We start from the raw sequence: 121896 nt of genomic DNA, 5'->3' as shown, positions 1-121896 counted from the left end.
CCCCCAAAAACACCCCACCCCACCCCAAAAGGCGTTTTGGAACCCTCCTGGGAAGGATTTTGGGGTTAAAACCGTGCTGGGAGAGGCACAGGGCAGGAGCAGGACGGGGCTGGGGGGAGAGGGGCCCCCAAAGGGAAGGGTCTCACTGGCATCCCCCCTGCAGGCAAAGCCTTTCCTGTAGGAATTGCAGGAGGAGAGGTCGGGGCTGGCAGCAGGGAATGGGATGAGGCCGAGGTGGCTCCTTGGGGGGGAAATCCTGGGAATGAGGTGGGAAAAAAGGGGGGGGGGGGGACACACAGCCAGAGCCCCTTTAGAGGCGCCTCTGCTCCGGTCTAGAGCCACGAAATAATAATAACAACAACAACAACAACAACAATAATAATAATAATAATAAAGAAAAAACCAAAAAACAACCCCAGGGATGTAAAACGGCAGGTAGGAGAGCAGAGAAGTAGGATCAGGTCTCCAGTGTGCACCAAGGGAGCCGAGCGGGCGCGGATCCTCCGCAGGCTCCGGGGAGAGCCGCATCCCTCCGGGAGGGCTCCACCCCCTGCAGTCACACATGCATTTCCTTTCTGTTAATTTTTTTTTTTTTTCTTTTTCTTCCCAGGAGAGGAGTCTTTTTTTTTTTTCCCTAAACTTTTTTTTTTTTTTTTTGTGGTTTGTTGGGGGTTTTTTTTGTTGTTTTTTTGTTTCGTTTTGTTTATCCAGGGCGGGTTTTTTTTGGAATATAAAAGTCCATATTAAAATCTTCGGTACCTAATTTGCTGTCGAGGTTGGTGCTGGCTGAGGGTGTCCGTGCTGCCCCCCAGCCTCCTCCTGCTCGATCCCACGTGGGGGAAAACGGGGCACAAAGGGTCGCTTTATTTTTATTTTTCTTTTCTTTCCAACCTCCTCAGAATCAAAGTCCCGTCACAATTTGGCTTCTCGTTCCTCCGAGAGCAGAGTGGCGCTAGAAAAATGCACTTTACACACATCCTCTGCCAGGATTTGGTTGGTTTTTTGTTGTTGTTTTTTTTTTTTTTTTTATATTTTTCTCGATTAAAAAAAAAAAAAAAAAAGAAAAAAAAAAAAAAAAAAAAAAAAAAAAAAAAAAAAGGTCAACAAAACCTTTCATTTCCAAAGCTGGGAGACTCAAATGCCACCTGATTGCATCTCTGGAGAGGCGTAAAAAACCTGCAGTGGAGGAGAGCGGGCAGGGAGCGGCTGCTGCGAGGTCACTGGTCCAGGGTCACCACCTCCACCGCCTGGCCGTCCATGGTGACAGCCGTGTCCGCGATCCGCGTGGTCACCGGCGCCATGGCCACCTGCACCGGGCCGTTCCCCTGCGCCAGGCTGGTCACCACCGTCTGGTACATGCTCACTGGGATCTGCACCAGCCCTGCGGGGACACGAGGGACACCGGGGTCAGCCAGGGCCCAGGGCTGCTCTGGGGGAGCTCTTTGGGGCTCTCCTGCTGCAGGGGGGTCCTCAGCTCTGCGAGCGCCTGGAGCTGCTGGGCTGAACCCAGAGGAGGTCCCGGAGCTGCTGCAGGGCTGGAGACCCTCAGTTCACAGGGATCCAGGCTGGGAGAGCTGGGAATGCTCCCCTGGAGAAGGGAAGGGTCCAGGGAGAGCTTCCAGCACATTCCAGGGCCTGGAGGGGCTCCAGGAGAGCTGCAGAGGGACTGGGGACAAGGCCTGCAGGGACAGGAGCCAGGGAATGGCTCCCAGTGCCAGAGGGCAGGCATGGATGGGATCTGGGCAATGAGGAATTCCTGCCTGGGCTGGAACTGCCAGAGCAGCTGGGGCTGCCCCTGCATCCCTGCAGTGTCCAAGGTTGGACAGGGTTTGGAGCAGCCTGGGAATCTTTGAAGGTGTCCCTGCCCTGGTCTGGGTTGGAACTGGATGCTCTCTAAAGTTCCTTCCCACCCAGCCCATTCCATGACTCTATCCATGAAAAGCAGCAGCCAGGAAGGGCAGTGCCCCCCAGGCTGGGTGAAGGATCTGTGCCTTGGGGGCCTCGCTGAGCTGGATCTGCCCTCCCTGGAGCCAACGGGACGGGAACAGGGATGGGATGGGCTTGAGATGGGTGGCAGCACCTTGGGGCTGTGCAGCTCCAGGGAGGGAATAAGGATGAGGAGCAAAGAAATAACATCATTTCTGGAGGAGGCACCCAGCCCAGCCATGCTTTGGGGTGGTACCGCAGGGAGCTGCTCGGCCAAACCCATCAGGCTGAGTTTTCCTGGAGGCAGGGATTGCTCCCACCCAGCCCACAGCCCACCAGGGATCCCCCACTGATGAGGAACACACTCCCCACACGTGTTTTCCACTTGATATGCCCAGAATTGGGAACTGTGGAGCTGAGGAAGGGATAAATTTGGCTTCTCCCATCCCCTGTAACTCTGCAGGTCACCCCAGCACCTCCCCACCGGTGGCACATGAGAGGATCCCATTGCTGTGCATCCATGAACCCCATTACATCCCTCTCCAACACCATTCCCTTCCTCCTGCTCCCTCTCCATCCCAGCCAGGTCCTTCTGCCCTCACAGGGACAGGGCAGTGTGGGACCAGCAAGGCCTGGCCAAGCCAAACCTGCTCCTGGCACAGCCCCAGGCTCTCACACGTGTCTGTGACACATGGAACAGGGACAGGAAAGCAATCCCTCTTTCCCAGCCCTTTCCCAGCCATGGATGGGTCCAGCAAAGCAGAAACAGCATTCCGCAGGCTGGCCCAGCTGCAGGAATGGGTCAGATGGATCACCCCTCCAGGCTGAGGATGGAGCTGGCAAAGCTCCGGGCTGGGAGGAAAACGCCGCGGTGCCAGCCAGGAAAACACCAGCCAGGGTGACAACAAAACAACGAGGCCCCTGAGGGTCACTGTGGTGTGAATGGTGGAAAGAGGTGCAGAAAACAGCAATGAGCACTTGGCAGAGCTGGGCAGGGGGATGGCAAATCCTGCAGGCTGGGAGGAGGAACTCCATCGTTCTGCTCCGGTGTTATCCCTGTGCCCAGCTCCACCTTTGCCTTGGCCAAGGGGGATTTAGACAAATGAGATCATTTAGATACTTCAGAAACTACCCACACCTCTGCTGGGGAAAAAAACCAGCTTTTTGAGGTCAACCAATCCTTCCAGCAGCAGCAGCACGGGATGGATGGCCAGCCCTGCCAGGACACCAGGGTCCTGAGCGAGGCTTTCCTGAAAAAGCAGCTCAATCCCTTTGGGCTGAGGAGAGGGAGCAGAGCTCTGCCCCGCCAAGGGCACTGGTTTGGTAACAGAGGCAGCTCCGTGTCCTTGGATAACTCTGTGTGCAGACAGGAAAGCTTAGGAGTTAATCATCCTGACCAGGTGGGTGACCCTGGTGCTGCCTCATCCCTCCCCTCGGGGTCCCAGCGCTCCAGGGGCTGGGAAGGTTCCTGATCCCCCAGCCTCAGGGGTCGTGGCCACCTTGCCCAGGCCCAGCCAAGGAGCTGGTTCCCTGCTTGGTGGCTCAGCAGCAAAGTCAGGAGGTTCCCAGCTCCCGGGGCGCTCTCTGGTCAGTGGGAATTTCAGGCCACAGAAGAAATGAGAAAACGGAGTTCAGGCTCAGCCCTGCTGAAGGCAATCTCCGAGCAGACCCCTCGGGGAACACAGCACATCCCAGTTTAGGCAAGAGCTGGAGCTCTGGCCTGGGATGCACCTCAAATCCCCGCTCCAGACCAAGAGGCCAACTAAGCCCTTGGGTTACTCGGGTTGTTAACCCAGAGGAGATCAAAGGAACAGGGACAGCGCAGGGAGCAGAGCCACCACCAGCCCCGCGGGCCACAGCGACGCTCGAGCCACCGTCCCTCCGTGCTGCCAAACGTGCCAAACCCGGGCACTGGCCAGCCCTGGGCACCCAGGGGTGTTTGGGAAGGGTGAGTTAGTTCAGCCAGGGCTCGGCCAAGCCTGGCCAGCTCCGGGAGCTCCTGGCCAGCGCGGGGAAGTCTCGGTGAGAGGCGGCGCGGACCCTGCTCTGCGTGGGATTAACGCAAATCGCCTCAGCAGATGACGTGGTGGCCCTTCCTGCCAGGGGTGGTGACAAACCAGAGCAGGAGAGGGCTGCAAAGTCTGCTGTGCATTAGAGCAGAGCCGATCGCCCTTGGGAGAGAGACGATTAAAGCACTGAGATGCTGTAATCAGGTCTGGGATTGGCCCCGCGCTGCATCTGCTCAGACCTGCGCCCTGATTAGCCCTAATCTAGCTGGCATATGTTAATCTAAAGCATGGATTTCAGACCCTTTCAATTGTATTAAAAACAGGAAATCCATTAGACAAAAAAAAACCCCAAAAACCCAACCAGCCCCAAACCAACTTCTCGAGTCTTTGGGAAATGCATTTCTGCAAAGAACGGGGAGCGGGGCCGGGAGCGCTGTGAGGAACGGGGCAGGCAGGGAATGGGATCCCACTGGAACCTGGTGAGGAACGGGGCAGGCAGGGAATGGGATCCCACTGGAACCTGGTGAGGAACGAGGCAGGCAGGGAATGGGATCCTACTGGAACCTGGTAAGGAACGGGGCAGGCAGGGAATGGGATCCTACTGGAACCTGGTGAGGAACGAGGCAGGCAGGGAATGGGATCCCACTGGAACCTGGTGAGGAACGAGGCAGGCAGGGAATGGGATCCCACTGGAACCTGGTGAGGAACGAGGCAGGCAGGGAATGGGATCCTACTGGAACCTGGTGAGGAACGAGGCAGGCAGGGAATGGGATCCCACTGGAACCTGGTGAGGAACGAGGCAGGCAGGGAATGGGATCCCACTGGAACCCGAGGCTGCTCAGAGCGGCTCCTGCCCGGGAGGGACAGCAGCAGAGGGCAGGGGTCACACACAGAGCAGCACAGACCGTGCCCAGGGGCTCCCAGGAAGGTGCAGCCTGGCTGTGCCTTGGCTTGCCTGCCATGAAGCCCCAAAACCCCTCCTGTCCTCGGCAGGGGTGAGGAGCCAGCTCCAGGCAGATGGGGAGGTGGTGGGAACCTCCTCAGCACCCTGGTGCTGGAGGGAAGAGCCCCAGAGTGGAGATGTTCCCTGAGGGAGTTCATGGCTCTGCAGGGTGGGTGTCACAAGGGACACTGCTGGGCGTGGAGGAGGAGTGGGGACACCAGCCTGGGCTCATGAAGCAGCACAGAACTATTGCTCTTGGGAGTGCTTTTATGGCACAAAATGGGAAATGCACAGGGACTTGAGCCAGCACCTTGGAGCCCCTCAGAGAGCACAGGACATTGGTTTGGAGCAAGGCAACATCACCTGGTAAGAGCCCAGAACCTCAGCTGCTGCTGCCATTGGGGATCCTTGGCTCCAGAGGCCAGGGCTGACTCTTCTTGCTCTGCTCTCTTGGGCTCCAAAGGCCCAAGTGCTGCAAGCTGTGAGCACTGCAGAGTCAGGAGTGAGGGACCTCACCAGTCCCTCAGCCCCCTGTTTCACCATCAAATGGAAAAGGCTAAAAAAAGTGGGAGTTTTCCACTGGACTTTCTTGGCTGTTGACATCCAACTCCTTCAGAGGAGTTTGTTTCCATCAGCCCTGGGGGGAAACCAGAGCAAACTGTGCTGAGCACCATCCTGCTGAAGCCTTTCGTGGGAGACACTCCTGCACCTTCTCCTTGCCCTCCTCTGGAGGCAGGGGCTGAGGAATCCAGCTGAAATTCCTGTGCCCAGGAATGCACTACAGGGCCCCAGCTCACGGGGCAGCAGACACCATCTCATCACCACGCTCCCTGCAGAGCCAGGGGTGACTTTGGAAGATGTGATGGAAGAATTCTTGTCAATGATTCAGAATGAACAGATTTTAATACACAAAAAAAAAAAGGGAAAAAAAAACCAAAAAACCAAGGCAGAAGACCTCCAAAAAATGAGATGTTTGCCCTTGGTGGGCAGCACAACAAAGGGGCACTGGGCATGCTTTGGTCTGCATTCCCAGGTGTAAATCATCAAGGCTGATGCAGGTAAGTAGGGAATAATCACCTTTTCTGATTGTCTTGCCCCCACTAAGACACGAGCTTGAAGTGCAGCATGGAAACCTGCACTTAGGGGGTGGAAAAAATCCCAGATGAGAGCTGAACATAAGGCTGGTGAAGCTCTGGAGCAGTGTCTCCATCACTGGAGGTGTTTTAGAGGGAGTAGGACTGAGGCTGGCTCAGGAAAGGGGCTGGTCCTACAGAATCCTGCAGCAAAACCCACTTCTGTCCTCACCAACTGCACTTTTGGACTCCACCTGGAGTGGTACTGCCAACTCTGCTCAGCACAAACGTTAAAGTGCCCCACAACTGATCTTTATGAGATGTTTCCTTGGACTGGGAACTTGGGTTGTGAAGATTTCAAATAAATACCCTCTTGACCACCTCCCTTCTGGGGAACTGACTGGAGGGGCCTTCAAGAGGTGGAGGAGGGGGACAACCAGTGGGCACAGGGGGTGTTTTCAGGAGGATAAACCAGTTCCTAACAAGGTCCAGCCACAGCAGCTGAAGTGAGAGCTCCCCAGGTCAGCTGACAAATCCTGAAGTGCCAAACCAAACGTGTCCCTTGAGGCACGAGGTGCTGACATGACACCACAGGAGGGATTTCACTGAAGCCAGCCTCAGAAATCAAACATTTCAGGAATGCCACCACACTCAGCAGTGACAGAGGAGCAGAAGGCATCTCTCAACATGGACACCTGGTTTGAGATAAGATGAACTGAAGGCTCAGCCCTCCATCTTTTACCAGCTCAGCTCAAGAGCATCAATGATTGACTCTGACATCTTTCAGGATGATACCTGGAAGGATTTTTCCCACCAGAAATGGCTCAGTGCCCCATCTCTGGAAGTGCCCAAGGCCAGCTTGGACAGGTCTGGGATGGTGGGAGGCGTGGCTGGAACAGGATGATCTCTGGTCCCTTCCAACCCAAGCTGGCCTGGATTCTGTGATGGTGACAAACCACAAAACCCCCGTGCAGTGATGGAAGCTCTGAGAACTTTCCAGGCTCACAAGTCACAGCTCTTCCCTACAGGACCTCTGTGCCAGCCAGGTCAAAACATGAAGGTTTCTCCACCAAATTGTCTGCCAGAAGCTGAGGTCCTCATTTGAGATCCTCCTCCATCTGTCTCTTCAGGAGCTACTCTGGTCAAAACCCCAAGAGAGAACAATTTAATGAGGCACCTGAGGCTTTGATATCGATGCTGAATCGATTCAGTTACATCATAGCCCTGACTTTTCCTTAGAAGGGAAGATAAATGCAGGAGATGAGATCCAACATTCCCATCCCTGGAGTCACTGCCTCCTTCCCTGCATCCACCACACCTCCATGGTCACATCTCATCTCTCAGGCTGTCCCTGGGGGTCACCTGCCTGCTTGACATGGTCAGTGACTCGTTTTGTCCTGAGCTTTTCAAGGAATGCCTGGGTGTGGCACTCAGGGCTGGGGGACAGAGTGGGCATTGGGCACAGCTGGGACTCGGTGGCCTTGGAGATCTTCTCCAAGCCAGCTGATCCAGTGTGGGATTCTGGCTCCTCTCCTGCTCTGCTCACTCAGGGCAGCAGGAGCTGCTGTCTCAGTGACCCCCAGAGCCACTGGTTGATCTGACACCATGGGAACGGGACAGGTCAGGAGGCAACACCACATTTACACAGCTCAATCTTCCTCCCACCCACTCAGCTTCAGCACAGGGTTGGCATTTTGCAACAAGGTGTTGTTTTAAATAAAATCCAAACATCCAAACTTGAGGTTCACCTCCAAAGCTCGCTCGGGGACCAACCTTCCTTCCCTGGCTGGGAGCACCAGCATCTTTGGGACATTCCTGGTTTCTTCCTCCCTGTGAGGAGGAAGGGGCCACGGCCTAGCCAAAATCTGAAACATCTTTGGATTAATCTCCCTTATTTCTTCCAGATCTTTTGTGGGGGCTTTGAGTTTTTGGGGTTTGTTTTGGGTGTTTAGGGAGTTTCTGGACTTCTTTGAAGGTTGCAGCACTTTGAGACAAAACCACAGGGCTGGAACTCCTGATTTACAGGAATTATCTCCTCTGGAGCCTCAGCACTTCCATGGAAAGAGGGAAATCCCAGGGAGCCAACCTGATGCCCAGACTCTTCCCTGGCACAGCAAAGACCCTCAGATGGCAGCAGTGGTGACAAACGTGTGTGTCCTTCACTGGTGACACCAGTGCCACGAGCCTGTCTTTGCAGCAAGGACAGTCCCAGGAGGAAAAAAAACTTGCAGTGATGTTTAACATGGGGAAACAATCTGAAATCCCAGGTTTTCTATTTTTTAAATGGAAAAACTCCCAAGAAAAGGGAGCTTGGGAAAAGCAGAGCAGCAGTTTGGTGTCCTGGGGGTGGATTAGCTCCACGCTTTTTGCTGTGTCTTACCTGAGGCCATCTGTCCCCTCCTGTCCCCTTCATGGGGTGGATTTAGAGCTGGAGAGCAGGCCCTGGGCATCACCTGAGGCAGAATTAAGCTGTCCCTGCTTAAGCTCAGTCCTCACCTGGACCTGCCTCTCTAGTGCTGGGTCTCCAGGGCGTGGCACCTTAAACTGGAGTCGATTTGTCACTAAGGAGAGGTGACAAGCCCAGGGAATGTGCCTGCCTGTGGGAAGGAAGGTTTTCCCTGGGCTCCAGGGCTGGGAGCTTAGAGAATAACCTGTCTAAGCCTCCGTGATGAGCTGGCTTTGGCGTGGACACACCTGAGAAGATTAGAAGTCTATCGTGGTCAATCATCCCTACACGAAACGCAGATAAAAATAGAGAAAGTCCAAACCCCCAAGGTCTGCTCCAGCTGGGCTCTGCTTCCCCCACGATCTGCTGGGTGTGTACAAAACAGGGTTATCAGTGCCAAGCTTCTCAGGAAGCAGGGAGAGGGAACACCTCAGGACAGGTCAGCCTGTTCCTCTCCTCGGGAATCAGGTGTTAAACCCACAAACGAGATTCTGAACAATCACCTCAAAGGGATCCCCGGTAGATTTTGCCAAAAATACTTTCCTGACTGCCCAGTTATGCTTTTAACATCCCCAGGGGCTCTCCCAGAGGAAGGGATGGATTCTTATCCTGCTTTTTTAAACAGATTTTAGTGTCCTGCATTTTCCACAGGTTTTTATTAATGGCTACTCTGTGAAGCACGGCAGGGCACCACCTAAAATTACAAAACCATTTTATTGCCTGAGTGATATCACCACATCCCAAAGGCATTTCAACCCCAAACAGTGCCCAGGCACAAGAACCAGACAGACAGAGCCCCTTTAACCCCGAGAAACACCAAGAGTGACCTAAAGGTCCAAGTGCAAAACCAGCTAAATCCCAACATTCCAAACTACCACCACAAAAATCCACTCACCTGATGAACCCTCTGCCACGTTCCACTTGCAACATGAATAGTCTGCTGCTAGCATGCCTGACAATGAAATGCAAGTGTAAAAGGGGAGACACTACAGCTGGAGAGGGGGATTTAGTGGGGTGGTTAATGTATTCATAGGAAATGCATCCTCTGGTTTACTGGGTGACTGCAAAAATTCAGTGCCCCCATAGAAGCAGCACCCCAGTATCAGGCAGAGCAACTGAAATGTTTCTAATTCCATCCAGAACATGGAGTGTGTAAGTGGGAGGTAAGAATAAGGCACTGGCAGATATTTTACCAACGTTTAGATGTTGAATTGGCCCAGAGAGGCCCCCTGAAGAAGCAGTGAAATCCATCACGGAGAAGCTCCGGCCACTCCAACCAAGCTCTCCGTAATTCCCACCGTGAGAGACAAACGAGGGGCAGAAACGGCTGCCAAAGTGGAATTTCCACATGTCCCAGGAGCACGAGGCCGGGAAGTTCATGGAATCCAGGCACTCCTTGAAGTTCATGGAATCCAGGAGCTCCATGTGATCCAGGCTCGGGGGGCCTGGCAGGTTTCAGCGGGGCCGCTGCCCACGGATCACATGCGGGCACATCCTACAGAGCGCTGAGCACATGGAGACATAAAGCAGCCATTGTGCTGGCAGAAAGGCAATCTGTAACCAGATAGGCCCTGGCTCCATCTAAAAGCCATTTTCCCAGCATTTTTGCTGATTTGCTCCCCAGGAGCCTTCCCTGCCACAACAGGGTGCACATTCACGGCCACCCGGCGGGTCCGATGCCTCGGGTTCTCCCCCCCTGCCCCATCAGTGCCTCTGTGCCAGGGAATTCTGTGCTCCTAACCCAACAGAGGTGGCTTCAGCCCCCCAGCAGAGCCTTTGGAGGAGGAGAATTCCTTGGGAAGGCATTTAAAGCTTTACCTTGATATGGAAAGCTGCAGCTGTGGTGATCTGCTGGAGCCTCACCTCGCACTAGGTCCTGCCCAGCTACCAGGAGGTAAGTTTGGCTTTTTACCTCAGGGGAAAATGGGCTGGAAATGCAGCCTGAAGGCTCCTGTTTTCCCTTTTCCTGAAAGCACAGCCTCCAAATCCAGCTAGAAAAGCATTCCTGCTCCAAACCAGCACATCCCCTCCTGCAGCAGCGTCCCGGGCTTTGGTGTCCACAGCCTGTCCTTTAGAGGACAAGGGACACATTTGGCACAGTTTCCCCCCAGGTAGGACCTGGCCCATCCTCAGTGAGGTAAGCAATAAATCACAGCGGAAACACGGCTCAGGTGTGGAACTTTTCATGTAAAGAGCAAGTTTTTACAGCCCACATTCCTCCTTTTTTGTCCACCACCGTCTCCTGCTGCCCGGCAGGTGAGATGGGCTCCCACCTCGCTCTCCTGGGTGTGTTTGTCCTTGGAATGCTGCTGCCTCTGGCAGATTCCTCCCTTTTAGCTCTGCACATCTGGTGCTAAAAACACAAAGTTTGGGCTCTGGCCTGGCAACTGAAGGCACAGAACTTTTGTGCTCCAGCCATCCAGGCCTGGGGGTCGGAAGCGTCCTTTGCACACCAAGAGAAAGCAACGATGGGTGCAGGGAGAGGGATGAGTTTGTTTTCCCAAAAAGGAGATTTCCAGCTGTTTTGTCCCTGTGGGTCTCCCCCTGGATGTGCAAAGTGAAGATTTGTGGCACATGGACCTGCACAGACAAAATCTGTGAGGAGAATCAAGCAGTGCAAGAGCCTGAACTGTCCCTTCCCAGGCAGACAGGACAGGTTGGAAAATGAGAGAGCTGTGGTGGTGATGGTGACTGGAGAATTCTGGTTTTATTTGCTGGGATGATTCAGGCCCGAATTTCCACTGCTCTGGTTCAGATGGGAGGTGAGGAAGCACATCTCCCACAGCAGCAAACACACAGAAACCCTAAAACCCAGCCAAGTCCAAGTCTTCATTTTCTGCTGGGTCTCAAACCTCTTATTATGTAATTCCTATTTGGAAGCGCAACTCAAACTTGATTTTTTGGGAGAACGCACCAGGAACCTCTGAGAAGGACATCATAACTCATCCATGGGTCAGAGCAAGGGGAAATGACAGGGACCAAACTCCCTGCTGGCTCTGAGTGAGCAGAAACCCCCCTGGCTGCTGATCCCTGCCACTTCAAAGGAGCTGAACATCCCCCATTGCTGCCAGCAATAAAATTCCACTTCCATTAGCTCCATGTCCACCACTTAAAGGCAGCAGTCCCACTCTGCACACCAATTAGAGCTCCCCTAATGCCTGGCAGCACAAAGCTTTGGGGTTTTTGCTTTTCCCCCCCATGGGAAGAGGTGGAAGGGAAGAGATCAGGCGGCTCAGGGGAATAGCAGAGAGCCTTTCACTGCCAGGGCTCTGCTCAAATCTGTCCTAGGCCAGAGGAACAGATGGTCCCTCCCGAGGGCTGGGCTGTGGCTTACATGGAATAAGGGATTGTCTCTGCCACTGGTGGACAATTTACTGCAGCCACAAACACCCTGCTGGTGGTTTCTGCTCGAGAAACCCAGGGATTCCACAGGTACCAAGCAAGTGCTGCCTACCTGATGCCAGGCACCTCATTCCTGCAGGGAACTGAGGGGAATTGCTGCCTGTGAGGTGCAGCAGCCCGGATCTCAGGCTAAAACCACCTGCTTTAGCTGTCATCAGCTCCTTGGACTTGTCAGCACCAGCACACGCTCACTGACCTTCCCCTGGGAGGTTTGCAAGGTTAAAATCATGGGGGAAAGGGAGGTGGGGAAGTTCAGGGATCTGAACAACAAGGGGGCAAACCCCCAGGGAAAGGAAGTTTGCTACAGTCTGTAAGCTGGGGATGGGAATAATGAACCCATGAATAATTTCAAAGCAATGCCAAGCTAGTGCTCTCTCAGTCTGTAACTTCTCCAGGGCAGAACTGAGCTTCCCTTGGGCAGATGGCACAAAGTCCATTGAGTATCCCAGGAGCAGAAGAGGGTCCACACGAGCCACCAGGAAGTGTTACCCAGGGAGAGGAATTTGTGTAACTGTGAGGGAATAAATTATGCCAAAAGACATGGAGGGTGGGAGGCAGAAGTCAAATTCAGGCTTAAAAATGCCACTCGTGGTTTTGGAAAATATTCAGAGGAAACCACCTGAGGAGAAATGGCTTTCTTAAAATTCTTGGAACCTGTTCTGCAGCTCCACGAGGGCTCCCAGGAGGAATCCTGGAAGTGCCCTGGCTTTTCAGGGATGGCTCCAGAGCCATCCAGCGGGGCTGGGCTTGCACAGCCTCTCCCAGAGTGGAGCAGGGAAAATAGGGCGATTCCCTGGAATCTTCCTGCACAGCTGTTCACCCCCCGAGGATTACTGCTGTCACATGAGCTGCTTTACAGCAAAGCCAAGCTGTCTCCATCAGCTGAGAAGGTCACTGGGAGACAGGGCCCTGCAGGGACAGACCCCTCACCCTCCTCTGCCTTCCCCAAGGGACACCAGGCTGTGGGAAGGGCGTTCCCCATGGTCACAGGACAAGGGAAGGTGGTTCTACCTCCTCCCCTCTGCTCAGCTGGACTCCACATCACAGGAGGGATGTCCCAGTGCTGAGCCACTGCTGTCCAGTGGCCAGGCTCCAAGCAAAGTGCTGGAAGCTGGAAGAGTCCTTATGGTGACAAATTTGCCCTCTCTTCCTTGGGTGCTCACCAATGTCTGGGACAAAGCCACCCAATGGTCACCAGCCAAGGGACACCAAGGTGCAGCTGCATCTCCTCAGGCTCTTGTGCAGCCTGCTGGTGCCTCAAATAACAGCCAAGGCTATCCCAGAGCAGGAAATGTCCTCCTCAATCCCAAATCTGAACATCAAGAGAGAGGGAAGAGTTTCACCTGGGAAAGCAGAAATCTGAAAGTTCAGGGCAGCCCCTCGGGAAAATTGATTAAAACCTCCATGTTCCTCACTCTGCCAGGGCTGGGCTGGTGCACAAGGAAAACCTTTCTGCTCCCAGGCTGCAGGACAGGGCTCTTTACTATGCCCCAGAGGCACAGGACAGATGGGGCTGTGCTTTTAGCCTTTAAAATCAGAGGAGATCCAATGAGGAGGATAAATCCAGGCACCGAGTGAGCCTCTGGATGTGCTCAGGAAAAAAGCAATAGAGGAACTTGGGAGGTCAGAGCCTGTTGAGGAAGCAGCTGAGGCTCTCAGAAAAGAGGAGCTGAGCACTTTTCAAGGCAAAGAAAGCCAAGAGGCACCTGGAGTTTGGAGCAGTCCGTTCAGGAAGTGGGGAACGCACATTCCAGAGAGGAGCAGGGAGAGAGGGAGCACAGAAACCACAAACGGCCCCGCAGGGAGGAAACTTTGGTGTAAAACAAAAGGTAAATGAAGAGCCAGCAAACCTCAGCCCGAGGTGCAGGCGGGGCATTTCTCCTTCCCCGGGCTGGGGGCAGAGCTCCCAGAGCCCAGCTCATTTCCTGAGATGCTCCCGCAGCAGCGACAGCTTGCTGGGATTTCAGCCAGCTTCCCATTTGGATCAGATTGCACCCTGCACCCACGGAGAGCCATTAAGGGCCCTCGGGTCACACCAGCCTCCTTCCATTCCCATTTCAGCCCTGCCCTGACCCAGGCCGGCCCGCAGCCACCAGGGCACCCCGGGGATGGCAGGAGCTGTGCCCTGCTGTCACCCACTGCTGACTGCAGCAGGCTCTGCCCTGGGGGTGCAGCCCCTCTCCATCTGCCCAGGGAATGAACTCCCCGGGTGCTGCACACAGCAGGGACATCCCCAGCCTTGCCCGTGGTGCAGCACTGTCCCTCCCCACCACGGCTGGGGATGAGGCAGGAGGCCTTGCAAGCCAAAATCTGCCAAAATCTGCACTGGGAGATGCTGCAGCTGGTGCACAGCTGTGGGGAGCACTGCCCATCCTCAGCCCCGGGCTCAGCTGGAGGAACTGCCCTGAACTCCAGGCACAAATTTAGCTCTGCTCTGGGCAGCACTCACAGGGAGGGAGAGCTGGGACCTCTCCTTGGGGTTTCTGGAGGAGCAGGATCAGCAGGGATGGTGCCAGCAGCACGAAACTGCCCTGGGATCTCTGCTGTTGAGCTGGAAGATCTGCCAGAGATGGGCTCAAAAAGCTGAGGTGGGGCTGCCACACACTGCAGACAGTTTGGGATGAGTTGTTACTGCAGGGAGAATCCACCACATGGGAATTGTATCCTGGAGAAAGGAGCAGCAAAGCAGAGCTGGTCTCGAGTTTGGCCTCATCCATGTCCACCCAGCTGTTTTCTCCTCATCCATGTCCACCCAGCTGGTTTTTTTTTTTTTCAAAAAAACCCAGCTGTTTTTTTCTGGTGGTGCCTGTGGCCCTTCCAGAAGCACCACAACCCTGTCTGGACCCCCTGAAGAAGCTCTGCTGGTCAAGCTCTGGCAAGCCTCTGACCCAGGGTAGGTTAAGCATGGAGGAGGAGGAGGAGGAGGAAGATCTGGAGAAAGGACTCAGCAGCATCTCTGATGGGTCAGGAGAGCTGCAGGGCTGGGCAGAGCTGGATTTCTGCCCCCACCTGTGCCCCTCTCCCTAAGCCCAGGGCTGTAAATAAACCAGCACCAGGCTGGAGAGGGGCAGCTTGTCAGGAGAGCAATTCCCTATCCTGGAGCTAACACTGATCCCAGAGGGTGGCACTGCTTGCAGACACCCTTCAAAAACACCTCCATCCTTTCCATCCCCATTCCTGCACTGGGAACAGTGGCAAACAAGGAAATGTTTCCTTGTGCTTCCAGATGTATTTAGGAGAAGATGCCAACTCTGCTGGCTGCCATTCCTGTCCTGCCTGGGCTCAACCACATCCAAGGATTAAAATTCCCATCTACTGCAGACACCCCAAAATATTTGCTGTGACCACAGAGCCACAGGCCCTGAGAGCCCCAGCCACCCAGAGGGGACCAGGAATGCTCAGGGCATGGCTCTCAAAGCCAGGCTGGTGGGGATTTTGACACAATAAACAGAAAAAAACCCCTCTGGAATTTAAGGTGAATGCTGCTGGTGGTGAAGTCAAATGAAAAGTCACTAAGAGATCACAGAACCATGGAATGGGTTGAGTGGGAAGGGACCTTGCAAGGGCACCCAGTGCCATGGCAGGGACACCTCCCAGTGTCCCAGGCTGCTCCAGCCCCAGTGTCCAGCCTGGCCTGGGACACTGCAGGGACACAGGGGCAGCCCCAGCTGCTCTGGCAGTTCCAGCCCAGGCAGGAATTCCTCATTGCCCAGATCCCATCCATGCCTGCCCTCTGGCACTGGGAGCCATTCCCTGGCTCCTGTCCCTGCAGGCCTTGTCCCCAGTCCCTCTGCAGCTCTCCTGGAGCCCCTCCAGGCCCTGCCAGGGGCTCTGAGCTCTCCCTGGAGCTTTGGTTTCTTGAACAGAGAGAAAAGCAGGATCCAGGGAATCCAAACCCATCCCTTCACCTGCCAAAAGGCCTCTTTTCAGCACCCACCCTGCACTGAGCAGCTCCTGCTGAAGCCACCTGAATTCCTGAGGGGCTGTGAGACGCCTGGAAAAGCATCATACAAATCCACCAAACAAAGAGGCTTCAAATCCAACCCAAAGCCACAAGGAGACCCAGCCAAGCATCAGAGTGTTCCCAGCCAGACTGAGTAATTCCTGGTTTTGGAAAGAAGTGTCACCATGAAAATTGTGGGATTTAACAAAAAACAAATGGGATCCATCAAATATGAAACTTCCCAACATGACATTCAGAAGACAGTGTCAAATCATCTGAATTTTCCAAGGGAAATTCAGGATCAGCCAAAAGAACTTCAGCTTCCTGATAGCACAGCAAAGACAGGAACTGCTTTAGGTCGTCAGACCTGCTTTAAATTCTTGCACCAGCCAACAGGCAGCTCCTCTTTCAAAATTTATGGCTAAAGAAGAAATCCTGGCCAGCCTGGAGTCGCTAGCAGCGCTGCTCCCTTCCCTCTTGCAGCCCAGAACAAAAGGGAACATATTGCAACTGTGCTGAGAGAGGAGGGCTGCTGTCTATTGCTTTAAATGTAATGGTAATGCCCTGTAATCAGCTTTAATTTTTAAACAGACCCAGCCCTCCTGTCCATTTCCCCTAATTCAGGACACGTGGAAGGTAAATGGCCTGTGCTTAAAGCAGGCCAGCCTGGGCTGTGACAGCTGGGGAGCCTGGCAGGCTCAACTGCCTGATCACAGCAAGGCATGGCAGAACTCACCAGGGCAGGGGAGGTGCTGGGGATGCTGTGGGGTCAGGGAGAAGCCAGGAGACAAGGCCAGACAGGGCAGGGCTCACTTTGGGGCTGGCAGCTCCCCGAGACCGGCAGGAGTGGGAGAAATGGTGGAAGGGATGGAGGTGTCCAAGGAAAGGCTTTGGATGAGCCCCTCCCTGCCCCAGGGAAGGGGCTCCCTTTGGGATCCTGGGAACTCTGGCATGGACACGCTGAGCAGGGACAGCATCAGGAGCTGAGTCACTCCTGGGGCCTCCCCAGGGTGCTGCCTGCTCCCTCTGGGCTCTCAAAGAGCAGCCTGGAGACTTCACGTGAGACTTGGACACAGAACAGGGGCACAAAACCACCCGGGAGGCTCCTTGTGCTCCTCAGGCACTTGGTGAAGAGGAGAGAGCCCTTGGGACATCCAGAGTGCTCGTCATGTCAAAATATCCCCAAGAATCATGGAATGGTTTGGGCTGGAAGGGATCTTGAGGATCCAGCTCCAACCCCCTGCCATGGCAGGGACACCTCCCATTGTCCCAGGCTGCTCCAAGGCCTTTCCAACCTGGCCCTGGACATTCCAGGGATCCAGAGGCAGCCACAGCTCCTCTGGGCACCCTGTGCCAGGGCCTCCCCCCTGGTCCCAGCCTGGAATTCCTTCCCAAAATCCCCTGTGACAGTGGGAAGCCCTTCCTGTAAGCCTCACTCCTGTAAATCCCCATTCCTCACCGGAAGGTCTCCCTGCAGCCTTCTCTTCTCCAGGCCAAATACAGACAATAAAATGAGGATTTTTCTCCCCCAAAAGACCAGACTGTCCCCAGAAATGACCATTGTGTGTTCCCACCAAGGAAGGCCAAAGGAATCCTCCTCCAGCCCCTGCTGGGCTGAGCGGGGCTGGTTCCACCCCACACCTGAACGGCACCGGAGGGGGAAGCTCCGGCCACGGATGTGGGGCAGGAGGGGCTATTTTTAACCCCGTTGGTGGGCAGACAAATCCTAATCGCCAGCGGCAGCCTCATCAGCAGGGCCAGGATGTCAGAGCAAAGCCGGCGGTGGCAGTGAGTGCCAGCCCTGTCACGGGGACAGCGGCGGGATTAGCGGGGCCACCAGCCAGCAGCGCAAACGCCACCACCGGGGGGCTTCAGAGGGCACGGCAGGGTGTGCCAGGGGGGCACACACAGCCCTTGGGGGCTGGGCATGTCCTGGCTCTCCTGCTGCTGGCAAAGAGCTGGGGCTGGTGCCCCAAAATGCCAGCGGGGCATTCCTGCTCACAGCCAGCAGAGCCAGAGGCTGGCAGTGTTGGTTTTCCCAGCTTTTACAGAGATGGGGCAGTTTGAAGATATTTTATTCTATTTTCACTTTTGATGAATAGTGAGGTATGAGATGTAAAACTCAGTGCTATTCCATCAGAAGCTAACCTGGGTTTTGGTTCCAATACCTTGTAAATGCTTTTCAGCCTTTTGCCACACAATGCTGCTGCTCCTTCTAACACCACTCACTCAGTTTTACCCATCTTGATAAAAACTAAAAAAACCAACAACAGGGAATGGGGGTGGCCACAGGATGCAGCAGGAACCCCCTCTCTACAGGGCACACACAGGGGAGTGAGTGTCCTTGGAATCATGGAATCATTAAGGCTGGAAAACACTTCCCAGATGGAGTCCCACCATCCCCAGCACTGCCAAGGCCACCACTGCCCCATGTCCCCAAGTGCCACATCCACGGGGCTTTGAAATCCCAACAGGGATGGGACTCCAAACCTCCCTGAGCAGCTGTGTCAGGGCTGCATAGCCCTTTCCAGGAAGGAATTTCCCCAGATCCCCCCTGAGGCTGCCCAGGCCCAGTCTGGGGCTGTTCCCTCTCCTCCTGTCCCCGTTCCCTGGAGCACAGCCTGACCCCACATCCCCAAGTGCCACATCCACACAGCTTTGAAACCCCCCCAAGGATGGAGACTCCACCCCTGCCCTGTTCCAGTCCCTGACAGGAGAGGAATTTCAGTGCCTTTCAGTGAGGAATGGTTTTCCTCATATCCTGAAGCTCCCTGATGCAATGTGAGGCCGTTTCCTCTGGCCTTGCCGCTTGTTCCCTGGAGAAGAGACCCCGACCCAACACAGATGAAACTCCTTTGAACTGAGGTTTATGCCAAGGGATTTCACCCAGAGCCCAACAGCTCAGTTGCTGACAATTATTCATTGATACACAGCAATTTGTCCTCTAGGAAACACCTCTCCCTGTTCCTGGAGCTGCTCAGCAAACCCAGGAATTCACTCTTCTGCTCTCCTTGCTGGCTTCTCTTCTACCCTTTCTCATCTGAAACACACCTGCAAAAATTATTTTCCTCACCTTTCCTTCAGACTGGGATTAAATCCTACCTGTTTCAGGGAAAACCTTCATAAAAAAATTCTGTTCCCACCAGGGAGGCCCTACAAAAAGCTTGACTCTTTCCTTCCTGTCCTCCTGGATGCAAACATGCTGATCTGCACTTTGCCAAGCTGCTAGCGACTCATTTGGCTCCATCTTCCCTAAAAAGGAGATCCAACAGGAAAAACATAAAATACTCCTTTTTAAAAGGTGACATTTGCAGCCCCTAAGCCTCCCCCCATGAACTGTATCAATGTTTTTCTCATGTGAAAAAGCCACCAGCTCCCAGTGGCTCCGTGCTCCTCCCTGTCCTGAGGCATCCCAAAGCAAGGACAGGGATCCCAAACCTGTGCTGGGCTCTCCCACCTGTGTTCCTGCTCTCTGGGAAACACACACAGCACAGGGAACAGGATCCCAGCCCTGCCTTTCCCTCCTGGGGGTGTTCTCACCTGCAGGCAGAGCTGCAGGAGCTGCCAGAGGAGCGTTCCCATTTCCCACCTGCACGGCCCAGGCTGGGCACAGCTCCCCACCCGCTGACTTTGGGGGGGAAGCTCAGCAGCCTCGCCCAGAACTGAAGCTTTTCCAGCATTTAAAGCTCTTGCCAGGTGGAAATCACCACCTGGAGCAGCAGTTCTGTGTGGCACTGTCACCCCAAACCCCGCTGAGGCTCCTTTATCCTGCTCATGTTGGAGTCCTGCATGCTGAGAACTTGAAACTTTCTGTGCTGAAGGGCACAGAGCCACAAGAAAATGCTGTATTTGACCTGAGGCTGTGGAGAAAACTTCCAAAATTGATGGACAGCACTATGGGTCTGTAGTTTGATTAGAAGTCTGTAATATCACAGCATAGAAAACTTAGAGTTGAAGGTTTTAAAACACAACAATATATATGGGGCAAGATAGAAGTTTTAGGGCAGTTGCTCTTCTTCACCTTCTTCTCCATAAGTTTAAGTAGTATTTTGTAATTGGACAAAAAATTCTCCATTGTGGACTTTGAGTGATTAGTTATTAAGTTAAAAGTAAAAATAATTTAGGTGTCATTTCCTAATTGGATAATTTAGCCTTAAAAGACCTCGAATAAAAAGATTGTTGGCCATTTTGTAGCTTGTTAGTAGAATGCTGTAGAACTCACCACTTGTAATAGAAATAAGGAATAATAAACACCTAAATCTGAACACAAAATATCATCTCAAGAGCTTCAATCCCAGCCTTGAGAGAAGCAGGAAAAAGAAGCCAAAAGCCAACAGCACTGATGCCTCCTTCCCGGGCTGGTGGAAGCAGGGAGCTCTCTAATCCCCCCTGCCCACGTCAGACCCTAATGCTCCTCACAGATCCTGGCTCAGCCCAGCCCTGAGCACGGCCCCCTGTGCCTGTGTGGAGAGCAGGATTGGGTTTTTGGGATGGAGAAGGGCAGGACTCGGGGTGGGCTCCTCTCAGTGCCCCCTTTTGTGCTCTCAGGAGCATCTCCAGCAGCACAGGGAGGAGATCCAGCAGGAGATCCAGCAGGAAAATCCCCTTTGGGGACAGGAAAACAGCAGCCAAGGAGGACAAGCAGGATCCACTGGATCTCTGGCTGGGCCAAGCCACGGTCTGTGAAATTAATTCCCTGCTTATGGCTTGATCCCACATCCTCCACAGCCTCTTCCTTCCCAACTCTTCCCACTGCTCCTCATTCCAACTCTTCCCATTATTCCTCATTTGAATCCCAGCAGGATCTGGAGCGTTCCACTCCCCTCACCTTCCACAGCAGCCCGGGCAGGGCTGGGAGCTGCCCTGCCCCTCCCGGGCAGCCCTGCGGGCACGGCCCCGCCAGGAGCCTCATCAATATTTCAGCGGGCAGCCGGGAAGCCCTGGCAGCGCTCAGGGCCCCGCGATCGATGGCAAACAAAGGGCTGGGAGGAGGAGGCTGCTCCAGCCCGGCACCGGCACCGCTCCTTCTGAGCTCCTCTCTCGCTCCAAAAGCAGCTCCAGGGCACGGAGTTTTTCTCATTTCCCAGCATTTCCAGGGACTGGTGCTGCCTCACTCTATCCCTCTGTTCAATACCAACCACTTAGGAACAAAACCAGCTGAGGCTCCAAGTGCAGGGTCACCGGTTCCTGCATCCCCACCCGGAGCAGATGCTCCTGAGGAGCAGGAAAATGCACTTAGCTGCTTTGACACTGCATGGGAGCAGGAGATCTTGTTTCCTTCAGCTGGGAATGGAACAGATCACAAGATTATCCACAGCCCTTTCGCAGTGCAGCCACGTTCCTGGGCTCCCTGCAAGATAGCCAGCCCTAGAGTCCAACATCTCCAGGAATATTCAGAGCTCTCCTCTTTTTAGCCATCCTGGCTGTCTTGTATTGTTATTATTATTCAGATAATTCCAGAGAAGGGATGGGAAAAATGCCTTTGGATGGCTAATGAAACACCTTGCCTGACCTCCAGAAATTTTCATAGAAATCATGGAATGGTTTGGGTTGGAAGGGAGTTAAAGATCATGGTGTTCCTTCCATGGGGACACCTTCCACCATCCCAGGTTGTTCCAAACCTGGCCCACCTGGCCTTGGACACTCCCAGGGATGGGGAGTCAAACTATCTCCTTTGCCTTACCAATAAGATGGAGATAAATTTCTATCCTACCCTTCCAGAGAAGTTTTTTTCCTCAGAAAAGTCCTGCAGAAGGGTCAGAGCATTCCCAGAGAGAAGCATTTATTGGGAATATCAGCAAATCAAGACCTTGCAAGCAGCAGCGAGAAGGGGGAATTTGCTGGTTAGGAGCATTCTGGCTCTGGCAGTTGTTTTCCCACTCCCAACTCCATCTCCTCTGGACAGAAGGGCACAGAGTGGATTTTTCCTGCTGCATCCATCAAATGGTGTCCAGGAGGATGCTCCCACTCCCACCCTGGCTACGGAGATAAATCCTGCCGGCAGTGAAATCCATCTGCTCTGCCTCCCCAGCCAGAGACAGCAGCAATGGATACCAGCATCTCCTCCATCCCTGGGGGAAATCTATTAGCTGGTTACATAAGGAACCACGGAGCTTCCAAGGACTCCAAAGCCCTTCCCCTTAATACCACCGGAGATTAGAGCAAATCGAAGGAGAGTGGAAAGCAGGAGAGGGGCTGTGGGCGAGGCTGTGCTCACAGGAAAATGCTGCAGCCTCTCCTCTTAATGCACTCTAAATCCCATCTGATTTCCAACTCGGCTGCTAGGAACAAAAAAAAAAAGGAGAAAAAAAGAAAGAAAAAAAAATAGCCCAGCCTGTATTGAAATGATGTCAATGCTGGGAGAGTGAGGTGGAGTGATTCAGGGAGGGTGTGGAGAAGGGGAGTTTTTGGGGAAGCATCCAGAGGAATCCAGACTGTGAATGCATTTTGGAAGCAGAGCAGAAGGAGCCAGGGGTGAGGATCTGCTTTTCCAAATCTGATTAGTTGCTGGTTTTGAGCATCCAGGGTCAGATCCTGCCTCTGATAAACACACAGCACTTATCGCCCTCACGCCAGGCTGCCGGCACAATAAACACAATCCTGCTCTTCCCTCGGTGCCAGATGCATCCCCAGCTCCGGGGACAGGGATTTCCCTTCATTTCTGCTCCCTCTTCAGGCTGGCTGACTCCACAGCAAGGGAACCAAACCAGCTCCGAGTCAAATTCCTCTCCCCTCCTCTGACGTTTCACACGGAGCTGCTGGCTGGATGAGGATTCCCATGGCAGGCAGCTCCCACCTGAGCAGGTTTCTGCTTTCATGCAGAGTGACAGTTCTGCCACCCAGCCACACGTGCTTGGCCCCTCTTGGACAATTCCTGTCCAAACAGCCCCAGCCTCGAGGTGAGGTTCCTTTACAGCTTTACCCTTTGTGCCCTTTTCCGGCTGATTTTGACACTCCTCCTTCCACCAACCCAAACAACCTCCTTGGGTAATTCCATACCAACCGGTCTGAGCTTGGAAATGATCCCAGAGTCAGGCTGGAAAAGACCTCTGGGACCACTGAATCCAACCTATGAGCCAACACCAAGGCATTCAGTGCCACGTCCAGGTGTTCCTTAAACACCTCCAGGGTCAGGCAGCAGCACAGGACAATTGGAGGCAGAGGATGAGCCCCAACGAGGCACATTTTCATATTCCATTCATCCCTTGAACTGGATTTTACGGATTTATGGTTTAATTTCTAGTTGGAAGAGCTGCAAAAGTCACCAGACTTGGCAGAAGGCTTAGAACTGGTGAGAAATGCTACAGAGAATCCCTGGAATCAAGAGATCAACTGTGGTGGGAAGATGGAAAATGAAGCAGGAGGAAAATGACCTGAGGCTGACTCAAGAACAGCCACCAAGCATAGGAAAAAGCCTTGAGAAGGGCAGGAAGAAAGTAATAAAATGTTGGTTGAAGAGTTCTGGAGATGAGTTTGTTATGGCACCAGCTAATTGTGTTAATTGATCAAGGCTGGTCCTTCCTGTGCTGGGCACAGACACACACCACGGAGCAGTTTGCCCAAAAAAACCTAAGGATATAGAGCCAGATGGCACAGGAGGGAAAGATCAGAGCCACCAGCACCATGGGAGCAAAGAAGGAGTTAATGCTCCCAGTCCACCCTGAGGTTAAAACTCACAACTGGTCAGTGAGCCCCTGAGGGAGGGAGGAGTATCTTACCACCCAAACTGTGCCACTTCAGTAAAAAGAGAGGAAAAGGCCGTTTTTAAGAGTCTAAATAAAAAAAGCTACAACAAAACCTTTGCAGAGGCCTTACCATTGGCATCCTGGACTCCTGTGAGTGCTCCCACTGCTGCTGCAGTTTCCCCAGACAGGACAATCTGTCCCCCTCCCTGAAGGGTGGCCTCGGCCAGCGTGGCTACGGCGTGGGCAGCGGCTTCACTGCAGGGGGGAGACAAGGGTTAGGGACAGCAGAGGAACAAATAAAACAACATAAAACTCCATTTCAAGCAGCAAACACCCACCAGGAGAGCAGCCCAGAGCAGAGGGACTCAGAAGTGCTGCACAGCAGGAAATCAGCACTGCAGGAGGGATGGGTGGGAAGAAGCTGCCTCTGGTGGATTTGTTCAGGTCCCTTAGAACAGCCCTGTGCTCTCCCCTTCACCTGGGACTTGGGTAGAACTTTGGGACAGTTCCACGTGGCTCCTCCCTGCCTCTGCATTCAGGTATCAGACTTTAGGCCCTGGCACATCCTGGGGCTCTGCAGATTTCAGAGCTCTCCCTTCTGCCCCTCCACCCCGCCCTGCTGCCATGCCCAGCATCACCAGCTCTGCCTTCAGCTCCTCCCCAGCCAAGTGGCTCAATAATTCTTTTGAATGAGCTTTATTTTCCAGCAGAGTGCTCTTAAATTTCTTCACATGATGAAGAAATTCTTACAATTCTTCGTTTGATGAGCCCAGGCCCAAAAGCCCTGCAAAGGTACCCAAGGAGTTCCAGAACAGGGATGGGGTAAGGAAAGAAGGAAAAGAAGCTGGGACTGCCTCCACCAAGGCTGAGCTGCTGAGATTCTACAGCTAAAAGGGTGTGAAAAGAACTTAAACCCATCCAGCTCCAGGGCAGGGACACCTTCCCTAAGCCAGGTGAGCCCACTCAGCCTTCTTGGTGCCTTTGAGAGATTTCCTGCAGCAGCTGCAAAGTGCTCCAAGGTTGTTGGATCAAGCCTTTTTTTGACCCAGAGATGGGGTGGTTTTGTGGTGAGGCAATACAGATGTAATAATAATAATAATAATAATAATAATAATAATAATAATAATAATAATATAATAATAATAATAATAATAATAATAATAATAATAATAACTAGTATTATATTTTATTATTTATATTATATATATGGGGTGGTTTTGTGAGTGAGGCAATACAGATGTTATAATTATATATAATAATATATATAATATATCATATACAATAATATAGTATATTATACATATAATTATATATATTATATATATGGGGTGGTTTTGTGGGTGGGACAATACAGATGTAATTATATATATCTATTATATATAATAATGGATATAATATATAATATACTATATAATAATATAGTATATAACATCTATAATTCTATATTATCTATATACGGGGTGGTTTTGTGGGTGGGACAATACAGATGTTATAATTCACACTGTTACAATCAGAAACTCCTTCTCAGTTCTAATCCATTCTAAATCTTAGCCTATCAGCTTTTACTATCCTATGCTGTAAATGCTTTAAAGCTAATCATCTAAAGTTCCATTCTCATAGATCTTACTACAATACTGGGATATAACTGCTCAGAGTTATATTCTTCTAAAATACCTAGTCTTATTTACAAAACCATCCTTTAAAACTTATTTTTCACTCCATTTCTCCCCTACCAAGGTTTATCCTGTTCCATAGCATTTCTAAATCAGGTTTACATACAAACACACACTAGGAGAGCCTCCTGTCAAACTTTAAGAATTCTCTCCACTTCATTTCCCACTGTTCCAGCCAGGGCTGGGATGGGAGCAGGGTTTGTGGCCAGCAAAGCTGCTCTGTGCTGTCTCACAGCAGCCCTGCTGGGAGAAGTGCAGTGACAGCTATTTAGGCAGGGATGTGCCCAATCCTTGCCCTCCTGCACCCTCCCAGCTTCCCAGAGTCTGCAGCTGGACCATCAGCTCTGATCTGTCTCCAATCCCCTCTGAAACCCATCCACACTTTTTGCTTCCCAGCATCCTGGAGCAAAGAGTTCCCCATTTAATTAGAAGGAAAAATTGCATTATGGTGCTTCAAAAACTCCTGGCTGGGCGGCCCTTTAGTCTGATACTGTGAGAAACAGAAATAAAACTTCTCCTTTCTTCTTTTCCTCGTGGTTTCCCACATTTCCAGTGATCTCCTTCCCACAGCCCCCTGGGGCATGGATCATTCCTGGGGTTTGCTCAGTCTCTTCTGTTTGAGTGGTGAGCACTTCCCACACTGTCCAAGATGTGAAAGCACCATCAGTTTCTCCTAATCCTGGCTTGCCCTTACTGCCTCTCCTGACAATTTCTAATATTCAATTGATTTTGACAATATCTGCTCAGAAGTGGTAAAACATTCCTGAAGTCAAATTTCCTACCAAATCTTACCTGAATTAGGCAAAAAAACCCCAAAAGGATTTCCTTCAGCTTCCCCATGGATGCTCTCCCTCTGCTCATTCTCTGCTTGACCAATTCACTCAAATATTTTCCAGCTATTTTCCCATATTTTTTCATCTCTTCCCTCATTTCCTGCTTAGATGCCAAACACTTTCCTACTGCATCTACTCAGGGTGGATTTTCAGTCCTCAGCAGCCCCTCTGTGTCTCAGAGCAGCTCTTAAACACTTGGAGAGAACCAGAATATTTTCTTGCCTGGCTTCCCTCCTCCCCTTGGCACCTCCTTCTCCTCCAGGAGCTCTGGGAAGGCATTTTCCCTGCAGGAAGGCCCAGGGCAGCCCAGCAAACCTGGCATCAGGTGTAACCCCATGCCCAGCCTTCCCACTTCTAAAAAAAAATCCATGGAGGGAAATCCGGAATCCTGGAATGTGCAGGATAAAATCCTGCAGGCTGGATTTGGGGAGATGGGGCTTGTTCCTGGAACTGCAGTGTCCTGAAAAGATCATTTGGTTTTGAAAGGGAATTTTACAGGGAAATATTAGTAAAAAAAAGCCTGTTTGAGCAACCTCATAGAGCAGACAAGAAATATCTGAAGGACCCAAATCTGCATCATAAAGAGCAGAAACAGTTCTAGGTGTGTTTGGAATTCAGTTCCAACAGAGATTTAGGAGCAAACTGGGATCAAAGTGATTCCTTCAGCAATTTCTGGATGCAATTTCAAGGTCTTGGAGCTTTATTGCAGCCACCATCAGTGTGGTCTGGTGCCCTGTTCCACCCCTGGCTGCACAGCCAACAGCCTCTAACCAGGATCCTGGTTTGGATGAGGGAAATTCCTGTCCACACCTCAGCGGTGGGAAAGCTCCTTCACTGCTGTGCTGTGATTTCCTGTCCCTCAGGGAGTGCCACAGCCATTTCCAGGCTTTAGGAACAGCAGGATGAGTTTAGGCAGCTCAGCAGAGCTGAGCAAAGATATTTCATCCTGCTGGACGGACCTGTGGGGCTGCACCTCAGATCTTGCTAACCTGAGTGCAGCCAAAAACCCTAACAACCACTGCAGCTCCTTCAGAAAGATTGGGGGGAAAAACCCCAAAACCAGTGGGCAGTGGAGGAAACTCTGCTTCTGCCCAGAGCAGGGATCAGGAGCTGTCCTGCACCACCAGCCGCCGCAGGAACCCGCTGAGGAAAAGCCTCTCCCAGCACTGAACAGGGTGAACTCTGTCCCATCAGAAGCAAACCCAGGCAGGAGATGCCAGGCTCAGGTTGAGGCAGCTGTGCCCTCTCCAGGTACCTGTTGAGTGCCATGGTGACAGTGGCTCCCTGCTGCATCTCCTGCGACGCCGCCACCGCCGCCTCGGCTAACGAGGCCACCGCCTGCGTGGCCTCCGAGGCCTGCGTCGTCTGGATGGTCATCTCCCCTCCCTGCAGCGTGGCCCAGTTCTGCTCCACCTGCAGGGAACACAGCACAGCCTGTGGGACCAGAGCACCCCTCCAGGGGTGGCTGCTTCCCCAGAAGAGAAACGGATGGGTTTGGCAGAGTCCTGCAGAGTCCGGCTCTGGGAGCGGGAAGAGGGAGGGAGGCTGGGATCCAGCTGAGGATGGGCTGGGCTCTGCAGCCCTGCATCAGCCATGAGGCTCACAGGGCATAAAGATCCAGAAAAGTTCTCAAAAGTGCAAAAATCACAGAATTCACAGAATGACCAGGTTGGGAGAGACCTTCAAGCCCAAAGAGTCCAGCCCAAGGGCTCAGCCAGAGCCTGGCACCCAGTGCCACATCCAGGCTGGTCAAACACCCCCAGGGATGGGCACTGCACGCCCTCCCCGGGCAGCCATGGCAGAACTTTCTCCCCCTTGCTGGAAAAGCTTTTTCCTGCTCTCCAGCCTGGATTTGCCCTGGCCCAGCTCGGGGCTGTGAGCTCTGGCTGTGTCAGTGCTGCTGGAGACAGAGCCCAGCCCAGCTGGGCACAGGCACCTTTCAGGAGTGCAGGGAGGGCTGGGGGCAGCCCTGAGTCTCCTTTGCTGCAGGCTGAGCACCCCCAGCTCCCCCAGGGGCTCCTCGCAGGGTTTGTGCTCCCAGCCCTTCCAAATCCCTCTTGACCTGCCAAATCCTCAACAAAGCAGGGCAGTGGTGGTGTTGTACCTGGATCACTGCCTGCCAGCCTGGGCTGTTCATTAATTAGCTGTGTTTAATGGCCATCAATTAAAACACAAGTTCCACCTCCCCATGAGGAAGAACTTCCTCCCTTCCTCCCTCCCTTCCACGGAGAGTGGCAGAGCTCTGGAACAGCTGCCCAGGGAAGCTGTGGAGTCTCTCTGTCTGGAGACATCCCAAAGCCACCTGGATGTGACCCAGTGTCACCTGCTCTGGGTGAGCCTGCCTTGGACTGGATGATTCCCAAAGGTCCCTTCCAGCCCCAGCTGTTCTGGAATTCTGTGTTCCTGCAGGGCTGGAGCCCCAGCACAGATCACACCCCCCAGGGAAATGAGCTGAGTTTTCCTCCCTGTTTCTCTTTGCACTTTTTGGGTCTGGTCCATGTTCCCATCCAGGATTTATCTGGACAGCCCCTGTGACCTCGGATGGGACTGAGCCATTTTGCTTAATAAAAGATGATGGTGGCTGGAAATGTTCATTTATCTCAGGTATTTAACATTCCCTAACTCCAGACATTCCCAGAGATAATTTCCATATTACCTGAAGTTCACCCAGCTGCTCATTTTCCCCCCTATTTCCATGTGGAGCTTCACAGCTGGTGGGATAATGATTATATGGGCACAAAATCCATCAGGATGAGAACTCAAAACACACTTTGGTCCAAAACAGCAGAGGATCTGCTGACAAATCCTACTGGCTGCTTTGCAAGCTGGAGCTCTCCCTCCACCTCCCATCCCCATAAACATTTTAGGACACTCCCCAAGTTCTGAAACAAAAATAAAAATGTTGTAGGGGGTGATGAAAACAACACCTCAATTGGTTGGATGGAGATGGTTAAAAAATCCACAAAATCAGAGGTGATCTGAGGCTCAAAGTCAAATTTTGCAGGAGGAAACTTTGCTGCCTTTGGGGAAAGGGATCCCAGCACAGGATGGAGAGGGAGGGAGGGAGAACCTGGAACTGTGGTGGGAAGGGAGATCCCAGTGATGCCCTACAAAGGTGCCCAAGGAGTTCCAGAACAGGGATGGGTAAGGAAGGAAGGAAAAGAAGCTGGGACTGCCTCCACCAAGGCTGAGCTGCTGAGATTCTACAGCTAAAAGGGTGTGAAAAGAACTTAAACCCATCCAGCTCCAGGGCAGGGACACCTTCCCTAAGCCAGGTGAGCCCACTCAGCCTTCTTGGTGCCTTTGAGAGATTTCCTGCAGCTCCCAGGGGATAAAAGTGGCCCTTGAACACCCCGAAGCAGCTGCAGAGTGCTCCAAGGTCACTGCAGGCTGCTGGGACAGGGCTGGGATGGGAACAGGTTTGTGACCAGCAAAGCTGAGCTCTGCTGCCACCTCTCGCTGTGACAGCCCGGCTGGGCACAGCAAGGACAGCAGAGACAGAGAGGGACAGCAGGGACAGACAGGGACAGACAGGGACAGACAGGGACAGAAGGGACAGACAGGGACAGACAGGGACAGACAGGGACAGAGAGGGACAGCAGGGACAGACAGGACAGACAGGACAGAGAGGGACAGAGAGGGACAGAGAGGGACAGACAGGGACAGAAAGGGACAGAAGGGACAGACAGGACAGACAGGCACAGCAGGGACAGACAGGGACAGCAGGGACAGACAGGACAGACAGGACAGAGAGGGACAGCAGGGACAGACAGGGACAGACAGGGACAGACAGGGACAGACAGGACAGACAGGACAGACAGGACAGACAGGCATAGCAGGGAGAGCAGGGACAGACAGGGACAGACAGGGACCCACAGCCTCATTTAAAGGTGGGGTTTGAAGCCAAAAGGGTTAAAAAAAATCTCTATAATTTTAAGGGAATGTTGGTTAAACCCAGAGAAGGAATTCTATTTTTTAATGTATGATTCGGTTTTAAAAAAAGGGAAAAAGAAATGTTTGCAAGTTTGAGAGTTCAGATTTAGGCATGCCAAAGAAACATTAAATCAATAATCTATAGGAGGCATATACAAAAAAAACCCCAAATTCAGGCTTAAGGCTTCCATGATAATTGTGGAATTATATATATGTGTGTGTGTGTGCGTGTGTGTATGTAAATGAATAAAATATAATTTATATTATTTATATTATATTTACAATTTATATTTATAGTATAAATTATATTTATAATGTCTTTTATATTTTTTATGCAGAAAGTGCTGAATTGTTATTTTGGCTCAGGATTCTGCAAACACAATTTTATTTATATATGTATATGTATATATATATATATATATATACACACTATTACATATATAATTATACACATAATATTATATATTATATAGTGATATAAAATCTGCAAGTTATATTATATTATATTATATTATATTATATTATATTATATTATATTATATTATATTATATTATAGTATATTATATTATATTATATTATATTATATTATATTATATTATATTATATTATATTATATTATATTATATTATATTATAGTGTTTGTAGAGTCCTGAGCCAAAATTATACTTATACACAATTATATATATAATATTATATTATTTGTATTATATACATTATATATAATTACTAAATTATAAATAATATTTACATATATTAAATAATTATAATGTATAATATAAAATATTTATTATATATTAAACAATTATATTTCTATATATTATATATAAAACACACTGTATAATTTTATATATTTAATATTTTATAAAGTACATATTATATATTATATATTTTATGTGTTTGCAGAGTTCTGAGCTGTAATTATACATATACACAATGATAATATTATATAGTAGATATATTATATATATATATATATATATATGTATGTATATATATATATATATTTTTTTTTTAATATATATATATGTGTGTGTGTTTGGAGAGTCCTGAGCTGAAATTATACATATACACAATTATATATATGCTTATACACTATTATATTATATGTTATGTTATGTTGTTATGTTATGTTGTGTTATGTTGTGCTATGTTGTGCTATGTTGTGTTATATTGTGTTATATTGTGTGATATTATATTGTGTGATATGATATATGATATGATATTTATTATATTACATAATATTGTATTGTATTATATGATATTATATTTTGTTATATAATATTATATGCTATTATACACTGTTATATTATATTATATTATACACTATTATATTATGTTATAGATATATTATAGATATATTATGTCATAGGCACAGTATATATAATTACATTATAGATATACTATACAATTATAGCTATGATCTATTTTTAATGTATATAATGTATATATTATCCAATGGTGTTTGCAGAGTCCAGAGGTGCAACAGCAATTCCTCCCTGTGTGTCTCCAACCCCCGCCCCTGCTGTGTGCCCCCCTCATGTGCCACGCTGGCGTGTGCAGGTGTGTGCAGTGAGCCCGCAGAAGTTTCTGGAAGCTGGGGCAGCCCCCCCAGGAGGAGCAGCTCTCACCTCCCCGTCAGCCACGGCCGAGTAGTTGACCTGTGCCACGGTGACCGTGGTGGGCAGCTCGGAGGCGTCGGCCAGCGTGGCCACCGTGGCGCCCGTGCCAACCTGTGGGGAGAGAACAGCAGGGCCCTGTTAGTGCAGGGAGTGCCTGTCACCGACATGGTTAGTGAAAAATCTTTTCTTTAGAATTTTTCTCTTCTTGAGAAACTGAGAGGCCTCAGGAACAAACTGGAAACAATTCTTATCTGCTGCTGTGGAATGCAACGGGGGAATCTGTTTCCAATTAAGTGCCAATCACAGATCACCTGTCCGGCCGGTCTCGGTCTGAGACAAGACTTTGATATTTTCATTCCTTTTCTATTCTTAGCTTAACCTTCTAGTGAAATCCTTTCCTCTATTCTTTTAGTATAGTTTTAATATATTATCTATCATATAATAATAAATCAAGCCTTCTAGTACATGGAGTCAACTTTCTCATCTCTTCCCTCATCCTGTGACCCTTGTGGAAATACCACGAGTGCCCCCAGCCCGGGCTAAGGGCTCTCAGTGTGCTCTCAGGTCAAACAGAATCAAGGAGTTCACTGCCAGCGTGGGCAGGGAGGTTGGGGATGGCCCATCCCTGGAAGTGCCCAAGGCCAGGCTGGACAAGGCTTGGAGCAGCCTGGGATGCTGGGAGGTGTCCCTGCCCATGTCAGTGACAGGATCCTTCAGGGCCATTCCAACCCCCTCAAATTCCAGGATCCTGTGACTAATTCTAATTGCAGAGCTCACAGACAACACGGAGCTGTCCCCAAGGGGGAGGAAATCCCAAGCTGGAGCCACAATTGTGGAATTATATATATATGTGTGTGTTATTCCATGGCAGCTTCCAGACTGGAACCAGACACAGCCCTCGTGCTGTCCCTGTGTCCATGAAGGCCTCAGCAGTCTCCCAGCCTCAGGAAGAGCAGCTGTGGGAGCGTGGTGGAGCCAACTCCCTTCTCCCACCCACCCAGCAGTGGCTCAGAATTCCCTGCACACCCTCCTTGCTCCCCATTCCCTGGGTCTCACCTCCAGGCACCCTGGCAAACATGAGCTCCTCCTCAATACCCCTTTGGAAATGATCTTTTCCCCATTCAGCAGCTGGGAAAGGATAAAGCAGGGAGATGGGCAGCTTTGTCTCTGAGGACAATGAAATATAAATGCCAGGAAGTCAAGGGCATCTCGGGTGTCCAGGCCCTGAAAGGACCAGTCAAAGGGAGATTGTGTGGACAGGTGAGCAAAGAGAACCAGCCTGGCAGGTCTGCTGGGCCTTGGTGGGGAACAGAAAACTCTGACAGCCACTGAACAGCTCCATTTGGGGAAAAAACCCTACTCAAACACCCAGTTTTATCTGCATCATGTCTGAGAAAAGTATGGCTGGGACTTCACTAAAAATGTGATGCTCAAGAGGGACAAAGTGCTGGGCCTGGTTAGGAGCCACCACCAGTGGTGTGTGCAGGCACAGGGGAAACTGAGATTCAGTTCTCACTCCCACAAGGAGTTTGTGGGAAGTTTCAAGAGAAAATCTACTTTTTTTTACTTCCTGAGCTGCCAGTATCTGCCTTCCCACACAGGGAACACGGGGAAAACAGCAGCAGCACTGAGCTAAGGATAGGGTGAGAGGAATCCTTATTCCATGAGGACAAATCTGCATCTGGTGTTTGGAATAAATGTAATACACTTCAGGTGTCAGATAAAGACCTGGGCACAGAAATACCTGATCTATATATATATATATATATATATATATAGATATATAGATATATAGATATAGATATAAATTATATCTTATATTTATAAATATACATGTATTTGGTGTTTGTAATAAATGTAATACACTTCAGGTGTCAGCTGAAGACCTGGGGAACAGAAATACCTGATCTATATATAGATATATATAGATCACTATATTTATAATATATATATAAAATATATCTTATATTTATAAATATACATGTATTTGGTGTTTGTAATAAATGTAATACACTTCAGGTGTCAGCTGAAGACCTGGAGCACAGAAATGCCTGATCTATATATAGATATATATATTTATAAATATCTATACATAGATATATTAGACAGTTAGATAGATAGATAGATAATATACATAATATATATTATGTATATATTTGTATTTCTATATAATACCTGAAATGTAACTGATTAAATTACATTTCATACCATTAAAGGAAGGCAGTGCCACCACCTCTCCTCCCATTGCCACCACAGGTGTTGTGTGGTGGCACCAGGCACTGGATTTGTTCTAAGCAGGTTCACTGAACTCGGGTCAAAGCCCTGAATTTTTTTGACCACATCACAGAAATCCTTGCACTGGAGAACAAGGGGTGGGAGCTGGGAAGAGAGAGGGTGAGGATGGATCTTTGTGGTGGGGTAAGATGTGATAAGGACAGAATTCCTGAAGGACAAGTTTAGCTTCTGAGCTTCCTTAAACCACCTCGTGGTGTTGGAACCCAGGAAATTCCTCTGGCTGCCCTGGAGGGCTCCAGCCCCTGCCCAGGGGGCTCAGAGACCTTGGCACAGAGCCCAAGACCCCTGTGCCTTTGATCCTGAGCCATGGAAACAATTTCCAACCTTGTGTGAGGATTTACAAGCCACGAAAGTCTAAGTAGAATGAGAGTGAATTTATCACAGGGTGAAAAATAGATTTTTGAGGTTTTTAGAATGGGGGCTCTGGGTCCCAAGATGGAGGAATTTGAGCATGCCTTGTCCTTTTCCCTTCTTCTTCTCTGCCTTCTTCTTCTGGGTGATGTTGGCACTTTTGGATTGGTTTAAGGCAGAAGCTCAGTGTCTAACACAGGTGATGGGATTGGGGAGTTATGGTAAATAATGCAGATTTAGTTTTTAGTATAAAAGATAACACTGCCCCAAGGACAGGCAGAGTGCCTCTGTCTGACCTGCTGGACAGACCTTGGCTGGACAGGAGAAATAATTTTATAAATAAGATACAATGAACAACCTTGAGAATGAGAACTGAAGAGCTCTGACTCCTTTGAGTGCCGGGCTGGGAAAAGAGACTTTGTGACACACCTGGGGGTCACTGTGAGCAGCAGAGATCCCAAGATTGTCCTTTTCCCTTCTTCTTCCCAGACTCCATCTTCTGGGTGATGTTGGCACTTTTGGATTGGTTTAAGGCAGAAGCTCAGTGTCCAACACAGTGATGGCATTGGGAAGTTATGGTAAATAATGCACAGGCAGTTTTTAGTATAAAAGATAACACTGCCCCAGGGCAGGCAGAGTGCCTCTGTCTGACCTGCTGGACAGACCTTGGCTGGACAGGAGAAATAATTTATAGATAAGGAACAATAAACAACCTTGAGAATGAGAACTGAAGAGCTCTGACTCCTTTGAGTGCCGGGCTGGGAAAAGAGACTTTGTGACACACCTGGGGGTCACTGTGAGCAGCACAAGCCCCAAGGTGGTGCTTTAAGCAGTGCTGGAGATGGAGAAGCCGGGGGGCTGCTCTCACCTGGATGAGGGACACGGTGCCATCGGGGTTGCTGAAGGTTTGCACCACGGTCTGCGAGGGCACCAGGTGGGCGATGCTGTGCGTGGTCGTGGTCTGTGGTGTCTGCTGGTCCTCGAAGGCGTAGAGCAGGTCCTCACGCCCGTGCTGCTTGTAGCAGTTCTTGACGATGGTGCGCAGGGCCTGGGTCCAGGACACCTGCCAGCAGGAGGGACAGGGGACAGTCAGCCCCGGGAAGGGCTCTGAGCCTGCTCAGCGCTGGGGGTTGCGCCGTGTCCTCACCGGGCTTTGCAAGGATTGGCAAACAACACCAATATTGAATCTCCTTCTGTTCATCCCCTCCTTCCCCCAAGGAATCACCCTGGAGAGCCACCTGAGCCAGTGAAGGTGTCCCTGCTCAGTGCAGGGGCTGGATGAGAACACCTTTAAAAGAGCCCTTGCAACCCAAACCATCCTGTGACTCCAAGCAGAAAACCACGGTGATTTGGGGAAGCACCAAAATGCTGCCACAGAGCCATTCCCAGCCTCCCCACCCAACCAGCCCTGAACCAGCCTGCACAGGCCCTGCTGCCTCCCCAGCACGGTGGCTTCCCTGATTATCTCTGTGACAGGCTGGTAGAAACTTTACTTTTTCACCCAGTTCTCTCATTTCCCCTGGTTCCACTGCACATCCCCAACTCCTTCCTTTAAGCACAAAGCTCCCTGCTGCTCTGAACAGGCCAGCATCCCTTCCCTCCTTCAGGAGGCCATGACACAGACCCTTTCTTCTGTCCCTCAAGGCAAAAACCACCCCCAAAACCCAGCCTGCAGCTCCTGTGCTGCATTTGGAGGCAGACAGGGAGACACCCACCCTCTGCTTCTGCTCCTCCGTGCGGACGTCGCTGCGGACGTTGGCCCACGGGATGTCCTCGGGCCACCAGATGGGCTTGCAGCTCTCCTTGCCCCAGCCTGGCTTCCCACGACCCGTGGAATACTTCAGCATCTCGGGGATGAAGGCTCTCAGCTGTGCCTGGAACAAACAAAAGGTGGAGAGGTGTTTAGGAATTCACCTCTCGGGTGGTTTTGAAGTGTGTTGTGCAGAATTACTGGGTTCCACTTCCATCCTGTTGGAGCCATCAACTGGGAGAGGCCTGAAAGCTCAAGGAAGGTGGACAATACTTTGCCGCCATCTCCCAGGACTCAGCTTGGCAGCAGGTGGAAGAGAAGAAACAAAATTCCATCAGAAAACACAAAATTACAACACCAAGGCACAGCCATGGTTTGGCACTTCACAATTCAAACACTACCAGGAAGAGAATGAGCCAACCTGAAACGGAAAAAAAAGAAAGAAATCACAATAACTCATTTAAACCCCCATTATCAATGTCAGTACAGGGACAGGAGCTCAGGCATGAGCTGATGTATCATTTACAGAGATGCTGGGAGGGGATGGAGCTTCAGTGGCTGCTGAAATGTGGAAACCACAATCTCACACTTCTCCAGCCCTGTCCTGCCAAAATAAATGAAAAACTCTCACGGGGTTTTGTGACAAGATTGATTTTGCACCAGGGACTCCTTGAAGCACCAGGAAAAGGCTGGTTCAGCTGCAGAGCAGAGCAGGAAGGGGAGAGCTCTCCTTATGTCAGAGGAAATCACATTCAGAGCTTAAAAACTGCATTTAGGAGAAGTTCCCTACATCCCTTCAGAGCTTTTAGAGGAAATTATTTCATAGAACCATGGAGTCATTTCGGTTGGAAAAGACCTTTAAGTTCCCCAGCACTGCCAAGGCCACCCCTGACTGTGTCTCCAAGTGTCAAATCCACAGGCACTTGGGCTTTGAGAGGGGCCAAATCCACAGGGCTTTGAAACCCCTCAGGGATGGGGACTCCACCCCTGTGACAGGACGGCACAGCCCTTTCCAGGAGGAATTGTCCCAAAATCCCCCCAGCCCCTGCCCTGGCCCAGCCTGAGGCCGTTCCCTCTGCTCCTGTCCCTGTTCCCTGGAGCACAGCCCGACCCCCCCGGCTGTCCCCTCCTGGCAGGGACTTGTGCAGAGCCACAAGGTCCCCCTGAGCCTCCTTGCTCCAGGCTCAGCCCCTGCCCAGCTCCCTCAGCCCCTCCTGGTTCTCCATTCCCTTCCCAGCTCCCTCAGCCCCTCCTGGTTCTCCAGACCCTTCCCAGCTCCCTCAGCCCTTCCTGGCTCTCCATTCCCTTCCCAGCTCCCTCAGTCCCTCCTGGTTCTCCATTCCCTTCCCAGCTCCCTCAGCCCCTCCTGGCTCTCCATTCCCTTCCCAGCTCCGTCAGCCCCTCCTGTCTCCAGACTCTTCCCAGCCCCTCCCTGGTTCTCCATTCCCTTCCCAGCTCCCTCAGCCCTCCTGGTTCTCCATCCTCCCAGCTCCTCAGCCCCTGGTTCCAGACCTCCCACTCCTCAGCCCCTCCTGGTTCTCCAGACCCTTCCCAGCTCCCTCAGCCCCTCCTGGTTCTCCATTCCCTTCCAGCCCCCTCAGCCCCCGGTTCCAGACCTCCCAGCTCCCTCAGCCCTCCGGCTCCTTCCCTTCCAGCCCTCAGTCCCCTGGTTCTCCCTTCCAGCTCCCTCAGCCCCTCCTGGCTCTCCAGACCCTTCCCAGCTCCCTCAGAAGTTCTCCAGACCCTTCTCCTTGTGCTCCAGCTCTGTTTCCCTCTCTGGACACAGTCTGGATGTTGCCTCCATGTGCTCCAAGCTGTCCAAGCTGTCCATGAACTCATTTCCAGCTGCCTTTTCCACCTTCCCCATGGAACAAGCCCTGAAGCAGCTTTTTCCCAGCCTGCCCATGACCCACCTTGCACTTCAGGGCCAACACCCACCCTGACGTGCTCCAGGCTCCCTGGATGGAGCCTGCTGAGGGGAGAAGAAACAATTCCTCCAGAGAGCAGGTTCTGCAAAGAGACATTGCTCACAGCCCTGGAGAGACAAGGATTTGTTCTCCAGGAACCCTGCAATAAACAGGGCTGGGGGAGGAGGGAAAACCAGAATGGAGCTGGGAAAGGCAGGGAGCTCACCCCCAAGGATTGGGATTTAGCAGCAACTCTGCTAAATACTTAATATATTATTAACTTATTAAGTATTTATTAATTTATTCAAATAAATTAAGTTATTCAAATAAAGCTGGTAGCAGCAGGGGGTTTGGAGTTGGTTTTTAGGTTTTTTTTGTTGTTTTGGTTGAGATTGGGAATGAAGTGTTAGAGATGGTGTTTTGTGTTTAGGTTTAGATGTTTGTTATTTTTATTTATATTTTATAGTTATTTATAATATAGTTATTTATAATATATTCTTTATAATATATATTATATATTACATATTATATACATAATATATACTATATACTATATAATATATAATCATATATAATTATTATATAATATATTATATAGTAATATATAATTAGACTATATAATATACTATTCTATACATTATACATTATATTATACATTATACATTATATATAATATATATATATTTATATTAATATGTATAGTATTCTATTAATAAGTTACAAAATGGTTAACTGGTTTTTTGTATAAGGTTACTTAAGGTTAAACTAACTATTAATTAAGAAGTTATATTGAAATTTTTTAAACTTAATCATTAATTACTTGAATTTATAATGTGGATTTTTTTGTTTAGTTATAAAATATTATTTAAGCTTATGAAGAACAAGGAAGAAGAAGGATTAGTTTTTGCTTTATAACTTCTATTTTCTTTTGTATATATTAGCTATATATTATATTTAAAATAATATATGTATTATATTTAAAATAATATGTAATATTTTAAAATGCTAAACTCTAAGTTTTTTAATTGTGATATTACACACTTTTAATTAACCATACACTTGTCATTTTAGTGTCATTAACAATTCTGGTTTCTGGCTTTAGGTTAAATGTAGGACTCTTTTTGGGTGAGAGGTTTTAGCACAGCAAGTTCAGGATTTTCAGCATTTAGGAGTGGTGCAAAGCAGTTAAAAGCTGCTGCCCTGCCCTGCCATCAGCAGAGCTCCCTGCCTCCAGCCACATCAATTTCTGCTCCGTGGCAGGGCAGGGCTCAAGCTACTCAAGGTCCTTGTTAAGGAGGGCTTGTCTTTAATCCACAGGGAGACAATCAGCAGCACTGCAGCACGGAGGGCTTGGCTAATTAGTGCCCTAACGAGGCCAGGCTCTGGCACAGGTAATGTCCCCCCCACCCCTGGGGCACAGCGGGGAACATTCACCTGCAGGAGCCACGGCTCTGCTGGCACCATGCAGGAAACACCCAAAAATCAAACCAGGGCTGGAAAAACCCAGTTTGTGCCCTTGGAAAGGGCTCAGGCAGCCCCCAGGATGGAGGATTTGGGAGAAATTGTGAGAAATGGGTCTTTGCCAGCCTTTCACACAGGCTCAGTGTTTTCACTTTTAATGTTAAATTCAAGAATTAATGGTACTCAGCTATCCCAATCCCAAATGCAACAGCCCAAAGCACAGCCAGCTGTATTCCAACTGCTCTCCAGAGCTGGAAACACCAAGGAAAGTGGGATCTACAACTGAGCACAACCTGTGGCTGGGATTTCCTACACATCCTCACAGCTCAGCCTCAGGATCTCTGGGAAGAGCAAAGTTGAGTCCACGCAGGACCTCGGCTGCACCTGAGGTGGGAGAGGGAAAAACAGCGACTGCACAAGGGCTGGGAGGGAACCCTGAGCCCTGAATCCATCCCTGCTGCACCTCCCAGGGCTGGGAGGGAACACTGAGCCCTGAATCCTTCCCTGCTGCACCTCCCAGGGCTGGGAGGGAACACTGAGCCCTGAATCCATCCCTGCTGCACCTCCCAGGGCTGGAGTGGAACACTGAGCCCTGAATCCATCCCTGCTGCACCTCCCAGGGCTGGAATGGAACACTGAGCCCTGAATCCATCCCTGCTGCATCTCCCAGAGCTGGGAGGGAACACTGAGCCCTGAATCCTTCCCTGCTGCACCTCCCAGAGCTGGAGTGGAACACTGAGCCCTGAATCCATCCCTGCTGCACCTCCCAGGGCTGGCATGGAACACTGAGCCCTGAATCCATCCCTGCTGCACCTCCCAGGGCTGGGAGGGAACACTGAGCCCTGAATCCATCCCTGCTGCACCTCCCAGAGCTGGGAGGGAACACTGAGCCCTGAATCCATCCCTGCTGCACCTCCCAGGGCTGCAATGGAACACTGAGCCCTGAATCCATCCCTGCTGCACCTCCCAGGGCTGCAATGGAACACTGAGCCCTGAATCCATCCCTGCTGCACCTCCCAGAGCTGGGAGGGAAACCTCAGCCCTGAATCCATCCCTGCTGCACCTCCCAGGGCTGCAATGGAACACTGAGCCCTGAATCCATCCCTGCTGCACCTCCCAGGGCTGCAATGGAACACTGAGCCCTGAATCCATCCCTGCTGCACCTCCCAGGGCTGGAGTGGAACACTGAGCCCTGAATCCATCCCTGCTGCACCTCCCAGGGCTGGAGTGGAACACTGAGCCCTGAATCCATCCCTGCTGCACCTCCCAGGGCTGGAGTGGAACACTGAGCCCTGAATCCATCCCTGCTGCACCTCCCAGAGCTGGAGTGGAACACTGAGCCCTGAATCCATCCCTGCTGCACCTCCCAGGGCTGGGAGGGAACACTGAGCCCTGAATCCATCCCTGCTGCACCTCCCAGGGCTGCAATGGAACACTGAGCCCTGAATCCATCCCTGCTGCACCTCCCAGGGCTGGGAGGGAACACTGAGCCCTGAATCCATCCCTGCTGCACCTCCCAGGGCTGCAATGGAACACTGAGCCCTGAATCCATCCCTGCTGCACCTCCCAGGGCTGGGAGGGAAACCTCAGCCCTGAATCCATCCCTGTGGATGGGAAACCACAAAACCATCCAGGCTGTTGCTCAGCTGCACAGGAGCTGATTCCAGCAAGGATCCTGCCAGGGACCAGCTGGGAGAGCAGGAATGCACTCTCAGGAGGTGAACAGGCACCATGGGGTCTTTGAAAAACTTTATGAAGTTTTCTGGCTTGTAGGAGCCAGAAAAGCTTTTACTGCCTCCTACCAGCAAGTTATAAATCACAGGGGCTCAAAAAAAGTCAGCTTAAAGGACAAATCACCTGTTCATGAAACAGTGAGAGCTGAGTGGAGCACTGAGCTCAGCTTGGTTAAGCTCAGATTACTCAGTTTTACTCCTCAATCACATCAACAGGCAGCTGAGAACAAGCTGAGGGGCAAACTCAGCTGTCACCAAAGTCCAGAAAGCACCAAGATCCCTCTCTGTGAGGGCTAAACCCCACTGCAACACAGGTTTTCCTGCCCAGCCCAGGTGAAACTCCATTCCCAAGGCTGGAGAAACATCTTTGCCCAGGCTTTATAAATAAAGGCTTTATTTCCCTCCAGACCACTGGGGAAGCAGAGCAATTAAAAGGAGAATTATTCTCACCTCCTGACTGATGACACCTCTACACCTGCCTGCTGGCACCTGCTGAAAGCAGAGGCCTCATTTTTCCAGTCCCTGCCATCCTAATTACACCTGTATTTATTTTTGTTCCAGTTTGCCATAGGGTTTTGTGCAACTTTGCTGCAAAACAAAAAAAAAAAAAAAAAATCTGATTTTTTTACTAGAAAATATGAATCATTATACTGGAAGCTCTGGGAATCAAGATTCCCACAATAAATGATGCCCAGCTCAGGAGAAACCTTTCCACAAAGCTCTTCTGAGCTACCTCACTGGGCTGCAATGAGGGCCATTCCTAAAGAGATCCCTGTTTTTCTGCCACAGAGCAGCAGGAGGGGATTTGAAAGTAGAGGTTCTACATCAGCACTTTGGGCTGGCTGAGCAAAGGCCCTGCAGGACCAGGAGGAGAAAACCATTTCCATGGGGAACTGCTCCTGGGACACAACAAAAGCTGCCAGAGGAGCTCCTGCAGTGCCACCTTCCACAGGAGTTTAAAAATCCAAGGAATCATTTTTCTCTTATTTTTCAGGGACTGGGGAAATGGTCTGTACCAGCCAAAGCACAGCAAGCTCAATACAATTTTATTAGGAGTGTGAGCTTGTCTGATTCCACTAAGAAATGGAAATGGTGCTCTGAGCAGGGGGTGACCTCTGCAGAGCACTGAAAAATCTGCACATCTTTGCCCTGCTCTGACCTCTTTGTGTGCTGTCCTTTCCATCTTGCTACTCCCTTGGAAAAAAAATCGCTTTTCAGCATTTAAAACTTGTTGTGGTGCCTCAGACTGGGTGCACCCAGAGCCTCCTGCAGGACACACCTGCCTGAATTCAGGTCCTGCATCCCTGGGGAGGAGATTTCCCTCCAGATGCAGCTTCCCTGGGGAGCCCCCTCCACTTTCTTCCAGCAGGGAGGTCAGGCTAGACCTGGAGAGAAAGGGAATCTCCCACATGCCCAGGGCAGATAATTCCCTGTCTCCAACAAAAATATCCCACTCAGGGTCTGATCTGGGGTTAACTCCCCTCTGCTCCAACCCACAGCAAGAAACTGAGGAGGGAGTGAGCTACAGGACACAGAGAGGTGTCCATGAGAGATCTTCCCAACCTCAGGGTCTAAAGATTGTGGCAAAGCATGGAACATTTTCTCTGTTCCCACTTTCTGAGGTGCTAAGGGAATGCTCCCAGCAGCCTGAGCTCTCCCCAGCAGTATTTTCACAGAGAAAATCAGCACCACTAACAAAAATATCCCACTCAGGGTCTGATCTGGGGTTGAACCTGAGGCAAACTCCCCTCTGCTCCAACCCACAGCAAGAAACTGAGGAGGGAGTGAGCTACAGGACACAGAGAGGTGTCCATGAGAGACCTTCCCAACTTTGACACCTAAGACTCTGGCAAAGCACAGAACAAAGATTTCCCCTGTTCCCACTTTCTGAGGTGCCAAAACCAGCTCCAAAGGGAATGCTCCCAGCAGCCTGAGCTCTCCCCAGCAGTTTTTTCACAGAGAAAATCAGCACCACTGATAAAGCCCCAACAAAAATATCCCACTCAGGGTCTGATCTGGGGTTAACTCCTCTCTGTTCCAATCCACAGCGAGAAATGGAGGAGAATGAGCTGCAGAACACAGAGAGGTGTCCATGAGAGACCTTCCCAACCTCAGTGCCTAAAGATTGTGGCAAAGAATGGAACAAACAGGGAACAGGGAAATTTTCTCTGTTCCCACTTTCTGAGGTGCCAAACCCAGCTCCAAAGGGAATGCTCCCAGCAGCCTGAGCTCTCCCCAGCAGTTTTGTCACAGAGAAAACCAGCACCACTAACAAAGCTCCACCTCCAACCACAACCTGAGCTGTTTGAGCCCCAGGGGAAAGAGATCAGAGCATCCCCTGGAGGGGCAGCCACACAAAACAACAGGATGGGACTGCCAGATGCCCAACACCCCTCTGCTCCCCTGCCTCTGCCAGGGCTGGCTGCTCACCTGGGTCACCTGCCCACTCACCTGGGTCATCTTGTCCACGGAGACGGGGATGCCATCGATGGTGAGGGGGGGCAGCTCCGAGTTGACCTCCTGGGGGGCCGGGGCGTGCTCGGCCAGCGCCGACTCCAGGTCCTCCAGGATGGTGCTCTTGTACTTGCGGACCTGTGGGGAGTTGTTGGGCTCAGGTAAACAAGGTGAGCAGCACCTGGAGAGGAGCAGGCTGCAGGCCCAGCCACCTTCCCCAAGGTGCTGCAGAGCAGGAGGAGCAAACAGAGGCACAGCTGGCAGGGAACAGCCAGCAGCCCCCCGAGACTCGGCCCTAGGGAAGAGCTGCTGATGAAACCTGCAGTAACACTGGCAAGGGAGGAATGTGTGGGACGGAAGGAAAAGTTCTGAAGGCAGAACTTGTCCTGGGCAGGGTCTGCAATGAGGTGCAGACAGCAGAGCTGAGTTTAAACATGTCATTTTTTAGGGTTTAGTCTGGAGCAGAGGAGGCTCAGGGGGACCTTGTGGCTCTGCACAAGTCTCTGCCAGGAGGGGACAGCCAGGGGGTCAGGCTGTGCTCCAGGGAACAGGGACAGGAGCAGAGGGAACGGCCTCAGGCTGGGCCAGGGGAGCTCAGGGTGGGCATCAGCAGGAATTTCCCCATGGAAAGGGGGTCAGAGCTGCCCAGGGAGTTTGGAGTGCCCAACCCTGGAGGTGTCCAAGGAATTCCTGAATGTGGCACTCAGAGCTCTGGGCTGGGGACAAAGTGGGGTTTTGACACCTTGGACTCAATGATCCTGGAGGTCTTTTCCAACCTCAGGGGTTCTGGCATTCTGTGTCATGACCTGTTCTCTCTGATTTTTAATCCAGGATATTCCCCCCTGGTGAGATGTGCCAGGCAGCCATTCTTGAAGGGAAGAGAGGACCTCAGGGCTGCCCTCATGTCAGGCAGTCACAGCCACATTCAGGCTGGAAAAGATCTCCGAAACCACTGACTCAGCCAGGTCCAGCACTGCATTCCATAAAACCCAACCTCTGTTTTCCAGGGTTTTTAACACGACCTTCAGATCCCTACCAGGCCTCCAAGGCTGCCCTGAGCAGAACGAAATCTGCAGAGAAGGTGAGGAATTTCTTTCCTCCCTTTCCCAGGGACACCTACCACGTTCTCCAGCGGTGCAGCACCGAAGACTTTGAAGACAGGGTTGGGTTTGGAGGGTGAGATGCACAGGACGATGGCCTGCTGCCCCACTCTGGTGGTGTACTCGTCCAGCGTGGCCCGCAGCTTCCTGGAACAGGGCAGAACAGGGCATGGCCATCAGCACCACCCTGCACACACACAGCCCCTCTGACTCCAGCTCCCTTCCACAAAGCAGGCCAGAAACAGAGCCCCAGCTGCTCAGCTTGGCCACATATTGGGTTTATTCCTCTGTTCCACAGGCCTGCTGTGCTCCCTGCAGTCACCCAGCAGCTCAAATGTCAATTATTCCCCCCTCTCTCCTTTGCTCATTGATGTGAAAAGAGAAATCAGCAGAGCAGCAAAGCTGGGGCAGCGAGAGTCTGCACTTCCACTCTGCCTCAGCAACACAAAACTCGTGTTTTGTTGAAGCCCCTGAATGATTCATCACAAGAGGCCTGCAGACAGAGGTTGCTCTACATCCAGTGCAATTCTCCAGCACCAAAGTCCTGCTCAAACCAGACCTGTAGGAATTCAAGCTACAGGATAAGCAAGAACTGGAAATATTGCAACAGCTCAGCACAGGAAACCCAGGTCCCAACACCTGCCCCATCAGCAACTCCCTTGGGAATTAAATGTTCCACTGGATATTTTCTGCCTCTTATTGCCTTTTAAGCAGTGCAAGAGTCAGAAATGGTGGCAGAAACTCCAAAAGCAAGAGGGAAGTCGTGTTTTCCCCTGAAAACCTGAGCAGTCCCTGAGGTGACAGCTCAGCCCCTGTCCTGGTAGTTTCAGGTTTGCCAAAAAGCACCACCAGCTACACCCAGATCCCACAGCCAGGGGGTTGGAATTGACACTTAATGCCAGTGGGGTGAAAATCGAGCACAAGCATGTGTTCAACTGGTCAGAGTGGAAAAACAAAAGATGTTTTGTCATTATCTGAATGTAGCAAAATGAAGTAGGTGCGTGAAAGGAGAGGAAATAATTCCTTCAAGATAATTCAGCTTCTTCAAAAATACATTATTCATATTTCAAGGGAGAAAAGGATTTGTTCTCCAGTAACTCTGCAAAAAACACAGAAACACTGCAATAAACACAGAAACTCTGCAAAAAACACAGAAACACCACAATAAACACAGAAACACCACAATAAACAGCTGAGCTGGGGGAAGGAGGGAAAACCAGAAGGGAGCTGGAAAAGGCGGGGAGTTCTCTCCCAAGGATTAGTATTTAGCAGTAACTCTGGATTAGTATTTAGCAGTAACTCTGCCCCATAATTTAACATGAACTGCCCAGTGAGATCCCAAACAGCAGAAGCAGCAAGAACTCTTTGTTGCAGAAGGCAGGGAACAGTAGCAGCCGATGGTCACAAATGTTTCCAGAGCAGGAACCCGGGTGGTGCCTCCAGGGCTGCCCCTGGCTCTGCTGGGGCTCGGGGGCCATCAGGTGGGCAAACAGCCTCAGAGCACCTGGAGTGCAGCACCTGCAGGGCTCTGGAGCTCTGCTGTCTCCACTGGAAGTTTCTAAAGCCAAAACAAGTGTTTCAACTCAGGCAGGAATCTCCCCTGGATTATTCTCCCTAAAATTGTGCTCTGAACCCTCCAGTCTTCACCACGGGGTTTGTCCAATGGCAAAGGGAATTTGGATATAAACACACTGAATGGTTTAATCAAGCAGAAATGACTTTTTTGGTGAGGCAGATAAATCCTTTGCAGAGCTGGGATATGGATGGGGCTTCAATTTCTGCTAAAGCCACTCTGGATATCTTGGAATATCCCAGTGACAGATAACTGGTGACCAGCTGGGGTTAAAACAGAACCATGGATCCACCAGAGTGTCAGTCCTGGTGACCACAAAACCAGAGATGAGTTTAACCTTTGCAGTTTAACCCTTGAATGGTTAAAAGGATTAAACCTGAAAGGTTAAACCCTTGAGTTTAACCCTTGCAGTTTAACCCTTTAATGCAAACTAAAATACAACTCTTGGCTTCCAGAAAGACTCTCCCAAAAAATCCCCGAGCTGGGTGACTCCAGGGCAGCACCTGGTGTGACCACAGAGGCCACCAGGGCTGGCTGGAGGACACTGGGGTGGCAGGGCCAGGTGAGGGCTCACCTGAGCAATCGTGTCTGCTGCCTCTTCCGGATGGAGGGGTTGGACTCAAACACGTGGGGCCGCTTCCTCTTCTTCCCCGTTGCCACAGCAGCAGCTGCTGCCATCCCCACAGGGCCTGCAAAGCACAGCACAGAGGGTCAGCCAGCTCCAGCAGCTCAGCAGGGACCTTGGCACCGTGCCCCAGCCAGGAATGGGTGCCCAGGGTGTCCCCAGCAGAGCCAAGTGACACAAATCCCTCCCTGAGCTCTGTCCTGCAGCGAGAGCTCCATCCCCCAGGCTGGCAAATCCCAACTCAGTCCTGGGTGAAAGTCACATATTTCAGCCTGAAGTTGTCCTTACACTCACTGAATTCTGTGTTTCATCTTCCAAACACACTGAGAAACTCCCAAGACTTTGAATAAGTGAAGAGATCCTGGTGGCTGGGAAGAGGAAACCAGGTACAGCTCCACAAACCCTGCTTGGACACCTCAGCTACAGCATCAGGAGCTGAGGCTTTCCTGAGGGATTCAGGACCTGCTCTAATGGGAAAGGAATGGAAAATCCAGAGCTGCCAGCAGTGTCCTACCAGGGAAAGGAATGGAAAATCCAGAGCTGCCAGCAGTGCCCTACCAGGGAAAGGAATGGAAAATCCAGAGCTGCCAGCAGTGCCCTACCAGGGAAAGGAATGGAAAATCCAGAGCTGCCAGCAGTGCCCTACCAGGGAAAGGAATGGAAAATCCAGAGCTGCCAGCAGTGTCCTACCAGGGAAAGGAATGGAAAATCCAGAGCTGCCCGCAGTGCCCCACCAGAGTCTTCTGAAGACCACCCAGGCCTGAAAATCCTGTGTGCCAGAAGGGAAGGGGAAAGAAAAATTCCTGGTGGATGGGAGGCTGGGAAGTTCCTAAGCAAGAGGCATGGGATGCTCAGGGGGTGCTGGAACCTCGTGGGTTTGGTCTCAGGTCTGACACAGAGTCAGGCCAGACTCAGTGCTTTATTCTCACCCCATTTTTCTGCCCATGCAGACCCACTCCAGGGCCAGTCTGGAGGACATCTGGCTCACTGGGAGGAATCTGGGATTCTGAAGTGCCTTCCCAGTCTGGATACATCAGGATCTTCTGTGGATCTCCCTGGGAGATGCCCAACACTTGAGCTCCCTGACTCAGCAAGGCTGCACTCCTGGGTTAGTTTTTGCTGTTGTTTCTGTGGGGCCTGAAATAATCTTTGCTCACTGACATATTTGGTATTTTAATTTCGTTACTTGAGGCAGCATTTTAACAGGGACCTTTGTGCAAAGCACCTCTGTGATCCACACAAAAACAGTGTGGGATTCAAGCAGCCAGCAGGGAGAATTTCCTGTGGAATATTCCTGTGGGTGAGATGGACATGGATCCTAAGGCAGTGATGCCTCAGGATTTTGCTTTTCTATTTTTCAGATCCTGTGCTGCTTTAGTGTCTAACTCAAAAACTCCTTAGCCTGTCAGCTGCAGTTCTCCCATTTTATTCAGATAAAACAATTCCTCTCTAGCCCTGAAAATCAGAACACCCTACTGTCTTAGGCCCTGTGTCTTTGTTTGGCCAGCTGTCTGCTCAGGAAGGCAGGAGCCTCCCCTGAAATGGAAAATGCAAACCCCCTCCCTCTGAATTGTTATAATTTTGAAATTTAGGGAATCTCAGGCAAAGATATGGGAGCAGGAATAACAGATCTTCATCAGCAAATAAAATAAAAGAAACAATGCAGTAAATCAAAACACCACTGGCAGAGTGAGAGCAGGAGCTGAGCCTTGTGGGTCAGGGTGGTGGCACAGCCCCATCCCAGGGTGGTGGCACAGTCCTATCCCAGGGGGGCTCAGGGTGGTGGCACAGTCCCATCCCAGGGGGCTCAGGGTGGTGGCACAGTCCCATCCCAGGGGGCTCAGGCTGGTGGCACAGTCCCATCCCAGGAGGGCTCAGGGTGGTGGCACAGTCCCATCCCAGGGGGGCTCAGGGTGGTGGCACAGTCCCATCCCAGGGGGGCTCAGCCCTCCTGCAGTGCCAGCTGTGGCTCTGCTGGAGCAGGGATTCTGGACAAGGGGGGAGTTTTCCTCTGCAGCTCCAGGGCTGCTGGAGATGGGCCTGCTCTCCCTCTGGGAATGCAGGGCAGCAGAAAGCTGCTCCTCTGGGAATGCAGGGGGCAGAGGCTGCTGGGCTGTTCCCAGGGCAGATTGGATCCAGGTAGGAATGCTTGGCTCCTCCCCTGGGTGAAGCATCTCCCCATGGGATGGTGGAATTTCTTTATCTCTCCCACAGCCAACCCTCCCTCCAGGAGATCTCTGCTGTCCATGGCCAGTGAGTGTCCCTGCAGGGCTGATCAAATTCCACCATCCCATGGGGAGATGCTCTGCCCAGGGGAGGAGCCAAGCATTCCTCCCTGGGTATAATTTGAGGCCCCAGGACAGGCTTTTCCACTGCATTCCCAGAGGAACAGCTGCCTCCTCCACGGGAGCTCCAGAGGAAAACTCCCCCCTTGTGCAGGATCCCTGCTCCAGCAGAACCACAGCTGGCACTGCAGGAGGGCTGAGACCCCCTGGGATGGCACTGTGCCACCACCCTGAGCCCCCTGGGATGGGACTGTGCCCCCACCCTGGGATGGGGCTGTGCCACCACCCTGAGCCCCCTGGGATGGGACTGTGCCACCACCCTGACCCACAGGGCTCAGCTCCTGCTCTCACTCTGGCACTGGGTTGGTTTCTTTCTTGTACCATTGCATTTGTACTTTTAATTTCCCTAATATAGAACTGTTATTCCTATTCCCTTATCTTTGCTTGAGCCCCCCTTAATTTTAAATTTATAACAATTAATGGGGAGGGGGTTTGCATTTTCCATTTCAGGGGAGGCTCCTGCCTTCCTCAGCAGACAGCTGGCTTTCCAAACCCAGACAACTACACACTCATCATTTCAGTTTTGTCATTCCATTTTGGAAGTTTTTCCTACGACCTCAGGTCAAGTGCAGTGTTCTCTTGGGGGTCAGGGTCTGTCAGCACAGACAATCTAAAGTTCTCAGCAGCCAGGGCTCCAACAGCCACTCAAGCATTGTAGCACTGAGCAGAGAGAGAGAAATAATTCTCTCTCCCAGGTGTTTTCCTGGAGAAGCACAGAGAGAAGAAGAGAAAATAATTCTTATCTCCACTTGCTACTCCAGTTGTTTTGCACATGTGGAATGTGTTAGGAAGATTGTTTACCTGAGGGGAGCTCTTGATTGGGCTCTGCTGAGGATTGTTTTGTTTCCTTGGCCAATCACTCAAAGCTGTGTCCTGGCTGTCTGGAGACAGTCACAAGTTTTCTCTAGCATGTAATTTAGTATAGGATAGCATCTCTTCAATGTGTTATAGTATAATATAATACAGTTTAATAAAAGAACTGTTCAGCATTCTAAACCAACAGAGCCAGATGCCAATCATTCCCTCATTTTACTCTACAAGCATCACCAGGAGGTGACGATGATGATGGTGATGGCGATGGTGGTGGTGATGGTGGTGATGGTGATGGAGCAGCCCCCAGCTTTACCTGCAGCAGCCAGGTGAGCAGTGACCTCGTCGGCCGCCGTGGAGTTGAGGATGTCGGAGTCGTCGTAGGAGGTGTCCTCGGGCGAGGAGGGCGAGTCCTCGTCGGCGCTCAGCATGCTGTGCTCCGTGTAGGTGGCCACGTGCACCTGCTGCACCTGCTGGGCCACGGCGTGCGCCTCGATGGTAGCCATGTGCTCTGCCTGGCTCACTCCGTGGTCTTCCATCAAGAGTCACTGCCAGAGAGGGACAGAAAGCCGTGACAGAAAGCCGTGACAAAAAGCCGAGCAGGAGGGACAGAGATCACCTCCCTCAGGGGCATCTACAAGAGGGAAATAACTCTGCCAAGAGCCAGGAGAGGAACTCTAGGTTAAAGAGTTTGGAAAAATCCACACTTCCAAACAGAACGCAGCCCCCAGACATCATCATCTCTGCTGGAGGGAAGGTCCCCAAGGACCCTGTGGCCCTGAGATTGTCCCTCACACACACATGGAAGGGTCAAAGCTGGGACTTGGGTTTGCCATGTCAAGTTCCACTTTTCAGGGAAGGGCCTGAGGGTGACACAAAGTCTCCTCTGACCTCAATAGCTCAGGACACAAACGAGGATGCCAGTAGAGAATCCCAGGAGCACTGAGGATGGAAAAGACCTCTGAGATCATCGAGTCCAACCTATGTCCCCACCCCAGAGCAGAGCACCAAGTGCCACATCCAGTCCTTCCTTGGACACCCCCAGGGACAGTGAGTCACCATCTCCTTGGGCAGCCCCTGGCAAGGCCTGACCCCCTTTCCACGGGGAAATTCCTGTTGATTCCACCCTGAGCTCCCCTGGCCCAGCCTGAGGCCGTTCCCTCTGCTCCTGTCCCTGTTCCCTGGAGCACAGCCCGACCCCCCTGGCTGTCCCCTCCTGGCAGGGACTTGTGCAGAGCCACAAGGTCCCCCTGAGCCTCCTTTGCTCCAGGCTCAGCCCCTGCCCAGCTCCCTCAGCCCCTCCTGGTTCTCCATTCCCTTCCCAGCTCCCTCAGCCCCTCCTGGTTCTCCATTCCCTTCCCAGCTCCCTCAGCCCCTCCTGGTTCTCCAGACCCTTCCCAGCTCCCTCAGCCCCTTCTGGAGCTCCAGACCCTTCCCAGCTCCCTCAGCCCCTCCTGGTTCTCCAGACCCTTCCCAGCTCCCTCAGCCCCTGGACCCTCTCCAGACCCTTCCCCTCCCAATCTTTCTGGTCAGGAGGAGCCCGGACCTGGACTCAGAGTCTGGAAAGAGGCAAAGCCATCACAACCCAAGCACAAATGTCACAGAAAGCTGATTTATTACAGCATCCAGTGGTAAAGCACTGAGCAAAGCAGCAGATACAGAGTCAGCAGGGCCCTGGAGCACACACTGGGAGCACAGATCTGTGCAGAAGGGCCAGCATGGGACGTGCAGGGATATTTTCAGTCCGTGCCTGCTGTACGTTTGTGGAAAAGAAAAGGCACATCCCTCAGAGACTTTCAAACAGGAGAATTAGAACCTCAACCCTCAAAAAGAGATTCCCCAAAGAGAATCTGTTCCTGCTCAGGGCAAAGAGCAGAAAGAGGTGACCAGCTGCAGGGAATAAGAAAATAAAAAAAACCAGGTTCTGACCTGGGAAGTACAGTCAAGGAATTACAGCTCCTGCCTGACACAGATCACAGAATGCCATGGGGGTCACTGAGACACAGGAACCCAAGCCATTTCATCAAGAGGGTTATTTTGACCAAACCAAAAGGAGGTTGCAGCCAGCTGGGGGTCAGTCTCTTCTCCCAAGCCACAGGACAAGAGGAAATGGGTTCAAGTTGTGCTGGGGAGGTGCAGATGGGATTTTAGGGAACATTTCTTCTCCAGAGGGGTGGTCAGTGGAACAGGGAAGTGCTGGAGGCCCCATCCCTGAAGGGATTTAACAGACCCTGGGGACTTGGTTAGTGGTGGGATTGGCAGTGCTGGGGAAGGGCTGGAACATTCCAGCCTGAGGGACAGCACAATTGTTGTTGTGAGACTGTCCCAAACCTACTGAGGCTACAGCTAAAGCCAAACCAGCTTCAGACTCCTAATCCTCCCAAAAAAAGCTGCTGGAGTCTGATGTTGCTGTTGTCCAAGCCTGTATACAACTTGGGTTGTAATATTAGAACCACCCAAAAATAGCAGGAGTTCAAACAGTGCCAGTGAGGAAGGGACTGAGATGTGGAGGTACAAACTGAGACAAACTGAAAACTTCTGGTGGAGAAACAATCAGCCCTAACCTCTTCCACAAAACTCACACTGCCATCACCACAGAAAAACGGGTGGGGAAAAGATCTCAAGTCAATCCTCATGGACCAGCTTAACAGATTTCCCAAAACACTGAGCTTTGCCTGAAAGGGGGCATTGCTGCTTTACTTACTATTAAAATTTAAAAAAAAACATGGAAAAATGTGATCAGAATATGACTGATAGAGCAAAGTGACTTTAAAGTCAGGAGACAAGAGCCCAAGACAACTGATGAGACCACTGGAAGCAAACCTTGCACTCAAAGGCAACCCACACCCAAAGCCACCAAGGCTGAAACCTTGGGAAGCCATTCCCATACTCCAACTATTCCCAAAGGATTCCTGACACCAGCCAGGCTTTGTGGGCCAGCACCTTGACTGGCAGGTGAAGGTGTCACCAAGCTGGCCCAGCCAAGCATCCCTGTGACACAGCTGAAGGGTGGGGCCTGGATTTGAGCAGGGTCTGGGCACAGGGATGAAAGGAAAGCTGTTCCCTTCATCCTTTCGAGAGGAGCATTCCCCACTCCAGGAAAGGAATGTTGATCCCTGCTATTCCCCCAAAACCAGGGTGGCTTCGGGAGGAGGGAAAGCCTAATGACACAGTGGTGACTGCAAGGACATTTCTGGACTCTTCCTCAGTCCAGAAGGCTTGGATGACAGCCAGAAGGAGTTCTGAAGTCATTTAAAGTGCTTATAAAAATGAGGATAAAGTCCCTCTCATCACACAGTGCAGTGGCTTCAGAGTGTGTCAGGGGTTCCCTCATGACCTGTCAGCCCTGAGCGGAGGCTGCTGACACCACCACTGGAGGAAACAGCAGAGCTGCCCCACTCAAACCACCAGAAACCAGCAGGAACTGGCTGCAAACCCCATAAATTCTACACCAAATTTAAACCCACGTGGATTGAAATGAAGGTCTCTGTGGTGTGACTGTGACAAGTCACAACTCAATCCATAAAAAACCCACAGACACCATCCTCTACCATCACCATCCAGCTTAATGGGTGCCTAAAACTGAGTCCAAAATAAAAATCCCTCACCAGAAAAAAATCATGAGGAGCAGCAGCAGCATGGAAAAGCCCCCTTACACAGGCAGGGCCTGGAATTATTTTAAACCTTTCTCCCACTGAAGAGGTTTTGCTTCAGATGCTGCAGGAGACACGACTGAGACAGGCTGAAGCTGGAGATGAGCATTATCCTCTGCAATGTTAAATCATGGTGCCATTTTTACCCACTCAGCCCACACCTCATTAATTTGAAACCCTGCTCAGATCAGCAATAAATAAAAAGAATCGCTGGGTCTCGCTTCTTTGGTGGTTGAAATAATTTTGAAAGGGAGCAAAAAAGGAATTCTATGGAGAATTTGAGAGACCTGCTTGCTCTGTCCTCTCATGCATGCTCATGAGAGGATCCCTCCTAGGCCACAACAATGAAAGGGACCTTGGGGAAGGTGCCCCTTTCCTTCTCTGCAGGAAATCACCCTCTAAATCAGGTTCTGGCCACTGTTTGCTGTTCCCCTTCCCCTCGCTGGGGGGGAGCCATGGTGATTCCTCACTAACTGCTGCTCCATCTCCATCCGTCACAGAGCCAGGCTGGAGCAGTTTCCAGCTCCCCAAATGCTGCTGGTGGCACCCAGGACCTGCCACCTGCACCTGCTGAGCTGCCTCCTCACTCCCAGGAGGGTAAGGAAGGTCCCACTTCCACTGATTTCAAGATCTACCAACAGAATCACAGAATCACAGAATTTCTAGGTTGGAAGGGACCTTTAAGATCATCGAGTCCAACCCATGTTCTAACAGCTCAGCTAGGTCATGGCACCCAGTGCCACATCCAGTCTTTTTTTGAACACATCCAGGGATGGTGACTCCACCACCTCCCTGGGCTGATGATTCCAGTATTTGACCACTCAACAGTTTGTGGCTGCAACTCCTCCTCCTCCTCTTCCTCCTCCCTGCCACGGCACCATGGGCACCGCTGGCAGCTCGTGACAGGGAGGGATCAAAAGCACCTGTGATGATCTGGGCTGACGTGATGTGAGGGAGATTTTTCAAGTGGGTCACACTGGGTGGATTCAATCAGGTTGAAAAGCATTTCCTCTGCACTTAGTGCTCAGCAATGTGCTCTCTAAAAAGCTGCTCCACACTTCTGGCTGCGTGTCTCCATAAACTCCAATTTCCCTGCAGAGGCAGCCTGGGCTAATTCCTGAGTGAAAACTGATCTTAGCAAGAAATCAATCACTGGCCATTTACTAATAAAATCAAACCCTGTTTGAGTGGAATTAGACCTGTGAAATTGTCCAGTCCTGCTTTTCCTGCTCTGGCACAAGACCCTCTGTGTGGTTTTTCAGGAGAGCAGGCACATCCTGGTTTAGCACCCTCAGATTTCTGACAGATCACATTTTGATGGTCACAACCACAGAGATCCAACCTCCTCTGGGAACAAACACAAACCCAGGGATGTATTCCACGATTTTCACCAGGAGCTGAGACTGAAATCAGTGGTCAGCCTCGTTAGTCTTGAGGGATTTGTGTCTTCCCTCCGTGAGAAAGGCCAGAAAGGATCTGGTTTTGGTGGTTCCTGGGATGGTCTGGGTTAGAGGAGCTGCTCCAGCTGAGGGCAGGGTTAGAGGACAACCCTTAAAAAGGAGGAATGGCCACTCCTGGTGTTGTCCTGGCTCTGCTTCTCCTCCATCTGGGCCAACCTGGCATCTCATCCACCTCCCAGCCGGGGCATGGAGCTCCCTCACGGCATTTCCTGACAGAGCTGGTTAAGAAAGCACTTCCAGGAGAAATCAGAGCTGCCAGGAGCTCTGTGCCAGCCAATTCCAACAGCACCAGCTTCTGGGAGAGCCAGGGAACAGCCCCCACTCCCTTCACCCAGCAGAGCTACCACCACCCAGCCAGCCCCAGACCTTCTCCTGCCCTTTTCTCCACGGGGACAGGACACAGAGCAGGTCCAGGTGTCCCCAGCAGGTGATTCCAGACTCCCAGCCACAGAGATGCAGCTCTTTCCATGATTTCCACGTTGCATTGGCATCTCTCACTGGGTAAATATCGTTCATTAATTCCTCTTTAGGGTGAATTTGACAAACTCCTGTATAAAACTGTGCCTAGAGGGAATCACCCCTGCGGGTCTGATAAGCAAACACCTCCATTCACCAGGATAAGCTTGATCAATATCTCCCTTATTACCACAACTCGCTGGAAATGCACTCATTTAAATACCAAAATCCCATTTTCCACGGAAAGGAAAAAAATGCCCCCTTGTTCACGAGGAGAATTTTGAAGCCAACACCACAACCTGAATAAAAAATGTTGTTTTTTTTTCTCCAGTGGAGCACCTGCCCTCCAGAAGCTGCTCAAGGTTTTGGATGGGACTTCCCAGGACTGGAGACGCTGGCTCCTGTCAGCAGCACAGCTGATAGCAGGCACAAAGCAAGATAAGCCACTCCAGTTTATTCCCTTCCTATCGAGATGGAAGTGAACATCTCATTTACGTGCTTGGCACAGATAGGGTGCCTCGAGCAACACCAGGAACCGGCTCTCGTTCCACAGCGTCCTCCTGTGGCATAACATTAGTAAAATGATCCCTTTCATTAGCATGAAAAAAAAAATGCCAGTGCTCCTGGTCTCAGCGTGAAAAGCCCTGAAATCAAACGGATTCTAGCGAACAAAACCAAAATTCCTCCTATTAACGTGCTCCCTTTCTCACCATCTCACATCAAAGAGCAAAGAAATTCCCCTACAGGAAAAACCTTCACTGTGGCAGGTCTGGAAAAGAAACAAACAGGATCTCACAGGTATTTATTGGGATAATAGCTCCTACTTGCTGCCACTGGGTGATGCGACAGGACACATCAGGGACAGGGTGACCTGCATTGGGCCCTTTTTGCACTCAATTCCATCTCTTTAGCACCAAACCCCAGCAGGAAGCCACGGGCTAAACACGAGGATGAGGTGGATTCCTCTTGGAGACTCTTCCCGAGCTTTGGCACCAAGAGATGACATCCCAGTGGAATCAGCCCTCCCCAGAAGACTCCCAGGAAGAAAAGGGCACATTTCCCATTTGGAAACCCACGGGAAGGGCACCACCACACCCTGGGCTGTGCCAGCTGAGTGTAACCCAAAACTGGCAGTGAAACCGCACCCAGAGCCGTGCACCACGGGATGGAATTCCCATCGAGCATCCCGGGCTTGGCCCAGGCTCTGCAGGTTCCACAGGCAGCATTTGGGGTGATCCCCCCACCAGTACCCACCAGTACTCACCTTTCTCCCTAAAATCTTCTTGCAGGACGTGTGGTCTGCCTCAGGGTTAGGAACCAGGCCATGATAAATGCCATTCTCTGAGGTAATGCTTTGGAACTCTTGCATTTTATTCCAAGAGCCACACAGAAATCCCAATTTTAACCTATTTTCCTCAGAGGTACAGAAGCCAGGAGTCATTCTAACAGTGTGAAGTGAGTTACTCATCTTCAGTCAATTCAGCTCTTTTAATTACTGGGCACAAGTGGTCTTGTAAAAATTCCCACCCCAACAAGCACAGGCTGCTCTTTGGGGCTGCCTGAAGCATTCCAGGCTCGGCACAGAGGTGCAGCCCTTGGGATTACTGCTGGAAAAGACAGAGCCCGGCCCTCCCTGGCTGCTGTGAGGTGCAAATGTTCCCAGTTTTAATCCTCTTTTATGGAGAGAGAGGATTAGTGGTTATGCTGGACTGCCCCGGTGGGTGACACAGAAAGGTTTGAGCAGCAGGGTGGGGACAGAGATGCTGCGGAGGCTCCAGGGTGGGAAGGATCACCACGGGCCCAGCATGGACGAGCTCTGTCCAGCCTTGGCTCCATCTAGGAATATCCTCAGCTGGAAAGGACCCACAGGATCATCAATCCAACTCCTGATCCTGCACAGGACACCCCAATCATCCCACTCTGTTGGAGCATCAATCCAACTCCTGATCCTGCACAGGACACCCCAACCATCCCACTCTGTCCCTGGCAGCGCTGTCCAAACACTCCTGGAGCTCTGGGGCCGTGCCCATTCCCTGGGGAGCCTGGGCAGTGCCAGCCCCCCTGAGCCTTTCCTCATATCCAACCTGACCTTCCCCTGACACAGTTTAACACCATTCCCTCAGATCCTGTCCCTGGTCACACAGAGCAGAGGGCAGAGCTGCCCCTCCTGAGGAAGCTGCAGCCCCCAGTGAGTCTCCCCTCAGCCTCCTCTCCTCCAGGCTGGACAAACCACATCCCCTCAGCTGCTCCTCCAGCCCTTACTCATCCCTGTGTCCCTCCTTTGGACACTCTCTAATCCCTTTGTACCTTTTTTCTGCGGTGGTGCCCAAAATTACCATGGACCACCCGAAGGACTCAGCCCTCACACGGCACTAACTCATGATCATGGCATTAACTCAAGAGCAGCAGGCGGTGAGAACAGACAGGACAGTCCTAACCACATTTCATTCTCAAACTTCCACCCAAAATGGCAGCCTGGCCACCCCTTCTTGAAGTTCAAGTGGTTCAAGAATGCACCTGCTTGGCTGCCCTGCAAAACATGCTCCTGAGGAGGAAAAACTCCCCAGAAAACTCCCTGGGAACTCATGAACATAAGGATCTGGAGCTGCTGGAGCAAATCCAGAGGAAGCCCCAGAGCTGCTCCAGTTCACAGGGATCCAGGCTGGGAGAGCTGGGGGTGCTCACCTGGAGAAGGGAAGGATCCAGGGAGAGCTTCCAGCACATTCCAGGGCCTGCAGGGGCTCCAGGAGAGCTGCAGAGGGACTGGGGACAAGGCCTGCAGGGACAGGAGCCAGGGAATGGCTCCCAGTGCCAGAGGGCAGGCATGGATGGGATCTGGGCAATGAGGAATTCCTGCCTGGGCTGGAACTGCCAGAGCAGCTGGGGCTGCCCCTGCATCCCTGCAGTGTCCCAGGCCAGGCTGGACACTGGGGCTGGAGCAGCCTGGGACACTGGGAGGTGTCCCTGCCATGGCACAAGATGAGCTTTAAGGTCCTTCCCAAACCATTCCACAATTCCATGATGACTCCACGACCCCAGAAAGGGAAACTGACCCTGTGCAGACACAACAGCAACGTGAGAAAATCCCACGAGAAAATCCCACCTCACACTCGCAGCCTCACATTCCACACCACCAACATTTGTGTTTTCTGGAGGAGGAAAAAAATTGCCTTTCCAGCCCAACTACAGCAGAGAGATTTGTCTGCCAGTCTTTCAGGTCTAAAGCACCTCTAAGCTGGGTTTAAATGCTGGTCCCACACGGACAGAGCCTGCTGAACAGGTCGGGTGTTGCACTCCCCCCGTCCCCTCGGTCCCACACGGGCAGAGGGGACCCTGCAGACCCACAAAGAGCACCCAGAACTGAGCCATCGTGGAATTCCAGCCCTGACCCACCCTAACCCTGTGCTTTTCCTGCTTTGAGCACAGTATGCAAATCCTGAGGGAATTCCAGGCTTCCACAGCTCCTGCCACAACCCCACGCTCCATCTGCTGAAAACGGACTGTGGATTTTGATTTGCTGCCACGTTTTGCTCTTCAGATCTTCTTTCAGGTCTCTCCACCACCACCTCCATCTACACATGCTTCTGATTATCAGGGCTGAAGTATTCCAGCCATCATTCCCAGGGAAATTCACCGTTTCCTTCTGGAGCAAGGGATCAAATTCACCGATTTTCCCCTAAATCCATGGGAATGCTCATGATGCAGAATTCATAAACCTGAAAATAACCCAACTTTCCATCCAAAGCAACCACAAGAAGAGCTCTGAATCCACCATCTCCTCCTAGGGATGGAAGGGAGCAGCACAGTTGGGAGTCCCTTCTCCTTCCAAAGGGAAATCAGGAGTTAAAGGATTTTCCTGGCTGCAGAAGCAGCAGGAGACTCCAAAGGCTGACACCAAGAATAAACTTCTTCATTTCCACAGCATTCCTCAGCATAAATAAAACATGGGCACTCTGGGCTGTGGCTCTGCAAGTATCTTTGACCCAGAGCACGAAGTTTTCCAAGTCATCCCTGTTTGATTCCTTTAATTAGATGATTATGTAATGAACAGTGGGAGGGACTCAGTTACTTCTGGATTGGCTGCCTTGGTCACACTGATCACAAGCAAACGTGGTCTGTGAGTGAAAATGGGTTTTCCCACTTCCATGGGTCTTCCTTCTGTGTTTGAGGGCAGGTGAATTTTGTAGGACTGAAAAAGTTGAGTTTCCCTCCGAGTCGCTGCAGGATCTGAGCAACCCATTTATTATTTATAGGCACCACAGGCAGCACACAAACAATTCACACATCTGCCAAACAAAAATAACAACAAAAATAACGCTCTAAACCAAGGAGACTCCTGCTGCCATCCTCCAGCACAAAGCCACACCCTGACAAAAGCAGCACAGTCCCAGAGAAAGGCTGGAAAACAGGAAGGGGACACTGGAATTCCCAGTCCTACTCAGATGGAATCCACCTGCCACCCTGAGTGTCCTAAGGATCTTTGTACAGCTACATCTTTTATTCCAGGAGGGAAAAACCAAGGTGGAATTTCACTGACATCAAAATGTCAGCATGGATCAGGACAGGCTGCGAGCTCCACCAAACACAGCCTGCAGCTCCCTGGGCTCCATCTGCTAGAGCAAGGGATTCCCTCTTGGACTTCTTCTTGGAGTCTGGCAAGCAACTCATCCTCAACAAACCCAGAGCAGCCTCAGAGTCCTTCCCAAAAAACCGGAATGCAGCCTGAGCTCCGAACACCTGGGAAAAACCTCCCGGACCGGTGAAGCACAGGGACAGCTCCTGCCTGTAGCTGAGCTTTTCCCAAAGGGGAACAGGCTCTGAGGCTTCCCAGAAACTGGACAAACCCCAGCCAGCCCTCCCAGGGGGACTGCCCACCTGGCAACTGGATCAGCCCCACCACTTTTGGGGAAAAAAAGCAGGAGTAGAAGGACCAGGATTGGGGAAGTCACAAATCTTGAACACCACTACAATTGCTGCAGCGGGCACAGGACAATCCGAATTTCCCCAAAGCTGCAAGGTGCTGGATGCTCCAGGTTCACCTGGACAGGTGAGAGGCTCCTCATCCCAGGCACAAAGCCTTGCACAATTCTGGACCTTAAAACTTCTCCCACACCCCACTGCAGCCTACAGGCTGGGAAGTGGTGAGGGCTCCTGGTGGGAGCTTCGGTTTGAAGAGATAAAAGACACCAATGATGTTCTGAGTTCTGTAATTTGCAGTATTTGGAAACCACAGGGATTTTGGCAGGATTTATTTACCTGGTTTGGATTCACAGGCAAAATGAGCTGATGAAGAGATTCATGAGAGCAGACACACAAATTTAATCACTAAAATAAGTGAGAAATGGATCAGGGTAGGGCTGTGGATCTGCATCCAACAGTGGGAATGTAGGAAAACATTAAAATGACCTAAAAAAAAGCTGAATTCCAAACCCTAAGAGGATGGATTCCTTTAAACACACACAGGGAAAGGGTTCCACTTCATCCAAGGGAATGGCTAGAGCTGTGTCGGGGGTTTAGGCCAGATTTTGGGAAAGATTCTTTCCCCAGAGGGCAGTGGGGCACTCAGCAGTACCAGTAAAATCCCCACTGTGCAGCAGAAGTTATTTTAAACCCCCCCAAAAAAATGGTTTAAAATGATTTTATTAAATATCTTGGGCACTGGGTAATGGGTAACACAAAATATCTGAACTGTGTGGTTTTTTCCCACAGATCAACTTCAGAAGCAGCCCAAGGAAGATAAAGTCCAAGGCTGAATTTCACAGAACTCCCTGCACCGAAAATCATCAACACAACCCCACCACTCCTACTGACAGCACAAAATGTTCTTATGTAGAAAAGAGTGGATTAAACTTTCTTGGTAAAAGGGATTCAGGAGCACAGCAGAGCTCACTGTGCCCTGCTGCCTTCCTGGAAGACAATTTCCCAGATCAGAGAAAGGTAATGCATAAAAAATAATAATTCCCAAGCCCTTCAGGAGAGAGAACCTGCATGGAAACCTCCCTCCCTTTGGAAAAGCAATGGAAATATTCCCAGAGCTTGTGTGTGCACGTGGCAGAAGTTGGACATGACCAGCCTAGAAGGGGGGTGGACACCAAGAGTGGCCCTAGTGTTCCAGTCTGGCTCCTCCACTCTCCTGGGGTTCCTTGGTTTTCCCTACAGGGCTGAAATATCCCAGGGCTGAGCTTGCCAGAAGTTAAATTGCCTGGTTTAAGGCTGGAAAAAGGTGATCCAGGCTCCTGAGAGACAGAAAAGTGATGAAATCCCAGCACGTGAAGAATCCTTCACACCAGGACACCCGTGGGCTGCAGCTGGACATCAGAGCAGCTGAGCAGGCTGGGGCTTCTGCCCAGGGAGCTCCAGACAATCCATGGCAGGACAAACCCCACGATGGCCAAGCTCCCTCAGGAGCAAAGAGGCCTTTCCATGGAATCATGGAGTGGTGAAGTTGGGAAAGCCCTCTGAGAGCATCCAGTTCAACCACCAACTCAGCTCCACCATGCTCACCAAACCACGGCCTCGGGTGGCAAAGTGAACAATCCCAGGGATGGGGATTCCACCCCTTCCCTGAGCTCAATCCCCCAGATTTCCCATTTTCCTGGCAGAGCAGCACAGAGGTGCAACCTCCCATCCACACCAAGGACTCTCACTGGCAGGGCTGGCTTTTCCAGGATGGTTTCACTGAACTCCTGGAATGGGGGGTTTGCTGTCCCAGCCAAGCCACTCTGTCAGAACACACGTTTCCTAAAACCTAAAATATTCCAGGAGCTGCACAAAAGCCGCAGGGGATGAGGCTGAGAGCTGCCAGCTCGCTGTGTTTATGGCCTGTGCACAAGAGCTCATCACAAAACCTCACAAAAACGATGTGAGGAAAACAACCAGGATGCAACAAAACTCCACAAAAACCTGCTGAGACACTCTGCAAAACACCAAACGCTCCAAGAAACTACAGAGGAAGAAGAGAGGGGTTAAATGAACTCTGCACTGTGAAACTTGGGGGAATCATGGGATGGTTTGGGTTGGAAAGGACCATAAATCCCATCCCATTTTCCCACCATCCCAGGCTGCTCCAAGACCCATCCAGCCTGGCCTTGGACATTTCCAGGGATGGATGGGCAAGATTAAAACCCGGGAAAATTCAGTTATTACAATCCTCAGCTTTCCACAAGTACCACCACCATCATCATCATCATCATCATCATGCACTTCCTCTTTCACCCTCAACAGAAAAAAAAAAATAAAACATTGCTCCCAGTTTTACTACCAGCACAAAAATTCCAATTAAAAAGATAAACAATTCTCTCACCTATTTCCTCTACATTTGGGAAATGAAAGTTCACTGCAAGATTTGGAAAGGAGCAATGGTGACGTGGATGAAGGAAAAGAAGGGATGAGTTCACACTGGGAATCCTCTCAGGATGTGGGAAGAGGGTCTAAAACCCTGCTCAGAGACCAGCAAGGCTTAGAAACAAAACCACAACAGCCAGGCCCTGCCTAAGGGATTAAAAATCCCAAATTCAGGAAATAACAGTTCAATGAGAGAGAAAAAAATAACAACAACATAAAGCAGAGGTCCCAAACTTGAACAGAGAAAACATCTCCCCACGCAACAAAAATCATCTCTAGCTGCAAGAAAGATTACACTTGTCAACCTCAAATGAAGGAAGAGTCTTGAGCTGAATTATTTCTGTCCCTTAATTATTATTTACACTAAAAAGAGCCTGAGCACCTCAGTCACAGCCAGGTCTGTCCTGAGAAAGATGTTTTAGAGCCCTTTTTTGGGTATTTTAATACACAGCCAGTTACACCTCTTTTTTATAGGGAATTTCCAGCTCTTTTTTGGGTGTATTAAATGGAGGGGAGGTGAGGGATTGACACGTTTCAACTCGCTCCCAACCTCCTGCACAGAGGGAGGAAAATAATACATGTGCAAAATGTAAAGAAAAATAAAGGGGAGGGGTAAAAGGGGAAAAGAGAGGGATGGCAGGAAAAAAAAGGGGGGAAAGGGAGAATGAAGGGGAACTTCATCAAGGAGCTCAGAGATCTTTCCCACTCTAACTGGTTCTGTGATTCTGGGGCAAAAAAAAGAGGTGATTGGGGGTTGAAAGGGGCATGGAAGAGGAACTTCATCAAGGCTGGACTCATTTATCTCTGAGGCCTTTCACAAACTAATTGATTATGGGGGGGGAAAAGGGGAGATGAAGGGAAAAATGGAGGTGTGAAGGCAAAAAAAGAGGGGGCAAAGAAAAAAAAAGGGGAGAGTTGCAAGGAAAAAAGGGGGGGTTGAAGAGTAAAAAAATGGGGATGAAAACAAAAAAGTGGGGGTGAAGGCAAAAAAAGCGGGTGAAGGCAAAAAAAGGGGGGATGAAGAAAAAAAAGAGGGAGGGTGAAGGGGGGAAAAAAAGGAGGGATAATGGGAGAAAAAAAGAAAAAGGTGATGAGGGCCAAAAGGAGGAAAGAAGGGGCTCCGAGGAGAGCAGGGAAAAGGGCGAAGCGAAAGCCCCGCCAATGTCTGAGGCCGCGGCCCAACTTCCCCGCCCGGCCGGGCCCGGCTGAGCCCGGCCGGAGCTGCGAGGCCGCCCCGCACCCGCCGCCCCCCGGCCCTCGCTCCCCCGGCCGCTGCCCGCGCCGCCCGTCCCGGCCCCCCCGCGCAGCCCCGGCCCCGGGGCGGCCCCGCGGGCCCGGCGCGGCCGGGCGGTCGCGGCCGCCGGGGGAGCGGGTGCGGGCGGCGGGGGCCCCGCGTTGGTGCGGCTGCGCCGGGGCTGGAGGAGATTGCGCGGTAGGACGCTCACCTCAGAGCGGCTGCGCTGCGGCGGGCCCGCGCCGCGTGGCCGCGGCGGGCGGAGGGCGGGCGGCGGGCGGGGGGCGAGCGGGGCGGCGGCGCGAGTCGCCCTCGGCCGCCGCGGTGGCGAGCGCGGGAGGCGGGGACCGGCGGCGGCGGCGGCGGCGGAGGAGGCCGGGGACAGCGAGAGGGGGGGAGCGGGACGTATGGCGTCATAGCGCCGCGCCGCCGCCATCTTGGGGAGGGCGAGGGCGGCGGGGGCGGCCATAGGCGGGAGGTCGGCGCCATGTTGGGGAGGGCGCGGGGGCCGCGCGGGGGCGCCAGGGGCCGGCGCCATGTTGGGGAGGTCGCGGCCGTTCCCGCCTCAGGAGCGCTGAGGGCGGCGGGGCCTGGGCCGGGCGGGAGCGCTGCCACAGCCGGCTTTGGCCAGGAGATCCAGGGCAAAGCGGCCCAAAGGGATTTAGCCGGGACACCTTTATGGTGGGAAAGTCCTGCTTAAATGAGAGTTGCGGGAAGATCAGTTTAAATTTTATTTTTTCTCCCCATATTTTTGGTGGACAAATCCAATTTAAAATGGGAGTTGCGGAAAAATCACTTTAAAATTGATTTCCGCCCCATATTTTTGGTGGACAAATCCAATTTAAAATGGGAGTTGCGGAAAAATCACTTTAAAATTGATTTCCCCCCCATATTTTTGGTGGACAAATCCAGTTGAAAATGGGAGTTGCGGAAAAACCAGTTTAAAATAAAATTTTTTTCTTAGCCATACTTTCGGTGGAAAAATCCAGTGTAAAATGGAAGTTACGGAAAAATTAGTTTAAAATAGTTTTTTTTTTTTTCTTTACCATATTTTTGGTGGGAAAATCCTGTGTAAAATGGAAGTTGAGGAAAAATCAGTTAAAAATATATTTCCCCCCATATTTTTGGTGAGAAAATCCAGTTTAAAATGCAAATTCCTGGAAAATGCCTTTTAAAATAGACATTTTGAAAAATCTGTCTAAAATAATTTGGTGGGTTTGGGTTTTTTTTTTTTTTTTTTTGTGAAAAAATAGCATCTTTAGAATGGAGTTTTCTTTCATTGTTTTGGCGGAAAAATCCATTTTAAAGTGGAAATTGTGGAAAATAGCTATTTCAAAATGGAAATGTTTCCCCTTTTTTTTTGGTGGAAAAAAATACAGTTTAAAACTATTTCTATTTTTATTTTTGTTTAAGGTCCAGTACAAAAAGGAAATTTTTCCCCTTTTTTTGTGGGAGAACCATGTTTAAAATCTACATTTTTTCCCATTTTTGTGGAAAAATCCACTTTAAAATTTATTTGCCCCCATTTTCTGTGGAAAAACCCAGTTAAAAATACAAATTTTTTTCCTTTTCTGTGGAACTCACAGTTCACCTCAGTGGACTGTCAGTGGGACTTAATAATATTAAAGGCCAATGTAAACAATTCCATGCTTTAAGGAGTGTAAAAAGAAAGGATTTAAAACACAGAGGGGAAAGGAGCTGAGGGAAATAATAAAAGTGGGTGTAAATAATAAAAATGGGTGTAAATCTGTGGGGTTTTTGACTCTTGAGGCATAACTTGATACCCAGTTCCCTGAAACTGTTGTGGTTTTTTTTTCTTTAGGAATGACATGGAAAACACAACGTGGACAGGCACGAGAAGAGTTCCCAGAAGTTGTTTAAAAGCAGCCTGGAAAGCAAAATATTTTCAGGCGTGTTCCTTTATTTAGAGACAATTTGTGTTTATTCCATGCTCTGTGCTCGAGGTCTGTGGGGTCAAAACAAAAAATTCCTTGGGATTTAATCACCCTATATATATATATATATATACACATTATAAAATATTGTTATATATAATCTAATACTATAATTAATATAATATTTATTAATATATGTCTTCTTATATATGTATATATCTCTATATATCTACTTATATATTTATATATCTATAGGTGGACATATAGGTAGGGATTCTATGGAATCTGGGATCCCTGCAGGAGGAAGATCCTGAAGAAATGTGGATTGAGGTGAGGCAGCAGGAAAATCCCCCAGGGCAGGATGTGACAGTTGAGCCAGGTTTGAGGTTTTGGGAGCAGGTTGGACAGAGCAGGCTGGGGAATGCTGCAGGTGCAGCAGGGTGGGTGGGGATGTCCCATCCAGTGCATATTTCCAAGGTGTTGCTGATGCCTTTGGAATGGGATTGTGAAAGTGCCCAAAATCCCTGAGTTTGTGTCTGCTGAGTGCTGACACGTGTGGTCTCTTTTTTGTGGCAAGAAAAAAAATTCATATTTAAAATTGATTTTTCTTTCCTTGTTTTGGCAGGAAAATCCATGTTAAAGTGGAAATTGTGGGAAAAAAAAGCCACTTCAGAATGGAAATGTTTCCCCCCTTTTTTTTTTTTGGTGGAAAAATACAGTTTAAACCACATTTTTTTTTAATATACAGTACAAAAGGGAAATTTCCCCCTTTTTTTTCCCTACCTCTGTGAAGAGCCAAGGAACAGCATGGATGTTCTTGGGTGATGCAGAGAGGCAAAGCAACCCTTTCTCTGGAAATCTGAGCACCAGCACACACCTCCCTGGGTTCTCCTGGAAATCCAAGATGTGCTGGGCCATAATCCCACGTGAAAAAGTTGGGAAAAAAACTTAGCTGGGAATGCAAAAGTGGCAGCAGAAGGAAGGGAGCCACGGGAATGGCTCACGGTGGGATCCAGAGCGCTCTCCCTGGGGGATGATTCCCTGAGCACCCTGAGTGGGATGTTTTGTTCTGCTGGGTTTTGGGGAGATGATTCCCCGTGAAGGATGTTCGGGATGTTTTGTTCTGCTGGGTTTTGGGGAGATGATTCCCTGAGCAGGATGTTCGGGATGTTTTGTTCTGCTGGGTTTTGGGGAGATGATTCCCCATGCAGGATGTTCGGGATGTTTTGTTCTGCTGGGTTTTGGGGAGATGATTCCCCATGCAGGATGTTCGGGATGTTTTGTTCTGCTGGGTTTTGAGGAGATGATTCCCTGGGCGGGATGTTCTGTTCTGCTGGGTTTTGGGGAGATGATTCCCTGAGTGGGATGTTCGGGATGTTTTGTTCTGCTGGGTTTTGGGGAGATGATTCCCCGTGAAGGATGTTCGGGATGTTTTGTTCTGCTGGGTTTTGGGGAGATGATTCCCTGGGCAGGATGTTCGGGATGTTTTGTTCTGCTGGGTTTTGGGGAGATGATTCCCCATGCAGGATGTTCGGGATGTTTTGTTCTGCTGGGTTTTGGGGAGATGATTCCCTGGGCGGGATGTTCGGGATGTTTTGTTCTGCTGGGTTTTGGGGAGATGATTCCCTGAGTGGGATGTTCGGGATGTTTTGTTCTGCTGGGTTTTGGGGAGATGATTCCCTGGGCAGGATGTTTTGTTCTGCTGGGTTTGCAGTGCCCCCGTGGCCAGGCAGGTCCTCGCTCAGCCCTGCCCTGGTTTTTGGTGGCCGGGCCGGTCCTCGCTCAGCCCTGCCCTGGTTTTTGGCGGCCGGGCGGGTCCTCGCTCAGCCCTGCCCTGGTTTTTGTCTGCGGGAGTGGCCGGGTGAGCTCCCCCTGGGCAGGAGAGATAAACTCCAAGAGAATCGCCCAGCTCTGCTCTGTTGCCTCTCACAGGCCCCATGGATTTATCCTCTGAGGTGCCCCAAAGGCACAGGCTGCCTGGTTTCCCTGCAGACACTGCGAATATCCCACAGTTTTACCCCCATCATAGAGTTCTTCCAGTTCTCTCACACCCCTTTCTGTGGCCTTTAGCCCAAATTCCTGAGGGCTAAGCCGTGATTTCCCCTGTGAGGAGCTCACATTTCTGCAGCCACGCTACATTTTAATTTGCTTTCTCAGCAAAATCTTATAAATGGGAGATTTATAATGTTCTTGTACCTAAACAGGACACCCAGAGCCTCTCTAAGCCCCTGCACACATTTAATCAGAGGAATCCCATGCTGAGCTGCTCTCCATGGGTTAATCCAGATAACCAGTCCCAGCATCGATGCAGACATGGAGGTTTGGGAAGATCAGTGCTGGCAGCCCCGGTTTAGCAGCATGTGGAAGGAGAACTGCAGGCTGGAGGTGTTGATTGTCACCTTGTGCTGATGAAAGGGCAGCAGTGTGGGCAAGGGAGGAAAGCAACAAGAATTACAGGTTTGAAATATGTTGCCATATTAGAGGGTGGCAGCAGGGCGCTTTGTTACCATGAAGAGATGAAAGGAGGGATTTTAAAGGGAGCAGGGATTGAACAGCACTCACTTCATGGAAGATCAGTGGGTTCAGGTGAGCTTAGCCTTAGCAGAGCTGTGTCACATGAATTCCATGGAATTGGAACAGTCCTGGAGCCACCTGAGAGCTGGAGCAGCCTGGGACACACCAAGGGGCACCAGGGAGAGCACCAAAGGCACTCCCAGGAGATAACCAGGTGTCTGTGGAGCCCACTGACACCTCCCTCTATCTCCTCTCCTGAAGAAGCTTCCAGAAGAGAACTTTTAAGACCTGCCGAAGCATCCTGAGAGACCCAGCTGTGGTTCTAGGGGAGAAAAGCAAAATATCAGTGTAAGAGATGGAAGTGTTTCCTACTCTGCTCTCTGCTTCTCTGGTGCTGGGAACAGAAACTGAGCAAAGCACGTGAGGAAGGCAGTGGAAAAGGATGAGGAGTTGATAAAAGTGTGCAGATTTCTAAGAAGAAAACTGTCATATATAGATAGATAGATAGATAGATAGATAGATAGATAGATAGATAGATAGATAGATAGATAGATAGATAGATATAAACTGTCCTGTCAAAATATACATAAAGTTTGCAAAACAGAGCCTTATAGAAAAAACTGAAAACTGTCTCCTGGGACAGTTTCCAGAGGGCAAGCTATAATTATGAGGTACTCCCTCAAATATTGTACCTAATTTCAGGAAATTCTTCCTGATGAACTATCTCAGGAGCCAAAACAACAGCTGACAGAAGCTTTCAAGGACCCATCTCAGGCTGTGTGGTTTGGGAGGAGTTGGACCCCATGCCAAACTCAATGGTTACAACTAGAGTAAGACCAGGAGCTTGGAAAGCTCCAGTACAACCCAGCAGAAGATTGGGGTGTTCCCTGCCTTGTGGCTTGAGAAATCCAGCTGACAACCCAGTCAGACCCCACAGACAGGAAATCATCATCCTCAGCAGCCCCCTGCTGTTCTCTGCTGAAAAAAATTCCATTTTATACAAGCAAAATGCTCCCACTTGCTCCTCCCCAAGCATCCCTTGTGAGGGATACCTCAAACCTAGTTTGGGAAACTCTCAGAGCCACCACAAACACACCCCACAGAGCAGGAACTCCCTCCAGACAGAAATGTCACAGATACCTCAAACCCAGTTTGGGAAACTCAGAGCAGGGATTCCCTTCAGACAGAAATGTTACAGGTACCTCAAACCCAGTTTGGGAAACTCTCAGAGCAGGGATTCGACAGAAATGTCACAGGTACCTCAAACCCAGTTTGGGAAACTCACAGAGCAGGGATTCCCTCCAGACAGAAATGTCACAGGTACCTCAAACCCAGTTTGGGAAACTCTCAGAGCCACCACAAACACACCCCACAGAGCAGGAACTCCCTCCAGACAGAAATGTCACAGCAAGCTCTATCTGGCTCAGTAACATTTTGAATTGCCCTAAGAGCCCCCTAGGAAGTGTCCCAGAGCAGGTTTTGTGTCAGTACCAAAGGAGTCAGATCATTCCTGCTGTCCCCTGGTAGATCCAGGCTGCTGTCACTGTTGTCACCGTGCCGTCAGCACACAGAGTGCCATGTCCTGCACTGAGGGAGTAACCCAGCTGATCATGTGAGGGCAAATTCATTCTACAAACCTCCTTTTTCAGACTGAAAGAAATAAAAAAAGTCTTAAAAAGCAAATTAATTTTTTCAGGAATGACTTAATTTAAGGAATGAGCATTTTACCACAAATGGGACAAAGAGACAGCAGAATTTTTTGGAAGTGGCCATAATTCACCTGCCTGCTTCCCATCTCCTTTTTATCCCTAGGGAGATCCCAGCATGAGCAGTTCAGCACCCACAGCTGTGCAAAGCAGGGGGAGATAATCCACATTTAAAGCCCCTTTCAGGTGTGTTGGCCACATCACCACTGAGAAAACTCCAGGAAACCCCAACTGAAATAATTATTGTGATTTAATTGCTGCACTGGTACAACTTTAACTCAAACATCTGTGGTGTAACTTCTGATTTAACATCTCAGTCTGCACAGAAAACTCTTATTCCAGGGTGATTGTCTCCATCCTTCTTAGAGCAGGCGCTTCCTATTAAATGATGTGGGAAAAGTGCCCCCAAGATTTGCATGACCTACTTGAATCATCCTGAGAGAGAGAGAAAAAAATAAATTCTGAGGTTCAATGTAATTTTTGGCTCGTACTAAACAGCTTTAAGCATTTTTTGTTTTCTTCAATTATCTGTGTGCTGCTGTCTCCCAGCTGACATTTCCTGTAGGATTGTGGGAGCACTCAGCCTGTCCTTGTATTTTCAGCTGTTCAAAATACTCCAACCTTCAGCAGTAAATGCAGGTGAACTTTTGGAGATTTATGTCAAGAATTTCCACCAAAGAGAAAATTGTTCCTTTCATGGCACAGGATTTTGCTGCAGCCATGGGTTCCATTAAATATTTCCCTCATTTTTCTCACACATTTCTCTCTTTTAGTGTCAGTTACAGCTCGAGGACAAATGCTGACACTTTTTTTGCATAAAGAAGATTTCACACTTGGTTTACTTTAGCTTAGTTGTGAATGTATCAGACTTTAAAAAATTCCTTTTGGTTGTTTCTCCTGAAATCACGTGGCAATAAGCTAAAAGGAACACAGCAATTTTAAAGGCCTGTGTTTTATTTTAAAGTAATTAAATATTTTTAAATGAAAGTATGTGAAGCCTAAACAAACAGACCAAAAAGAGAGAAAAAAATCAAGGAACAAAGTGTTTTCTCTCCAGGATCCCTTTATGGTCTGAGGCTGTTGAGGTGGGAAGGCCCTAAAAGGTTCCTCTAAGGGGACACCAAAAGAAGCAGGAGTCCTGAATTCCCTGAGCAAGCCCAAAAAAACACAGGATAATTCCAGAGTGGATAACACACCAGGATTTAACCAACCCATCCCAATGTTCCACCTGGGAGACTTTGGTCCCTGCTAACAGCCATTCCTGTGAGCTCTCAAATTCCATTCCTTTTGCTCCTTGGTATGACAGTTACAAAAGCAAAAGAGAAAAAAACAGCTTATGTAATTTAAAAAATATATACAGAAAGTTGACAAAACAGAGCCTTATAAAAAGAATGTAAAATTGAATTTCTTTGTTCTTGAAATGGCACCAGGTGAGGACAGTGAAATATAAATGAAGCAAAGAGGAGTTAACCCTCTGAAAACTTTATTCCATTTCCCTCTGCTCCCACTATTTAGTGCCAACATTTAAAAAGCCTCTTGTGAGGAAGTTTTTCTTTAAAAATCCTCCATGAGAGCCTCTTTGTTATGGAGATCCCTTTTATGAGGAAAAGAGTCCTCAGGTCTCCATCCTCCCCTGGAGCTGGGAAATAACAGCCAGGGCAGCTCTTCAGATGAGAACAGGGACAAAAGGATCCCTGCCCCTTCTCGAGTCTTTCTTCCACATCCAGAAATCCACTGTGCTTTTCCTCAGGTGAAATAAAGTGGAAGGAGAAACCTGGCAACCCAGAAATGCTGGCTGGAGGGAAGGGAAAGGACAGGAAGCTGCTCACACGCAGCTTGAAACACCCTCATGCCAAATGTGGTGAATAATATATTTTATTAAACTATATTTATAGTTATATTTATGGTTTATTTACATTTCTGTTATAATTTGTATTTATGTTTAAATTTAATTTTTTTATTAATGTTTGTATATATTAATGTCTCCCACTCCCATCCCAGAGCAGCCCTGTGACTCTCCCCACCCACAAACGCACACACACCCCAACATCTCCTGTGTTTTTACCAGCAGGGCTCTGGTACACAACTTCCTGCAGGAAACAGTGGCAGCAGAGCACAGGAAACCCCAACACTGCAAGAACTTAACTCCCTGCAAGGCCTGACACACAGAACACCAGAGTTCCCCCTGCCATAGAAAAGGGCATCTCCAGCTTGCAGATTCCCCTCCCAAACCTCTTTGTGGATTTGGGCAGAGCAGGATTTATTCATCCTACACTCGGCTTAAATCCTGCACCCCAGAAAAGCCCATCTGGGAACCAAACTCTCACAGGTTGGGATGAAGCAGGAATAGCTGCCCCTGTCACCCTGTCACATCCACAGAAGTCGTGGCACAGCCTGCAGCACTTCAAAGCAAATCCAGCCATCTGAGGTCCAAACTTTTCTTTAGAGATGTCTTTTGGTCTTTATTGACCACCAGGGAGATGGAATTACGTGCAAAATTCAACTGAGAGGTAAAAGGAAAAAGGAGGGGAGAAAAAGAAAAGTGTTTCATTACTCAGTTTGGGATTGTTGGGAGGGATTTTTCATCTGCTGTCAAAGAAGTGAATGGTAACTTTTCAGAGGCACTGGAAAGCAGAGTCTTTGTCCTTTGCACTTCACTGCTCACCATCTGCTGAGCTCAGTGGCATCATGCTGAAATCAGAATTTTTTGTTAAAGATAGAACAAAATTATTATTTAATAAATATTCCAGCATACTTTGGATACTGGAACTTGGTGTTTTGAAACTGTTGTAGCTCCAGTTTACCACAGATGTAAAAATGGCCTTGCTCACTTTTAACCATCCTTAACAACGCTGAGCAGTTCCTACTTCAGTGCTCAGAGACATCTGTCCCTCAAAGCCCTGTGTGCTAAATATATCATACAAAAATCTAATATTTTTTGGGTTTTAATTAATTTCTTAGCTGGAGATGCTGAATACAGAGGTTGCAAGAGATCTCTGGCTTTAGCAGGCAGATGAGTGGAGGAAAGAGCTGCGAGCTGCTGTGGCCAGAGACTTCCTGGTGGGTGGTGGGGAAGTGAGAACACAGAGAAGGCTGAGGAGGAGATGGAGGTGCACAGCTCAGAGCAGAGTGGAAACCACACCCTGCGTCATCAGAGCAGGCCAGCTGCAGCTGGTGAGCAGGGAAACAGGAAATCAGCAGCCTGCTGTCCCTCCTGAGGACACTGATGGCTGATGGTTGGACTTGGTCATCTCTTCCAGCTCGGAGCTCTTCCATCCTGTGATTATTTTCTTGATGTGTTGTGAGACACTGAAGTGTCTCGTGCATTAGACGTTGCTAAAATCATCAATCAATCAATCAATCAATCAATCAATCAATCAATCATTTTGGCCACAAGCAAACTGCAAAGGAGCTGCTGTCCATGTGTGACCACCAGAGCCACCCCTCCCCAAACCCCCCTGCTAAGAGGGATGTTGGGTGCTGAGCCTGGAGCAGACAAAGGTGGTGCTTCTGCCCAGTTATGCCAGGTCTGGGAGGAAGGATGGATCCACGAGGGTGTTGGCAGAGAGCTGTGATGCTGCCAGCTGACACAGTCAGGGGGCAAGTTACCATGGGCAAAGGAGCACAGCCCAGCTCAGGCTGCAAACTGATAAGGGAGCCTTTGTCAGCTCTGAACAGGGCACTGCCTCTGTGTCCCTGCCCAGGGGAACTCGTGGGGTAACTCCCCTGCCCTGGCATGGGGGCACAGTCACAGGTAGCCCCGAGATGTTCACCTCGGCCACAATGGGCCACAATGGACTGAACTGAGCTGGTATCAAAGGCAGCTGCATCATCTTGGAAGGTGTCAAAGAGTCCCCAAGTGTCCCATGACCCACAGGATTCCATCATCCTGGGTGAACTCCCCACTCCAAGGGAGGCACCTCGGACTTCCCATGAGTGAACATAAACCCACATTTTGTGTTCTGTGCACTTCTCCCACCACTTCTTCGAGATTTCCCCTCATCCCCTGGTGGATCCACTCTGTGACCACCAACAGAAACTGAGATTGCAACCACCAGGTCTCATCACAAGACCTGTGGGTGGTGAGATCTTCCTCCTCTTATCCTTTCCCTCTCTTTTTCCTTATATCACATTTTCTTAAGTGTTACTTTTATGCTTTCATATTGTCATGTTACTGTAAATAGTAACAGCCAAAATGGCTACGTGGCTGTTTTCCTCTGCAAGCAAACTGCTCTAAATCAAACCCCTCATATATTACCTACATATATAATTATTAAACCCTACATATATTTTTTTTCCCCACACCAATTTTACCCTTGGCTTTCTAGGGTGGGTTGTACCACACACAGAGGACACAAACCCAGTGGAGTTTGCAGCAAGCTACAAATGACAGCAGCTGGCTGACCTGCCATGACACCAAATATGATTTTCCCTGGTCAAAACCTCCTCAGAGAGGGAATGTTTCAGGCTGGAGAAAGAGCACCAGGATCTCCAGGCCTTTATTGGCTTGGGTTGATGATAATTGACTGTTATTTGGAACAGGAAGGTACCTGGAAGTCAGAGGGGTGGAAAGGTCTGGGAGAGATGCACAGCTCCTCTCAATGTGGTGCTTCATGGTTTCCCCAGGGCTGTGTTGAACACCCGTGGAGGAGATGCAGCAAAAGGGCTCTGAGTGTGACATGGAGCTTGTGGTGTCCAGCCAGGATGTCTGGGCTCAGGATGGTCACAGTGAGTGACAGCCTGGGGGCAGGGGGCCATCACCACCTCTGCTGGGTGTTACAGAATCCCTGACAAGGTCTAAGTCACATTCCCAGGATCCCTGAGGATGGAAAACACTTCAGAGATCATCCAGTCCAACCTGGGACTGAGCCCACCTTGTCCCCAGCCCAGAGCTCTGAGGGCCACATCCAGGCCTTCCTTGGACACCTCCAGGGATGGGCACTCCAATCCTCCCTGGGCAGCCCCTGCCAAGGCCTGAGCCCCCTTTCCATGGGGAAATTCCTGCTGTGCCCACCCTGAGCTCCCCTGGCCCAGCCTGAGGCCGTTCCCTCTGCTCCTGTCCCTGTTCCCTGGAGCACAGCCCGACCCCCCCGGCTGTCCCCTCCTGGCAGGGACTTGTGCAGAGCCACAAGGTCCCCCTGAGCCTCCTTTGCTCCAGGCTCAGCCCCTGCCCAGCTCCCTCAGCCCCTCCCCACCCCCCTGGCTCTGTCAGTCCCTCCTGAGCTCGGGCAGGTCTCAGGACTCAGGCTCCCATCCCTCAGGAGTGGCACAGGGTGGGTGAATCCAGCCCCAGCACAGCCCTGCCCCTGCAGGCACAGCACTCCATTCCACACAGACCCACAGGGTGAAGGGCCACGGCTGAAGTGACAGTGGCACTGTGTCCCCTGCCACTTGTCACTGTGTGGGAGCTGCAATCCAAGTGCCTTTGTACAGACACAGCAGGGACCAAGAAAAATGGCACAGGACACTGGCATTTGAGCTGGTCACTGCCGAGGCCAGGACGGGTTTAATCACAGCAGAGTCTTCATCAGGTAATTTGGTTCTCACTTCCTTTTCTTCCTCTTCTTTTTGAGAGAGCCAGGCCAGAGATGGCCCCGGAACTCCAGGAAGGCAGCGGCGTTGTGGCAGATGTAGTAAGCGTTGATCATGGCAGCTAGGCTGAAGAGATCCACTCCTATCACTTCCTTCTTTGCCACCCTCTTGGAGATTTTACCTTTGCCATCCTTTTTGTCTTTGTCGCCCTTTTTGCCTTTGCCGCCTTTCTTGCCTTTGCCTACCTGCAGGGAGAAAACAACCACAAACCCACTCAGCACTGGGTCTGTGTTGTCTCACTTTTGGGTAGAGGGCTCCAGGCTGAGAGACTGAGAGGGCTGGGGGTGTTCCCCTGGAGAAGGCTCCAGGGAGAGCTCAAAGCCCCTGGCAGGGCCTGAAGGGGCTCCAGGAGAGCTGAGAGGGACTGGGGACAAGGCCTGCAGGGACAGGAGCCAGGGAATGGCTCCCAGTGCCAGAGGGCAGGCATGGATGGGATCTGGGCAATGAGGAATTCCTGCCTGGGCTGGAACTGCCAGAGCAGCTGGGGCTGCCCCTGCATCCCTGCAGTGTCCCAGGCCAGGCTGGAGCAGCCTGGGACGATGGGAGGTGGTTGGAATGAGGTGAACTTTAAGGTCCTTCCAGCCCAAACCATTCCATGATTCCAAGACATCCCAGAGCAGCTGGTTTGTTCTTTTCAGTCCTGCCTCACAGAGCCCCTCACAGACCCCAGCACTTTGTGGTGCTTTTATGTAAGGACTCACAGGCATCAACACACCCTTCACCCAGTCCCTGTTTGCTCTGCAGGCTCTGAGAACCTCTAAAGCCATCAGAGACTGAGCTGGTCCTGCCCCCTGTGCTCCCATCTGGCTATAAAAAGGTTTGTGCCCAATGGAACTCAAACATTCTCTTCCACTGATTGCTTTTTTTAATTACCACGTGAGGATGCCATCCTGAAGGAACGTGGCCTGTGTTCATCCACTGCTGTGTGCCTGCCTGGATCTTAACCCAGGAAAGCAGGACTCCCTCCCAGCTCCATGGGTCTGGGATGGAGCTGCTCTCCCACCTCTGCTGGTTACACCAATCCAAACCCACGTGGGTGATGTATTTCCCACGTTAAATTTCTAAAAGCTCCTCTCACAGCTCAGCACTACTCAGTGCAAAACTGACAAACATTTGTGCTCTGAGGTGTGAGGACAGAGTCAAGGGCACAACCCTCAGAATCAGCTGGAACCAAGACGTGAAAGAATATGAACAGCTAAAGAAAAGTTTTTAAAAATAATCAAATTTTCTATCTAAAACACACAGACCCTCTATTACACAAGCAAAAGAGAGTGAAAATAAGAGTGTAAACTGCAGCTGCTGGCTGATTATTTGCAGAATAAAACTTCTTTAGCTCAGGTATATGTTTGAGATGGCACAAGCCTGTTTCACAGACTGTAACTGGACAGAATTTATGGAATACTTCACATGCTGGAATGTGCCCCTTCACAGGGACATGCTTGTGCCTGATTTTGCAGCCAGCCAGGGACCTGAGTCCCATTCCTTATTTGCCCAGGGTCTCTGTAGGCTCCTGGTAGGAATTCAGCCTGTAGCTGATCTTTCCAAACACAAAAGATGCTCACAGGCTTTATATGCTATGTACAAAATTTTATAGCCTGCAGCTGATAACAAAAAAAAAAGCTAAAAATCAGAATTAGGCTTATACTTGTACACAGGTCAGTTCTGTCCTGCAGCTGTGGGAAGAAACCTTTTGGATATTAACCCTTTTCCTTAAAAAGGTGTTATCAACACTTCTGAAGGATCAAGGGTGTTTTACCATGGTTGAGTCTTTTTGTGGAGCAGCTAGGAGTTCACATCAAGCTCTGGAGATGGACCCTGCAACACAAAATTACACGGTCAGTTAGTTACACTGTGTAAAGCACCTGTGTCTGTGTCGGTGCCCACGAAACTTTGAAGACAAAAAGGGGAAAAATAGTCCCTTACAAAACCAGGGTCGTCCCTAAAATCTGATACTCACCTGTGAAATCAGAAACCTGCTAATTGTCAAACTCCAGGACTCTGAGTTTTCCAGCAAAGCCCTCAAGGTTTACAATCACAGAATCCTGGACAAGACCTCCCAGACCAAGTCCAGCCAGCACTGCCAGGGCCACCGCTGACCCCAGGTGTCCCCAAGTGTCCCCAAGTGCCACATCCCCCCCTCCAGGGATGGGGACTCCATCCAGCCCTGCAGCTGAGCAAGGGCTGGACAACTCTTTTAGGGAAGGAATTTCCCGATATCCAGTCTAAACCTCTGGCACAACTTGAGGCTGTTTCCTCTTGTCCCTGTCCCCAGGGAGCAGAGCCCGACCCCCATGTAGCTGCACCCTCCTGTCAGGGAGTTGTAGCGAGAGAGCAGCTCCCTCCTGAACCTCCTTTCCCCACCCCGGCCCCAGCCCCACCTCCCTCCGTCACCGCCCCGTGTAGAAAAGGCAGAATCTCACCGTCCTGTCCCCGCAGATCTGAAAAAACCCCGACCCCCCTTCCCCCGCATGGCCGCCATGGCCTCCCCACCCTCCCCTCAGCGTCGCGTTCCCATAGCGACTATGGGGCGGGGTCTGGTGCTGATTGACAGCCCCGTGTCCAATCCGTTGCTGACGCACCCGCCCGTCGCCCAATCAGCTGCCGGGGGGCGCTTCCCGCCACGGCGGTGGTCGGGGGGAAAAGGGCGGGAAAAGCTGTGAGGGGATGAGGGGCCTGAGGGGAGCGGCCGCCGCCATCCCCGCCCCTGTCCCTCCCTCAGCCAAAACCCCCAGAAATGTCACAGGGAGGCCAGAAAACCCCCACCACGACAACTTGGAGCTGAGAGGAGGAGGGGAGCAAGTTGCGCTTTCCAAAGGTCTTGGAAAAATTGGCGTTTTGTGGACTGTCAGTGGAATGTTCGCGTTATTGCTGCGTGACAGGGGGGGATTCTGTTCAAATACCTGACTCAGCCTCCTTCACCTTCTCGCAGAGCCACAGCTCCGGAGAGCAGGCCCTGAAAATGATGCATAATTGAGGTCGGATATTTCCAATAAATCCCCATAAACGGAGGCCTAAGACGCAGGGAATCGATGGAGGTGAAGGGGGCTGAGGGAGGGATGGGACATGAAGGGTTCGTTTTGTTCTCTGCACCTTTTTTACACACAACAATTTTATCCAAGGGTAGAAACGCTTCTAAAGGTGGGATGATTTTTAAATTGGGTAAAAAATATGGAAGAGAGGAGTCCTTCCTGCAACCCTCAGCACCAGATTTTCACTTGCAAAGCACTAAAAAAAAATAGGCACAAGTGAAAAATATCAGTAGGGGCTGAATTGCCTCATAGAAAAAAAAAAAAAAAGCTCATAATGGCAGTATTGCCAAACTCCACCAAACACATCAGCGAGTCTGCCTGGCCCATGTTTTATTTTTACCTTTAACATTACCCTCTCAAAATGTGCTCTCTGCTGCATAAGTAAATTTCCTTCCTTCTTGCCTAATAAAATCTTGGTAGTGTAGGTCAGGGAAAAAGTCTGCAGATTTGGGAGTAAAATTCTCTTCAATGAGCCTTGGATAATGAAAGAAAAATTGAAAAAAAAAATATTTCCACTCTATTCAGGGAAAATCTGTGTCATCTGTACTAACAAACCACACGGCATAAAAGAAACAATCATAATTACACTAATTATCTCATTTTAGCACAGACAACCATCAGAATATAATTATTGAGGCAAAAGGAAGGCACAGAGCACTGAAATGTTCAATTAAGGAGGCAGAAATCACCTGTGCAGTCAAATGTGGTGTTTTGGGGCAGAGCTTGGACCTGGCTGCAGAACAAGCTGCTGTTTACACATGCAAGGCTTTGATAAATAATTGAGGGCAGCTCCTCAAACTCCAGGGTATAATAAGCCTGACCTCATACAGTCACTTCTGTGGTTACAAGTGGATAAATACAGAGTCAGCCAGGACATCTCCATGTTGTTATTTTTAGGGAAATATTCACAGGAGAAAAAGGAGGCAAATTTTTTTAACACTGCCAGACTGAATGGATAAAGGCTAATTCCCCCCTCCCTTTTTTATCACTCTCCTTTTCTCAACTCTGAAAGGAACTTTGTATCTTTGTAGCCTTTTATCCTTCACTGAATTTTGCATTAAATTCACCAAACAGCTCCAAAGCTGCTTAGAGAAATTAATAACTCAGTTGTGTATGCTTTATATCCCTAGGAAACAGCAAGAATCTCCAAGAAAGCAGGAGAGGTGTGCTGAGGAGCTGAAGAAAAGGTCTTACCCACAGCAGAACTTTCAGCATCCACCTGTAGGGTGAAAACAAAACCAAAAAAAAAAAATTCTTTATTGCAATTACAACAGGAACTGGGAACACTGGAGGGTTCCTGGAACCAAAAGTGCTGCTGGGATGAGATAACAGATGTTCCTCCAGCTGTGCAGAAACCACCCAAAACTTCTTTCTGAAACTGCCTTGCTGGACGTATAAAATGATAATTCCTTAATTGTTAGCCCCCAGCTCTTCTGAGAATTTTTCATCAGGAGAAAATCCTCATTGTGGAGCAAAAAATATCTGAAACTGCTGCTTGCTTGCCAGGATGGGACATAAATATTTCAAATAAAGATGTAGCCTCTCCCTAAGTCACTTTTTAGGCAGAGGTTCAGGTTTTCTGTGGAGATCTCTCTCTGGGAAGCAGAAAATTTGGTGATGGTGTGAATAAATTGTAATCCAGGATAAGTTTGTACCACCCTCCACCACCCAAACATTCAGGTAAGAATTTGTGCTTCCAATCTCTCTCAGTAAAAGTAACAGGCACTGAATAGCACAATTTAAATATAAAATACAGAAAAATGCACATTGGGTATGCACTGGTTATTTTTTTTTCAATTTATTGTGGGGAAAATAAAAGATTTTAGCCAAATAGCAAGGGCTTTTCTAAGTATTTTAGTAATTCATTCAATTTCTCCTTGAGTGGAGATGGGCAGGGGTGAGGGCTGAATTTGGGAGATGTTTTTATCCTTAAAAAATAATAAAAAAGAAGCATTTAAATTAAGATACAGGAATGAAAAGCTTAAATAAGGAGGATTCCTTTAAAAGTTGGTTTATTTTGAACAAAAGCATATTTTAAAAGGCTTTAAAAGGCTTAATGCCATTTCCATGAACAAGGCCTTGGACAAACCTCACGAAGGAAACATTCCCGAGCTAATTAATTGTTTAAGCAATTAGCACAAATCCTGCCATAACAAACACTTGTTTATTTAGGGCTTCCCTGCCCTATAGCAACACACGATGCTTTGACAAATGCCACCCTCATGCAACGCAGCTTTACCCCAGGGTAGTGTTCGGTATTTAATTGAAATATTCTGTTATTAAATTCCCAGAAAGTTTACAGCTCCATATCCTACTCATCCTGAAAGTTATGGACCACAGAATCCACTCTTTTCCTCATCAATTACTCACCAAAGCACCTTCCCTGCCCACCCTAAGAGCAGGCACAGACGTTCCCCCAGACAAGCAAGAATCTGTGTCAAACTTGGGTTATTGAAGGGGGTGTTTGCTGTCCCCTCAGGGCTGGAAGGGCTGCAGAGGATCTGGAATCCAGTGACACTCAGGGAGGCTGCACAGCTGGGAACTGCACAGCACAGGGGTGGTGAATGAAGGTGAGTGGAGGTGGAGGACAGCAGAAGTGCAAAGGTGACGGGTGGGTGTCCAGGGGACATGCAGGACCTGGCCCTGGTGGCACAGGACTCTGAGCTGGGCTGTGCCACCCCAGCAGCAGCAGTGCCAGCCCAGGGACAACACGGAATGCTGTCTCCATCCCAAGCCAAGCTGTGCTCCTGGCACCCCGGGCTGGCAAGGTGCTGTTGGGAGCACGTCAGCAGCCAGAACAGACCCAAAGAGAGGAGCGTGGGGCGTGCGGGGGGATGGAATTCCCACTGGGAATCCTTACCCCCAGCCCGCACGGAGACACACCTGGGCTCTGAGCTCACTCTGCAACCCGTGCCTCCTGGTCTCCAAGGAGCCACAGGATGACCTCCAAAAAGAGGTGGCTGCTGGGCACACAGAGACCTGGTCTCTTTGGAAAGTTTAATTTGTTTTCCCAGCTGTGCTAAAACGCCCCAGATCCACCCCGGCCCTGGCACCGCCAGCCCTGAGGGCGGCAGGAGGGGGCAGGCGGAGGCGGGGCTGTCACTGGCAGTGCAGCAGCTCTTCCCAGCGGATGGGCTGCGAGAACACCTCCCGCTCCAGCCAGAGCTCGTAGGAGTAGTGGAAGTCCTCGGGCAGCTCCAGGCGCTGGCCCAACACGCTCTGCAGGCAGTTGTCCACCGGGGCGAACTCCGAGTCCTGCGGCTTGTCGTACCTGCGGCTGTTGAAGGCTTCGATGTTGGCCCTCAGCGTGCATTCCTCAGCCTGGAAATCCCACGGCCTGGCATCGATGTCTGCAGGGCGGGAGGAACACCCAAATAGTGTGGGAAACACCGCTCTGACAAGGCTTGAGTGAAAGAAAGGCTGAAGGTTTCACGTGAATTAACCAGTCACTCCTAATTATTATTATTCCTTACCAATTCCCATTATGTGTGCATTTTCATTTAAGATAGCCATAAAAAATATAATTACTCCTGCATTAAGGACTATTTAAGATATCCCATAAAAATGTAATTATTCCTGCATTAAGGACTCTCTATCATTACCCAGCCCTGCTTTTTTCACAAAGGCCCCACCACTTTTACTAAAAACCTCCACTGACCACTGAAGCAGGGATGAAGATTTAAAACATTTAAAACCTGGTGAGCTTATTACGAGCTCCTAACCACAAATATTTTAAAATTTGGGCAAATGTAGCTATGAATGGTATAGAAAAGCTGCAATAACCATGACATTATGCCATATTATATAAACCTATAATATGTAAAGAATCCCAGTATTTTCAAAGCTGGCTTTCCTGAGCTCTAAATCTGATGGTGCAGAACAGTGCCATGAAACTTCTGGAAGAAATGCCCAGCAGTGACAACAATTTTAGAGGTTTTGGGCCAAAGCAAGTGGGCCAGCACTCACCGTTGCCGTAGGCCCAGTCGTCGTTCATGCGGTGCCGCACCTTCTGGTAGATGGCAGACATGGTCTTCATGTTGCTCTTCCTCCACTGGCGCCCCAGGTACTTGGTCTGGATCTTCAGCAGCTTGAGCACGTAGAGCTGCATCATGGCCTGCTTCACCTTCAGAGCCCGCTTCAGGATCGGGGCTGATTTAAACACCACCAGCATCTGCCAGGAGAGCAACACCCATCAGTGCAGGGTGCTGGGGAGCCACACAAACACACTCTGTCTGGGCTGATGTGGGCACCAACACCTGGACAGCCACACAAACACACTCTGTCTGGGCTGATGTGGGCACCAACACCTGGACAGCCACACAAACACACTCTGTCTAGGCTGATGTGGGCACCATCACCTGGACAGCCACACAAACACACTCTGTCTGGGCTGATGTGGGCACCAACACCTGGACAGCCACACAAACACACTCTGTCTGGGCTGATGTGGGCACCATCACCTGGACAGCCACACAAACACACTCTGTCTGGGCTGATGTGGGCACCAACACCTGGACAGCCACACAAACACACTCTGTCTGGGCTGATGTGGGCACCATCACCTGGACAGCCACACAAACACACTCTGTCTGGGCTGATGTGGGCACCAACACACTGGACAGCCACACAAACACACTCTGTCTGGGCTGATGTGGGCACCAACACCTGGACAGCCACACAAACACACTCTGTCTGGGCTGATGTGGGCACCATCACCTGGACAGCCACACAAACACACTCTGTCTGGGCTGATATGGGCACCAACACCTGGACAGCAACACAAACACACTCTGGGCTGATGTGGGCACCAACACCTGGGCCTCGTACATCACAAACCCCCAGGAGGGAGAACAGGAGCGTTCAGCACAACCAACACTCTCTGCACGGGGCTTGAGGGTCACAGAAATGTTATTTGCAGGAGAAAAGGTATTTCTGCATTTAAGGCTCGATGTGTGAAAGAGAAAAGGGAAGATTTTGAAGAGCAGAAGCTCCTGCACTTGCACAAGGAACCCTGAGCACAAGGCTGGGCTGAACCTGCGGTGTAGAGCCAGGGAGATGCTCCAGGTGAAACGCTGGAGGGTCTCAGGGGAGGGGACACTCCCTTACCATTGTCCTCGAGTGTTTCCACTTGGTCAGCTTGTTGAGGATCCTCAGCAAGTTAATGCAGGAGAACAAATTCCTCCAGCAGAACTGGTTGTTGTCTCCAGCTTCCTGCAAGGGGAGAAGTGCAGCCCTGACCACAGCGTTCATCAGCACCACCACAGAGATGTCCTTAGGCAGAAATCTTTATTGTCTGCACAAGTCTAATTTCTGAGGGCAGACAAGCAGCAGAGCTTCCTCCTCGCTTGGGTTATCAGCAGCAGATTCTGGGGAAAACCATTCTGAAACATTCCAATTTTAATCTGCTTTTAATTGAGAGTAGGAGCTAATAATGGGATAAATCACATTATTCCATCATGGGAAATATATTTTGTGGTAGATTTGTATTCTTTGTTTACAGCCAGAGAGCAAATTTCAGCCTGGTGATCACCACTGCTTTTGGTAACTATATCAATTAATTCATGCTTAGGGCACACATTTCCAGTAAAAGGAAATCACAAATCAGCACGGGATGACAAATAGCAACGTTTGTATCAAGAGGACTAGACTTTTCTGTAACAAAACCCCCTCCAGCTTAAGTGCTGCTGAGACATTGTTTTAACTATTAGGTAACTGTAAACACCCCCAGCTCCAGCTTGTGGAAACACTGCCCGGGGCACTTTGAGATTTAATTCCACCGCTGCGGTAACTTGCTCCATGTTTGAACAGCTCCAAGCACAGGAGAAATGTCCCACAAAAATCCTGTTTGGGGATTAGTGCACAGCAAGGGCTGCTGAATTTATAAACCTCTCACAGCCAGCTACAGCCTTCTTCACTCAGAGCAAAAACTCAACCCATTCCAGGATCTGGGCACCCTCAGGAGGGGTTTGAAAGCAGATTTACCCAAGAAGATCCCACCAGCACAACCCCTTGGCTTTTAAAGGCAAGTGCCAGCCAGAATCAAGGAATCACCGAGGCTGGAAAAGAGCTCCAAGGCCACCGACCCCAGCTGTGCCTGATCCCCACCTTGTCCCCAGCCCAGAGCTCTGAGTGCCACATCCAGGGATTCCTTGGCCACCTCCAGGGATGGGCACTCCAGGGCTCCCTGAGCAGCCCCTGCCAATGCCCGAGAGGCAGCCAGAGGTGGGATGTCACCAGAATGTCACCAGAATGTCACTGAGGTGCTCGTGGATGCTGTCTGGTGCTTTGGGGGTGCCAAACTGCATTGGCCCTGCAGTGCCACATTGTGCCAGGCCTAACTTGCACTCTCTACACCCAGTAATTTTCCCAAAGGTCCCAGTGGAATAAGGCAGTGCCCATTTCTTGGGCTGATGGATCTGTTTGTCACCAGTCTGATGCTGTCTCTATAGACTGAAGGAGGGGAGGGTCTTATCATTAGGTTTATGGGGGGAGGGAACAGGCCAAAGAGGCTTTAATCCCCCTTCAAAGGGGTGGGTTAAGCCCTTTGCAGACCCCTATGGAGACAGGAGAGGGGAGATGGAGACTGGCCAGGATTTGAATCCCCCACCACCTCAGCCACTCCTGATTTACACCAGATGGGGAGAGCAGTTAACCCACAGGGCCCCCTTGGGAGACAGCATTAGACTCATCCTGGCTCTCCTTGGGATAACCAAACACACCTCTCTGTGCTCAAGCCACTGACAGCAGAATGATCTGTGACATCCTCTGAGAAATGTGTTACGCTGGGATGTTGAAATCACTCATCAGAGTGGTAAAAAAAAGCTAAAACAACACATGAAGGGCTGGCTGCAGAAATATAAATACATGCACAAACATATGCCTCGAGTACCAGGGTGTGTCTAACTCCTATTCGATCCTTACTTCCATGGGTATCCTCCCAAAGATGAACCCTCGTGGTAAAATTCAAGTTGGTTTCTGCATATTTTCTAATTAAATTGCTCTCCCTTGAGGATAACATCCGTGTCTGCTGGAGGAAAGTGAAAGCTGCTGTCCCTGAACGTGACAGCTCTCAAACTGTCACGGGAGTATTCTCCCTAAAAACGTTCAGTTTTCTCCTACAGCCTTGAGGCTGACTGTGAGGATTGCACAAGCCATGAAACCCTCCGTGAAGTGTCACTAGATGTCCCCATCGGTCCAGGATCCGGTGGAGTCTGGCAGGGCTGGATGGGGATCCAACCTTCAGCAGCCCTGACCTGGGGAAAATCTTTCTCTCTGATGATTTTGACCTTTCCACACCTAAGGAAAGCAACACAGGCCTCAGACTGCAGCAGCACCATGAGATCATCCCTGCCTGGACTGGATTTGCTCAGGATCCTTCTCAATGATTTAGGGTCTCCATTCCCTGTCCATTATTTCCTGTTAACTCCACTGCTTTCCCCCCGTGCTGTCCAAGTCCAACCTCCTCTGCACTTGAATTACTGTAATTAGGAACCTGCCAGCCTTGTTATCCCATCTGTGGTCTGTGTGTTTGCCCAGCCCATCCTCTGGCCAGGCTCTGGAATACTTAAGGCTCCTCTCCATAGGGAATTTTGTTCATTCCTTAAACTGGTGTCTCATAGAACAGAAGTGCTCAGAGCAACTGAAACCTGGGAGGCAACAGCCTCTGGGTAAATTCTCTTTCAAAGCACAAGAGTCTTGTCTTGTCAGAACAAGAAGAAACAACCTCAAACTGTGCCAGGGGAGGCTCAGGGTGGACATCAGGAAGAATTCCACATGGAAAGGGTGCTCAGGCCTTGCCAGGGGCTGCCCAGGGAACTCCCATCCTGGAGGTGTCCAAGGAGTTCCTGGATGTGGCACTCAGGGCTCTGGGCTGGGGACAAGGGGGTGTTTGATCAAAGATTGGACTTGATGATCTTGGAGGTCTTTTCCAACCGCAATGATCTCGGAATTCCGTGATTCTGTTCTGATAAAGGGAAACCCCCCAAACCCAGCTATTTTTATGGGGTGCCCAACACCAGCAGGGCCTCTTCACCCCACTTCCCCACAGATGACAGTGACTCAGAATAGTGATGGGGGGGATTTTCAAGCCTGGAGGGGAAAAAAAAGTCCAATTTTGGAAAGGCTGGGGGCTACAGAAAAAGAAGACAGGGAACAGAAAACCCAAATCCTTCCTTGTGCTGTCACAAAGAGAAATCCTGGCCACAAAAACCCTTTCTGTGCTGCTTACCAGGCTTTCTGCTGTGAGCTCGGGCAAGTCACAGACCGTGCAATGCGGATAATCCAGGACAGAGATGCTGCAGAAAACAGGAAAGAAGGGGCTCATTAGCAACCAATTAACATGAGAGACATTTTGAAGGTGATCTGTATGATCATGCCCAGGAATCTGTAACATTCTTCCTGCTCTGTGCCTGGAAATGCAACAAGTGATTTGGGTGGGGAACAATCCCATCTCCAGCACGTGAAGCAGCCATGCTGATGGGGCTGCCTCTGGCACAGACAGCATCCAAAGGGGATCCCAGCCTCAGCACTGCCTCAGCCCTCAGCTTAATGGAGCACATCGATGCCTCCTGGCTCCAAAGCTCCATCCTGAGTCCATTAACAAGGACTCGAAGGACTTGGATCCATTAAGACAGGACAGATGAGTTATTCATATGCATATTTAAAAAGGGGAAAAAAGTAAACAAAATAAATCTGAGGTTCACAGGGAGGCATCTGGTTGGCAGCAAGAAAATTCGTGGTGAGTGAGTATTTAGAGTATCATGTGTTTCAAAGGCATCCAGGCCTGTGGAATTTGTAGAAGTAGTCAGTCAAATACACCCAGAACTGGAATTTTCACCTCCCTGGCTCAGAGCATCCAGCTGCACATCCCACCTGACTCACAGGTGCATATCCTGCCTGTGAAACCTCCATCCCAGAGCAGAGGAGGGAGCTGAGTGCTCCTGGGATATGTTTCCTCCTCACTTAAAAAACACAGGACCAAAAGTGGAAATATTTACAGCAGGAGGCTCAACATATTACTTCCTGTTTTTCTATGCATGCCTCCTCACACAGACACAACCATACCATGCAGGAGACAGACCAGCCTACACACACAGCTGAAGAGCCACAAAAAGAGCATCAAAAAGGAAGAGAAAGGATCTTTTTATCATTCCAACACCCCTGGGGAGCTCCTCTCCAAACAGAGAAATCCTGCCCTGGAGAGCTGGGAAAGATCTGTGCTGTGTCAGGTCTCTGATCCATGGCAGTCCAGCCACTGCCCTGCTCAAAACAGGGCTGGTGCCTCTCTCAGGTCAGCAGTAAAAGGCAGTGACAGCTATGGAAAACCTGGATTACAGCTACAAAAAGTGGGAAAGACCTGGAAGAGCCTATCCCACCTGGCCTTGATGAAGCCATGGCCCAGAGGTGCCCAGTAGCACTGGATGGCTCCCCAGGAGTCCACGGGAAAATGAAAATTATTTTAAAGCTTTAGCCTATTTTATTTCAGTACTATTGCAGCAGCCCAATCAGAGATTGGAAACCCAGCATCCAGCCATCCTCATGACGCCAAAGGGATCTGCTCCCTCCACATATTTCTGTAGCGGACAGGACACCCCAAAGCCTTGTGAGGTCACCTGGGTCCCCCCAGGACATCAGGGTTCCCCAAGCACGAAGCCTTCCTGCCCCATCATCTTTCTGTCCCCCACCAGGGGCTGTACCTGTTTTTGGCAGCGATGTAAGACATGATGTTCTGGTTGAAGAATTTCAGGATCAGCGGGATGCAGTTGGCAAAGACCAGGTGTTGGGACACGTACTCAAACTGGGGGAGAGAAGGGGAACGGGTCAGCGTTGGCTGGAACAGCTGGGAGCACCACCTGGGGATGGGAACCTCTTCCCAGCCAAAAGGAAAGCACTTGGTTTGCCCCAGACACCTCACAGACCATCCTGTCCCTGAAGTTTGCTGGGTAAGGTCTGTGTCATGCACAGCAGCTGGAAAATTCCACGTGCCCTAGAGAGGACATGCAGACTTCACGGCAGTGCTCTGGGAATAGCTGCACCTCATGGCTTTCCTAAGTTAAATCTGTGGCAAAACAGTGTGTGGGGAAGAGGGAAGGGCTTGTAGCTATTACATGAGAAAATACAATAAATCCTATTGCTCTCACACACTAATCCCAGTTCCCTCAGAAATTTTGACTGGAACAATATCCCTATTTTCCTACTTGCTTTTAATTCCTCTCTCCCTCAAAGTATTAAATGGTCTTCAAGGTCCCTTCCAACCCAAACCACTCTCAGTTCAATAATGCAACAAATCTCTCCTGTTCTCTAAAGATACAAACTGCAGCAAAACCCAATCCTGTCCCATCCTGCCCGTCCCATGCCCCTCCATCCAGATCTCCAATTGGAGAGGGAAGGAACAGTTTGTTCTCATGTCAGCCTGGTGCCAGCTGTCAGCATTGGCACACCACAGATGACACAGCACTGGGAGGGAGGTGCTGGTGAGTAATCGACCCTTCCAACCCAGACCATTCTGTGGTTCAGTGATTCCTTCATTTCAGACCTGCTGGAGTTCTCATGGTGCTCCCTGAGACCACCTTTGTCACAGAAAGAACAAAATCACCCCGATGGGACACAATGAAAAGCAGAATCAGGGGGGATGAAACCCTGCAGCTTTCTCCAGGCTCAGCAGCAGGCTGCAATGGCCCTCCTGCCTGGGGGGAAGAAAGGAGAGGAGCTGCTTTGAAGTGAGAAAATTAATGAAGGGATGTGGTGGGGGGGGGGAGCAGAACAAATGTAGGATTGTAAAAATGTGGGAGTTGGTTTCATTTTACCCAATCCAGTACGTGGATTTATATTTATCCTCAGTTAAATATCAGTGGGTTTTGTAACGCAGAGGGATTTGTAGCGTGCTGAAAGCTTTAACAGAAAAAATTAGAAAACATTAATTGTTTGACTTGCAGAACGAGTGGAGAACTGGGCCACAGCTCATATTAGTCCTTGGGTTTTTTTAACCAAGGAAAGCCCTGGAGTGGGTGCAGTTTGATTGGTGCCACACAGATGGAACAAGAATCACATTGGGAACAAAAATGAGATTGCAACTATGACCTAGATCTCCTGCCTCTGTTGAAACTGGAGCCCCAAGAACCCGACCCTGCCAAGAGCAGATTAGGTGACCTCGTGAGGTCCTTCCCAGCACTATTTCTGGGCACTGGAGATGACAGAGCAAAAGAGAGTCTTGCCTAATCCCCTTCCTCTTCCCCTTCTGCCAGAGAGGCTCGTGCTTTTTCCTAAATTTAACCTGAATGGATATTCCCAGAACTCCAAAAGCTCCTGCCACGTGAGTAGAAAAGGTGTTGTCAAAGCACAGCGGGGTTATCCCAACCTGAGCGGCCCTGTACAAACCCTGGAGCCAAGGAAATGTGATTACAGCTCCTCATGGAAACTCTTCCCAGAAATCTTCCAGGAGAGGCTTTATCGGGACCTTCAAGCCCAGCTGGGCAATGGCCATCCCTTCCTCTAGGCTCACCTGGTAGATGTGGTTCAGCTTGAAGTGCTTGAGGAGCAGCAGCAGCAGCGCCGAGATGCTCTTCACGATGATCTCCTTGTGTCTGTTCACGTCGATGCCCAGCTTCATGCTCTGCAGGACGGTGATGCTGCGTGGAGGGAAAGCAGCACCGTGGCCGTGGCAGCAGGGAGCCCAAGGCACTGTGGAGTTCTCCTTCATCTGGATGAGCTCTATGGAACCAAGCACCTTCGCTGCCCCTGGGACTCCCATTTCCACCCATCCCACCTGGTGATGCCAAAATGAGCTCAGAAAAGGAGGAAAAAAAGGTGGATTGCCCTCCACCAGGAATCCTGGCAGAGTGGTAGGAAGGACACCTCCTATATGCTGACAAATCTTTATGATTTGGGTCAATTAGAAGGATTTTGTCATTTGTGCCACTCAGCTTGGAGTGGCTGCACTCAAATCATCGCAGCATCACTTTCCTGGCTTTCACAGCTCTGCCCTGGTGCCAGCTGTAATTCCCACCTACCCAAACAGATACCCCAGATCTGGAGCCCTCCAAACCTATTGGCTCTCCTGCTTGGTCCAAGACTTGGTGGCAAGGCTGGGATGGCCGGTGGCCACCTGGGGAGGGACTTACGGCATCTCTTCAGGCAACACGTCTGCCAGGATGTTGATGGAGTCAGTCTTGGCCTTGGAGGTGGGTGCAGCAGCCAGGAGAATCTTCAGCAAAGCGATCTGCAGGAGAGGGCAGGTCTGGGGGATGGTCCAGGAAAGGGAACCCCTTCCTTCTCCTTCACTTGCCAAAACTGCACAACTCCAAGCCAGCTCTACAGTGTTTCAGCAGGCCACACTCAACCACTGACAGAAAGGACAAGTGTGGGGAGCTCAGCAGCTCTGCTTGATCCTTAACCTAAAGCATCACATGTGCCTGAGCTCTGGTAGGGAGGGTAAAACAGCACAAGGGACACCTGGAGTTTAAATGCACTGAAATCTCTGTCTCTCCCGACAGAGCTCACGTGATCCAACCAGCATCTCAGAATCCTCTGAATCCCTCCTCTTGGACTGTACTTTCCTCCCAACTCTGCTCAGGATTCCCACCAAAATCTGACCACCCAGGTCCTGAACACCCTCCTGTGCTGAGCTCTGCAGCTCCTGGACTGGCACCATTCCCTGCTCCAGAGCTCTTCCTTCCTTTTGAGGAACGGGGGCTTACCATGTACTGGGGGAGGTTGTACAGCATTGCTCGATACAACACCTCACAAGGGGTTTCTTGGACTTCCTCTTCCCCCTAGGGCACAGAAACGTTAAAAACAAGGGAAAACCAAGTAAAAATAAGCATGGATTTACACTGACATGTAAGCCAGTGTAATGGAAGTCTCCCATCTTCTCTCTGGTGATGGGGTGAAGCAACTTCCTTCTTACCAGAGACATGGGGCACTTCTCCAGCTCCTCCTCATTCTTGATCTGGACATCTGAGATGGAAACGTACTTGTGCTGGCAAAACACACAGACAGAGGCAGAGCAGTGTCACAGCTGGAGGAGGGAACACGGCCAGCCATGGTCACAGCAATGCCCCAGTGAGCTGTGCAGGTCACAGCAGAGCCACAGAGCTCATCCCTGAGGGGGACATCCCTGCAGCCCCTCACACCTCCTGCCTTGGGTTACCTCCACCTGCTCCCTCTAGGAGCTCTCTGTAAGGAATTGGAGGGACAATCACCTCCAAAAGACAACCCAGACCCTGGATAGGGTCAGGTGGCCTCTGGGGGGTCTCATTCCCCACAGAGCACTGCAGGAGCCAAGGCTGGCCGTGCTTCTCTCTGGGGACTGCACCAGTTTGGGAATGTATATCCAAACATACAGCTCTGAAAGTCTGTCACCTTCAAAACACATGACAGACACTCACCAGGAAACAGGAATGCTACACCTTGGATAAAAGGAAAGTAAAAATGCTGGAGAGGCTACTTGAGGACTCAGTTTTTAAATTTTTTGCCTCAATTCCTGCAAGAAGCTTCAAAAGCTTTTCCTGAGGCACCCAAACTTTTTACTCCCTGCAGTACCAGTGTTTCAGGGAGGTTGGCCAGGAGGATCCACGTGGTGGATATCCCATGCCAGGCATGGAGCCACCATCTCACCTGCTTCAGGGTCTTCACACTTTCATGGATCGGCCGTGGGAGCCCTATCAGGGTTTCAGTGTCCCTGGGGAGAGGAAAGAAGGTCAGTACTGGGAAGGAGATCCATGCTCAAACATTCCCGTGCCATAACAGGTAGAAAAGGGAGCCTGGAGTCTGCTGAATGCATCCCAGATGGGTCAGGAATTGGGAGAGGTGTTGGCTTGAGCTGCTGCCCTCCCACCTCCTCCCCATCACGAGACAGGAGAGACATTGAGGTGGAGAATTGGGGTGAAATCGGGTTAAACCAGACTTTGGGTGAAATCAGATAACATCAGAAATAGGGTGGAGCCAGTCTGAGCCCAGCACTGCACCTAAAAATGGACGGACCCTGCTGGGCCTGTCCCAGGATGACTCTGCACCCACAGCTTGATTTATTCACAAACTGGGTCATTTGCTGTGGATACCAAACTGTCTCAGCTGCCTTTCACATCAAACCAGCTCCTGGCTCGGGCCAGCGGTCACTTATTCTGGGCTAGGTCTGATTTTTAATAGAAAGGGTCCCTGGGGACCAGTGTCTCCAGGAACAGGCTTTTCTAGCACTGCTTTCATTGCTGCAGCTCTGGCAAAGCCAGCACTGCCTCATCCTGAGCATGTCTTGAGCTGGGGAAACCTGAGCTTTGTGCACACCTCCCACCACTTAACCCCCACTGGTGGAGGCTGCAGGGCAGATCTGGTGCATGAAACACTCACTGTCCCAGCGTGAATCCGATGAATTTGTTCCTGCTTGCTTCCAGGAAATGCTCGATGTCTTTCTGTCTGATGGAGCAGCGGAGAGACAAGAACAAGGAGAAGGTTGGAAAACAGCCACAAGTACAAGATCACAACCTCAGATTGATTCCTAGAGATCTCAACAGCAGTGGGCAAAAGCCACCCTTGCCCTCACTGGCTGGGGGCAATGTGAACCTAAACCATTTGTATTTGCTGTGCAACTCCACGGGAACGTGTGAGTAAACAGAGAGGAGATTTCTGCAACCAGCACCTTTGTATCCACCTCCTGTGCTCCTCAAACGCCTCTCCAAGGAGCATCTGCTGGCTCTGAGAGAACAAATGTTGTCTCCACAGTCTGTCAGAGCACACGCTGCTCCCACAGCAAGCTGACATCTTCTCCACCTTGGGCATCTTTCATGGGAACTGCTGGGCAGCTCTGCACTGCAAGCAGGACATGAGCTGAGAGCCAAGGCTCTCCTGGACAGAAAGGAATCCAGCTGGATCTCCAGCCAGCAGCCAAGGAAAGCAGCAGCCGTTGGATTTCAAAGCTGAGAGTGTTAACATGGAGTACCACAGCACCACCATGGAGATCCATGTGGGAAGCCAATTCCTGCTGTGTTTCTGCAAGGAATGCTCTGGACAGACAGACTTAACCCTGTCACTGCTCCTATCTCAAAAATATCTATTTGCTCCTGTGTTTTAAAGATACTGGGTTAAATCCAGGTTTGGGATAAACAGCAGAAAAACCCTCACATGGATCAGAGGGAAAGGAACAGAGGTTTTCACCCTCTTTTCCTAACATTCCCTCATTTCATGTGTGCATAGCTGCCTTAGGAAGGAAAGGCACCAACTCCTTCATCCTTAGATGTTTTTCTCTGCCACTAAAAAAGGCTTCACCTGGCAACACAGAGTCCATCTCACCCAACAAGGTTTCATTGACCAGCTCCCAAGATGATTAGTCAAGGACTTTGTGCTACCAAGATCCACTGGGAGCCGGTTGGGAAAGCTGCCCCTGCTCCCACAGCACCCCAGCACAACCTGGGATATCCAAAACTGGATTGCCACTATTGGGCAATAAGTTGGTTTGTCCATTTATTGGCTTGGGCTGGGTTTAGCTGAGCTCTTCCCCAGAATTTACACACCAAACAATCCAGAAAGGACCAATAAAAAAGAGAAGTGCAGTCACTTCAGTTCAACCTGCCGGAGGCCAAAAAACTTCCCAAAAAACTGCAATGAACTCCAGGACAGGTAGGTCTGGGGAGGAGGGCAGTGGCACCAGGTGGCTTTACCTGACTTTGGGGGCCCAGGGGAGCCCCTTGGGGAAGGACACCCTCTCGATGGGCAGGCGCTGGGCCGGCATGGCGGGGATGAGCGCGTCCCGCTCCACCAGGTCCAGCTCCCCCTCGATCCCGCCGTCCACCTCGTCGTTCTCCTCTTCATCGACCCCTCCTTCGTCGTTCTTGAAGGGATCTCTCTCGTTGTAGATATCCAAACTGTCTTGCTTCATCAGGGGCTGCAGCAGAAGGGGAAGGAAACATTCAAGTCACTTGAAGGATTTTATTTCCCTCTCAGGTGCTGGCACCAGATCTCTCCATCCTGAAAGGATCACGCTCTCAGATGTTCCTCAGGTGAGAATTTCCCTCCTAGCTGTTGCCACCAAAGCCTTCAGAACAATAATTCCTTCTGTGCCTCTAACCTCCCTGCTCTAGGAGGTGCAACCCCACTTTCCACCTTAACTTTTGGGGTTTCCATCTGATATCTCTTCCTTAGCAAAAGGATTTCCATCCTCAGAACACAACACAGCAACTCCAAGAGCAGAGCTAAAAAAAGAACTTGCTGTGAGCAGTTTGCTCCCTGGTGCTTATCAGCCCTTTGCCATAAGGTCAGGATGTCCTCTGGTGTCCTCTGGACCAAACACCCCATGGGGCTGATCTGTTGCAGTTGAAATTGGTGGATAAAAAAGTGGACATGATCTGACCACGTGTCCTGAGAGCCCAAAATCCCCCCAGGCCTGGGCTGGTCTCCCAGCATGGGCAGCAGAGGAGGGAGGGATCCTGGCCCTGTGCTCAGGTGAGACCCCACCTGCAGAGCTGCCCCAGCCCTGGGGACACAGCAGCAACACCTGGAGCCACTGGAGAGAGCCCAGAGGAGGCCCCTGGGCTGCTGCAGGGCTGGAGCCCCTCAGTTCCCAGGGATCCAGGCTGGGAGAGCTGGGGGTGCTCCCCTGAGAGGAGAAGGTTCCAGGGAGAGCTTCCAGCACATTCCAGGGCCTGGAGGGGCTCCAGGGGAGCTGCAGAGGGACTGGGGACAAGGCCTGCAGGGACAGGAGCCAGGGAATGGCTCCCAGTGCCAGAGGGCAGGCATGGATGGGATCTTGGGAAGGAATTCCTGGCTGGGAGGGTGGGGAGGGGCTGGGCTGGAATTGGCAGAGCAGCTGTGGCTGTCCCTGGACCCCTGGCAGTGTCCAAGGCCAGCTTGGCTGGAGCTGTGAGAAACCTGATCTAATGGAAGGTGTCATTTGGAACTGGATGATCCTTAATGTCCCTTCCAACCCAAACAATTCTGTAAGCCTAGAACTGGAAAACACCGGAGCACCTGGGAGGGAAAGGGAACCGTAACCACGAGCACTCCTGGCTCCTCCTGCCGGTGCCTGCTGGAAACCCCTCCCGGCCCGGAGGACGCTCCCGCTCTCACCCTGCGGCTGCGGTGGCTCCGCTTCTGCTGCGGCTGCTGCGGCTGCTGCTCCACGAGCTCGATGGCGTAGGTGGGCGGGGAGGCCGCACGCATCCCCCGCACCACCTGGATGCTGTCCTCGGGCAGCGGCGGCAGCCCCAGCTCCTCCCGCCGCCGCACCTTCATGGCCTGCAGCGCCTCGAACCCGCCCAGCGTGAACTGCGGACAGAGAGGGGAGAGCACGGAGGACACCCGGAGCATCCCCGGAGCACCCCTGGAGCGCATAGCCCTCCCGGGGGTCATCAGCCGGGACAGCCGAGGTGAAGGCACCACGGCACTGGTTCTTTCTCCAGATTCCTCCCCCACCCCACATCCTCAGCCCACCCATCCCAGAAGGAACTGTATCCCTGTGTCAGCTCCCGGTGCTATCCTAAATAACCCCATCATGGGGGGGAATATCCAGGCTGCAGCAGCGCTGATCCAGAATGAAAGTTTCTGGAGCAAGGAAGGGTTTGCACTCACCAGGAGCACCTTCCAGAGCAGGAGCAGCACCTTCTTCATGGGGAAGTGTGGAGCGTGGCCGCTGCAGAACTTGGTCACCATCATGAAGAGCAGCAGAGCAAACGGCTCCTCAGTGTGCACAGGGAAACCTGTGCAGGAGGGACCGGGGCTGGGTCAGAGCTGATCCCCCACCCCTGAGCTCTCCCTGCTGGTCCAGCACCACAAAGGGACCTCCAGAGGGCACAGCGAACTTTGGGGCTCACTCAGCTCCATCCTGAAGGTCTCCCGGCAGGTTTTCCACTCGGGGGGATCCTCCTCCTGCTCCACACGGATGTTCTCCACCATCAGGTACATGACGCTGAGCAGGACCCTGCCAGGACAGCGCAGCAGGCTGCTGTGAGGCCACCGTGTCCCCAGAGGCTGTCCCCCAGCCCTCCCAGCAGCGAGGGGTACCTGAGCTCGGTGCTGTCGGCCAGGGAGATGGCCGGCTTCCGCAGGGCGCTGCTGCAGGCCTGGCTGTTCCTGCAGGAGAGGGCCCAGCTCAGGCAGCCCCCTCATCCCCACAGCCTGCCCTGGGAATGCCACACCGGGACATGGCACACGGCTGTGGCACCTCCCCAGCAGCAGGAGGAGGATGGGGAGAAAGAGGACAAAGAGGAGGGTGAGGAGGATTGAAGAAGAGGGCAGGAAGGATGGGGTGAAAGAAGATGAAGTGGGGGAGGATGAGGAGAAAAGGGTGAGGAAGATAGGGAGAAGAAAGATGAAAAGGAGGAAGGGTGAGAAGGATGAGGAGAAAGATGACGAGGAGGAGGAGGAGGATGAAAAGAAAGAAGATGAAGAGGAACAGGCTGAGGAGGATGAGAAAGAAGATGAAAAGGAGGAAGGTGAGAGGATGAGAAGAAAGTGGAGGTAGAAGAGAAAGAGGAGGATGGAAGAAGAAGGTGAGGAAAGTGGGGAGGAAGTTGAAGTGGAGGAGAGTAAATTGAATGGAAGAAGGAGAGAAAGCAGAACAGAGAATCACAGAATCTTTTTCATTGGGAAAGACCTCCAAGGTCATCGAGTTCAAGAAGTGGAGGGGTGAGAAGAAAGAATGAAGTGAAGAAGAGGACAAGAGGGAGAGGTGGGCAAGGGCAGTGCAGTCCTCTCACTCAATCTCCATGTTGAGAAGCTCCAGGAAGGCAGAGAAGGTGCCCAGCTGGTAGAGGAGGAAGCTGTTGTGCCGAGACCAGTGCAGGACATCACCTTCATTATCACAGTCCCCAAAGACACCTGGAGAGGCCCCAGAGAGAAACACTGGTGAGGGAGGACCTGCCTTTGAATCCCTGGAGTCCACAGGACCACCCCAGGCAGGAGCTTCACTGCACCAACCCGGCACAACCCCGAGAAAGGCTTCTCCCAACCTCCATGGCAGCGGATCCGAGGCCACATTGGGCCAGGGGGGACATGTCCTTACCCTGTGCCAGGTACAGGATGGCCCGTGCCACTCTGAGCCTCCTGTCCCTGTTGACCACCTCCAGCCCATCCAGCAGGTGCATGACGTAGGCCTTCTGCTGAGCCCTGTCCAGCTCCAGCCACCTCCTGTCTGGCACTGGAAAAGGGACAGGAGTCCAGCCAGGTGCTTCCCTGGGGGGCTGCTCTGGCCCCAAGGCAGGGGTGCTGAGCCCAGGGCTGGCACCTTGAGTGTGAAAATCCTCCTCGAAGCATCTTCTGTTGTAGCTCAGCTCAGGCTCCTCGGTGTAGCTGTACAGCTCTGATGGAGACAGGGATCAGCAAGGACATGGAGGGTCTTCACCCTCCTCCTTATTCCCAAATTCCTTGGGAACATCCCTGTGCACCCAGGCAGACACGGGACAGAGATCTAGACTGGTTCCTGAGCCCTCCTGCAACTCCAAGGGCACCTTGTGGCCACCCAATGCCACCAACCTCATCCCCTTCATGCCCTGGCTGGGCTGTTCCCAGCTCCTGCTCCAGCTGCACTTCCAGTTTCATTGGGGTTTTCGAGGGGACATTTTGAGCCTCACTTAAGCAGTTTGGGAATGAAGGGAATGCAGGAACACCCAGGCAGGACCTGCACTCATCCCACATCCAGCAGCTCAGACATTTTGGGTCCTGCAAATAGGGGCTGGGCTTGGACTGACATGATGTTGCACCTGCTCTTTGTAATTCCTGCCTGTTCCTGTAGGATTCCTGCCTGTTCCCACAGAATCTCTACAGTCCCGAGGGCTGAGCAGCACCACGAGGACTGAGGTGATCCTGCAGGGAAGGAGGAAGGATCCCTTGCAGAGGAAATGTGTTTTTGCCAGGCCAGCGTGTGCAGCTGAGATACACCGAGCTAAAAATAGCCCCATTTTCTCCGGACAGGCTCGGGAGCGGGGTTCGGGAGCACAGCAGGAACACGGGGACAAGGACAGCTCCGCCTGATAAAGGGTGGGTGACACCTCCCGCCTGGGCTCTGTCCCCGGACACTCCGCCTCCTGCCACCCCCGGCGCTGTGCCCTGGCCATGGGGAGCGCGGGGCAATCCCCGTGTCCCCACGCGTCCCTTCTGCGTCCCCAGGGAGTGAGCGGCTCTCTAATAATAAACCCCGCTCGCTCTGTTCCTGCAGGGCCGGCACCGCTCGGTATCCATCCCCCATCCCGGCGGGATTTTCATTTTCCCTGCCTGCCAGGCACCTGGAAATAACAATGCAGCGCCCAAAACCTGCTTCACCTGCCAGCTCGGCGCCATGCCCGTCGGCATCCCCGTACTCGAATTCCAGGTTGGGACAATCCACGGAGCCCTGCGGAGAGCGGGATGGGGTTAGGAGGGGGCTGGCACATCCCTGGGGATATTTTGGGCTGCGGGATGGCTGCCAGCACTCGCAGCCTTTGCGCCAAAGCTGCTCCAGCCGCCGGAGCAGCGACTCGCAGGGATGGGTCTCCCGGGCTGGAGCGGAGAGTCCGTGCGGGGCCGCTTAAAACACGGCGGAAATGTGAAAGCCGTGTATAAAAACAGCATTTCTCAAACCCCAGGGAAAGCAAAGGCACGACACAAAATGCCGGTGAATGTTTGATGCGTTTCAGAGCCCTGCACGCCCTAAAAACAAACCCCGGGGCCGGTTCAAAGCGAAAGCCCGCGGGAGGATGCTGCGGATCCCTGAGCTCCGTCCCCGGCACCGCAGATCTGACAGCTCTCGGGGCCGCCCTTCGCCTTCCTGGTCTCCCCCTCCTCCCCTGCGGATGAGGAACTGGAGCATGAAACTTCGCCGGAGGATTCCGGCGGGGCAGCGAGCAGGCAGCCGCAGCCAGACGACCCAAGGCCGGCACCGCGCCGCCCTGCCCCGGGTAAGGGAACACATGAATGGGTAATCAACGAAATTAACATAATTCCCCATTCCGAGTCTCAGCAGCCCTGCTCGGCAGCCGGGCTGGAACTGATGCGCATCGTGGTGATTAATATTGATGAGCCAGGAGGACGCGCGGCTCCGGGATGAGCCCGAGTGGCTCAGGAGCTCTCGCTGGGTGCTCAGGCCATCGCTGCAGCCCTCGGGCACTGAAAGCCGGGGAGGAATCCGGCGGAGTGCGTGCAGCCCTAATCCGCTTGGAGAGACCGAGCCAGGGGAGCGAAGCAAAGCCCAAATTCACGAGCTGCGGGCACCACCTGGACACCGTTCCCAGGGACCCTTTTGGGGTCGGGGAACCCCAAAGGTGGCTTTACAGTGGCCCGGGACATCAGATCCCGGTGGGACCCTGGTGAGCCGATCCCGGTCCTGCTCTCCCAGCCTGGCATTCACGAAGCCGCACGGGCACAGCTGGGGCAGGGCAGCCCAGCGGCGTTTGGGGGTTCCCCCGTGCCCCGGGGCTATCGGGGCAGGAGGGGTGAAGGGGCTGGAGGGGACACCCGGATCTTGGTGAGGGGCAAAGGGGGGCCTGCAGAGTGTGGGGGAGCCCAGGGCCCAGGTGGGTCCCCAAAACCCTGCTGCCGGCTCTGGCCGTGGGGCTGGGAGGTGCCAGTGCTGGGGCTGAGCCAGCACCCCAAAACTCTGCAGCTGGGTCTGGGAGTGCCGCGGGGCGCCCCTGGGGCTCCCTGCTCCGGGCTGGGCATCGCAGGACGCTGAAGTCACCCCCGCAGGACCCCTAAAGCGTCCAGTTTGGGGTAGGGAGCACCCCCAAGACCGGGAGCTCCCCCAGTCCTGGATAAGGCTCCTTCCGCAGGGACTCCCTACGCCACAGCAGGTCCCGGCGGAGCCCGGGGGGTGCCGGCACCAAGCTCCGCGCTCTTACCTCGGACTCCTTGCGCTGGCTCCTGAAGAGCTCCCGGCCCTTGGGCTGTGGTTGTGGTTGGGGTTGGGGTTGAGGCTGGGGCTGGGGCTGTCCCTGGCGGGCCCTGCCCGGGCCCGGGGCTCCGCCGCCTCCCGCCGCCTCCATCCCGCAGCCCCGCGGCCGCCGCCAGCACGTGGGGGCCGGGCCCCGCCACGCCCCGCCACGCCCATTGGTCCGCCGGGATCGAGGGCGTGGCCTCAGGACACACCCCCACATCACCATTGGTCTGGAGCGGGGTGGGGCGGGGCCCGAGGTAACGGCGGAGGGAGTAGGGGGGAACCTGGGGGTCGCTCGGGATGGGGGGGCTGGGAACAGGGAATGCTGGGGAGTTATGGGGGGTCCCTGGGGCAGTGGGAACAGGGAATGCTGGGGAGTTATGGGGGGTCCCTGGGGCAGTGGGAACAGGGAATGCTGGGGAGTTATGGGGGGTCCCTGGGGCAGTGGGAACAGGGAATGCTGGGGAGTTATGGGTGGTCCCTGGGGCAGTGGGAACAGGGAATGCTGGGGAGTTATGGGGGGTCCCTGGGGCGGTGGGAACAGGGAATGCTGGGGAGTTATGGGGGGTCCCTGGGGCGGTGGGAACAGGGAATGCTGGGGAGTTATGGGGGGGTCCCTGGGGCGGTGGGAACAGGGAATGCTGGGGAGTTATGGGGGGTCCCTGGGGTGCTGGGAGGATGGAATGCTGGGGAAGGGGTTTATAGGATGTCCCTGGGGTGCTGGGAGGATGGAATGCTGGGGAAGGAGGATTTGTAGGGCGTCCTTGGAGCGCTGGCAGTACAGACTGCTGCCGTGGGGGCTCTGGGGTGTCCCTGGAGCGCTGAACCGGGGCAGCAGGGCGGGAGCCCGTGGTGTCAGAGGTGTCCGTGGGGTAATGAGGGGTGGCCATGGAGGGGCCAGGGGTCACAGGCAGGGCCGAAGGTTCCCGACCCCGAGGCACCCCCAGGAGCACCCGGCCAGCCGGGCTGTCCAAACCCCGCCGTCCCGGAGCCCTGGAGCGCGGTTTCCATTCCCAACCCAGTAAAGGGGGGAGGTTGGTGTTGGGGTGACTGTGCAGATTTGTGGCCGGGGAGGTACCGGGTGCCCCATCTCGGTGTCCCTCATGTTCCACATCCCTTCCGAGCCTCTGGAAGGCTGGAAACCCCGAGGGTTTGGGGCGGAATTTCCTTGGCTGCCGCGGCAGCGTGTGCGGCTCCGGCAGGCGGGAGCGGAGCAGATAACGGGATGGTTCTGGAGGAGATAACGGGACCGGGCTCGTTCCCGCCCCGCTTCCCAAGGACACCCCAGCCCAAACCGCCCTGGCTGTCCCAAGGACGCGGCCCCGGAGCCGCTTCCCCAGCTGGAATTGTCTGGAAGCAGCAGGAGCTCAAGGCTCCGGCTCTGGGGACAACTTCCCATCCCACCACCATACCCCGACCCCTCCTTGTCCCCCCCCGCCCCAAAACCCCGCCCTGACCCCAGGGATGCTCGGGAGAGCTGAATTTTCCAATGTTTTATTTGAGTTTTGAGATTACAGAGTCTTTATTGCTGATCTAATACAATCACTCAGACATTAATATTTAAAACATCCTTCTGAAATGTTACGGTTGTGACGTTTTCGTTTCCTCACTGCTGATGACGAGTTTTGTCTCATTATTATCTCTAAAGTTCAGAACAGAATTAATTTCCTTTATGCGATTTTGCTGGTGTTACCTAAAATCTCCTTTTTCCTAAGTCTTGAAAAATGTGTTACATTAAAAAAAAAAAAAAAGAAAGAAACCAAAGCCCATTACACGTTTAATTTAGAGATGATCATAAGATATGATTCCAGGTTGATTAGGAAAAAAGCCAAGCGAGCCAAAAAGCTTTTACAGGAGAAGCAGAACATGGAGAAGAGCTTTAAAAATCGAGGTGGGAAAAGCCAGTTGGGATTTCAGTATTAATATATATATTTTTTTCCCTTCCTATCTACCTGGAAGATAAAAGGGGGTTAAAAGTGGGCACGAAGGGATCTGGGGCTGTGCAGAGCAGGCACGGGGCGGGGGCGGGACGCGGCTCTGGGGATGGGAGGGGTAGGCATGAAAGGGGCTTTTCCAAAAGGGGCTTTTCCAGGGGGAAGTGGCTGTGCTTGGGTTGGGATGGGATTCCTCTTCTTCCCAAAGCTGCTCTGCCCCAGGGACCCCACGGCCACGTCTCACCTGGGCCAAGAGCAGCTCCCACGCTCCCAGAAAACAGCAGGGCCTGACACAGAGCAGGATCCAGCTCGGGAAGAAAGACCTGGGTGGGATGTTTCAAACAGCTCGGGGGATTCTTCCCAAAAAATCTCAGGATCTGGGTAAAACGAACGAGCAGAGATCATTTCAAGTCTGTGGTTAGCCATCAGTCTACTGGAAGCTTCTCAAGGCCTGCAGGTCTCCTCAAGGCCTTCACAAAGCCCTGACGCCTTCCCAAGGTCTCTCCAAGGTTTCCTCAAGCTCTTCTCAAGGTTTTCCTTCCTGATTTTGAGAAATTTCAAAGAGAAACTTGGAATCAGCTGGCACACGGGAACGTTTGCTCTGGAGATGAGCGACTTGTGGCCAACCTGCCTCCAAATCTCCTGGGAGCTGTGGGAAGAACTTGAGGCTGTAATTCCTCTGTTTTCCCTTCCTTGTGCGTGAATGAGCTGCCACAAAATGTTCTCCATGATGGCAAAGAAGCCCAGGAGGACAAAACATGGATCAGCAGCCGATGAGAGGCTCGGGAACCAGCAGGGAGGACAGGGAGGACAGAGGCTTCTGTGCTCACGGGGCTGGGCAGGTTCATTTCAGAAGGGTCACGTTCTCCACGTGAGGGACAGAAGTGGCTCCGCTCTGACTCTTGGGAAGTCACCTTGCTAAGGGTCACGCTGTCCTGTACTCAGCTGGGACATCCCAGGATAAAACAGAGAACTCTGGCAAATTTATTCTCCATCAGCTCTGACAGGTCGAGGTGACCGAAGGGTTTCAGGGATCTGAACTCTCCCCTGGCACAGAATCCGCGGGGGTCACTCCGGCGGACGTCTCACACGTTCCAAAGGGGAATTCCAGATTCATACAAATATGACCAGAAAATAAAACTCCGAAGGTTTCCAATGAGGACTGAAATTCAGCTGGAGAAGGACCTGGGTCCTCCCAGCCGGGCGGCCGGCGAGCTCTGCTTGGCGCGGCAGGAGCCGCCGGGCGCGGCAGCAGCATCGGTGGGCGAGGCCCTTCCAGCAGCGCGGGCGGGCGCGGCCGCCCCGGGCCCGCCGGGAACACGACTTTGGTTGATCCAGAGGTTGGCACTCGGAACGACAGCAGCAGGAAAACGCCGCGGGGCTGTGGCCAGGGGAGCGGCGCCGGCTCCTCCGCGCTCGGGGCTCTCCCCGGGCCGGCGCTGACCCGTGGGCACAGCTCCGGGCAGTGCTAAGGCGAGGTTCCCCGGCTGGGCACGGCCCCGGGCACTTCCAGGACACACGGAGAGGCTTCTCCAGCCAGATTCCCGAGGCGGCTCCCGGCCGGGCGGCAGAGCCTGGAGCCAAGGAGGATCTTGGCTCTGTTGTCAAAGCGCCGGAGATTCCCCGGCTGCCGGGATCCGGCGCCGCCGGAGAAGCGCTGGGGAGTGGAGGAAACCAAAAGCGATTCCAGGCCGGGTCCCGCCGAGCGGGGGGTGAGCAGGGATAAGGGACTATTCCACGGCTCGATTCCAGCAGCTTCCTCCTCGCCTTCCCCGTCCTCCCAGCCCCGAAAAAGAACGAACCCAAAGAGAAAAATGAAAGGAACGGAAAGAAAATCCAGCGTCTCCCAGTCCCGCGGCAGGACGAACACCAGTGGCAGAGGCCACATGAACAGTATTCTAATTTAATAAATAAATAACCTAAAACACACTGTCGACTACGGCAGCAAGCCCGGCTCTAGCGTGGGAAGCTTGCGCGGTTTCATCCTGTACAGTAGTTGAGAAAGACTCGGGGGCTTGGTGCAGCTCCTCGCGGTTCTCCGGTACGGGCGGCAGGAACTCAGTACCTGGAGGAGGAGGAGAAACGGGGCTTGGAGGGCGGGGAAGGGAGGAGAAGCTGCCCCGGCACCACCACGGAGGATTTTGGGAGGGGGAGAGGCCGAGGACAGAAATGGCTGAGGAAGGGACTCAGTCCTTGCTGCTGAAGTTGGAGGGGTCGTGGCTCCCCCTCGGGGCAGGGAATTCCCTGAGACCCCAAATGGATCCCAACCTCTCCAGGACAAACCTCGCTCCCCACAAGGCTGGGCCATGCCAGACACCCAAACCAGGCACAGAGAACTGAACCAGAGGGAATTCCTGCACAACCACAGGGAAGCACCAGGAGTTTGCAAAGAAAAGGGCTCAGGATCTGGGAAAACCCAGTAATTCCCAAACTGGGAGTGTTCTGGTGCTCTCTGCCTGCCAAGAAAATCCCTTTTCCTGCAGGAAAAGGATCTGGGCTTCACCCTCCCAAGCAGATCCATTTTTGTGCAAAGCCATTTCATTTTCACAATGGAAATTCATGGCAGTGCTGGCTAAAAAATATGGAAAGGGAAGCGATCCAGGGCTCCTACTGAAAATTGTTATAATTTTGGGGATCTGCCCAGCCTGAGCTCAGGAAGGAGCCGTGGAGCTGAGCCCGTGGGAGCAGCCCCGGGGCCGCTCTGTGCCACCTCATCCTCCGTCAAACTTTAAAAATAAACCTGCCACCGAGCCGGTGGCATCGCGCTGGCATCTGCCACGTCTGGGTGACAGCTGCTGCCACGCACAAAGGGCTCCTGTCCTGCCAAGAGCTGCTGTCACGGCTCCAAGTGCTCCATCCCCTTCCTGCTGCCTGTGCCGGGACTGAGCACAGAGCCCTTGGAATCGGCTCAGGGGATGGGGGGTTAAACCCCAGGTGGCAGGAGCAGAGGGCTGGCAGGGGACAGGGAGGGGACGGGGAGGGGACAGGGAGGAGCAGAGGGAGGAGCAGAGGGCTGGCAGGGCACAGGAGGGGACGGGGAGGGGAGGGCACCGGGAGAAGCAGAGGGCTGGGAAGGCACCAGGAGGGGACAGGGCTAGGAGGGGACAGGGAGGAGCAGAGGGCTGGCAGGGCACCGGGAGGGGACAGGGAGGAGCAGAGGGCTGGGAGGGCACCAGGAGGGAACAGGGAGGAGCAGAGGGCTGGCAGGGCAGTGGGAGGGGACAGGGCTGGAGGGCACCTGTAGTAGTTGGGTTTGAAGGGTCCGTTCTTGTTGAGCCCCAGGTACTTGGCCTGCTCGTCCGTCAGCTCCGTCAGGTGCGCGTCGAAGGTGGGCAGGTGCAGGCTGGCCACGTACTCGTCTGGGGGAGGGGAAGGAGGCCAGGCCTGGTCACAACAGGGAAGGGAGGCCACAGCGAGTGCCCCGGGCCGAGGCACAACCCAGCTGGCATCTCTGGGTGGTGATCAGGATAAGCCAGCCCTGCCCCAAAAATCCCCATTCCCACCAAAAAGCCCATCCTGCCCCAGGTGTGCCCAGGGTGGCCTTGTGCCCAGGAGGGGGCACAGCTGGCAGGGATGAGGCCCCATCCCTGGCAGAGGCCCCACAGGACACCCCCTGCACTGGGAGGCACCCCCTGCTCTGCACAGCTGGGACAGGAGAGCAGCAGGAGCACAGGGACAGGGGAAGGAGCTGCTGGAAGCCCCTGAGCTGGCCCAGGGCTCCTCCCAGCTGTGACAGTGCCCAGCCTGGCCCAGGGCACCTCCCAGCTGTGACAGGGACCCAGCCTGGCCCAGTGGCACCTCCCAGCTGTGACAGTGCCCAGCCTGGCCCAGTGGCACCTCCCAGCTGTGACAGTGCCCAGCCTGGCCCAGGGCACCTCCCAGCTGTGACAGGGACCCAGCCTGGCCCAGTGGCACCTCCCAGCTGTGACAGTGCCCAGCCTGGCCCAGTGGCACCTCCCAGCTGTGACAGTGCCCAGCCTGGCCCAAGGCCACCTCCCAGCTGTGACAGGGACCCAGCCTGGCCCAGGGCACCTCCCAGCTGTGACAGGGCCCAGCCTGGCCCAGTGGCACCTCCCAGCTGTGACAGTGCCCAGCCTGGCCCAGTGGCACCTCCCAGCTGTGACAGGGACCCAGCCTGGCCCAGTGGCACCTCCCAGCTGTGACAGTGCCCAGCCTGGCCCAGGGCACCTCCCAGCTGTGACAGGGACCCAGCCTGGCCCAGGGCACCTCCCAGCTGTGACAGGGACCAGCCTGGCCCAGGGCACCTCCCAGCTGTGACAGTGACCCAGCCTGGCCCAGGGCACCTCCCAGCTGTGACAGGGACCCAGCCTGGCCCAGGGCACCTCCCAGCTGTGACAGTGCCCAGCCTGGCCCAGGGCACCTCCCAGCTGTGACAGTGCCCAGCCTGGCCCAGTGGCACCTCCCAGCTGTGACAGTGACCCAGCCTGGCCCAGGGCACCTCCCAGCTGTGACAGGGACCCAGCCTGGCCCAGGGCACCTCCCAGCTGTGACAGGGACCCAGCCTGGCCCAGGGCACCTCCCAGCTGTGACAGGGACCCAGCCTGGCCCCTCCCAGGCCAGCCCCCATGAGCAGAAGGCAGTGGGAACATTGTTACCCATTTTCTTAGGCAGCAAGTACACGTCCTGCTTGTAGCGGCCCTCGGGAGCGTTGTAGAGCTCGATCAGGGCCAGGGCCTGCGGAGAGGACACCGGGGTCAGGGGCTGCTGTCCCTCAGAGCAGGGCCTGCCCCGGGCCAGCCCGAGCCCCCCTCACCTGGGTGGTGGCCGTGATGGACAGGACGAAGGTGGGCACGGTGGAGCAGCTCAGGTTCAGCAGGCGGCCCTGGGGAGCAGAACCTGGCTGTTAACGGGGCTCCAAACCCGGCTGTGACCCCACAGGAGGGACAGGAGCCACCGCAGCAGTGTGTCCCTGCCCTGTCACCTGCACCGAGCCCCGAGGCGTGGCTGCCCTTAGGGAGTGGAAATCTCCCTGTGGGAGATATCCTGGAGAGGGGTGAATTAAAACAGGGGAGCTTTTCTTCATCCCAGGAACTCAGGGGGACCTTGTGGCTCTGCACAAGTCCCTGCCAGGAGGGGACAGCCAGGGGGGTCGGGCTGTGCTCCAGGGAACAGGGACAGGAGCAGAGGGAACGGCCTCAGGCTGGGCCAGGGGAGGTTTGGATTGGATTTTAGGGACAATTCCTCCATGGAAAAGGTGGTCAGGCATTGGAATGGGCTGCCCAGGGCAGGGGGGGAGTCCCCATCCCTGGAGGATTTAAAGCCCTGTGGATGTGGCACCTGGGGACGTGGTCAGTGGTGGCCTTGGCAGGGCTGGGAATGGATGGCCTTGATGGACTCAGAGGTGTTTTCCAACCTAAACCATTCTGGGATTCCCCAATTCCCTGAGCCAAACCCCAGGTGCTCAGGGACCCTGAGCTGCAGCTGCTGCTCCCACCTCTGCCAGCAGCACGATCCTCTTGCCATCGGGCCAGATGACGTGATCCACCTGGGACCTGACCCGCTCCCAGGTGAGCTCAGGTGTGCGCAGGCTGGCCTGGAACACAGCAAACGTCACAGCAGCACCAGAGAGCCCCAGGAGCTCAGCCAAGGGTGGGAACGGGGCAGCAGCCTCTGCCCGTGCCCTGGGACTGTGCCCTGGGATCCCAGCCCAGCCCCAGAGCAGCGACACCTCGGGGATTCATGGCCTGAACTGCCCCTATGAGCTCAGCACATCAAACCATGGCTGTCCAAGAGCTGGTCAGGAGGACTCACCATCGCCCCAAAAAGGGTCACTCAAAGCACCCCCACCCCAAAAAGGGTCACTCAAAGCACCATCACCCCAAAGCACCGCCCCAAAGCACCATCACCCCAAAGCACCAAAGCACACGCCCCAAAAAGCCAAAGCACACCGACCCCAAAGCACCAAAGCACCACCCCAACAATCACCAAGCACCACACCCCAAAGCAAGCACCAACCATCACCAAAGCACTCAGCCCAAAGCACTCACTCAAAAGCCCCTAAAGCACCATCAGCCTAAACAGCCCAAGCACTCTGACCCTAAAAGAGCTGCCCCAAAGCACCATTATCCTAAGCAACATTGCCCAAAAGAACAATCATCCTAAAACACTGTAACCCCAAAGCACCATCACCTCTAAACATCATCACCCTAAAGCACTGTCAGCCCAAAGCACTCTGACCCTAAAAGAGTTGCCCCAAAGCACCATGACCCTAAAGCCCTGTAACCCCAAACCATCATTATCCCAAATTCCCATTTCCCTCAATATCTTTTGTAAGCTAAAAGAACGTTGAAAATTTGGGGAATGGTTAATTGATGTTTTATGATCAGGATTTATGGCTTTGTTTGGTTTTTCTGGGGTGGGGGGAAGGGTTGGTTTTGTAATTTGTTTTGGGGTGATTGTGGGATGATGACTGATTGTTGTTTTTAACACTAGGAAATATGGAGGAGAGTTAATTGAAGATGGATTGATGGCAAGTGGTTTGGATAATGTAGGGATATGGGGTTTAATTGTTTAACAGAAAAACCAAAAATGTCAAGATAAAAAAACATGAACGCGTAAAATGAGATTTAAATGACAGCTCCTAGTGAATGATAGGACCCCAAAACACCAGCACCCCAAAGCAGTCACTCAGAGCACCAGCACCCCAAACCATCACCACCCCAAAACACCAGCACCCCAAAACAGTCACTCAGAGCACCAGCACCCCAAACCCCACTGCCCAAAGGCACCACCACCCCACAGCACTGTAACCCCACAGCAGCAGCACCCCAAACCCCATCACCCCACAGCAGCAGGCTGTAAAACAGTCTCCTCAAAGCCCCCTGAGTGCAGACCCCATCCCCCCCAGGCTGTGCCCCCGGCCCCGCTGGCCGCGCTCACCACGTCGATCTCGGTGTTGGAGTGGCCCATGTTGCAGACAATGCAGCTGTTCTTCATCCTGTCCAGATGTTCCCTGGTCACCACGTTCTTGTTCCCTGCCAGCACCACAGCCCTGTCAATCCCCTGGGCTTTCCCTCAGGCCCAGGCTGGGGTGTGGCTCCCCATGGGGCCCTTTTTGGGGGGCTGGCTCCCCTCTCCCACCCTCTGGCCCCGTACCTGTGCAGGTGATGACGATGTCCACCTGTCTGATGACTTCATTGAGCTTCACCAGCCGGAAACCGTCCATGCTGAGAGGGAAAACAGGCACAAAGTGACCCCAGATCCCAGTCTTAATCCCCTGATGAGCCACTGGGAATTTCTGGGGTCATCCTGGAGGGGTTGGGACATTTGTGAGGAGAAGTGAGAAGGGATTTTGGGGCTTTCCCGTGTCCTGTCAAGGCCTTCTCATCTGCAAACCTCAATTCTCCACCCTGATGGGATTTTTAGAGCTGCTCCTCCTGCAGGGAACATCCAGGAGCTTGGATCTGCTCAGAATCCAGGTTGGGATGGATTTAGAGCATCCTAAAAAACACCCCAGAGCTGTGGGTGCCTCTCACCACCCCAAAATCCTGATTTAGGCACCTGCAGAACCCTCGGGGTGCTGGGCCCAGCAGGCCTGCCCTGCCCTCCCCAGCAAGGTGAGCTCAGGGATAACAAGGGCAGCCTGGGCTTTTTTGGGATTTGGTGACAATCCTCCCCAGAGCTCCTTCCTGTGCCTCTCACAAACTGCAAAATTGTAGCTACTAAAAAAAAAAAAAAAAAAAAAAAAAAAAAAAAAAAGTCATTTTTTTCTGCTGTTTGTCCCCATTTCCTGAGCTTCTCCCCACTGCAAGCTCCTCCTGAGAGGGGCCACGTGCTGCTGCTGCTGCTGCTGCAGGGGCAGGGAAGGGATCGCTGCACATTCCCAGCTGAGGATGGATGAAGGGCACAGAGCAGCCCAAAAGTTCGTCAGCTCTGCTAATTAGAACTCGTTAGTTCCTGACCACAACCTGGTGAGGGGCAGGCTGAGGGTTATGGAGGGCTCTGGGTGTTTTTGGGATCCCACAGGAGGATCCAAACCCAGCTGTGCCTGCTGAGGGGCTGGGGGGTCACAGGACCCCAGACACCCCCAGGGTGGGGTGGGGGCACAGCCCTGGGAGAGCCAGGGAGCAGCTCATTCCCAAAATCCCTGCAAGCCACATCCCAAACTCCTGGCTGCTGTGGGATGGGGTAAACTGGGAGATGTTTTAGGGCAGGGCCTGTTCCATGGGATGGGGTAAACTGGGAGATGCTTTAGGGCAGATGGGATAACCAGGAGATGTTTTAGGGCAGATGGGATAAACTGGAGATGTTTTAGGGCAGATGGGATAAACTGGAGATGTTTTAGGGCAGGGCCTGTTCCATGGGATGGGATAAACTGGGAGATGCTTTAGGGTAGATGGCATAAACCAGGAGACATTTTAGGGCAGGGTCCTTTTCCTGGGATGGGATAAACCAGGAGATGTTTTAGGGCTGATGGGATAACCAGGAGATGTTTAGGCAGGGCCGTTCCTGGGATGGGATAAACTGGAGATGTTTAGGGCAGTGGGACTAACTGAGATGTTTTAGGGCAGATGGATAAACCAGGAGATGTTTTAGGGCCGAGGGATAACCAGGAGATGTTTAGGGCAGCTGGGATAACCAGGAGAGTTTTAGGGCAGATGGGATAACCAGGAGATGTTTTAGGGCAGATGGGATAAACTGGAGATGTTTTAGGGCAGATGGGATAAACTGGAGATGTTTTAGGGCAGATGGGATAAACTGGAGATGTTTTAGGGCAGATGGGATAAACTGGAGATGTTTAGGGCGAGGGATAAACTGGAGATGTTTTAGGGCAGATGGGATAAACTGGAGATGTTTTAGGGCAGATGGGATAAACTGGAGATGTTTTAGGGCAGATGGGATAAACTGGAGATGTTTTAGGGCAGATGGGATAAACTGGAGATGTTTTAGGGCCGATGGGATAACCAGGAGATGTTTTAGGGCAGATGGGATAAACCAGGAGATGTTTTAGGGCAGATGGGATAAACTGGAGATGTTTTAGGGCAGATGGGATAAACCAGGAGATGTTTTAGGGCAGATGGGATAAACTGGAGATGTTTTATGGCAGGGCCCTTTCCAGGGATGGGATAGCCAGGAGCAGCGTTCTGCCAGGCCCCAGGGCAGAGCTGGGCTGCAGGAGCCCGCAGGGCAGGGCTCTCGGGGAGGAGGATGAGGATGATGAGGATGATGATGATGATGATGGGGGGGTGCAGCCCTACCAGGCCTGCAGGGCGCAGATGGGGTCGATCTCGGTGACGTAGACGATGGAGCCCATGGCCTTGAGGGCAGCACAGCAGCCCTTCCCCACCTGCAACAGGGACACAGCTCAGCAAACCCCGCTCCTGGCACAGCCTGGCACAGCCTGGCACAGCCTGGCACAGCCTGGCACAGCCTGGCACAGGGAACACAGCACTGCCAACCCACTGGCTCTGCTCCCGGGATCATTCTCCCCCAAACACCCCAAGAGATGCCAGGGGAAGTTCCAGAGCCTCCTGCAGCCTCTGCTGCACTCAGGAAGCTTTGGGGGTAATTAACCTCGGAGGGTTAACGAGCTTTAACCTTTGCCCAGCACAGGCAGGGCAGGGAATCCAGGTTAAAATGTTCCCAAAAATGGGATTACAGCAGGAAAAATGGACCCATTCCAGCTGCTTGGACATGAAAAACATCCAGTAGAGCACCCACTGCAACTGGTGTGAACTGGTCCTGAGAAAAACTGGGAAAAGAGGAATATTCCCATGTGGAGAGAGGGTGGGTGAAGGGAGAAATCAAGATTAATTCTCTCTTGACCACACTGGAATGCCCAGAACATCTGCAGAACCTCTGATTTTAGTAAAATCAGATTAAATACAATATTAAAATTACAGAAATATGTGCTGTATCAATAGGTGGGTATGCCAATATGCAGAATATTTGATATATTTTTTTAAATGACTCAGCTTTGGCATCTCTTTAATAATAAAGAAATGAAGAAAACTTTCAGTTTTTGGCAAACTCCTGAGGTTTGGAGGGAGCTGCAGGTGCAGAGCAAAGACCTGAGGGTGGAGGAAGCTGTGCTGAGGATTTAGACATGGAATTCCCGGTGGGAAAAGGGGGAAAATTGGGGAAATGGAGCCCCTTACCTCCCCATAGCCACAAACCACCACCTGCTTCCCCCCAAACATCATGTCTGTTGTCCTCTTCAGGCTGAGGAAAAAGGGAAAAAAAAACCAATTAAAGGTCAGAATTGCAGCCCAGCACTAGGAGCTGCTCCAAGGATGGATCCCCAGCTGGATCCTGCATCCCTGAAATTCCAGGGGAAGAGAAAACCCCAAAAGCACCTAAAAATTCCCTTCTTTTGGAAGGATGGGGGTTCTTTTGTTCTTCCAACAAAGAGGATGGAATTGGGGTGTGGAGCCCTTTTGTTTTGGTTGATTTTTATTCATTTACCCTTTGTTCTGACACTCCCAAAATATTGAAAATCCTCCCCAAAAATCCTTAAATCTGAATTTTTCTTGTCAACCCCAAGTGCCCCCCAGGGAGGAGCCCCAGGAGCAGCAGGGGAGTGGGAACTCCTTGCCAGACCCCCAGAGCTTTTCCCAAATGAAGCTCCTCCTTCCTCTGGTTTCCTTCTGCTCCCTCCCTGAGCCTGTCCTACATTCCAGGCTATTTTTAGCTCTGGAGTAAATAGGTTAGCAGTGCAGGGAAGGTGAAATTCCTCCCTTTTCCAGGGAAATGCAACTAAAACCCACAGCAGCTCTGAGGCACCGCAGCTCCCATCTGCCCTGACCCCGTCTGCAATTCCTGCACCAGGCAAATCCCAATTTACCCCCAAGGTGTTTGCATGGAATCCCTGGACTTTTTGGGTCAGAAAGGACCTTAAATCCCATCCCATCCCATCCCATCCCATCCCATCCCATCCCATCCCATCCCATCCCATCCCATCCCATCCCAGGGACACCTTCCCCTGTGCCAGATGCTCCCAGCCCCAGTGTCCAGCCTGGCCTTGGGCACTGCCAGGGATGCAGGGGCAGCCCCAGCTGCTCTGGGAATTCTGTTCCCATATTTCCATTATTCCCATTCCCTGTTCCTTGGAAGGGGCTGCTGCACATCCCAAATTCATGGATTGCTCGTGGGTTGTGCCACAAATGATGTCACAACAAGGACAAAACCTGTCCCAGCCTCACTCGGCCGTGAGGGAATTTGGGGCTGCAGGGACATGGACACCCAATTCCATGAAAAGAATGGGAATACAGGGCTGGAGAGAGCCAAGGGACAGAGGGACACACATGGGACACAGGCAGATTTTATCCAAAGGGGAGAGGGACAGGACAGGAATTCTGAGGTGCACCAGAGGTAGGGAAGGATTTTATTCTCCTCTGACACACGAATTGAGCTGAGATGATCCAAATGGCAGCAGAGCAGAGCCCTGTGGGAATTCTTCCCATTCCCTGTGGGAATTCCTTCCCATTCCCTGTGGGAATTCCTTCCCATTCCCTGTGGGGATTCCTCCCTGTTCCCTGTGGGGATTCCTTCCTGTTCCCTGTGGGGATTCCTCCCTGTTCCCCATGGGAATTCCTTCCCATTCCCTGTGGGAATTCCTTCCCATTCCCTGTGGGAATTCCTTCCCATTCCCTGTGGGAATTCCTTCCCATTCCCTGTGGGAATTCCTTCCCATTCCCTCTGGGGATTCCTTCCCATTCCCTCTGGGGATTCCTTCCCATTCCCTCTGGGGATTCCTTCCCATTCCCTCTGGGGATTCCTTCCTATTCCCTGTGGGAATTCTTCCCATTCCCCCATGGGGATCCCTCCCCATTCCCCGTAGGAATTCCTCCCCGTTCCCCATGGGGATTCCTCCCCATTCCCCATGGGAATCCCTCCCCATTCTCCGTGGGAATTCCTCCCCATTCTCCGTGGGAATCCCTCCCCATTCCCAGGGGAATCCCTCCCCATTCCCATGGGATCCCCCTCACCCATCCAGGATGGACTCCCGGCAGCAGTAGAGGTTGTCAAACTTCTGCTTGGTGACTGAGTCGTTGACGTTCATGGCGGGCACGCAGAGCTTCCCCGCCTTGGAGAGCTGGTACAGCCTGGCACGGGACAGAGCCAGGGCTCATCCAGGGGATCCAGCCCTGACTCAGGGGCTGGGATGGAAAGGGCCCTAAAGATCATCCTGGCCATGGCGGTGGCACTGGACACTGTCCCACTGTCCAGCCTGGCCTGGGACACTGCAGGGGTGCAGGGGCAGCCCCAGCTGCTCTGGCAGTTCCAGCCCAGGCAGGAATTCCTCATTGCCCAGATCCCATCCATGCCTGCCCTCTGGCACTGGGAGCCATTCCCTGGGTGCTGTCCCTGCAGGCCTTGTCCCCAGTCCCTCTGCAGCTCTCCTGAAGCCCCTTTCAGGCCCTGGAATGTGCTGGAAGCTCTCCCTGGAGCCTTCCCTTCTCCAGCATCCCCCTGCTCTCAGCTCTGGGCACAGACTAAGCTCCCCATCGCAGGAATGTCACTAAATATGAATTTAAACACCTCACTGTGCCTCTTCTTTCAAGAGTCTGAAAATCCTGGTCCTGCTCCAGCCCTTGGGAAGGAGAATCTCCCTTTGGAAATCTCTTCTTCCCACACTGGGATTTCAGATCCTAAAAATATCACCAGTCCTTCTCCTGACCCCACTGGAGCAGGGCTGGAGCCACTTCCCTGTTTCACACATTTCATTTCCCTGTTCCAGGAGCTGCCTGAACCTCTGGCCAAGCTCTGATCCAGCTCAGAGCTGCAGCCAAGCCTCTCCCCCTGCAAGAGCTCAGCAAACAGAGCTGCTCTCCTCAGTTCCCTGCTCCCTGGCATCTGTGACAGGATGAATTCCATGGAAAAGCTCCTGTCACACCTCCCAACCCCCAGAGCCACTCCCACCCCAGCTCTGCTCCTGCCAGGGACTGAGGGGTTTCACTCACTCATCCCTCTGATTCTCCCTTCCCCAAAAACAACTCAGCTCCTCTTCCCAAATCTCCTTTCTTCCCAGGGATTTAGGGCAGGGCTGGGCTCTTGGCTTCCTCCTCCACAGCAGGTGAGAGCCTCCCCTCCCACCCACAGGAGGGGCTGCTGCTGCTGCTGCTGCTGCTGCTGGGAGCCCAGAGCAGCTCCAGGTGTCCTGCTCAGACCAAAGCAGTTCCCAAGCAAAGCCAGGCCTGGGGAAGAGCAGAGCCCAGTGCTGGAGGCCGTGTCCCACACCTGTGCACCCCCGTGACGCTCTCCTCCACGATGCCCTTGATCTTCTTGAACATGTTGGGGTATTTCTTGTAGATCCAGTGGGTGAGATCTCCCCCATCATCCAGGATCTGGAATGCAAACAGCACAGAGTCACTGCTGGAATAAACACTGATGGCTGAGGAGAGGAAAACTCTGGCAAACTGCCTTGGGAAGGGCAGGCAGGGAAACAACTCAGTCCCAGAAATCTCAGAGTTCCAGGGAAAAGGGAGCTCCAGGAGCTTGGCCAGTCTTATGTGTATGGAAACACCTGGAGTGGCACCCAGGGGAGGTGCTGGGCCCAGAGGGGTCCCCTGAGGAAGGAAAGGTCCAAGAAAAGGAAAAAAAACCAAGTGTGAGAACCCTGCTGGATTCCAGGGAAACCAGGGAGCAGAGGTCACCCAGGGCAGGGGAAGGGGCCAGGGGCTGCACAGGGTGACAGCAACACGGCCACCATCAGCCTCAGAGTCACCATCATCATCACCATCATCATCATCCTCATCCTTGCACATTCCACACACTGATGTCAAAGACTTTTCACTGCATCATCACCATCATCATCCTCATCCTCATCCCACTCTTTGCACATTCCCTACACCAAAGTCAAACATTTCTCACTGCATCCTCCTCCTTCTTCTCTTTTCATATTCCATATACTGAGATCAAAGACTTCTCACTTCATCACCTTCATCCTCGTCCTTGCACATTCCACACACTGAAGTCAAACACTTTTCACTGCATCATCACCATCATCATCCTCATCCTCATCCCACTCTTTGCACATTCCCTACACCAAAGTCAAAGATTTCTCACTGCATCCTCCTCCTCTTCCTCCTCCTCCTTCTCCTCTTTCCATATTCCTTACACTGAGGTTAAAGACTTCTGACTTCATCTCCACCATCATCTTCATCCTTTTCTTTGCATGTTCCCTACTCCAACACAAGGAATTCTGATGGCATCATCCTCCTCCTCATCATCCTCACCCTTGCATATTCCATGCACTGATGTCAAAGGCTTTTCACTGCATCATTGTCCTCCTCATCCTCCTTCTCCTCCTCCAAGATTTCTCACTTCATCATCATCATCAATCACCATCATCATCAATCATCATCATCATCATCAATCACCATCATCATCACCACCATCATCCCCAGGCCAGAGGCTGCTCCATCCCTTCCATGGACACCAGGGAGGGCTCAGGGATTCCCGGCTCTCACAGGCCAGGAAAGGGGCCCTGCCCTGAGGCATCTCCATCCCAGAGCAGGCAGGAGCTGAAGGCCATGGCCTGCAGGGATTTGGGAATTCTGGGTGTCCCAGGATTCCCACCCTGGGTGGAAGCGTCCCCGCCCGTCTGCCGCAGCTGGAGCTGGGCGGGGACCCTCCGGAGCCTTCCCAGGAAAAGGGAACTCTCCCTCTCCTGGCACGGAGGTGACACTGCCCAGCTCTGCTGGTGGCTTTGTGGAGCCACCACGCTGGCACCCAGGGACACAGAGCTCCTTGGGAACGCCCTGTTCTGTTCCCACCTTTTCCAGAATGCCGGAATTGCTGGAATTTCCATGTGGTGAGCGCCGGGAGCAGCCGCTCCTCCGGAGCTCCTGGGAGCACAGCCTGTCCCCAGGGAATCCATCCCCGGCTCCGTGTCCCATCCACGGGCTGGGAAGGGTTAAGTGGAACTGGGAGCTCTGCTGGGCCAGCCAGGGAGGAATGTGGAATTCAGAATCGGGAATTCCCTGCCTCCCAGGACTCTTCATTGATTAATCCCTGTTTAATGTTTAATCCTCTTCCAAGAGAGAATCCAGCCCTGGGCAGGTTCCCCTTTCCCGGGGGAGCAGGCCATGGAAACCCCAGAGAGGAGATCCCTGGAGGGGCTGGGAGGTCACCTTGGTGTGGCACCCCAACATCCAACAGCCCATCCCACACTCCTGCAGTTTTCCCAGCTTTTTGCTGGGTTGGCCTCATTTCTGTTCTTCCAAGCAGGTTTGGGGTTTTTTTGGGGGGGCAGGAGAAAAAAACCACTTTATTTGAGATGGAAATAATTTTTCCTAGAGAAAAACAGCCTTGGCAGCTCTGGAGCTCCTCTCCAGGTCACCAACCCCCTCCCTCAGCCCTTCCATCCAATGTTTTCTCCAGCAGAAAATCCCATGAAGGAAACCTCGCAGATTCCGTATTTTCCAGGAAAAATCCCTTTTCTGAACCCCTGAAGGTCAGAACTCCCAGAGCCTCCCATGAAGGATTCCCAGAATGGAATGGCCACGAACTGGCCCCATGTCCAAGGAGCAGGGAGCAATGATGGGCAAATTGAGGGTGGCACAGAATTCCCAGAGCAGCTGGGGCTGCCCCAGACCCCTGGAATGTCCAGGGCCAGGCTGGACACTGGGGCTGGAGCAGCCTGGGACAGTGGGAGGTGTTCCTGTGGAACCCAAACCATTCCATAATTCCATGTCTTTAAGATCCTTCTCCCATCCTGTTCCTCACCCAGCATCCTATTTCTCATCTCTAAAACCATTTATAATCATTTCTTATCTCCGAAACCACGGATCTACAAAATCCAGCAAAACCTCTGGGAACAGCTCCAAGATCCTGGTGCTGCCTCCACCATTTCCATGCTCCAGGAGCAGCTCTGACAACAGTCCCAGAATGGAGAGATCCTGGGAAAGCAAATTCTGCATTTTCTGGGACTCTGACTTGCTCCAGAAGTGACATTTTGGATGGGAAATGGCTCCTCAAAGAGCAGAACAAAGCTGCTCTCAGGTCTAGACTCAGTCTGATACCTCGGGGGTGGATTTTTTTGACATTCCTGGTTCTTTTTAAAGGTGACAGCGACTGGAAGGGACAAAAATCCCACCTCAAACGAGCCAATATTGGCAAAATCCCAACTCAGATCCACGTTTGCACCTTTGATCACTTCCCATATTTAGATCAGGAGCGCCAGGGCTCAGAATCCTTGGGGAAATGTGATGAAAACAGCACATCTGACAGCTGAAATTATTCTGCTCACCCAGTTCCAGGTTCCTGTTTTCCCTGGAAACAAGGGCAGGATAAAAAGGGAGTTGGGTCCCTGAGGTTTGTGCGGTTTAAAGTGTGGAAATCACGGAAAAATCTGGGCTTTGTTCCCTAAAATCACCTCAGCCAAAGGTGAGAATTTAAGGGTGAAAAGGGTGAAAAAAAAACTTTTCAAAAAATACTGTTTTGGAGCCATTTTTAGCAGCTTACACTGCAGCAAAATGCTCTGAAATCAAATTAAAAACCCCAAAAACCAGCATTAACACAGCTGCTTTTGGAAGCACTGAAACCAAACCTCGCCTGGTGAGATCCAGCAGAGTTCAGGTGCCCTTCCCTTCCCTCTCCAGGTGGGATTTTTCCAAGTGGGGTTTTCCAGGTGTTTCCCAACTCACCATGTTGGGCTGCCAGCCCTCGACGTTGACGCAGCGGTCGATGCACCACCAGAAATCGTCCTCGGATTCGCCCTTCCAGGCAAACACTGGGAACCCTGGCCAGGGAGGGACAGGGGTTAAGGCAGGAAAATCCCCTGGGAATCAGCTCGTGGGCACTGATTGATTAATTCATGTGTTAATTGAACAGATTCTATCATTACTCAGCTTCAGCCAGCAAGACCCACGATGGGGTCAAACCGGGGGCTTCAGCCAGGTGAATTCCCTGACTTTAACCAGACATAATCCTTGGGCTTACCCAGGTAAAACCCCTGGAATTATCCAGGTAAAACCCCTGGGCTTATCCAGGTAAAGTCCCTGGAATTATCCAGGTAAAACCCCTGGATCTATCCAGGTAAAATCCCTGGAATTATCCAGGTAAAACCCCTGGATTTATCCAGGTAAAACCCCTGGAATTATCCAGGTAAAACCCCTGGAATTATCCAGGTAAAACCCCTGGACCTGTCCAGGTAAAATCTCTGGCTTTATCCAGGTAAAACCCTGGGTCTTACCCAGGCAAAACCCCATGATTTATCCAAGTAAAACCCCTGGATCTATCCAGGTAAAATCCTTGGCATTACCCAGGTAAAACCCCTGGATTTACCCAAGTAAAACCCCATGTCTTTTCCATGTAAAATCCCAGGTTTTGCCCAGGTAAAATCCCTGTCATGATCCAGGTAAAATTCCTGGATTTATCCAGGTAAAACCCTTGGGCTTATCCAGGTAAAATCTCTGGACCTGCCCAGGTAAAATCTCTGGCTTTATCCAGGTAAAACCCTTGGTCTTACCCAGGTAAAATCCCTGACTGTATCCAGGCAAAATCCTTGGCATGACCCAGGTAGAAACCCTGGATCTATCCAGGTAAAATCCCTGGATTTATCCACATTAAACCCCTGGACCTGCCCAGGTAAAATCCCTGGCCTTACCCAGGTTAAACCCTTGGATTTACCCAAGTAAAACCCCTTGTCTTATCCAGGTGAAACTCTTGGGTCTTTTCCATGTAAAATTCCAGGTTTTGCCCAGGTAAAATCCCTGTCATGATCCAGGTAAAATTCCTGGATTTATCCAGGTAAAACCCTTGCATTTACCTGAGTAAAACCTCTGGTCTTATCCAGGTAAAATCCCTGGACTTACCCAGGTAAAATCCCTGGACTTATCCAGGTAAAATCCTTGGTCTTTTTCCATGTAAAATCCCTGGCCAGATCCAGGTTAAACCCTGTGGTAAAATCCTGGTTTTAGGGAAAAGCCCTGGATTTAGTCAGGCAAAGGCCCAGGACACACCCAGGATTTATTTCCCAGGTAACCCCACAGGCTCAGTTTCTGCTCTGTGAATCACATTTCCCCCAAATTCTCTCTTTCACCTGAGTTATGCCCCAAATTATAAAATTCAAACCCAAATTAGCTTTGTTTCTCTGAGCAAAACAACTTCCAGCTTCAGCTCACAAATGACATTTTTACCAAGGATTTTACCCGGGCAAGACCAAAGATTTTACCTGGATAAATCCAGGGGTTTTACCTGGGTAAGTCCAGGAAAAAAAATATTCCAAGAGTTCCAGAGCTTTGGAAAGGGGGGATTTTTGCTGTAGGTTTATTCTAAACTGAAGAGAATGCAGAGAAAAAAAAAACTCCAAAGGGTGATAAATGAGCTAAAAACAACAGGGCAGCAAAAATTCCCTAGAAAATGCAGGAGGGATTCCCTATAAAACACAGGAGGAATTGCCTGTAAGATGAAGAAGGAATTCCTTATAGAATGCAGGAGGAATTCCCTATAAACTCCAACAATTCTCTATAAAATCCCATGGAAAATCCCGATAAAATGCAGAAGGAATTCCCTATAAAATGCAGGATGAGTTCCTTATAAAATGCAGCAGGAATTACCTGGAATATGCAGAACGAATTCCCTATAAAATCCATGAATTTTCTACAAAATGCAGGAGGAATTCCCTATAAATCCCAGAAGGAATTCCCTACAAAATCCAATAATTCCCTACAAAACCCAGTAAAAATTCCCTATAAATCCCAGGAGGAACTCCCTATAAAACCCAGGAGGAATTCCATATAAATCCCAGTAGAATTTCCCTATAAATGCAGGAGGAATTCCCCATAAATCCCAGGAGGAATTCCCCATAAATCCCAGGAGGAATTCCTATAAATGCAGGAGGAATTCCCTATAAATCCCAGAAGGAATTCCCTAAAAAATCCAATTATTCCCTATAAAACCCAGAAAAATTCCCTATAAATCCCAGGAGGAACTCCTTATAAAACCCAGGAGGAATTCCCTATAGGTCCCAGTAGAAATTCCCTATAAATGCAGGAGGAATTCCCTGTAAAACCCAGTAGAAATTCCCCATAAAACCCAGGAGGAATTCCCCATAAATCCCAGGAGGAATTGCCCATAAAACCCAGGAGGAATTCCCTATAAATCCCAGGAGGAATTCCCTATAAATTCCCCATAAATCCCAGGAGGAATTCCCCATAAATCCCAGGAGGAATTCCTATAAATGCAGGAGGAATTCCCTACAATGGCCAGGAGGAATTCCCTGTAAATGCAGGAATTCCCCGTGAAGGCAGGAGCAGGGAATGGAGGGGCAGGGAATGCAGGAGCAGGGAATGCAGGGAATGCAGGAGCAGGGAATGCAGGAGCAGGGAATGCAGGGGCAGGGAAGGAAGAAGCAGGGAAGACAGGGGCAGGAGTGGAGCGCGGTCCGTAC

The 121896-nt window shown here is 51.7% G+C and overlaps 3 protein-coding genes and 1 long non-coding RNA gene across 11 annotated transcripts in view; all 4 read right to left on the bottom strand.

Annotated features, from left to right (window-relative positions):
- Window positions 1-1067: 1067 nt before the first annotated feature.
- Window positions 1068-64400, bottom strand: NRF1 (nuclear respiratory factor 1). Of its 3 annotated transcripts, none has more exons than XM_050986236.1 (11): window positions 64249-64397; window positions 50207-50438; window positions 46685-46799; window positions 44558-44684; window positions 43435-43575; window positions 35848-36006; window positions 35001-35195; window positions 31496-31597; window positions 27189-27346; window positions 23558-23682; window positions 1068-1381 (listed from the first exon to the last, which is right to left on the bottom strand). In XM_050986236.1, the coding sequence occupies exons 2-11, from the start codon at window positions 50427-50429 to the stop codon at window positions 1218-1220; spliced, it is 1509 nt and encodes a 502-aa protein (XP_050842193.1). In that variant the 5' UTR covers window positions 50430-50438; window positions 64249-64397; the 3' UTR covers window positions 1068-1217. The 3 variants fall into 3 exon arrangements, with proteins under 3 accessions (XP_050842193.1, XP_050842196.1, XP_050842202.1); XM_050986239.1 differs by lacking the exon at window positions 64249-64397 and adding an exon at window positions 56724-58047; XM_050986245.1 differs by lacking the exon at window positions 1068-1381 and adding an exon at window positions 8519-9349 and having other exon boundaries at window positions 64249-64400.
- Window positions 64401-80768: 16368 nt separating this feature from the next.
- STRIP2 (striatin interacting protein 2) lies at window positions 80769-100733 on the bottom strand. Of its 3 annotated transcripts, none has more exons than XM_030238629.2 (21): window positions 100571-100733; window positions 99018-99087; window positions 97984-98058; window positions 97762-97896; window positions 97457-97577; window positions 96762-96830; window positions 96572-96678; window positions 96330-96457; window positions 95829-96026; window positions 94424-94647; window positions 93117-93182; window positions 92388-92451; window positions 91678-91749; window positions 91469-91543; window positions 90893-90990; window positions 90274-90400; window positions 88469-88569; window positions 87001-87067; window positions 83880-83984; window positions 82740-82944; window positions 80769-82123 (listed from the first exon to the last, which is right to left on the bottom strand). In XM_030238629.2, exons 1-21 carry the CDS (start codon window positions 100712-100714, stop codon window positions 81873-81875), a joined length of 2502 nt encoding a protein of 833 aa, XP_030094489.1. In that variant the 5' UTR covers window positions 100715-100733; the 3' UTR covers window positions 80769-81872. The 3 variants fall into 3 exon arrangements, with proteins under 3 accessions (XP_030094489.1, XP_050825967.1, XP_050825968.1); XM_050970010.1 differs by having other exon boundaries at window positions 98981-99087; window positions 100571-100692; XM_050970011.1 differs by having other exon boundaries at window positions 81953-82193.
- A 1350-nt stretch (window positions 100734-102083) lies between these two features.
- The window catches only part of AHCYL2 (adenosylhomocysteinase like 2), a 21647-nt gene continuing 1834 nt past the window's right edge, over window positions 102084-121896 (bottom strand). Inside the window, exons 3-14 of one of the 2 annotated variants that reach the window (XM_050984177.1) lie at window positions 119150-119244; window positions 115740-115846; window positions 114488-114604; window positions 112658-112721; window positions 111758-111846; window positions 109656-109726; window positions 109440-109534; window positions 107995-108093; window positions 107314-107382; window positions 107156-107234; window positions 105778-105898; window positions 102084-104604 (exon numbers count right to left, since the gene is read on the bottom strand). In XM_050984177.1, the coding sequence (XP_050840134.1) occupies window positions 104598-104604; window positions 105778-105898; window positions 107156-107234; window positions 107314-107382; window positions 107995-108093; window positions 109440-109534; window positions 109656-109726; window positions 111758-111846; window positions 112658-112721; window positions 114488-114604; window positions 115740-115846; window positions 119150-119244 (1013 nt within the window). In that variant the 3' untranslated portion in view covers window positions 102084-104597. The other variant, XM_050984176.1, reaches the window with a different exon arrangement.
- LOC127060536 (uncharacterized) lies at window positions 110248-111747 on the bottom strand. Of its 3 annotated transcripts, none has more exons than XR_007779720.1 (3): window positions 111465-111747; window positions 111168-111287; window positions 110248-110829 (listed from the first exon to the last, which is right to left on the bottom strand). It is a non-coding gene; the product is annotated as an uncharacterized LOC127060536 (long non-coding RNA). The 3 variants fall into 3 exon arrangements; XR_007779714.1 differs by having other exon boundaries at window positions 111168-111257; XR_007779729.1 differs by having other exon boundaries at window positions 110248-110799; window positions 111168-111257.

This window comes from Serinus canaria, chromosome 1A (genome assembly GCF_022539315.1).
Source record: "Serinus canaria isolate serCan28SL12 chromosome 1A, serCan2020, whole genome shotgun sequence".
NCBI lineage: Eukaryota > Metazoa > Chordata > Aves > Passeriformes > Fringillidae > Serinus > Serinus canaria.
The sequence above is the reverse complement of the archived record's forward strand: the minus strand, read 5'-3'. Positions and strand labels throughout refer to the sequence as shown.

Excerpts from the sequence above, each read along its gene's own strand:
- STRIP2 (XM_030238629.2), bottom strand. The coding sequence starts at position 100,714 with ATGGAGGCGGCGGGAGGCGGCGGAGCCCCGGGCCCGGGCAGGGCCCGC. Across the intron at positions 90,401-90,892 it reads GTGTTGCCTGAAGAGATGCC|CATCACCGTCCTGCAGAGCA; the intron begins GTAAGTCCCTCC and ends CCCTCCACGCAG. Across the intron at positions 83,985-87,000 it reads AGCTCACAGCAGAAAGCCTG|GAAGCTGGAGACAACAACCA; the intron begins GTAAGCAGCACA and ends CTCCCCTTGCAG.
- NRF1 (XM_050986236.1), bottom strand. The coding sequence starts at position 50,429 with ATGGAAGACCACGGAGTGAGCCAGGCAGAGCACATGGCTACCATCGAG. Across the intron at positions 43,576-44,557 it reads CTGCACCGCTGGAGAACGTG|GTCCGCAAGTACAAGAGCAC; the intron begins GTAGGTGTCCCT and ends AACTCCCCACAG. Across the intron at positions 23,683-27,188 it reads GTCACCATGGCACTCAACAG|TGAAGCCGCTGCCCACGCCG; the intron begins GTACCTGGAGAG and ends TCCCCCCTGCAG.